General features: G+C 34.3%; 2 non-coding genes and 4 pseudogenes across 2 annotated transcripts; all 6 read right to left on the reverse strand.

Moving 5' to 3' along the window:
• Window positions 1–19,564: 19,564 nt before the first annotated feature.
• On the reverse strand, window positions 19,565–19,639 carry TRNAV-AAC. Its single transcript has one exon. It is a non-coding gene; the product is annotated as a tRNA-Val (tRNA).
• Window positions 19,640–20,469: 830 nt separating this feature from the next.
• Window positions 20,470–62,277, reverse strand: LOC120165420 (annotated as a pseudogene).
• A 2,990-nt stretch (window positions 62,278–65,267) lies between these two features.
• On the reverse strand, window positions 65,268–87,418 carry LOC120165421 (annotated as a pseudogene).
• A 9,038-nt stretch (window positions 87,419–96,456) lies between these two features.
• On the reverse strand, window positions 96,457–96,530 carry TRNAV-AAC. Its single transcript has one exon. It is a non-coding gene; the product is annotated as a tRNA-Val (tRNA).
• An 881-nt stretch (window positions 96,531–97,411) lies between these two features.
• On the reverse strand, window positions 97,412–100,454 carry LOC120165422 (annotated as a pseudogene).
• A 9,012-nt stretch (window positions 100,455–109,466) lies between these two features.
• Window positions 109,467–111,931, reverse strand: LOC120165423 (annotated as a pseudogene).
• Window positions 111,932–144,179: the final 32,248 nt, after the last annotated feature.

Consider the following 144,179-nt stretch of genomic DNA (forward strand, 5'->3'; position numbering starts at 1 on the left):
TTATGCCATTACATAGTGGAGTGTCCCTTTTATTCCATATAGTTTTATCACTAAGAAGTTCAACTTTAAGCTTTACATTTTTTTGATGTCATGGCATACAGAAAATTATTTCCTAAATATTTACTAAGCACCTTAAGTAGAGGCATCATACAATAATGTTTATAAGTTGACAAAGAATCAAGCCTAAGGTAGGTTCTATCCTTTCGACAGTTTTGTAAAATAATTTTGGCCTAGGCAATATAATTATGCCTTCATTATTGGGCATCCTTAATTTATTCCAGACAATAGACTCAACATACTCATACCATGACAACTAAAATTTTCAACTAATTATCATCAATTGCTATTAACTAAGTGTGAGACGCAAAACCTCCCCCAAACTTGGGGGATGCATTGTCCTTAATGCATGAAAAATAAAATAAACTTAATGAAACTAAATATAAATGCAAAAGGAAAAATGTGAACTTACTGTGGTGGGGCTGCTTGACTGGACACGCGTGTTCTGCGTCGCTTTGGAGGAGGGGGACTCTTGGATACTATAGCTTCCAATGAAATCAATGAGGGAAATGACTGAAAGATACGACTTGTTGTTCGCTTAATGCGATGCTTTGTGCTCGGGGCAGTTGCTGGTCCTCAGTGTGGGTAGGCTATGCAGGTGTTGCTTGAGAATGGCTTTGGTCTGGTTTGGGAACTGCTGTTCTGTGACAAATGAGGGACTGTTCAGTTGATTGCTTGGTTGCGAGATGATCAAGGACCAGAGTGAAATCACCATCGACAAAAAATTTGGGTGGGATTTCCTAGGTGTTTTCGTAGGAAGAGAAGGAAGAGCTCATGTATTCGTTTGTCTCGCTATGACCTTCTTCATGTACAAGTGAGACATGCGTCGATAGCGGTGAGACATCTGCAAGGAACTCGGGGGGAACATTTTGTGCCGAGGTATGAAATGTACTGCTGCCTGCTGTGTGTTTCAAAATTTTATTAGGAAAGGGAGGCAGTTCTTCATTGGTAATTAGCAGCAGCTCTTTGAAGAAGGCATTGAGTTTTGCATCCCTCACCTTGACATAGCCAAAGAAAGTATGCATGTGACTGTCCAGTCGCTCGATCCTCTCACGTGATCTAGCGTAGATTTGACAAAGATTGCCATTCTAGTTGTGGAAACTGATTTGGCTCCTCTCTCAAAGCCCTCGTGTGGAGCATTATCATTTAAGCTCATTAGTTCTGGCACCTTCTTTTTGGTTATTCATTCCTTTGACTTGATAAAGTCCTTGACCGGTTCCTTGGGGACTTTTTTCTGCATACACAGAGCAATAATTAGGTTAGGAAAAAGAAGGCTACCTCGGTTTCATTTTTCACAGTCATGAATTTGCTCGAAGATGATATCTCCCACATCGATCGCTCACTATAAATAATCGAGTGCAGCAACATCAATCTTCTAACCAATACGATTATGTTGTGGTACGTCGGCATCAACTTGCCCTTTAAGAAGTAATTTCACAGTTTGACAACCGGCTTAAGGGCTCAGCGATCTTCCTGCTTATGTGTTGGCGCGTTTGCTTCAAACTTAGCCCATCCGAAGCAGAGATCTTCTAGGACTCCATCGTAGGTTTATTGATCTGCCTTAGCCAAGAATTTTTTGTGTTGGTTCTCTACCTCACCAAGCTTAAAATAACGTTTGAGGGCTGATGGGGAGAACCGAATGAATTTCCCTCTCACATAGACTTTATGTTGAGATAGGTCTCTGAGATGAGCATAAAATTCATGGACCAACGCCAGCACCACTTCCTTAGGATGCCGAACAAATTTCTCCCACTTATGCTTTCGTACTACATTTATCACATCTGGACCGAATGGCTCATCATCTTCTGCTGGAAAAACGAAACATCCTCCAAATAGACTTGCCTCTTTTGGATATTTTTAATCCTTGCTTCGGCTTCAGCAGTTTGAAAATGCTTCGACTTCAGCAGTGTGGAAGAAAAAGTTAATGGAAAGGTTGAAGGAAGAGAAACTGTGGAAACGATGAGGCTAAAGGAGGGATTGTTGGGTTTTTAGGGAAGTTATAGGTGGTTTATTTGGGGTAAAACAATCAAAAGATGAGGAAAAAAGATATGTCATTAATTATCGTCAAAACTTCTTAGGTTAGGGTTTCTCTTCCTTCCAAACATGAGCTTTAACCCCATAATGCCACGAGTACCTTGTATGACACAAAGAAACAAAAATAAAATAAAACTAAATTAAATATATCGTGCATAATAAAATAACTTAATTTATTTATGTACAAAATTTAGATTTGTGTTTCTTAGGCAACCAAAATAGTTCAGGAAGGTAAAGCAAACTCTTGGGCATCGTGTGTTGTCGATGCCAGTTTATCGTTGATGACTGGTGCTCTTTTGTATTCCTTCAGTCTCTGACCATTCACCTTAAAGATGGATACATCATCTCGGTTCTTGCTTTCTATTACTCCGTTGCTATGTACTTGGTGTACGATGAACGGTCCTGACCATCTAGATTTTAACTTGCCTGGAAATAATTTGAATCGTGAATTGTAGAGCAACACTTGTTGTCTAGAATAAAATTACCTTGGAAATTTTTTTCTATCATGCCATCATTTCATTTTTTTCATTGTATAATCGAGCATTTTCACGTGAGCTCTAAACTCATCCATTTCATTCAGTTCCAGAAGTCTTATTTCTTCAGTAAACTGAGCATCCATATTCAATTTCTTGATGGACCAATATGCTTTATGTTCAAGTTCCACAGGCAAATGGCACTCCTTGTCATAGACTAATTTGAATGGGGACATTCCTAACGGTGTCTTGAATGTTGTGCGATATGGCCATAGTGCTTCATCTAGCTTGGGCGACCAGTCATTGCGATTTGGGTTAACCATTTTCTCGAGGATCTGTTTGATTTCATGGTTGGAAACTTTAGCCAGCCTATTGGTTTGGGGATGATATGCTATGGCAATTTGATGACACACTTCGTATATTTTCAGCACCTTGTCAATTAATTTGTTGTTAAAGTGTGTTCCTTTATCGATGATAATAGCTCTTGGTGTTCTAAAACGCGTAAATATATTATAGTGCAAGAATTTCAGCATTGTCTTAGAGTCATTCTTAGGTGTTGCGATGGCTTCCACCTACTTAGACACATAGTCTACTGCCAAAAGAATGTATAAGTCACCAATGGATGAGGGGAAGGGTCCTATAAAATCTATCCCCCACACATCGAAAAGTTCGACTTCCAAAATGTTTTGTCATGGCATTTCATGTCTCTTCGATATGTTCCCCATGCGTTGGCATCTATCACAAGACTTATAAAATTCGTGTGTATCTTTGAAAAAAGGTAGCCAATAGAAACTGAATTGAAGAACCTTCGCTGCTTTCCCCGTTCCACCGAAATGTCCTCCGTACGGGGATGAGTGGTAATGAAGAAGAATTTATTTGTGTTCTTCTTCTGGGACACATCTCCTGATTATTTGGTTACCATATTTCTTGAATAGGAATGGTTCATCCTAATAATAGTGTAGCACATCATGTCTGAATTTTTTTCGGCCTTGATTAGATAAATCTGGGGGCATAATACCACTAACAAGAAAGTTAACTATGTCAGTGTATCACGACATTGCCGTGACAAATAAAATTTTCTCATCAGGGAAATCTTCCTGGATGTTCTTCATGTCATGACAATTGTTTTTGTTTTCTAACCTAGATAAGTGATATGCTACTTGGTTTTCAATACCCTTTTTATCTTTTACCTCTAAATCGAACTCTTATAGTAGTAATATCCATCTGATGAGCCTATGATTTGTATATTTTTATTAATTAAATATTTAATAGCAGAGTGATCAGTATGCATAGTGACTTTAGTTCTTATTAGATATGGCCTAAACTTATCGAATGCAAATACTACTGTAAGAAGTTTTTTTTTTCAGTTGTGGTATAATTCATCTATGCATCGTTAAGGGTACGACTAGCATGGTAGATAGCATGAAAGATTTTACGTTTTCATCGTCCTAGCACTGCCCCAACTGCACAGTCACTGGCATCGCACATGAGCTTGAAAGGTACGTTCCAGTCTAGGGAACAACAATTGACGTCGAGGAAAGTTGTTTCTTAAAATATGTAAAAGCATTTAAACAATCATCATTAAACACAAATGGTTGATTTTGTTGAAGCAAAAGACACAAAGGTTTTGAGATTTGAGAGAAATCCTTTATGAATCGCCTATAAAATCCTGCATGTCAAAGGAAACTGCGTATGTCTTTTACATTGGTGGGTGACGGTAGATTCTCGATTACTTCTACCTTTTCTCTATCTACTTATACCTTTTCTCTATCTAATTCAATACCTTGACAAGAAATTTTGTGTCCCAACACAATTCCTTCGGTCACCATAAAATTGCATTTCTCCTAGTTTAGCACTAGGTTGGCTTCTTCACATCGCTTCAGTACCATATATAAGTTGTCGAGGCATCGGTTAAATTCGTCACCAGAGACGAAGAAGTCATACATAAATATTTCCATACAATATTCCACCATATTTGAAAAGATGGCCATCATAAACCTCTGTAAGGTCGTTGGAGCATTACATAGTCCAAATGACATTCTTGTAAACACATAGGTATCATACATGCATGTGAAAGTAGTATACTCTTGATCCTCTGGTGCTATGGCTATCTGCTTGTATCTAGAATAACCATCAAGGAAGTAGTAAAATGCTTTTTCTGCTAACCTATCAAGTATTTGATCAATGAAAGGGAGGGGAAAATGATATTTCTTTGTTACTTTATTTAGCTTTCTGTAGTCCATACATATTCTCCAGCCTGTGATTGTTCTCGTAGTTAAAAGCTTATCATTTTCATTCTTGATCACGGCCAGACTGCCCTTCTTTGGAACACACTGTACCGAACTGACCCATGAGCTATCAGATATTGGATAAATTACTCCCACATCCAGTCATTTTATAATTTCCTTCATTACTACTTTCTTTATGATCAGGTTAAGTCTTCTTTTTGGTTCCACAGAATTGTTATGACTATCTTCTATGTTGATCTTGTGCATGCATATGGTAGGGCTAATTCCCTTTAAATCTGCCATGGTCCACCTAAGAGCTTTTTTGTGTAGTGACAAAACATTTAACAAACTGTTATCTTTTTTCGAGGTTAGACTAGCATAAATTATTACCAGTAAAGTCTCATTACTACCTAAATAAGCATATTTCAAATGCGATGGCAAAGTTTTAAGTTCCAATATGGGTGCATATTGTAATGATGATTTTGGGGGACTAAATTCATTATAATCTAATGGTTCAAATTTCATACCTTCTCTGGCATGAAGGAAACTAGATTGTTCCTTTAATTTACCTTCATCATCTGCTTTGGTTTTATCTTCAGGGAATCCGTCAATGGCTTTATTCAAAAGATTGTTGTTGAGGCTCAATTTATCAAAATCCTCTTCTAAATTTTTTCGCATAGGCCAAAATTTTTATGTTCATGCGTCAGAAAAATCAAGTCTTAGCACAAAGTGTCGTATTTATTGATATGTAAAAATTCGTCTTGGCCAAGATTTTCTGCTCCCTCTTCCTCCATGACTTCCATGTCTCTAATGCATTGGTATTCCTCTAAATCATCAACATATTTCATAGACTTGAAGACATTGATTGCGACGCTTTGATCTCCTATACGCATCGTGAATTCTCCCTTCTCACAATCTATTAAGATTCGTCCAGTGGATAAAAAGGGTCGCCCAAGAATGATGGGTGCATTTTTATTGGCCTCATAGTATAATATGAGGAAGTCAAATGGAAACACAAATTTATCCACTTTTACAATGACGTCTTCAATTTTGCCCTTGGGACAAACATAAGACATGTCAGCTAACTGTAAAATAATTATGGTTGGGTTACACATTTCTATTTTTAAAAATATGGACTTAGGCATCAAATTTACGCTTGACCCTAGGTTAGTAAGAGCTCGTCCTACAAAGTTGTCACCAATCGAACATGGTATCACAAAACTGCCAGGATCTTTTTGCTTTGTTGGGAGTTTGCTTACTGTAGAGTAGAATTCTTTTTCCGTGGCAAAATTTTCTATCTTCATCTTTTTGTGACAATGTCTTTTAGGAATTTAGCATAGAAAGACATCTGTGCAATGGCTTCAAGTAGAGGCACATTGATATGTAACTGACCCAGAACATCAACAAATTTCTTGAACTATATTTCATCATTGTGTTTCTTCAATCATTGAGGAAAGGGTGGTGGAGGTCTGACTTCATCTACTATAGGTGGTGAGGAGACTTTTGCCTTGGCAGAAAATTTCCCACTATCTTCTTGATGAACTTTTGGACCTTCATCCTTTTCCTTTTCTTCAGGAAATCCCTCTAGTTCAATAATTTTAGCTTGATCCACAGGTTGTGTAATGCCTTGGCTAGAATTTTTAGGTTGTTTCCCCCTAAACTTGTCATTCTGATTAATCTGGGTACCACTCCTCAGTGTAAGTACAATGCACTGCTCCTTTTCATGATATTTAATGACCTCAGTATCACTCGGGAGACTTCCTTGAGGACGAGAATGTAATGCCATGGTGATTTGACCCACTTGGTTTTCCAATGCTCTCAATGATGAACTATGGCTTTGCAAAAGAGCTGCTTGGCTTTGTAACAAATTACCTTGGTTTTTAATTGTTGCTGAGTGTTCATGCATCAAAGTATTTGTTAAAGCCATGAAATCTTTTGTCCATGCCATAAAATCCTACAGTGAAACTTTCAAGGAGTTAGAATTAGAGTTTGTATTAGAGGAAGAAGTTATACCTTTAGTATGTTATCAGGGCATCTACTGATGTTGATGCTGAAAATTTTGATGTTCCGAATTATTCTGTTGTGGCCTATTATAATTTCATGTCTGATTGTTGTTGTTGGTCCCTTGACCACCCCATGGAAAATTTGGATGTTGTCACCATCTAGGATTGTATGTATTCAAGTAGGGGTTGTCATTTCTTCGGTTGTAGTTGTCCACAAAATTGATGGACTCCTGGTTTTCTGGACATTCACTCTTATGGTGGTTGCCACAACAGAAAATGCATGCAACACTAGTTGTCTTAACTTCTCTCACCTCATTAGGATGCTGCAAATTTTTTAACATATTAGTTATGGAAGAAAGTTGAGCAGAAACTGAATCCTTATCCTCAATTTCATAGGCTCCAGATACTTTTCTACCGGTCCCCAACATTGTAGTTGGGAATTGATAATCATTATTTTCTATCCTTATCCTCGGGTGATTTATCAAGCAACATGCCATTCGCTGAGGCATCCAACTTCATTCGAGTAGGTTCGTTGACTCCATTATATAACATCACGACTTGAGTCTAGTCATAAAATTTATGGTTTACACATTTGTGAAGCATACTTTTGTATATGTCCCAACATTCGTACATGGATTCATCATCGCCTTGGCGAAAAATTGCAATGTCATTTCGTAGCTGTGTATTCATATTGAGTGGATTGTATCGAAGTAAGAAGATTTTACATAGATCCGCCCAAGACTCCATTGAGCCTGAATGAACTCCACTGAGCCCAGTTCTCGCTCGGTCGCGTAAGGAATAAGGGAAAAGTTTAAGCTTCAACACATCTTCATGCACTCCTTGTTTCCTGAATGAATTGCATACTTCAAGAAAGGATCGGAAATGTTTTCAAGCATCCTCATTAGGCGAGCCACCAAATTGACCGATAGAGTTTAGCATGTTAAACATCACCAGTTTAAGTTCAAAATGGGTTGCTTGTATTTCAGGTGCCACGATGCCTAGATTGAGATCATCAAGAATTAGATTCAAGTGGTCTTGTATTACTTATGGTCTTGCAACTTCTATAGGAAAATTATTTAATGTTACGTCAGGATCTTCTTGATCTCCCATATTGTTGTTACCTTGAAACTATAGTTGGTTCATATACTCTCTGGCTCGTTGATTACGTCACCTTTGTCTGAACGACTGTTCAATTTCAAGGTCAAATGGTTCTAATGGTTTACCAATAGATCTTAGGGTCATGCAACGATGAAAACCTTCAAAGAAAAAAAAGAAATTAAACAAGTTAAGCTAACTAATTAGAATGTGACAAGAAATTCTCAAAAATTTGTTATGGCAAAAATTCTCAAAAATGTCGTCAGTTGCCAATCCCCGGCAATGGTGCCAAAAAATTGATCACTTGTAAATGTATATGCTAAGGAAAGCAAATATGTGCAAGTATACACAATCAAATCAAGTAATAAAGGGTAAGTGAGTTATCGTCTCCTCAGGGATTGGTAGGACTTTTGATGTTTCACCACAACTAGAACTAGGTGTCACGAGCTAGTTCCTGAACTCTTGTCAAGATAGAAAACAATTAGTAATATATTATACTAAAAGAAGCAAGAAAATATTAAGAAGTATGGTTGTATAAAAGTTTGGTCAAGTCAAGGCAAAGTAAATATGCAAAACTAACAAATTAAAATAAACTAGGCAAAGACAAGCGTTGATTCAAATATATTCAAAACAACCTCACATATTCATACTTTTCACAGAGCACTCAGGTTAGTCATTTTCTATGAAAAAGAATTATTCTAAGTCAAGAAGGATTTGTTATGATCTACTTAGGCTGCCCGACAGGATTACCGAGTATTCTTAGACGATTGTTATGACAATACTACTCAACGTTAACTACAACCCTTGGTTTGTGAGACTGTTGTTGTAGCAAAACCCCTCAGCATGAACTATAATCGTTGTCTATCCTACTCAAGCGTCTATCCCTTTTAGTCGATTGAAACTCTCTCCTTATCTCTAAAGTAGGCAGGTTAGAACATCACCATCCCGGATCCATTTCATTGTTCACGTAGATCTGTCTTAATTCTCTCGAATATAAGAATCAGTTTCTAGACAAACGACTATCTCTCAAAGCTCTTAAAATGTCCATACGTGTTTTACCTAAACCCCATGCAATGTCTCGAAAGCTTTTACAGTGTCAAGGCAAAATATTAAAACAATGAACAAAACAGACATAAGCAAAATCATAGTGCGTCATTCATAAAACATAAAATAATTTTCTATGTAAAACAAAAACTAAAACCAGGTAAAGCAGTTCATGGTGTTTCCAAAAAGTTATCCAAAGGTATCATCGTTTAATACAACACCAAAGAAAAGTAAAGAAATTAAGAACAGAGGAAGAACGACTCCCAAATATCGTGACATCTCTGACCAGCACAGCTCCTGCCCTGAAGGCCAGCCTCTCTCGATGCCTGACCGCTGCTCTGCTATAGCCTGGCTATGGAGGACACCAAGGACGGTCGGGTTGGAGAACGGTGGAAGGTAAAGCACTCTAGCTGCTTACTCTACGCCTCAGGTAAGTTTTATTCTCTCTTTATTGCCTCCTTTTTTTAGCGGTTGTGACTAGATATTTATTGAGGGAATTTTCCTAGGGTTTCGCATAATTAAATATTCCCTAAATATCCATTTTAACTTGTCCAATCTATAAATGGAAAGGCGGCTGGATATTGTCAAAATCTTAGGGCTTGCTTGCACGTGAGGTTAGTCGTACAGCTGGCAGGAGATATAAGCAATTCGTCAAATTTGCTTCAGACTTGCAAGATAAATCTTGCCTTGGCAAGACACATATGCTCCTCACTGTCTTTGTCTTCTGTGTTCCACTGGCCCTTACGAAATATATTGTCACGACTAAAATGTTCCTCCTAAGTTAATTGCTGCACACAAACAATCCACACAAGCCCTTTCTCTTCAGCTGCATCAATCAAACCAAATAAATCTTGCATAGGCAAAACTTATCCACCACATGCAATTATAACCTAAATGCCACTAATATGCTATGTCCACATTGTTTATACGAGCAATAACTTAAGTAAAAAGACTAAAAAATGAGTCTTTTTATTTAGTTATCAGTAGCAGAATAAATTGTGCATTATTTGAGAAGTGCACCTGGACTTGAAATTCTATGAGAATCATGATCATACTACATAAAATATGATCTCACGATTCAAATAATGCAATATATTAGTTTATAATAAGACCTTTATACTTGTATATACACCCATAATGTTGATGAATAAAAATATGAGAAAGCATTCTATTTCAAAATTCCACAAGTTCGAATGAAATGCTTGTTTATTCCATATACTAGATGGGGTGTTAATGTTTACAACATTACATGTGGTGCCACAGCAAAGGCTTCGGTCATCTATATGCTCGACATCCAACCCTATAAAGCATGATCCCAAGGAAACATCTTCATTTGTATGCACATGCCTGGAAATTTATCATATATTAAGAAAGAAGAATAATAAACATGAATAAATCTTGCAGCTAAAAGGAAACATCCAATTTCTACCAATTAAATCCTGGAAACATGCAGTCATATAAAGAGAGAATCAGTTACATCTCATAATAGTCATCATCACAATATGCATGATTTCAAGTGTAAAATACACATCGGCTGTTACACGAGAATGACAAATATTTTAAGAGTAACATGTTTAATATTCACTGGTCTGAAAGACTGTTTTTCTTGAAATGCAAAACCATGTCTTTAACTATATTTACATGCACATCACCATCAACTTTGACATAGAAATAGGCATCCCACAAACGAGCAGCAGTGGCAAAGTATGTTTTTGTGTTGGCTGATAATTCGAGGTAACCCTCAACATGCTCCTGCTCCAAAAAATTTCTTCGAGCTTCTTTCGTTCTTCGCCTGGTTTTCATGAAGGTGGAGGAATGGCAACAATTCATCTCGGGAAGTTAGTTTAGAAGCAAATTAAATAATTTTTTCTATTTTTAAGAATGAATTTTAAATTTTAAATTTTAAATTTACATATAATTATTTAGGAATAAATATAAGAATTGTAATCAACTCAAAAGTGTCTTAAATTTAACTTATATAATTAACAATAATCTTCGATACACGGTTGAATTCAATGTTTATAGAATAAAAATATATGAATATGATATACATAAAGAAATTACTAAAATATATTTTTAAATAAGACAGAATAGAAGTACAAAGCTCTCCTTAAAATCATAATCTTTAAACATGTCCTAGTAACTTGTTTTATAGGTTATATAGCTAAATAACAAATCTTGTTTCAACGATGTCATTCTAGTATTGTGGTGATTATTACTGCCTGTCCTGTGGGTGACCTAGGTTCTATTCTCGGCAACTGTGTATGATTTTGATTTAAAAACAATTGAAGTAAAAAGGAGTCGCATGAAATCGAACCGGAGACCTTTAGCATGCTAGATTGACATGATAACCAACTACACCACGAAACCTGACGGTCGCATGGTTCCATACGTTCTATAAATTCGTTTACAAGTGTAGAAATACCACAATTCAGTGATACGCTTAGTTATAATTACATAATTTTTTGGTTGAGCTTTTTATTGGGCTTGTAAAAGATATTCATTGTTGATGAGGTGAGTGGAGAAAATGAACATATGTTTTGATTTGAAAAATAGATGACAGTAAAAATAATGATTAGCTTACAATAGCATTTTTACTAGTAAATGATTCTCAAGATCTAAGCCCCAATAGTATGTCTACGAGTAATGCTGGTTTGGAGTCGCTGAGTTCACTAGTAAATATTGGTTCTGAATTGCATTCAAAGTAATTGTGATTGAATTTTAGACTAAGAATTTGGTATAAAAGGAATGGAACAAAAATCCATATATGAGTTCTCAAGGGTCAGCTGAAACTGTTTGCGAGACATTTACTCATCCCGGATAGCGTATGATTATATTTGAAGAGATAACTAATCTAGATGTCAATGGAACCTAATTTTTAGTTACGTTACATGTTAATAAACGAGCTATTGGATATAAATGGGTGTTCATAGTCAAATTTAATCCTAATGGCTCTACTGCTCAATTAAGAGCTAGACTTATTGCTAAGTGATACGTCTAAACTTACAGAGTGTGTTATTATGATACTTTCTCGTTGTTAAACTTTCTTCTGTCAAATTGTCTGTCAAATTATTTATCTCCCTTATAGTAAACTTTTTTTTTATGAAAATCTTCAGGAGAAGATGTACATGGAGCAACCATCTAGTTTTCTTGTGCAATAGGAGTGTCGTTTTAAAAAAACCCTATATGGCTTGTGTTAGGATTGGTGAAACTCAATTTGATCAACCGAAAAGGTGCCAAAAGGGGTTGAATTGGCCTTATGAAAATTTTGGGTATGGAGTAAAAAGATATAGACAATTTGCACAAGGATTTATAGTGGCTCGACTTCTAAACCAAGTCTACATCCACTACCTTAGCTCCACACTAAGGATTTTCTAACAAATTAACTAATTTGTTCTTTATTTTTCTAGGCTCAAGAGTGACCTTTACAAAACCCTTAGTTTTTCAATGGCTAAGCTATAACCACTCCCCTTTTACAAAAGTCAAAAGATGTAAATAAGAAAACCTCACAAAGGCAGGTGTTTACAAGAATTAAGCTCACAAGAAAAACTATTGAAAGATTTGCAATAAGCTCAAACACATGTGTAGAAGAGAAAAGGGAAAATAAAGAGTGAAAGAGCTTTTCTCTTGATAGCAATTGATTGGATTGGTGTTGTAACCTCCTTCAAGTGTCATCAACTTGTTTTTGTATGTTTGAATGAGTTTGTGGTTGTTTATAGCCGTCGGTGGTGTTTTGGAGCCGTTGGGGATGAATTTTCTACAAAAGTAAAGCTTCTGAGAACAGGGAGTATCAGTACTCCTGTAATGAGTATCGATACTACCTTTGTAATATTTAAATAAACTAGTCGTTAAAGATTGTTGGGCTCGACCAATATCGATACTAGGGTTCATGGTATCGATACCACTGTGTAAAATAGTATAGGTACCCCTTGAGTATCGGTACCAATTTTGCATTATGGAATTTGAACAATTTGGAAAACAACTGGTAGTATCGATACTACCAAGAGAGTATTGATGCTTCTCTTACCTTTGGTATCGGTACCACGTGAACAATATCGATATTGTTCATGTAGCGTTAATATTGTAAGAAGAGTATCGGTACTACGTACCCATAAAACTGTTTTGTGTTCAAATTCTAGTTTAATGGGCTTTGAATGATTTTTGAAAAACTTTTAACAAATCCAATCAAGTCCAAAAACATTTTACCTTAACTTTTTATATCAAAATATTATAAAACATGGTTCAATATCTTTAAACATAGTCATTGAGCTTTGTGTGAGAAGTTTAGCCAAGATGTTGAAAACTTAGGGATGCAAGGGAGTAAGTTAGATTATTCGGTGTTCAATAAAAATGCTAATGAAGACATTATTTTATTAGTTGTATATGTGAATGATATTGTAATCATTGATAGCGACTAGTGAAATTTTATCTCTTATATTTATTTCAATACTCAGTTTTATACCAAAGACTTTGGAATGTTAAATGTAACACCCCTAACCCATACCCGACCCGAATACGAATCCGAGGTGTCACATTGACTCTTCAAAAACATTGATTCATAACAATTAAAGAAAAATTTAACTTTTAGTCATATTAACAATGTGAAACTCTTTAATTTAAAATAAAATAAAATATAAAACTCACATTAATACTTAATAAAAGTCCTTAAAAATTTACAAAAATACAAAAGGAGGATTTTACAAAATAGATCAGAACATTTCAAATTAAACGTATAATACATGCCAACAGTTTACAAATTTACAGGAAACCTACATTCAACTTGTCTTGATCTGATCTTCAAAGGACTACGCTATCCTCAACAAACTTCAACCTTCCGATTTCTTCAAACCTACGCGTGAGAAAATCACACGCTAAGTCGATGACTTAGTGAGGCAATTACGAGAGAAAACTAAACTTTGCAAACGAAATCTTTATTTATTTGATAAAAGCATTTCTTAAAGAATTGCTAATTTGATTTCCATAACCATAAAGTATACTTTTATAAGTTATAAATTTTATCCAACATTGTTTCAAATGCCCAACGTATACTACTAAGAACTCTAGGTATTTGAGTACATTGAGGTTGTGCACTAATCCTATCACCACATCTCGTATAATTTGCACTGAAGTGCAACATAATTGTCCCGAAAGGACCACATAGGTTTGCACCGAAGTGCCACATAATTATCCTGAAGGACCACATAAAACCCTCGACTCTTGGCATGCCAACTATACCTCTAATCCTCATACATATACCTTGGGCTTTTAACCATATAATTATTTGTCATTCATTATTCGAAGCATCTCTTATTCACATAGGCACTTTCACATTGAGTGTTTTTGGATACACATGTTCACATGTCACATTTTCATAATCATATACCCATAATCATCAACATAGCTTACATAATATAAATTGAATAAAACATTGTAAAAATATAACATAAAAGAAATTGAAAAGTTTTCGATCAAAAACACTGAGGTTGGCTTATCGCAAGTCTTCCTCAATTTTAATGCAAAACCAAGAAGTTGCACTCACCTTTGCCTCACTAAAGTCCTAAACAAAGTCCTTAACACATTTGATCGATAATCTATAATGTCAAAGTGTTCGAAATTTGACTTTGATCAACGTCTACACAAGAACAATCGAATATAAATATCGTAATTCAAATCGCTTATAACCAATTATAATAACTTAAGCTAAAAGAAACACTTAATTTATCATTTCATGCTCACTAGTATCGGTACTTCCACTACAATATCGATACTTCCCTTCTATGATATCGATACCCCCCTTCGGTACCGATACCATTTTGGCATTCTGAAATTTTAACTTGAAAATGGTATCGATACCTTACTCTTGGTATCGATACTCCCCTTTCAGTATTGGTACATTCTTCAATAAGTACCGATATTGATCCTCGAATTCCAATTGGTTTAACCTTGAAGTATCGGTACTGTTCTTCCAGTACCGATACCCTTGCCAGGAATTTATCATTTCCACTTCAAAAATTAACCAAAACTTACCTAAATGTTCTACTTTTATCCCCCTTTAGGCTTTTAAACTAAACTTCATACATTACAACTAAATTTTCTCCATTCATTACTCCTAAACATACAAATTCTCACTGGAACACTTAGATTCCAAAATCATACTATAATTTCAAACATGTTTTTACTCATTTCTAATCCTCACAACTCTTTAGTTAGATCATTGACAAGTCAAATATCTCAATAAACTCCAAAAACTACACCATATCAACAATTCATTTCAAAACCCATTTTACAAATTCATTTCTAATTCACTCCTCTCGTTGTTTTAATCCTTTACAAGCTTTCCTTATGCTTATATAACACCCAAGCTTTTCACACCAACCCAAAAACTTAAATAACCAACAAAATTACAGAAACTTTCCTTTGCAATGGAGCTCACGGTACAAGGAAGAAGATAAGAAATGATCCAGAATTTTCTCCCCTTTAACCACGTACTTATCCTTTAAGAAAGAAGATAAAATATCCTTTAATGCGAAAATACCATAATGCCCTTGCTACTAATCCAAATTTAATATCAAATCCTACACAAAATTTCCACAATAAATCCTTGAACTTTTCAAGTTATTCTAATTAAATCACTATGTTTTGATTTCTTACACTTTGATCACTGAACCGCTGATTGGGGTGTTACATTAAAGTATTTCATAGGAGTTGTATATATACTCGATTTTATATCGGACACTAAATCATGTAGTACTCCAATGGTTCCTAATATTATAGTACTAAATCAACCAAATAAGATGAATTATCAACAAAAGACTTATTGAAAAGTTGAATTATCTTATTGTGACACATCCTAATATTGTTTTCTGATAAGCATGATGAGTCAATATAAGTCATCACCAATTTTTATCATTGAAATATAGCAGAAAAAATTGTGTATTATTTGAGAAGTGCTCCTTGTAACAACCCGGAAAAATTTAGAATAATATTAAATTGAAATTAGAGGTTAATTGTGAAAATTGGTAAATTATGAGGACTAAATTGAAAGTTTTGAAAATTTGAAGTCCATTTTAGAAGTTGAAGAAAATTCAATGACCAAGCCCTGAGTTATACCTTTGAGTGTCGGCATGTTTTTCTTTTAAAGGAAATGAATTGGTTTCTGCGTGAAAACACAGAAAACCAATTCAGAAATTCCCTTTCCCCTACACCAGTTTCCAACCTCGATTCTGACGCCGTCCGAATTCCGATCGTCGTTTTGAAACCACCATTGTGTTCATCATCGAGCGAGGAACAAACACTTCAAATTAATTGAAGCGAAACGCTGCCAAACGTCAGGAATTTCCAATCAAAGTCTCGACGTTTTATTTAGCTCGATCGCCGGGAAAATCTCAAATTCATCGCTGATCGTTGCTCCGTTTACTACACCTCCTGCACCATCGTGTTCCTTGTGCCGTTTCGAGTCCGCCGGTGTCAACCTTGGTCTCCGTCGACGGCGGCGCATGAGGAGGTGGAGCAGTCAAAGTTTCGGCCAATTTAAAATTGAGCTCTTCGCCGTTCAAAAATTGGAACCGATCGTTATAAGTATCTCGAAATCGCTCAAAATAATTTGTAGAAATTTTTCCGTGATTTTTCCGTTGACTGTTGACCGTTGACCGTTGACTGTTGACTTTCTTTGACCAGAACATTAAATGGCTTTGACCGACCCTTAAACGACCGTAAATATTTTCCGAGTATACCTATTCTGATAGTTTTCGACGTCCCGAATCTATTTCCGAAGTCTGTTTCACCAAATTCGAACCCGAAGGCCTTCAAATCGATGGTCAAAGTGGTTGACTTTGACTTTGACCAAGAATTTAAATTTTCGAAAAGACATAGTTTATGTTTTTCGACGTCCTGATTCCGATTCCGCAATACGTTTGGCCAAATTCAAACCCGAAATCCTCTAAATTGATAATCAAACCCTGAAAATGCTTATATACTTAAGAATTTAGCTTGAACAATTAAGTAAGATTTGGGGCTGATAAATTATTATTGTTTGAAGGTACAAGAGACTCTCTGGATCGTTCAACAGCTCGACCCATCTCTTCTAGATCAATTAAACCACGTGTGCCAGTATTCACCCGTAAAACCCGTAAATTTTATGATTTTAGAGATTTATTTATGTTACCCATAAGTAATATAGTGTTATTATAAAATAGGTTCGAAAACTGTAGCAGAGCGTGGTGAAACCAGCAATCAGTAGATCTACTATTTGAACCTATTATCGAGGTGTGTTCCCTAATTATTACTGAACTATTTTATTGGTTTTAATATGAGGTACACTGAGTTCTTTGGTTACTGTTTTATTGATGCACCAATTTAATGTGATGATTTATGGAATTTGTGTCACGGTGCAATTGAACTTTTGGATTGAATTACAATAGTATAGCTCTGATCAAGCTAATAAACAGAATGGGCCTAATGTGACTCTTGGGGCCCCAAGATACATTAGGTTGGCTTCCCTTGTTGTGTGCTTAGGGTAGCTATATGGACTTGGACTTACAGCTTAAGGATACAAGCTCTAAAGCTTATCCTTAGGTTGGCTTTCTTTTTGCTGTGTGCTTAGAGTAAGCTATATGGAAAATAGTTTTGGAAATTACTGATGGTGTACAAGAAAAGAGTTTAAACTATGATTTTCAAAAGTTAAACTCTTTTATGAATTTATGAGATTTACTGGACTATGATTTGTTTAATGTACCTATTGTGATTTTAAGGTAATATTGGGACACACTGAGCCTAGCTCACCTTTCGAAAATGTTTTTCCCCCTTTCAGATACTGTTGGTTAGATACATCGGTTCGAGCACTTGGAGGATCAACATATATCTTGAAGTATATCTGATTGTAATATTTTATCTTGCTAGTTGACTTTATTTTGGTGACATGGACCTTATTTTAAAGTATCGTATTTTAGGATGATGACACTTTTGCTATTACTGTTCGGTTTATTGTGATTTTGATTTTGAAGACCTATTTTAAATTAATTTATTACTTATTGGTATTATATTTACAAGTTGGGTTTTGATGGTATAATTTATTTCATGACATTTATAATGTGATTTTACATTGATTGAATAACAGTTTCAGAAAATGTCTTTAAGAATCATAATGTGATCCACTAGACTTAGTCGAAACGCATAGGCCGGGTCTAGGGGGTTACACTCCTGGACATGAAATTCCATAACAATCATGATCATACTACATAAAATTCTATGACAATCATGATCATATTAGGATAAAATATTTTTCAGATTCGAATTAGATAGAATGTAAGAAAGATAGGAGATCTAGTTTAAGATATTGTGTTTGTTTGAGGAAACTTGATTTCATGGAAGAGTAAGAAACAAAATATGATCTCACGATTTAGTTAATGCAGTATATTAGTTTATTATAATACCTTTATACTTGTATATACACCCATAATGTTGACGAATAAAAATATGAAAAAGGATTCTATTTCAAAATTCTACAAGTTCGAATGAAATGCTTGTTTATTCCATATACTAAATGGGGTATTAATGTTTACAACATTACATGTGGTTCCACAGCAAAGGCTTCGGTCATCTATATGCTCGACATCCAACCCTATAAAGCATGATCCCAAGGAAACATCTTCATTGGCATGCACATGCCTGAAAATTTATCATATATTAAGAAAGAAGAATAATAAACATGAATAAATCTTGTTGCTAAAAGGAAACATCCAATTTTTATCAATTAAATCCTGGAAACATGCAGTCATATAAAGAGAGAATCAGTTACATCTCATAATAGTCATCATCACAATATGCATGATTTCAAGTGTAAAATACACATCGACTGTTACACGAGAATGACAAATATTTTATGAGTAACAGGTTTAACATTCACTTATCTGAAGGATTGTTTTTCTTGAAATGCAAAACCATGTCTTAACCTATATTTACATGCACCTCATCATCAACTTTGACATAGAAATCGGCATCCCACAAAGTAGCAGCAGTGGCAAAGTATGTTTTTGTCTTGGATGATAATTCGAGGTAACCCTCAACATGCTCCTGCTCCAAAAACTTCTTCAAGCTTCTTTCGTTCTTCGCCTGGCTTTCATGAAGGTGGAGGAATGGTAACAATTCATCTCGGAATATTAGTTTAGAAACAAATTAAATATTTTTTTTTATTTTTAAGAATAAATTTTAAATTTACATATAATTATTTAGGAATAAATATAAGAATTGTAATCAACTCAAAAGTGCCTTAAATTTAACTTCTATAATTAACAATAATTTTCAATACACGATTGAATTCAATGTTTATAGAATAAAAATACATGAATATGATATAAATAAACAAATTACTAAAATATATTTTTAAATGTGAAAGAATAGAAGTACAATGCTCTCCTTGAAATCATAATCATTAAAACATGTCCTAGTAACTTGTTTTATAGGTTATATAGCTAAATAACAAATCTTGTTTCAACAACGTCGTTGTAGTATAGTGGTGAGTTTTCTCACCTGTAACGCGGGTGACCTGAGTGCGATCCCCGCAACGTCTTAGTATTTTAATTTGTCTCCTATTCTATCGATGTAAACAATGCTAAAAACAACTGAAGAATGCTGGCGTCGCCCGGACTTCGAACCGGAGACCTTCAGTGTGTTAGACTGACGTGATAACCAACTACACCATGACACCTGATGGTCGCATGGTTCCATTACATTTTATAATTTCGTTTACAAGTGTAGAAACACCACAATTCAGTGATACGCTTAGTTATAATTACATAATTTTTTGGTTGAGCTTTTTATTGGACTTGTAAAAGATATTCATTGTTGATGAGGTGAGTGGAGAAAATGAACTTAAGTTTGGATTTGAAAAATAGATGACAGTACAAATAATGATTAGCTTACAATAGCATTTTTACTAGTAAATGATTCTCAAGATCTAAGCCCCAATAGTATGTCTACGGAGTAATGCTGGTTTAGAATGCGATGTCGCTGAGTTCACTGGTAAATATTGGTTCTGAAATGCATTCAAAGTAAGTGTGGTTGAATTTTAGACTAAGAATTTGGTATAAAAGGAATGGAACAAAAATCCATATATGAGTTCTCAAGGGTCAGCTGAAACAATTCAAATGGGTTCTGTCTTTCATAACTTTCAGCAACAGAGGTCTGTTGAGGTCAATGCTCGAACAGTTCTTCAGTATCTAATGATTTAGATGCTAAGCATGAAGGATGCATGGATCCATGCCATGCATCTCATGAACATGTAACTTCTCTTGTCAAGGGTTGCATCTCACAAAAAAAGAGAGGTTCTCATTCTCATGAAGGATTGCATGGATCCTTTCATTGGTCATAAGGATATTACGGAACACAAATTCTAGCTGTTTCTGATAGACTTTGAGTGGCATAAAATTTCCTTGCAAACTAATCCTCTGATATTCCATTTTAAATTCCTCAAACAGATTCACACAAACATAGACATATTTCTCTCAACCATTGATAAAAGTACAAATATCAGGCAAATGCCTCAGTTCTCACCAGGCAGATAAGAGGGCGTTCCACCCTCGATTTGGTTCTTTCTTCTGTTGAAGATACCGCTGATATTAGGTAAAAGGACCTTTTTTTAGACAGAAGGCCTCTCTTTATCCAACTTCTGTACATGAATGATTTTCTCTGGTGGGTTCACATCTTGAATTCTGTAATGCCGTGGGGATGATTCGGTCTGCATGTGTGTTTCTGCTAGAATCCGGGATGCAGCTTCAGCTGCTTTCTTCTGTTCCCTTTCGCGCCACCTTCGGAGCTTTCCTTCCACTGCTTTCTTCGCTGCTTCAGCCATCTCTGCGCTCTTAAAAGCACCTGCAGTTGCAACCTACATATCTTCAATCTCTTTTTTGAGTCGCCTCTAACCTCTTGAGGGCCTCCTTTTCACTAGCCTTTACGGCTTCCACCTGAACCAGGGCAGCTGCCACTTTCATTTCAGTTGTCGTGGCATTAGTGTTGATGGAATGTCCTAGGAAGTGATGACATATGCTAGTTAGTCATTAAGCAAGACCACATGTATTGACACGTGGTCACCAATAATCGTATGTTGGGTATGTTTGTAAGGTTTATAAGCGCTTGACACGTAAGCACAAGTGGCGTACTTTTACCATTTTTCTTTTAACTTGCAAATAAAATGGTAAAAACTAAAAATTAAACATATAAACGAACACTAAACAAACACTAAACTAACAAGCATCTTAATTGTCAAATAAATAAAGATTTTTTCTCAACTAAATAAGTTAAGAATGTAGTATAGAGAAGAAAGGGTCGATCCACATGGACTTAGAAATTTTCAATGTTTATTGTTGAATAATCGGGTAAAGAAAACAGAAAGAACACAATAATTTTAACGAGGTTCAGCAATGTGCTTACGTCCTCGGTGCCTTAGGCGGCGCTATTTTTTCATTCAATATCTCATAGGTTTAGGTTACATCTCCTTTTATAATAAATAAATTATGGTACATATTTACAAAAATAACCCTGTACCATATAGTGGGGTTGCGCCCCCGCACCCCCAACCCACATAATTGTAACCCCCACTACGATACTTTCTTTGTAACTTTACTGGTATATTTATGAGCCATACCTAACAAATCTCTATCTTGGCGAATATTCTGCCCCTTAGGAAACATTCAATGTGGGTTGGGTTACCTTACTTCTTTAATAACTCAAAACATTCAACAAGTCCAAAGAAATGCATGAACTTGTCTGTCGTAACTAGCTTGGTGAACATATCAGCGGCATTCTCATCAGTATGTACCTTCTGAAACAAAATCTCTTCAGATGCAACTAACTCTCTGATCTTGTGAAACCTTACATCAATATGGTTAGTTCTAGCACGATATACCTGATTCTTAGTCAAGTGAATAATACTTTGATTGTCACAAAGCAACTGAACTCCACCTTGCTGAACACCCAACTCCTTCACTAAACCAGTAAGCCATAAAGCTTCTTTTGCAACTTCAGCCGCTGCCATATATTCAACTTCAGTTGTAGATAATGCCACAATAGATTGAATAGTAGACTTTCAACAAATAGGCCCTCCACCAAGAGTAAAGACATACCCTGTCACAGATCTTCAATTATCCAAGTCACCTGCATAGTCTGAATCCACATATCCTACAACCAAAGGATTATCCCGCTGACTACCAAAAACAATTCCTTGTCCTACAGTACCCTTTAAGTGCCTAAAGATCCACTTGACTGCTTTCCAATGTTGCTTACTAGGTTTAGACATGTACTTACAAACTTGACTAACAATACGAGCTAAATCAGGACGAATACATATCATTGCATACATCAAGTAACCAACATTATTAGAATACGAAACCTTTGCCATATCTTTAGCTTCCTTATCTGTTTTAGGGCATTGTTATGATGAAAGCTTAAAGTGATTCGCCAATGGAGTGCTCATTGGTTTTGCGCTACTCATCGCAAACCTTTCTAGCATTTTCTCAACATAACTCCATTGAGATAGCCATAATTTCGTTGAGTCTCTGTCCCTACAAATTTCCATTCCAAGAATTTTCTTTGCATCACCTAAATCTTTCAAATCAAATTCCTAGCTCAATAAAGTTTTCAAACTGATAACGTCATCCATGTTCTTCACAGCAATTAACATATCATCAACATACAGTAATAGAAAAATAAAAAAACCATCATCAAGGCTCTTAACATAGACACAACAATCATACTCACAATGCTTTTGGCCAATCTTGATCATATAGGAGTCAAACCGTTTGTACCATTGTCTCGGAGACTGTTTTAACCCGTACAAAGATTTCTTCAATCTGCAAACTAAATGCTCGTTTCCAGGTTGAGTGAAATCTTCAGGCTGCTACGTATAGATCTACTCCTCTAAATCACCATGCAAAAAAGTAGTTTTAACATCCATTTGCTCTAAATGCAAATCCCAACTAGCCACCAATGCAATTACTACTCGGATTGAAATGTGTCTGACCACAGGAGAAAAAATTTCATCATAATCAACTCCTTTCTGCTGTGAAAAACCCTTTGCTACCAAACGAGCCTTGAACTTCTCCCCCTCTTTTTCTGTTACTGTTGGTTTCTTCTCAAACACCCATTTGCAACCAATAGGCTTCTTACCCTCAAGAAGGCTCCCATGTGCGATTGTGATTCAAAGACTCCATCTCCTCAACCATGGCAGCCATCCACTTGTCATTTCTCTGACTAGTAACAGGATCATGAAAAGTAACCGGATCATAACTGCTAATAGTAAGTGTAAAAGAGACCAAGTCTTCAAAACCCACCCTGTCTCTGGCAACACTATAATCATACAAATCAACCGTAGCGGAACCACCAGAAGTCGGTTGAGAAGTTTCTATTTTCTCAACTGGAAAATACTAGAAATCCACCATTGTCGTGTCTTTATTCTGCTGTAACATGGACTGTTCATAAAAAACAACATCTATACTAATCACAATTTTCTTCCTAACTAGATCCCAGAACTTGAATCCGTTGACACCTTTCTTGTAACCTAGAAAAATACACTATTTCGATTTTGCATCAAGTTTGGATCTCTCATCAGCAGGTACATGCACATAAGAAGGACAACCAAAAATCCGTAAGTGATCAAAAATAAAATCATGACTAGTCCATACCTCTTCTGCAATTTTCCCAACCAATGATGCCCTTGTCGATATATTGATAAGATAACACGCCATGTTAACGACCTGTTCATCCGTTCCGTAACACCATTCTGTTGCGGTGTCTTGCGCACTGTAAAATGCCTCTTAATCCCATGCTCCTTACAGAAGTTTAGAAACTATGAATCTGTGTACTCCGTACCATTGTCAGACCACAAATACTTGAGTTTTCATCCTATTTGGTTTTCTAACTCAGCTTTCCACAGCTTGAACTTCTCAAAAACGTCAGACTTCTATTTTAAAAAATACACCCAAACTTTCTGTGAAAAATCGTCAATAAAAGTAACATAATACCTAGATCCACCCAAAGACGATGTCGTGGAAGGCCCCCATACATCATAATGCACATAATCAATAATCTCTTCAGTTGTGTGCTTCCCAGTCTTGAAATGAACTTTAGTCTGTTTAGCAAGAACACAATACTTACAAAAATTGAGCTTACAACTTTTAACACCATGCAACATATTTCTTTTATGTAATTCAGCCATACCACGTTCACTAAGATGAGCAAGACGCATATGCCACAGTTTGGTAGTATCCTCACATGACTCAACAAAATGAACTTCATCTACAGCGGTACTCCATAACAATCTATAAATATTTCTTGCATTCATATTTCCTTTTATCACAGTCAAAGCTCCTTTAACAATCCGAATGGTTTCCCTATCCTCATCAGTCTTAGGGATAAAATCATTCTTGTGAAAAGTGCCCAAAGAAATCAAATTCTTCTTCAAATACGGGATATGTGGAACACCACACAACGTCCGAACATAACTATCATACATCTTAATTCTGACATCACCAATACCAACAATATTGCAACATCGATCATCACCCAAATAGACAGAACCAGAATTAACAGACATGTATGTCGAAAACTATTCCTTATTTGGCGTGATGCGATAAGAACATCCAGAATCAAGAATCTAGGTATCAATCAGTTGATTCGTTGAAATAGAGAGCATATCACCCTCACTACAATCAGAATTATCATCATTGACCACATTCACAGACTTGGATGAGTCATCACAGTTCTTATCAGTTTGTTTTTTCAACTTTGGATAGTTTCACTTTATATGTCACACCTCCTTGCACTTGTAACAGTGAATTATCTTCTTATCCCTAGATTTGGATATGAAATTCCGCTTCCCAGACCTTGCTTTCTCTGGCTTCCATCTACGGTCTCGATTACCCTTGACATATAAATTATCAGCTTGAGAGCTTTCCCCTGCATTCTGCTTCCGCTGGTTGTGAGCCAACAAGGCTGCAGTTATCTCCTCAACTTTGATAGTCCCTTTCCCATATGTAAGAGTAGTCACTATGTGTTCGTAAGAGAGAGCAACGAACACAACATAATCATCGCTCTGTCTTCATCCTCAATTTTCACATCAAGTCGAGCCAAATCAGAAACGATTTGATTGAAGACATTCACGTGTTGCGCCAAATCATGATCATCCTGCATCTTCAGCCTATATAGCCGCTGCTTTAGATATAATTTAGTCGTTAAGGATTTGGACATAAACTGACTTTCCAACTTCTTCCAAATTTTATCTGGAGACGACAGATGCATGACGTGATACATGACCTCGTCCGCCAAACATAATCATATGGTTCCTGCCGCTCGCTGCTGTAATTCTTCCCAATCTTCCTCCTCCATCGACGCTGGCTTTGTAGGTCGCAAAGCCTTCAGGATCCCTTTCTGCGCCAAAAAATCCGTCACCCTTGTTTGCCATAATCCGAAGTTACCCTGACCATCAAATTTCACAACTTTGAATTTGGCTCCTGACATCTGATACCAATTGTTGAATAATCGGGTAAAAAAACCAGAAAGAACACAAGAATTTTACCAAGGTTCAGTAATGTGCTTACGTCCTCGGTGCCTTAGGCAATGCTAGTTTTTCATTCAATATCTCATAGGTTTAGGTTACATCTCCTTTTATAATAAATAAACACTCGTACATATTTATAAAAATAACCTTGTACCATACCGCAGGGGCATACCACCAAACCACATAATCGTAATCCCCACTATGAGACTTTATTTGTAACTTTACCAGTATATTTATGAGCCATACCTAACAGTTATACACCTGAAGATAACATCAATCATTAGTGAAACAAGCACAAACTCATATTTAAGCAACACTAACAATTGTACCCCAAGGTTAAAAGCTTTTATCAAATCATTTCATCAACTCAAATCAATTTTTCATGCATAACAAGATCAACTCTAGCTTGTAAACAAGGGATTATGACAAAACTAACAAGTCAACCAAGGAAAACAACAATCATAAACATCGAAATATTCCATTCAACCAACATGAATAAACAAGGTGAATTTCTCACTCTACCCTCTCTCACTTAAAGCGTATTGTCCCAATACGAAATAAACAAAGAACAAAGTGAAAGAAAGTAAAATATTCCCAATGTCTAATGTGATGAGACACGAATAAACTTCATGGCCATATCTTTGAGCTCGATCAAATTATCTGGTGTAACTAAAAATTCAAAGAAAAATAAATAGTAAAATAAAAAAAATTGAAGGAAAAATAATGAAAATGGGTTGCCTCCCATTGGAGCGCTTTTGTTTAACATCGTTAGCTCGACGACCTGGTTCAAACTACATGTTCTTTGAGAGATACTTTCTCCACGTTATTGTCTAATTGATAATTTCCTTACGAGAAATTTTACGATCATAGATTTTTTTTTCATTTTATCATTGTAGATTATGATATTCTCATAAGCTTTTCTTCGGATCTTTTTCAGCTTTGAAAGCTTGTCTCAAATAATAATCGGTGAAGCATCTTCTTTACCCAAAAACGTGTTCCTCAAATGTTTTGGTAGTAGTTTTATCTCCAAATTTGGTTCATACAAAATGGAATGTAAAATTTTAGATTTAGATTTAGATGGAGTTAGGCGCAAGTTAGAATAAATGGAAAAAAATATCTTTAACTCCCCGATTTCTTTTTCATAATTCTCTAACTCCCTACACAAATCATTGGATAAGTTTGTTTCAACAAAATCATTTACCAAAGGCTCAATAACATCAAAGAAATTAATACTTGCAACATTATCTAAATATTTCATCGTCTTGTAAATGTCAAATTTAACAACCTCACTATCAAATTTCATATTAAAAATTCCACTCCTGAAGTCAATTTTGGTATGTGCAGTTCTCAGGAATGGGCAGTCAAGAAGGATTTTAGAGGAAGTGTTGGTTCAGATATTAGCCATGTCGATGACATAAAAACCAATTGGAAAAATTAATTCATTTACCTTAACCAATACATTCTCAATGAGGTCTTTAAGATAATGAAGGATCGATTAGCAAGCTGAATCATTACTCTAGTTTCCTTCAAAGGCTCAACAGAAAATGAGTTATAAACAGGAATAAACATAATATTTATAGAAACACTCAAATCACACATAGATCATTTAATTCCTACCTTATCGATTTTACAAAGAATAACAAACATATCCTTTAGCTTAGGTGGAAGCCTACATTGAAAAATAGCTGGTACGTTTCACCTAAATTCATCTTTTCAATGACGGTAAGTCTTTTCTTGGTTAAGCAAAGATTTGTCATGAATCTGGCATATCTTACCACTTTTCAGATTATCTCAAGAAGATGTATGTTTATCCCCATTTTCTGAAAGTATCAAGAATCTCTTTTTCCTTAGCTTGTTTGTCGCATTTAACTAACCTTGAAGGAAAGAGAGGTGGGATATCATAGAGAGGTGGGATGGCATAGAAGAGGTTGACGATACATCTTTCTTTTTTCTTTGTGATCTTACGTCAACCTCTTCTTTTTCTTTATGGGATCTTGATTCTTCTTCTTTTTCTTTCTCCCCTACGTCAACTTCTTTCTTCTAGGAACCTTCGACAACATCTTTTTTTTCTTAAGATCTTGCGACATCATCTTTAGGGATTGGTGAAATAACAGTGCCACTTATAAGGGTGATGACACTAATGTTTTCTCGTGGATTTCCCTCGATTTGATATGGTAGCCTTCCTTGCAATTCCATTCATCCCACGACTTGTGCTAGCTGGCTCATTTGCTTGTCGAACTTTTGAAAATGTGCCTCAGTCTTTTGTTGAAACTTCTACTAGGATAACTCCAAAAGTTTGACGATGGAATCTAATTAAAAGAAAGGCTAATTGTCAATCCTAGTTTGTATAAAATAAAGAAAGATACTTGAAGGTATGAAGCGCTTTTCAAGTCTCAAGAAACAGATTGAGTTGTTGCTCAGCTTTTGGCTAATAGGAAAATTAGCTAAGCATGATAGAAATCATATTTAGCATTATGAAAAGAAAATAAATAAATGAAAAAAGTAGAACTTTAATAAATAACCAAGGAAATATAAATTCAAATTTTAGTTCAAAGGTTGAACCTAATGGGTATTTATAGCCCGAAAGTTCTAAGTAAAAAAATGACTATTTCCTAATCAAATTAAAAATCCTACCAAGAGTTCTAACAAAATAATTAATTCCTAAATAAAATAATAATTAAATTAAATCCTAAATCTAAAACGTTTATCACAAAAGATCAAAATAAATATTTAAATCTTTTACTTCTAGTTAAATTATGCTTCATCTTATGGATAACCTTATGCCAAGTAAATTCTAATTAAATATTCAAGATAATTATGCTCATCTTCTATAACTCACTAGACCATCGAAATCTATTAGTTTTTGAGCTAATTAATCCAATGAAGCTCCTATCCAAAATAAACTCAAAAGGAAACAAATTAGTAATATCCAAATGACAAATGATGAGTAAATAATAGTAAAACTATGCAATATTTAACACTGATCATAAACAAATACTAAACGAACGTTGACCATGTTCGTGAACGCTAAATGAACACATTCGCAAACATTAAATGAACATGTTCATGAACAATAAATAAAATAAGACGAACACCATCAAAAATAAATAAACGAACATGAACACAATATTAAAAATCTAAAAGAACACAAACCAAACTTGAACACCTTCAAAAATAAATATACGAACACAAACATAACATTATTCGTTCAAGCTCGGTTCATTTACACACCTACTCTCACCCCTAAAGAATTATTTTTATTTGCAAAATTCTTACATCTATTTTTACATATTCACATTCATAAATCATACATTTCTCCAAAAGTAAAAAAAAAAGCTCTCTTATATATGTTTTTTACTTTGCTTCATCCGGAGTTCGGAGGAAACATACATCGCTATAAAGTTGCATTCCACAGAGCATTCTTGCCTTCTCCACACCATCAGAGAATGTCTCTCATCCTCTCCATCGACTTACAAATCCTGCTGTAGGTACAGTTGAATGAAGCAACGCAAATGTTGCCTGCTTGACCCTCCCACTCGCAATATGAACCAAATATTCTCATCGTCAATCTTTAGTTTCGGAACTCGGTTTTACAACATATATCTCGTATAACATATGGTATTGTATTCTATACTTCTCGCTACACTTTTCGAATACAGAATGATAGTCGTGCACAATTGACATACAGCCCCGGAGGAAGGCCGGGGATGTTGCCAAATAATTGATATCTTGTCCATGCCAGAGTGTTTTACCTTTTTTATTCTTTTATACACAACAATAGGAAAGAACTAGATTAAGCTTGATGTCATGACTTAAAGCATATGACTAGCAAGAACCACATTAGTGATAACGAGTACCATAATAATATGATTCAAGCAAGAACAGATGATTAAGTTCTGTTTCAGATTTGTAGCTAAATATTATGATTAATACATATCATAGCTAACGAGTAATCATGTATTGACGAACCGATATCTTTTTCATCAAATCCAACTATCATAGATGATCTTAATCTCTTTATTGCCTTTAAAAAGGTAAATATACTTGTACATGTCCCGTTTATTATGTTGTTTCCTAGAAATGTTTATTTTTTTCGTCTTTTGTTTTCCTTTCATCCCTAAATAAATTTTTTACCTTAAAACTATTTGCGAAACATTAACTCATCCCGGATAGCGTATGATTATACTTGAAGAGGTAACTAATCTAGATGTCAATGGAACCTAGTTTTTGGTTACATTACATGTTGATAAATGAGGTATTGGATATAAATGGGTGTTCATAGTCAAATTTAATCCTAATGGCTCTACTGCTCAATTGAAAGCTAGACTTATTGCTATGTGATATGTCTAAACTTACAGAGTGTGTTATTATGATACTTTCTCATTGTTAAACTTTCTTCTATCAAATTATTTATCTCCCTTACAGTAAACTTTTTTATGAAAATCTTCAGGAGAAGATGTACATGGAGCAACCATCTAGTTTTCTTATGAAATAGGAGTGTCGTTTTAAAAAAAACCCTATATGGCTTGTGTTAGGATTGGTGAAACTCAATTGATCAACCAAAAATGTGCCAAAAGGGGTTGAATTGGCCTTTTGAAAATTTTGGCTATGGAGTAAAAAGAGATAGACAATTTGCACAAGGATTTATAGTGGCTCGACTTCTAAACCAAGTTTACATCCACTACCTTAGCTCCACACTAAGGATTTTCTAACAAATTAACTAATTTGTTCTTTCTTTTTCTAGGCTCAAGAGTAACCTTTGCAAAACCCTTAGTTTTTCAATGGCTAAACTATAACCACTCCCCTTTTACAAAAGTTAAAAGATGTAAACAAGAAAAACTCACAAAGGTAGGTGTTTACAAGAATTAAGCTCACAAGGAAAAACTATTGAAAGATTTGCAATAAGCTCAAACACATACGTACAAGAGAAAAGGGAAAATAAAGAGTGAAAGAGCTTTTCTCTTTATCTCAATTGCTTGGATTGGTTTTGTAACCTTATTCAAGTGTCCTCAACTGGTAAGTACTCAAATGGTTCTTAATATTGTAGTACTAAATCATCCAAAGAAGATGAATTATCAAAAAAAGACTTATTGAAAAGTTGAATTATATTATTATGACACATCCTAATATTTTTTATCTGATAAGTATGATGAGTCAATATACGTCAGTACCAACTTTTATCATTGAAATATAGCAGAACAAATTGTGTATTGTTTGAGAAGTACTCCTGGTCATTAAATTCCTTGACAATCATGATCATACTACATAAATTTCTAGGACAATCATGATCATACTAGGATAAAATATTTTTCTGATTCGAATTAGATAGAATGTAAGAAAGTGTTAAGAATAAAGAAGTAGTTAGGAATTAGTTAGAGTTTGTTAGATAGTTGTATTGTGGTTAGTTTTACTGTAAAGCTATATAAGTGATGTAAGTGGAGTAAATTAATAATATAGAGGCATTTCAGTAATTTTACTGTTTTAACATCGTATCAACCAAAATCTCGATCCATTTCTCGTTCCAGGGTGTTTCACTTTTGTTTTGGGTCTCTCTGGTATTTTCTTTTTTCCTCTAAGTCTCTTTCCTCCTTTCTTGATTCACGATGCCTCCTGCTGAGGAAATGCTTGGTTTCACTCATCCTCTATACCTGCATCCCTCTGATATGCCGGGGTTACTGCTTGTTTCTCAGCCATTAGTTGGATTGGCTAACTACAGTGTGTGGAGTCGATCGATGAAAATCGCTCTGCTTGCAAAGAACAAACTAGGGTTTGTTGATGGATCCTGTCAGCGAAGTACGTACGACGGCGATTTGCAATTACAATGGGATCGGTGCAACGCTGTTGTTCTGTCATGGATTCTCAATGTAGTCAGCAAGGATTTGTCTGCTGGACTTGTCTTCTCTTCCAGCGCTGCTTTAGTTTGGAAGGATTTACAAGAGCGATTTGACAAAATCGATGGATCGCGCATTTATTTTTTACACTGTGAGATTGTCATGCTTAGCCAGGGGGATTCCACGATTTCTGAATTTTTCACTCGTCTCAAAATGCTATGGGATATGAGTATTAATCCCTAATTTCGTTCACTGCTTGTGAGTGTGAAGTATCTCAGCAGAATATGAGGCACTTGGTTCAGCAGGAATTATTTCAGTTTTTGATGGGCTTGAATGATTCCTACTCAGCGGTTCGGAGTCAAATCCTACTTATGCAACCTTTGCCAATGGTTAATCAAGCATATTCCATGTTACTTAAAGAAGAGTCGCAGCGTTCCCACCTTTCTACAGTTGTTGTGCCAGACTCGATGGCTCTGTTTTCTAATTCGGGTAATTCTTCAAACTGCAGGCGTTTTACTGGCATGTGTGACTATTGCAATATCAAGGGGCATAAGATGGATCAGTGCTACAGGCTGATCAGATTTCCTCCAAATTATAAGTTTCAAAAGAAGAAAGTGATATCCAATGATTCTATTAATTCCAATATATCGTCTGTGTCTGCAACTCTTCAAGTTTCTGTTCCTTCTGCTCTGGTTTTTACTCAAGAGCAGTATAACCAAATTTTGCAGCTGCTGAAGAAGCCACCTTCTGCTGAGTCAGCTGTCAACCTTGTAGGTATCTTAGCTTATGATTCATCATTTACTAATAATACACTTCAATGGATTATTGACACAGGGGCTACAGACCACATTTTATCCGCTTTTAAGAGCTTGGATTGTCCTGTGTTGTGTGCTTCTCCTACACGATTAATTCACCTCCCTGATGGTAAAACAGTTCCTGTAACTCACCTTTGCTCTTACTTTCTTACCCCTGACTGTAAATTGAAGAATGTCCTGTTTGTTCCTCAATTTCATCACAATTTACTATCTGTTTCTAAGCTAACCCGTGACCTTAATTGCTTTCTCACCTTTTATCCTGACTTTTTCCTTATTCAGGACCTCTCCACTGGAAAGATGAAGGGGATTGGTAGGCAGTCTAAAGGATTGTATTTCTTTGAATCATCCTGCTCTGAGTCTGGTTTGTTTGTTCCTGCTTTATCCAATGTAATACGTTCAATTAATAGTGGCTCTTGTATGTATTCTGTTAGTTTAGCAACTTGTCTTTGGCATGCTAGGCTAGGACATGCTGCTTTTTCAAAAATGAATAAATTGGAATTTCTGAGTACTGTTAAGCTTCAGGAAAAGTGTGTATTTGTTGCAAATGGGTTTTTAAAGTTAAACTTAAAGCCTCTAGTGAAGTTGAGAGATATAAGTCTAGATTGGTTGCTAAGGGCTATAATCAGATAGAAGGTGTTGATTTTGTGGATACTTTTTCTCATGTTGCCAAGATTACTACAATTCGTTTTGTTCTTGCTCTTGCTGTCATCTTTGATTGGCCTCTGTGGCAGATAGATGTTCACAATGCTTTCTTGCAAGGTGATCTACTTGAGGAAGTTTACATGGAGTTGCCTCCAGGATTTTGTAGTCAGGGGAGAATGTTGTGTGCAGACTACAAAAGTCTCTCTATGGTTTGAAGCAAGCCTTGAGACAATGGAATGCTAAGCTCACAGAAGCTCTCATCTAAGCAGGATATGATCAAAGTAGACATGATTATTCTATGTTTACTAGAAGACAAGGGGATCATATTGTAGTACTTCTAGTTTATGTTGATGATCTGCTAATTACAGGGAATAATGCTAAGATAATTTCAGAATTAAAAGAGGTACTACATAAGAACTTCAGAATGAAAGATTTGGGTGAACTGAAATTTTTTCTTGGTTTGGAAGTTCTAAGAACAAAAGAAGGGATTTTGTTAAATCAGAGGAAGTATGCTCTTGAGCTTATTCAAGATACAGGAATAGGGGGTGCAAAACCTGCTGCAACGCCCTTGGAGCAAAACACCAAGCTTACTACAATGGAGTATGACCATTCTCTGCAGCAAGATAATAAAGGTGAAGATTGTTTAGCTGACAGAGCAGAATTTCAGAGATTGATTGGTAGACTGCTTTACTTAACACATACAAGGCCTGGTATAGTTTTTTCAGTTCAACATCTTAGTCAGTTTATGCATGAACCGAAGAAAGAACACATGGAAGCAGCCCTTAGAGTAGTGAGGTACGTTAAAAATAATCCTGGGTTGGGAGTTATCTTGAGAGCTTCGAGCAATTGTCAGCTTGTGGCTAGCTGTGATTCGGATTGGGCAACATGTCCAATGACAAGGAAATCTGTAACTGGTTTATGTGTAAAACTAGGGGATTCACTAATTTCATGGAAATCAAAAAAGTAAAGTACCATAGCAAGATCTTCAGCAGAAGCCGAATACAGGAGCATGGCAATGACTACGTCAGAACTGGTTTGGTTGCAAGGGTTGTTAAAGGAGCTTGGAATCAATAACAATCAACCTGCAAAGATCTTTAGTGATAGCAAAGCTGCTTTACAAATTGCAGCAAATCCTGTGTTTCATGAGAGAACAAAGCATATCGAGATCGACTATCATTTCATAAGAGAAAAAATCCAGCAGGGTTTGATTCAAACAGCGTTTGTACCAACTGCAGAACAACAAGCAGATATCTTTACAAAGGCTCTTGGTCTTACACAACATAGATATCTCTTATCCAAGTTGGGAGTTAAGGATATGTTTCACTTCCCAACTTGAGGGGGAGTGTTAAGAATAAAGAAGCAGTTAGGAATTAGTTAGAGTTTGTTAGACAGTTGTATTGTTGTTAGTTTTACTGTAAAGCTATATAAGTGATGTAAGTGGAGTAAATTAATAATATAGAGGCATTTTAGTAATTTTACTGTTTTAACAGAAAGATAGATGATCTAGTTTAAGATATTGTGTTTGTTGGAGGAAACTTGATTTCATGGAAGAGTAAGAAACAAAATATGATCTCACGATTCAGTTAATGCAGTATATTAGTTTATTATAAGACCTTTATACTTGTATATACACCCATAATGTTGATGAATAAAAATATGAGACAGCATTATATTTCAAAATTCTACAAGTTCGAATGAAATGCTTGTTTATTCCATATACTAGATGGGGAGTTAATGTTTACAAAATTACATGTGGTGCCACAGCAAAGTCTTCGGTCATCTATATGCTCGACATCCAACCCTATAAAGCATGATCCCAAGGAAACATCCAATTTTTATCAAATCCTGGAAACATGCAGTCATATAAAGAGAGAATCAGTTACATCTCATAATAGTCATCATCACAATATGCATGATTTCAAGTGTAAAATACACATCGACTGTTACACGAGAATGACAAATATTTTAAGAGTATCAGGTTTAACATTCACTTGTCTGAAGGATTATTTTTCTTCAAATGCAAAATCATGTCTTTACCTATATTTACATGCACCTCATCATCAACTTTGACATAGAAATCGGCATCCCACAAAGTAGCAGCAGTGGCAAAGTATGTTTTTGTCTTGGATGATAATTCGAGGTAACCCTCAACATGCTCCTGCTCCAAAAACTTCTTCGAGCTTCTTTCGTTCTTCGCCTGGTTTTCATGAAGGTGGAAGAATGGTAACAATTCATCCCGGAATATTAGTTTAGAAACAAATTAATTTTTTTTCTATTTTTAATAATGAATTTTAAATTTACATATAATTATTTAGGAATAAATATAAGAATTGTAATCAACTCAAAACTGTCTTAAATTTAACTTCTATAATTAACAATAATTTTCAATACACGATTGAATTCAATGTTTATAGAATAAAAATATATGAGCATGATATAAATAAACAAATTACTAAAATATATTTTTAAATAAGAAAGAAAAGAAGTACAAAGCTCTCCTTGAAATCATAATCATTAAAACATGTCCTAGTAACTTGTTTTATAGGTTATATAGCTAAATAACAAATATTCTTTCAATGACGTTTTATAGTGGTGAGTATTCCCGCTAGTCAAACGGGTGACCTGGGTTCGATCCCCAGCAAAAGTGTAATATTTTTTTTCTCCTTTTCTATAGATGTAAACAATGCTAAAAACAATTTAAGAAAACTGGCGTCACCCGGACTCGAACCGGAGACCTTCAATATGTTAGACTGACGTGATATAATTTCGTTTGCAAGTGTAGAAATATCGCAATTCAGTGATACGCCTAGTTATTATTACATAATTTTTTGGTTTATCATGATTCTATTACGTTTTATAATTTCGTTTACAAGTGTAGAAATACCGTAATTCAGTGATACGCTTAGTTATAATTACATAATTTTTTGGTTGAGCTTTTTATTGGAGTTGTAAAAGATATTCATTGTTGATGAGGTGGGTGGAGAAAATGACAAGTTTGGATTTGAAAAATAGATGACAGTACAAATAATGATTAGCTTACAATAGCATTTTTACCAGTAAATGATTCTCAAGATCTAAGCCCCAATAGTAGGTCTACGGAGTAATGCTGGTTTAGAATGCGATATCGCTGAGTTCACTGGTAAATATTGGTTCTGAAATGCATTCAAAGTAATTGTGGTTGAATTTTAGAATTTGGTATAAAAGGAACGGAACAAAAATCCATATATGAGTTCTCAAGGGTCGGCTGAAACAATTAAAACGGGTTCAGTCTTTCATAACTTTCAGCAACAGAGGTCTGTTGAGGTCAATGCTCGCACAGTTCTTCAGTATCTAATGATTTAGATGCTAAGCATGAAGGATGCATGGATCCATGTAACTCCCTCAGACAGATGCGGTAGCCCGATCCGATCTAGAGCGTCACATTAGGGCCACTGGAGCGACCCACTGTAAAAATAGCGGAAAATTTAAAACTTTTCTTAAAACATGTAAAATCAAAAAAAGATTTATTATTGTTCAGAAATTAAACAGATTTTTCAAACTCGGATATAAAATAAAATACAATCTACATGCCCCCTAATCACATGTACCATACTCTGCAAGCAACGCCGGAAGAACTCTCTTATTGATGTTGATAGCTGTACTAGTACAATTCTTTTAACCTGCAATGGTGAGTAATAGAGTGAGCTTCGAAAAGCTCAGTAATACAGAACTACCAGATGATGCTGCAAGACATGTCGATAAATGGAAAGCCATATCATTTCTTATTTAATCAAATTTATACCGATTTTCGGATTAATCTGGAGTTCCACTGGTAATTCAACGAATAGAAGACATGAACATCTCTGTTCATAGGAAGCATTCATAATATCACATTTTTAGGAGATCAAATAGGATGTCTAGTGTGTTCCATCAGTACGATCAAATCATAATAGGTACACTAATCAAATGATAGTTCAGTAAATCCCATAAACCATACTGTAGTAGAGCTTTTTAAACTCGTATTTTAAAACCATCGTATAAAGAGTTAACCTAAGGGAACATCTTAGGGCCTGAGAGCCTACCCAAGAAAGTTTGGGGCCATGAGGCCTACCTAAGAATACATCTTAGGGCCGCAGGGCCTACCCGAGAATGATCTCAGGGCCGCAGAGCCTACCTAAAATTCACATTAGGTCCATAAAAATATTCCAGTTGGTTCAGAGCTGTACTTTACAAATCTGTATCTACAAGATACAATTTATACATTGATAGAATTCCATAAGCCATCACTAATAAGTTGGTGCATCCATAAAACAGTAACCATAAATTTCAGTGTACCTCATGTTAAAACAATTTATTAAAATATAAGAAACACACTATAGAAATCCAATATTTATCAGAGGCAATTTGTAGTCATCAATATGGATAACAGAAAACTTATGCAATTTGATCAGATTCCAGGAACGAGGTCCTATTGAAGAGAATTAGTTACTAATCGATCTAATCAGACATTTAAGGTTGATACTTTAGAATCCCACTATGTTTTCATGTGCATCCTATTGAAAACATTTTGATGTTTCGATATAACAAACTAAGTATAAATGAATTTTAAGATTTTACAAAAGATTTTTATAAGTATATTCGATTCAATTAATCGAATGTCAAATTATTACTCCAAGTCTTTCAAGATCAATTTTAAACCTTACTAAATGTGTAAAATTATGTTTTATACTTAATATATTTTTGAAACAATTTTCACAAAGTATTTTGAACCAAAATCAAGCCTAAAATCAATTGTTCAAAGTGATGCACCGAAGCACCAATCCATACATCGATGCACCATGGAATAAATTGAACATCGAATGCATTTTATGCATCGATGAACATACCATGCATCGATGCACATACCATGCATCGATGCACACATGATTTTATAAAAACATCGAATGCATTTGATGCATCGATGCACAAGCCATGCATCGATGCACTCTGGCTATTTTGAAACATCGAATGCATTTCATGCATCGGTGCACTCTTAGTGCACGGATGCACCAAGGGTTCAACGGTCAAAATATTTGAATTTTACACTTGATGCACCGATGCACCATGGGTATGCATCGATGCACAGATGCTCCCAACTGATTTTATTAGTTGTTTTCACACTTAAACGACTATATTGACTCCACTAACCATCCCCAACGTTCAAAATCATTTGAAGGAGTATTTAAACAAGTTCTGAAGCCATTGATAAACAACAATCAAGAAGAAATCATATAGAAACAAGAGAGAAAGCATCAAACATCAAGTTTGTGCAATTCAAGCCAAATTTCCTTAAAATATTCATTTTGCTTTCAAGAACACAATTTGTGCTCATTTGTAATTATCTTTGAGTGTTCTTATCTTATTCTAGAATTGTACAAACATATTGCCTCCTTGTAAGTTTGCAAATTTGTGTATTTCTCTTTGAAAAAGTGTGTGCTCAAGAATTGGGGTATAATTCTTGAGGGAGTTGTAAGGTTACTCTTTGTCCTAAAAAAAGAAAAAATTAGTGAATTTGTTGGAAAATCATTAGTGTGGATAGCTAAGGTTGTGGACATAGACTTTGGTTGAGAAAGTTGAACCACTCTAAATCGATGTGCAATTACATTCAATTTTCTGCAAAAGCTTCCACCAACCTTTCAATTGCCAATTCACCCCCCTCTTGGCTGATTCCATCGATTAATTAACTCAACAATCGGTATCAGAGCCTCAATTATTTGAAGGTTTAATCACCTCTTGAGTCGATTCGGGAAGAATTACATCGATTATCAAGTCATCAATGGCCTCTACTTCAAATATTGACTCCGGTCCCGATTCGATGCCCGTCAACAAGCCTTCTTTCTTCAGTGGAGCTAACTATGCCTATTGGAAGAATAGAATGATGTATTTCATTCAAGCAAGTGACATAGGAGCATGGAATGTTGTAGAAGACGGATATATCAAGCCTCTCACTCGTCCAAGATTGTGGAGTGAAGGAGAGACAAGAATGTTCCAGCTCAACTCCAAAACCATCCATATCATATTTTGTGCTCTTGGACCAGATGAATATGGAAGAGTTTCATCTTGTACAACTGCCAAAGAAATATGGGATAAACTACAAGTCACTCATGAAGGCATTGACGAGGTAAAAGAATCTAAAATTAGTCTTCTAACACATAGCTATGAAAATTTCAGGATGAAACCAAATAAAGATATCAAAGCTATGACGGATAGATTCTTGACGAGACACCAAAGGAGAAGGAGAAGGAGAAGGAGAAAAACATTAGGGTTGCTCTCAAATCCACAAAAGATGAGAGTGATTCAAATAAAGATGACGATGACGAGGAAATGACATTGTTTTCCAAACGGTTAAAAAAAATGATGAGACCTTACCGAGGAAGAAATTCAAACGAAATGAAGGCCTCAAAAATGAACCAAAAGATAAGGACCCTATCATTTTCTATGAATGCAAAAAGTCGGGGCATGTCAAATATGTTTGCCCATAATTGAAGAGAAAGGGTCAATCAAAGAATAAGCGCAAGGCTCATGTGGCTACATGGAGCAATGAAGAAGGTTCCGATGAAGAGGAACAAGAAGTAGAAAACTTGAGCTTGATGGCATTCGGGGAAGACTCTAAGGTAACCTCTAACTCATTTGAATTAGATGATTTATCTTATGATGAGTTATTAGAGGAATATAATGGGTTGGCTTCAGATTATGAGAAATTGTTTTTAAAATATAAAAATGATGTTTCAAAATTGAAAAATGAAAATAAGCTCATATCAAAGACCAACAATGATTTTGAAAGTAAAATTAGTGATTTGTAAATCAAACTAGATCTGCTAGATTTTAATCGTGCCCTAAGGAATCACATTTACTAGCTGTTAAGAGAATCTTTAGATACCTTAAGGACACTCCTAGATTAGGACTTTGGTATCCTAGAGACTCTAGCTTTAGCTTGCATGCCTTTTCTGATGCGAATTATGGAGGATGAAAATTATATAGGAAAAGCACCTCCGGTACTTGCCAATTCCTTGGAAATATGATGATTTCTTGGTTTTCAAAGAAACAAAATTGTGTTGCATTATCTACCACTGAAGCAGAATACATTTCAGCTGGTAATTGTTGTGCACAAGTTTTATGAATAAAACAACAACTTTTTTATTATGGAATTGAAGTAGGTACTATTCCTATCAAGTGTGACAATACTAGTGCTATTTGTCTCACTAAAAATCCCATCCAACACTCTAGAACTAAGCACATTGAAATTAGACATCACTTCATTAGAGACCATGTCGTTAAGGAAGATGTAGTTCTAGAATTTGTTGGTACTTTTCACCAATTAGCAGATATCTTTACAAAACATTTAGACAAAGAAAGATTTTTGACACTTAGGAGAGAATTAGGTTTAACTAACCTATCTTCACTTAGTGTTTAAAATAATTTTAGCAATTTTAAGAATAAATGAAAAATGCTTAAAATAGTAATTTTTTATTGCATTCATTGCTATTAGTTAAGGGGAGTTTATGTTCTTTGGTGAAAATTAATTTTATGTTTAAATGTAGTTTAAGGATTAATTAATTGATTGAACATGATTAATTTTCAATATATGAGTTGCCAATACCACTAGAGCTAATTAATTTAGCATTCTGAGTGTTTTAAAATGGATTTTTGACATTTTTGTGCTTCATGCATCGATACACTTAACAGTGCATCAATACATCCCTTTGAATGTGCATCGATACACCATGAAGATGCACCGATGCACACTGCCATGCATCTATGCATCCTTTAGGTTTTGGGTTTAAAAGGCTTATTTTCTCATTTGTTTCAAAGCCTAAAACTGCACCCTCATCAGCCGCACGCCTCGTTCACTCTCTAAATTCTCCTCTTACTCCAAAATCATCGTTTTTAATCAGAATTCATCCTTATTTCATCTCAAAGTCCTGCTTTTATCATCAAATCGTGCAAAACAACATCACAATCCTCTCAAATCCGAAATTTTCAAGGTAATGTTTCAAAAACTTCTATTATATTGATTTTTGATCTTAAGACTAGTTTTAATTAGTTCTAGGATGAACATTATATCGAGCATTGATTATTTGATGATTACAAACTAGATTTTACAACTAATTTCATCAAAAACTCACAATTTTTCAAAGAATTTTTGAATTTTCGAAATAAAAATATCGAAAATCTAAATTTAATTTTTAAATTTGATGTTTTTGATTTAATTACGTTGTTTTCAAGAAAAAAATATACATATTATAATTCTAAAACACTTTTTTATAAATAGTTTTTCAAAACTATGTCCGTTAGGATTCGGTTTAGAGAACCTTGAATTATTGCGGGCACAATTAAGTTTTGGGATTGATTATTTTGCATACATGTATTTTTAAATTGCAGGTTATATTCCTTATTCCAATTCCTAAACCATGTCTAACCCTAATTGACCTAGGACTTCTTCGAGTCATTTAAACTGACCCTTTAACCTCGTTCTTCCTCCACCTAATAGACTTATAGGATCCTGTTTTAATATGCATGAACATCGTAGAGACGAATTATACCATAAGTATATAAATTCCTTCCAATCTTATAGAATCCGGGAAGAGCGTATTCCTTGTCTTCAAGCCATGATTGATATTGACTTCGAATACCTTCCGATTCTAAAAACATGGAAGTTTGATAAAATGTTTCATCTAAAACCTATCATCTATCATCAGTTAGTCCGTATTTTCAACTCTACTGCAGTGTGTATTCAAAACCAGACTCAGTGTGGAACAATAGCAATCAGATCCTACCTTTTAGGACAATATATTAATATTGACCCCGAGACTATAGCTTTCCATTTTGGGTTAGATGACGATGGTATTTATAATGAGAATGAAACTGTGGATTATCCCTATGTTTCAAACGCTAGTGTTAGTACTCTACGATCTCATCACGATCGCTTTCTTCATTTGATGATCTCTTGGTGGTTTAGACCATCCAGAGGTAGGTACTCCACTCTTCGTATGAGGGATTTATGGTGGATGCACTGTCTCAAGAATAAAAACAAAATAAATCTGCCCCACATTATTTTTAGTCAACTAGTGGATATCATAAACATTGTTCCTTCATGACATGTCGAAACATTAGTTTATGGATGTCTTCTAGTAACCTTTTTATCAAACCTAGTCTAAATGTCTCTCTTGACAATCCCATTCCTCTCCAAAACCAAATCAATCTCACCTCATTAAAGAAAACTGACTGGAAACAAGACGAGGAAACCGGTCTTTGGGTCTTTCGACTGGTAAGCAAACTTCGGGAGCAAGTTCTTCACGAGCTGCTCCTAGCTCCTCTCGTGCTCCTCCTCCTCCTCTGGCTCCGGTTGCTGACGTTGATCTCGAAATTCAATAGCTTATACAAGATATCGATAATCACGTACCAGATTATGAGCCTACACCAGAACCAGCTCCACAAGAGAATCAAGTGCCTCCATATTTTCGTTTGTTTTTTGAGACATTTGATTTATGGTTTGCTTCCATCGAATCCCATTTGACTGCTAACAATGAAGCAGTGCATCATCGCTTGGACGCATTGGAAGCTCAACAAATGGAGTTTCAACGGTAGATGCTTGCACGTATAGATGCTCTCTCTCTTGAGATGCAAGAACGATTTCCTCCTCCTCGAGATCATCCGATGGAGTATATATATCCTTGTTATGCTCTCTTGATTTTAAAACTTGGATTGATTTTGATGTTTCTGGAGTGCTTGTATTGGTTTGTTAAATGTTTGAATTTATTAGGAGTTGGATGATTGAATGTTTGAACTTATTTTGTATATATTTGGTTTGGTTTGAATTTTGAGCTTGAAGTTTATTAATTTTTGCATCATATACATATTAGTTACATTATGACCAATTATGCCATTTCACATTTGATTGTGAATATTGATTATGAAACTAATGACTAATCTCTCTTTTGATTGTGATCTTAGCAGCTTAATCTTTAAATTAATCATTTGGCTAAGTTTTTAAAAAACTTGTTTAAATATGTTTTAGAGTCTTTTTGATTTAACAAAAAGGGGGAGAAATGTTAAATGTTATAGGGAGAAGTGTTAAAGTTAGGGGGAGTAATTTCAAACTTGATTTTCCAAATTTATTGTCAAAGAAAATCTTAAAGTTACTAAAATGTTTTGTTATATCAAAAAGGGGGAGATTATTGAAAACATTTTGATGTTTCGATAAAACAAACTAAGTATAAATGAATTTTAAGATTTTACAAAAGATATTTATAAGTATATTCAATTAAATTAATCGAATGTCAAATTATTACTCCAATTCTTTCAAGATCAATTTCAAACCTTACTAAATGTGTAAAATTATGTTTTATACTTAATATATTTTTGAAACAATTTTCACAAAGTATTTTGAACCAAAATCAAGACTAAAATAAATTGTTCAAAGTGATGCACCGATGCACCAATCCATGCATCGATGCACCATGGAATAAATTGAACATCGAATGCATTTTATGCATCGAATACATTTTATGCATCGATGAAATACCATGGATCGATCAACTCAGGATTTTATGAAATCATCGAATGCATTTGATGCATCGATGCACAAGCCATGCATCGATGCACTCTGGCTATTTTGAAACATCGAATGCATTTCATGCATCGATGCACTCTTAGTGCACCGATGCACTCTTAGTGCACCGATGCATTAAGGGTTCAACGGTCAAAATATTTGAATTTTACACTTGATGCACCGATGCACCATGGGTATGCATCGATGCACAGACGCTCCCAACAGATTTTATTAATTGTTTTCATACTTAAACGATTATATTGACTCCACAAACCATCCCCAACGTTCAGAATCATTTGAAGGAGTATTTAAACAAATTCTGAAGCCATTGATCAACAACAATCAAGAAGAAATCATAGAGAAACAAGAGAGAAAGCATCAAACATCAAGTTTGTGCAATTCAAGCCAAATTTCCTTTCAATATTCATTTTACTTTCAAGAACACAATTTGTGCTCATTTGTATTTATCTTCGAGTGTTCTTATCTTATTCTAGAATTGTGCAAACATATTGCCTTATGAGGTTTTCCTTGTATGTTTGCAAATTTGTGTATTTCTCTTTGAAAAAGTGTGTGCTCAAGAATTGGGGTATAATTCTTGAGGGAGTTGTAAGGTTACTCTTTGTCCTCAAAAGAAATAACAAATTAGTGAATTTGTTAGAAAATCCTTAGTGTGGATAGATAAGATAGTGGACGTAGACTTTGGTTGAGAAAGTTGAACCTCTCTAAATCGTTGTGCAATTACTTTCAATTTTCTGCAAAAGCTTCTACCAACTTTTTAATTGCCAACTCACCCCCCTCTTGGCCAATTTCGTCGATCGATTAACTCAACAATTTGTATCAAAGCCTCATTCATTTGAAGGTTTAATTGCCTCTTGATTCGATTCGGGAAGAGTTACATCGATTATTAAGTCATCAATGGCCTCTACTTCAAATGTTGACTCCGGTCTCGATTTGATACCCGTGAACAAGCCTCCTTTCTTCAATGAAGCTAATTATGCCTATTGGAAGAATAGAATGATGTATTTCATTTAACCAAGTGACATGGGAGCATGGAATGTTGTAGAAGACGGATATATCAAGCCTCCCACTCATCCAAGATTGTGGAGTGAAGGAGAGATAAGAATGTTCCAGCTCAACTCCAAAGCCATCCATATCATATTTTGTGCTCTTGGACCAGATGAATATGGAAGAGTTTCATCTTGTACAACCGCCAAAGAAATATGGGATAAACTACAAGTCACTCATGAAAGCACCGACGAGGTAAAATAATCTAAAATTAGTCTTCTAACACATAGCTATGAAAATTTCAGGATGAAACCAAATGAAGATATCAAAACTATGACGGATAGATTCTCAACGATCATCAATGGTCTCAAATCATATGGAGAGATCATTCCAAACGAAAAGCTTGTGAGAAAGTTAGTTTACTCACTTCCAAAATCGTGGCAATCCAAAAAGACGACAATCATCGAGGCTAAGAACCTAAAGTCCTTAACTCTTAAAGAGCTAATCAGTTACCTCCTCACTCATGAAATGATGCTTGAAGATGAGGTGGACCTCGATAAGATTGACGATACACCAAAGGAGAAGGAGAAGAATAAAAACATTAGAGTTGCTCTCAAATCCATAAAAGATGAGAGTGGTTCAGATGACGATGACGAGGAAATGGTATTGTTTGCCAAACGGTTCAGAAAAATGATGAGACCTTACCAAGGAAGAAATTCAAACGAAATAAAGGCCTAAAAAATGAACCAAAAGATAAGGACCCTATCATTTGCTATGAATGCAAAAAGTCAGGGCATGTCAAATATGATTACCCATAATTGAAGAGAAAGGGTCAATAAAAGAATAAGCACAAGCCTCATGTGGCTACATGGAGCAATGAAGAAGGTTTCAATGAAGAGGAACAAGAAGTAGAAAACTTGTACTTGATGGCTTTCGAGGAAGATTCTAAGGTAACCTTTAACTCATTTGAATTAGATGATTTATCTTATGATGAGTTATTAGAGGAATATAATGGGTTAGTTTCAGATTATGAGAAATTGTTTTTAAAATATAAAAATGATGTTTCAAAATTGAAAAATGAAAATAAGCTCATATCCAAGACCAACAATGATTTTGAAAGTAAAATTATTGATTTGTAAATCAAACTAGAAGAGTTTGAAAAATAAATTTAGATTTGCAATATTTAGTTTCAAAGGTCATTGATGATCATCAAACGAAAATTGATGATCTTAAAACTTCTTTTGATAAAGTTGGAACAAAACGTTTTGAAAAAGGGGAAAATTCAAAAACCAACTTTGTTAGAAAAAGTTTTAAAAACTACAATCATAGAGGTCCCCGAAGAACCTCTAATGAAAAAATATTTAGAAGTATATGGGTTCCTAAAGGACTCATTACTACTAGAGATAAGGATATCCTACATAAATGGATACCTAAGGGGATTAGGATTTTAGAAACTAATGAATATGGACCCAAAATAATTTGGGTACCAAAAATAAAAAATCAATCTATGTTTGTAGGAAAATGAACATTGCTACAAGGCATGGGAAGAAAATTCAAACTCAGGGTACCATGATAGTGGATGCTCAAGACACATGACCGGAGACAAAAGCTGGTTCATAGAGCTCAACTCAAAAAATGGAGGAGAAGTGACTTTTGGTGATGATTCAAAAGGTCACATTGAAGGTATAGGTACTATAGGTAATACCTCTTCCATACAAATTAAGAATGTTTTATATGTGAATCGATTAAAGCATAATCTATTGAGTATTAGTCAATTGTGTGATAAGGGATTTAATGTCATGTTTGATATTAATGGTTGTAAAGTCATTGACATTGCATCTAATCGGATTATGCTTGTTGGTCATAGAATAGGAAACATATACATGGTGCATTTAGACTCTATTGATATGACTAATTTATGCCTAGTTGCTAAGGATGAGCATGATAGTTGGTTATGGCATAGGAGACTAGGACATGCTAGTATGAGTGTTTTGCAACGGCTAATTCAAGGAGATTTAGTTCGAGGGTTGCCTAAACTAAAATTTGATAATGATAAAATATGTGATGTTTGTGCTAAAGGAAAACAAAAGCGACTTTCTTTTAAATCCATTAATGATGTATCAACTAGTAGAGTATTACAATTGATTCATATAGATCTTTTTGGACCAACTAGAACTACTAGCTTGGGTGAAAAATAATATGCATTTATCTTGGTAGATGAATATTCTAGATATACTTGGGTTCTATTTTTAAGTAATAAAGATTAAGCATTAGAACATTTCATCACATTTTCAAAAATAATCCAAAATGAAAAAGGTTACTCTATAACTGGTGTCAGGAGTGATCATTGCACTGAATTTGAAAATCTTGGATTTACTGAGTTTTGTAAATCTAATGGCATTATTTCATGCTAAAAGTGATGAAGGAATTTTTTTGGGTTATTCCTTAAATTCTAAAGCTTATCAAGTATTTAATAAAAGAACTTTAGTTGTAGAAGAGTCTATACATGTTGTTTTCGATGATAATCCCCTTCCGAGGAAGGATTCTTGTGTGAATGATGATGTAGGCATTATAAATATAAATGACGTTGGACATGACGTTGGAGAACCATCATCAAAGGAAGAAACAAAAGATGAGGAAACTCAAGATCTTCTCGAGAATCCAACCATTGAAGAAAGGGAAGTATCTTACCCAAGGGAATACAACTAAGTAAAGGATGGTGAGATTATAGGTGATCCATCCAAAGGGGTAACAACTCGATCTTCTCTTAGAAATATTTGTAATTATGTTGCATTTATCTCATGCATAGAGCCTAAGAATATTAAAGAAGCATTAAATGATGAACATTGAATTATGGCTATGCAAGAAGAGTTAAATCAATTTGAGAGAAGTAAAGTATGGACATTAGTTGAAAGGCCTAGTAATAAATCTACTGTAGGTACTAGATGGGTATTTAGGAATAAGCTTGATGAAAGTGGTAATATAGTGAGAAACAAGGCTAGACTTTTTGCTCAAGGGTATACTCAAGAAGAGGGCATAGACTATGATGAAACATACGCTCCCGTAGCTAGAATGGAAGCAATTAGAATGTTATTAGCATTTGCATGTTTTCATGAATTTAAATTATATCAAATGGATGTTAAAAGTGCTTTTTTTAAATGGGTTTATAAAAGAAGAAGTGTATGTGGAACAACCTCCTCGTTTTGAAGATTTAAAATTTCCAAATCATGTTCTTAAATTGACAAAAGCACTTTATGGTTTAAAACAAGCCCTTAGAGCTTGGTATGAAAGATTGTCAAATTTTTTAATTGAAAAAGGTTTTTCCAAAGGGAAGGTTGACACTACATTATTTTTAAAGCATAAAGGTAAATATTTATTAGTAGTTCAAATTTATGTTGATGGAATAATATTTGGTTCTACTAATGATGTTCTTTGCTAAGAATTTTCTAAGCTAATGCAAAGTGAATTCGAGATGAGCATGCTGGGGGAGCTCTCATTTTTCTTGGGACTCCATATCAAGCAAAGAAATGATGACATCTTCATCAATCAAGCTAAGTACGTCAAAGATATGCTCAAGAAGTTTGGACTGGAAAATGGGAAACCTCATGACACTCCAATGAGCTCATCAACAAAGCTTGACATAGGTGAAGGAGGTAAATGTATGGATGTTAAATTATATAGGTCAATGAGTGGCTCTTTGCTTTATCTAACTGCAAGTAGATCGGACATTATGTTTAGTGTTTGCTTATATGCTAGATTTTAATCATGCCCTAAGGAATCACATTTACTAGTTGTTAAGAGAATCTTTAGATACCTTAAGGACACTCCTAGATTAGGACTTTGGTATCCTAGAGACTCTAGCTTTAGCTTGCATGCCTTTTCTGATGCGAATTATGGAGGATGAAAATTATATAGGAAAAGCACCTCCGGTACTTGCCAATTCCTTGGAAATATGCTAATTTCTTGGTTTTCAAAGAAACGAAATTGTGTTGCATTATCTACCACTGAAGCAGAATACATTTTAGTTGGTAGTTGTTGTGCACAAGTTTTATGGATGAAACAACAACTTTTTGATTATGGAATTGAAGTAGGTATTATTCCTATCAAGTGTGACAATACTAGTGCTATTTGTCTCACTAAAAATCTAATCCAACACTCTAGAACTAAGCACATTGAAATTAGACATCACTTCATTAGATACCATGTCGCTAAGGAAGATGTAGTTCTAGAATTTGTTGGTACTTTGCACCAATTAGAAAATATCTTTACAGAACCTTTAGACAAAGAAAGATTTTGGACACTTAGGAGAGAATTAGGTTTAACTGATCTATCTTCACTTAGTGTTTAAAATAATTTTAGCACTTTTAAGAAAAAATGAAAAATGCTTATAATAGTAATTTTTATTGCATTCATTGCTATTAGTTAGGGGGAGTTTATGTTCTTTGGTGAAAATTAATTTTATGTTCAAATTTAGTTTAAGGATTAATTGATTGATTGAACATGATTAATTTTCAATATATGAGTTGCCAATACCACTAGAACAATAGAAGTAATTAATTTAGCATTCTGAGTGTTTTAAAAAAGATTTTTGACATTTTTGTGCTTCATGCATCGATACAGTAAACAGTGCATCTATGTATCCCTTTGAATGTGCATCGATACACCATGAAGATGCAAGCCTTGAATGTGTATCGATGCACATTGTCATGCATCGATGCATCCGTCGGGTTTTGGGTTTAAAAGGCTTATTTTCTCATTTGTTTCAACCCTAAAACTACACCCTTATCAGCCACACGCCTCTTTCACTCTCTAAATTCTCTTCTTACTCCAAAATCATCGTTTTTAATCGGAATTCATCCTCATTTCATCTCAAAGTCCTGCTTTTATCATCAAATCGTGCAAAACAACATCACAATCCTCTCAAATCTGAAAATATCAAGGTAATATTTCAAAAACTTCTATTATATTGATTTTTGATCTTAGGACTAGTTTTAATTAGTTTTAGGATGAACATTATATCGGGCATTGATTATTTGATGATTACAAACTAGATTTTACAACTAATTTCATCAAAAACTCACAAATTTTCAAAGAATTTTTTAATTTTTGAAATAAAAAAAATAAAAAATCTAAATTTAATTTTTAAATTGACGTTTTTCATTTAATTACATTGTTTTCAAGAAAAAACTATACATATTATAATTCTAAAACATTGTTTTCTAAATAGTTTTTCAAAACTATGCCCATTAGGATTCGATTTAGATAACCTTGAATTATTATAGGCTCAATTGAGTTTTGGGATTGATTATTTTGCATACATGTGTTTTTAAATTGCAGGTTATATTCCTTATTCTGATTCCTAAACCATGTCTAACCCTATACATGCTAGGACTTCTTCGAGTCGTTCAAACCGACCTCTTAACCTCGTTCTTCCTCCACCTAATAGCCTTACAGGATCCTGTTTTAATATGCCTGAACATCGTAGAGACGAATTGTACCATAAGTATATAAATTTCTTCCAATCTTATAGAATCCGGGAAGAGCGTATTCCTTCTCTTCAAGCCATGATTGATATTGACTTCGAATACCTTCCGATTCTAAAAACATGGAAGTTTGATAAAATGTTTCATCTCAAACCTATAGTCTATCATCAGTTAGTCCGCATTTTCTACTCTAATGCGGTGTGTATTCAAAACCAAACTCAGTGTAGAACTATAGCAATCAGAACCTACATTTTAATACAATATATTAATATTGACCCCGAGGCTATAGCTTTCCATTTTTGGTCAGATAACGATGGTATTTATAATGAGAATGAAACTATGGATTATCCCTATGTTCCAAATACTAGTGTTAGTACTCTACGATCTCATCACGATCATTTTCTTCATTTGATGATCTCTTGGTGGTTTAGACAATCCGGAGGTAGGTACTCCACTCTTCGTATGAGGGATTTATGGTGGATGCACTGTCTCAAGAATAAAAACAAAATAAATTTGCCCCACATTATTTTTACTCATCTAGTGGATATCATAAACATTGTTCCTTCAAAACATGTCGAAACATTAGTTTATGGATGTCTTCTTAGTAACCTTTTTATCAAACTCGGTCTAAACGTCTCTCTTGACAATCCCATTCCTATCCAAAACCAAATCAATCTCACCTCACTAAAGAAAGCTGACTGGAAACAAGACGAGGAAACCGGTCTTTGGGTCTTTCGAACTGGTAAGCAAACTTCGGAAGCGAGTTCTTCACGAGCTGCTCCTATCTCCTCTTGTGCTCCTCCACCTCCTCCAGCTCCGGCTGCTGACGATGATCCCGAACTTCAACAGCTTATGCAAGATATCGACGATCACGTACCAGATTATGAGCCTACACCGAAACCAACTCCACAAGAGGATCAAGTGCCTCCATATTTTCGTTCGTTTTTGGAGACATTTCATTTACGGTTTGCTTCCATCGAATCCCATTTGACTGCTAACAATGAAGTCGTGCATCATCGTTTGGACGCATTGGAAGCTCAACAAATGGAGTTTCAACGGAAGATGCTTGCACGTATAGATGATCACTCTCTTGAGATGCAAGCACGATTTCCTCCTCCTCCCGATCCTCTGATGGAGTATATCTATCCTTGTTATGCTTTCTTGATTTTAATTGGATTGATTTTGATGTTTCTGGAGTGTTTGTTTTGGTTTGTTAAATGTTTGAATTTGCTAGGAGTTAGATGATTGAATGTTTGAACTTATTTTATATATATTTGGTTTGGTTTGAATTTTGAGCTTAAAGTTTATTAATTTCTGCATCATATACATATTAGTTACATTATGACCAATTATGTCATTTCACATTTGATTATGAATATTGATTATGAAACTAATGGCTAATCTCTCTTTTGATTGTGATCTTAGCAGCTTAATCTTTAAATTAATCATTTGGCTAAGTTTTTCAAAAACTTGTTTAAAAATGTTTTAGAGACTTTTTGATTTAACAAAAAGGGTGAGAAATGTTACATGTTATAGGGAAAAGTGTTAAAGTAAGGGGAGTAATTTCAAACTTGATTTTCAAAATTTATTTTCAAAGAAAATCTTAAAATTACTAAAATGTTTTTTTTTATATCAAAAAGGGGGAGATTGTTGAAAACATTTTGATGTTTCGATATAACAAACTAAGTATAAATGAATTTTAAGATTTTACAAAAGATATTTATAAGTATATTCGATTCAATTAATCGAATGTCAAATTATTACTCCAAGTCTTTCAAGATCAATTTCAAACCTTACTAAATGTGTAAAATTGTGTTTTATACTTAATATATTTTTGAAACAATTTTCACAAAGTATTTTGAACCAAAATCAAGCCTAAAATCAATTGTTCAAAGTGATGCACCGATGCATCAATCCATGCATCGATGCACCATGGAATAAATTAAACATCGAATGCATATTATGCATCGATGCACTCAGGATTTTATGAAAACATCAAATGCATTTGATGCATCAATGCACAAGCCATACATCGATGAACTCTGGCTATTTTGAAACATCGAATGCATTTCATGCATCGATACACTCTTAGTGCACCGATGCACCAAGGGTTCAACGGTCAAAATATTTGAATTTTACACTTGATGCACCGATACACCATGGGTATGCATCGATGCATGGATGATCCCAACTGATTTTATTAATTGTTTTCACACTTAAACGGCTATATTGACTCCACTAACCATCCCCAACATTAAGAATCATTTGAAGGAGTTTTTAAACAAGTTCTGAAGCCATTGATCAACAACAATCAAGAAGAAATCATAGAGAAACAAGAGAGAAAGCATCAAACATCAAGTTTGTGCAATTCAAGCCAAATTTCCTTTCAATATTCATTTTGCTTTCAAGAACACAATTTGTGCTCATTTGTAATTATCTTTGAGTGTTCTTATCTTGTTCTAGAATTGTGCAAACATATTCCCTTGTGAGGTTTTCCTTGTAAGTTTGCAAATTTGTGTATTTCTCTTTGGAAAAGAGTGTGCTCAAGAATTGAGGTATAATTCTTGAGGGAGTTGTAAAGTTACTATTTGTCCTCAAAAGAAAGAACAAATTAGTGAATTTTTTGGAAACTCCTTAGTGTGGATAGCTAAGGTAGTGGACGTAGACTTTGGTTCAGAAAGTCGAACCACTCTAAATTGTTGTGCAATTACTTTCAATTTTCTCCAAAAGCTTCCGCCAACTTTTTAATTGTCAATTCACCCCTCTCTTGGCCGATTTCGTCGATCGATTAACACAAAACATCCGGAATAACCGGAGTGATTTGAGTCGAAAAAGAAGAAACAAATATTCAGGGAAATTACCATCTATGACAAACGATCGGATTATCGAACAACTTGAGCTGAGCAACTCTCAGAACTGATGTCTGTCGACTGGTCAATTCATTTCCCTTTCTGGTATTCACTCTATAATACCAACAATTCTTGACCATAAATCGTCTTCAGAATTATTATTGAATAATTCTTAAGGAGACAAACAAATATTTCAATGGTCTTTACTTCATTACCATGTTTCAACTATATTTGACCATACTGACGTACTTGATTCATGGTTCATGACCCATAAGGACAACTCATCGAGTAAATTTAACAGTGTTTCCAGATTCATCCAAATCACTTATTTAATCCTCATCCATTGAGGTTACTTCGTTCATTTAGCAATCATGTACATCCCGGTTACTTCAGAGTTTTTTGGAGTAATACAGACATTTCTAAATTTCATACACATATTGTACCTTTTTTTAGTTCAATTTACTCAATCTGATGTTCGTGGTTGATTTTGTCTCATGAATATCCACTTCTTAGTACCGAATGCGCTGTAGAGTTGAGTTGAGCTGAGCTAAGCACTTATAGAATTATCATTTATCCAAACTTGAGAATACAAAAATGTATTCAAGTGACTTCTATGTCGTTCAGTTACTGATATAACATTAGCATTGGTTGCTCGGCTTAATATGTGATCCATAACTTTTAAGAGCAGTAACATATCCATATTTATTTGGATTCCTTAATTAATCCAAGACATTTACTTAATCTAGACCATAAGGGCATTTTGGTCATTTTGGTGCTCAATGTTTTTTCATTCATTTTAAAGCTTGAGGATGTCCATTCATTCCTGGGCTTGGTGATATTCTTGAGTCATTTTTATTCCAGGGGTATTTTGGTCATTTTATAGATTCAGTGTATTTCAATCATTTCTTTCCGTCCGATTTTATTATTAAATTCAATCTTATCATTTATTTCAGTCCATTCGAACAATTCTAACAAAAGAACACCCCCGATAAATTGTTCTTCAGGTATTAACTCATAACTCGGATATTTTTGGGTCAAGTGCCTTATCAGATTTTACAAACGGAATATCATGAATTTTTCTGTACCAAGACAGGATCTTAACAATTAAATTCATAGTTTATCGAGTTAAGTACAAATCCTCAAAGTACTTTCTCATTCCGGGTCAACTCGGACTACTTTTACCTTTCAATGGCATTTTCATAATTTCTTAACCAAATAGTTTCAGTATTAACTCTTTACGAAAATAACTATAATTTAGAGATCCTATGGTTAATTTCTTTTCAGAACATTCTCCAATCTTGAAATGATTCCTTAACAGACTTCTAGTATCGTGTATAAACCCTCTTGGGGTTTAAAATCGGTAATCCAAATTTTCCAATTAAAACTAACATTTCTTATGCACATCTGTAGTTTTATCAGACCAATAAGTCTTTTCAGAGTTATCAATCAACTTTCAAAGACAATTCTTGTCATTTTTTCAACATAAGGGTATTCTCATAATTTTACCCTAATAGAGTATTCTCATAATTTCTCATCCAAGTACCTTTGATTAAATAAATTATAATTTACATATCCATGGTTGATTCTTTTATCACTTAATTCTAGAACTTGTAATTTAATTCCAACTGTCCTCCAATTCTTATAATAGTCATCTGAGCCATATTCACTTACCTACTTTCTACCGCATTCATATCGAGTGTAGAACTTCATTAATTACACATATGAGACCAAACATTTCCATTCATGCATTTACCAATACTAACATGTTCTATAAAACATAAAGAGGTAGTCATGTATTACCTCGATTTCTATGCCATACTGATCAACCATAAAAATTTCATTCGAACGCCCTCGATATTTAATTTAACTTTCAATAATTCCTCAAATACAAAACAATAAACATTTCATAAAAAACGGGGCTTAATTCTAAAAAATGGATCGAATCGGGTGATTAATTAGTGAAAACCAACTTATCGGGTTCGAATTTGGCTAAACAGACCACAAAAACAATTTTAGGATGTTGAAAAACATTTGAATAGGTATACCGGGTCAACATCAAAGGTCGTTCAACGTCCGGTCAACGACGGTCAAAGTTCTGGTCAACAATGGTCAACGCAGGTCAATGGTCAACAGTCGACCGTTTTACATAAATATCACCCTAACAGAAATTAATTATAAAATTATCCACCTTCTACAAATATTTACAAAACTAACACCCGAATTTTACATAAATATCACCCTAATAGAAATTAATTACAAAATTAACACCCCCTATGTGCAGTGGCGGTGCGTGTGATGCGTGAAAAGTGATACGTTGTCGGAAAATTCCCAAAAAAATTCCTAAAAATTATTTTAAGCCATTTTCAGACACTTACCAAGCTCAATTTATAATTTTGAACGGCGGAGAGCATGATTCTGAAACATCGAAAACTTTGAGTTTCTCACCCCTCCACACATTGGCGACGACGGAGAAACGAAGGACACTGGTGGACTCAAAATGCTGCAAGGAACACGATGGTGTGGGAGGTGTCGAAAACGGATGGCCGGATCATCGTGAATCGACGAAAAACCAACTAAAATTGAGTTAAAACCGATGATACTTCTGATTGAAATTAACGACGAACGGAGACGATTCACAATGAGATGTTTGAGGGGTTTTGTTCATCGATCGACAACGAACACGATGGTGGTTTCGATTTGTCGATCGGAGGTCGGACGATGATTAGATCAGAGTTGAAAAGAGGGTTAATGGGGGAAGGGAAATGGGAAAACATTTTGGAAATTGATCGGGGAAGAGGTTTATATTTCATCCCATAAAAAATGGGTAAACCATGAGTTTAGTCATTGAACTTCCTACACTTCTTAAAACGGTCTGCCAACTTTGAAATTTTACAATTTAATCTACCATTTCTTTCAAAATACCAATTAAATCCAATACTTTATAATTTCTAAAATTTAGCCCCTAAATTGGGGTGTTACAATTCTCCCCTCCTGAAAAGAAATTCGTCCTCGAAATTTATTTATGTCACATAATTGCATAAATAAAACTTCCATCAATTCTTGAATATCTTCAAGTAGCTTTTACAAAAATGCGAGTTCTTTACTAATCCTTAACCAACTGAGCATACATTCTTATCAGAACTTTTACTCATTTCAATAAAAGAATCCGAACAAAAATTTCCTTGAAGAATCAATTCATTCTTGGTCATTAAAATAGGCTCATAGAGAAGTAGCATATCCCAATTTCATTTCCGGAGTCGAGTCGGAATTTCTCAGATGAATAACTCTCACATGGCTCGTGAGGTACTTTACAGCTTTTAGCCATATGTTAATAGTATTCTTTTTTATACAAGTATAGCCTTAACGAATAGAAACTTCGGTTTACTCGTTACATATAGGGACTCAGCCATGAAGTTCTGGCTCAGAGAAGTACGATTGTAGTCTAGGGGCATATACTGATAAGACATCTTTTGAAATTTTACCGGCCAATCTATCTTGAAAAATTTGACTCAACAATAGCTCCGATACCACTAAATGTAACCCCCTCAGACCGATGCGGTAGCCCGATCCGATCTGAAGTGTCATATTAGGGCCACCGGAGTGACCCACTGTAAAAATAGCAGAAAATTTAAAAATTTTCTTAAAACATGTAAAATCAAAAAATGATTTATTATTGTTCAGCAATTAAACAGATTTTTCAAACTCAGATATAAAACAAAATACAATCTACTTGCCCCCTAATCACATGCACCATACTCTGCAAGCAACGCCGGAAGAACTCCCTTACTGATGTTGATAGTTGTACTTGTACAATTCTTTTAACCTGCAATGGTGAGTAATAGAGTGAGCTTTGAAAAGCTCATTAATACAGAACTACCAGATGTTGATACAAGACATACCGATAAATGGAAAGCCATATCATTTCTTATTTAATCAAATATATATCGATTTTCGGATTAATCTGGAGTTCCACTAGTAATTAAACGAATATAAGCCATGAATATCTCTGTTCGTAAGAAGCATTCATAATATCACATTTTCAGGAGATAGAATAGGATGTCTAGTGTGTTCCATCAGTACGATAAAATCATAATAGGTACACTAATCAAATGATAGTTCAGTAAATCCCATAAGCCATACTGTAGTGGAGCTTTTTAAACTCGTATTTTAAAACCATCGTATAAAGAGTTAACCTAAGGGAACATCTTAGGGCCTGAGAGCCTACCCAAGAAAGTTCGAGGCCACGGGGCCTACCTAAGAACACATCTTAAAGCCACAGGGCCTACCCGAGAATGATCTCAGGGCCGCAGAGCCTACCTAAGAGTCACATTAGGTCCATAAAAATATTCCAGCTTGATCAGAGTTGTACTTTACAAATTTGTATCTCCAAGATACAATTTATACATTGATAGAATTCCATAAGCCATCACCAATAAGTTGGTTCATCCATAAAATAGTAACCATAAATTTTAGTGTACCTCATGTTAAAACAATAAAATAGTTTATTAAAATATAAAGAACACACTAGAGAAATCCCAATATTTATCAGAGACATTTTGTAGTCATCAGTATGGATAACAGAAAACTTATGCAATTTGATCAGATTCCAGGAACGAGGTCCTATTGAAGAGAATCGGTTACTAATCGATCTAATCAGACATTTAAGGTTGATACTTTAGAATCCCACTATGTTTTCATGTGCATCCAGAATAACCGGAGTGATTTGAGTCGAAAAAGAAGAAACAAATATTCAGGGCAATTACCATCCTTGACAATCGATCTGATTATCGAACAACTTGAGCTGAACAACTCTTAGAACTGATGTCTGTCGACTGGTCAATTCATTTCCCTTTCTGGTATTCACTCTATAATACCAATAATTCTTGACCATAAGTCATCTTCAGAATTATTATCGAATAAGTCTTAAGGAGACAAACAAATATTTCAATGGTCTTTACTCCATTACCACGTTTCAACTATATCTGACCATACTGGCGTACTTGATTCATGGTTCATGACCCATAAGGACAACTCATCACGTAAATTCAACAGTGTTTCCAAATTCATCCAAATTACTTATTTAAACCTCAGCCATTGAGGTTACTTAGTTCATTTAGCAATCATGTCTATCCCAGTTACTTTAGAGTTTTTCGGAGTAATACAGACGTTTCTAAATTTCAGATACATATTGTAATTTCTTTCAGTTTAATTTACTCAATCTGATATTCGTGGTTGATTTTGTCTCATGAATATCCACTTCTTAGTACCGAAAGCACTGTAGAGTTGAGATGAGCTAAGCACTTACACAATTATCATCGATCCAAACTTGAGAAGACGAACACGCATTCAAGTGACTTCTATGTCGTTCAGTTACTGATATAACACTAGCATTGGTTGCTCGGCTTAATATGTGATCCATAACTTTTAAGAACAGTAACATATCCATATTTATTTAGATTCCTTAATTAATCCAAGACATTTACTTAATCTAGACCATAAGGGCATTTTGGTTATTTTGTTACTCAATATTTTTCCATTCATTTCAAAGCTTGAGGATGTCCATTCATTCCTGGGCTTGGTGATATTCTTGAGTCATTTTTATTCCTGGGGTATTTTGGTTATTTTATATATTCAGTGTATTTCAATTATTTCCTTCCGTCCAATTTTACTATTAAATTCAATCTTGTCATTTATTTCATTCCTTTTGAATAATTCTTACAAAAGAACACCCCCGATAAATTGTTCTTCAGGTATTTACTCGTAACACGAATATTTTCGGATCAAATGCCTTCTCAGATTTTACAAACGGAATATCATGAATTTTTCTATACCAAGATAGGATCTTAACAATTAAATCTGTAATTTATCGAGTTAAGTATAAATCCTCAAAGTACTTTCTCATTCCGGGTCAACTCGGACTATTTTTAACTTTCAATGACATTTTCATAATTTCTTAACCAAATAGTTTCGGTATTAACTCTTTACGAAAATAACTATAATTTAGAGATCATATGGTTAATTTCTTTTCAGAACATTCTCCAATCTTGAAATGATTCCTTAACAGACTTCTAGTATCGTGCATAAACCCTCTTGGGGTTACAAACCGATTATCCAAATTTTCCAATTAAAACTAACATTTCTTATGCACATCTGTAGTTTTATCAGACCAATAAGTCTTTTCAGAGTTATCAATCAACTTCCAAGGACAATTCTTATCATTTTTTCAACATAAGGGTATTTTCGTAATTTTAACCTACCAGAGTATTCTCATAATTTCCCATCCAAGTACCTTTGATGAAATAAATTATAATTTACATATATATGGTTGATTCTTTTGTCACTTAATTCCAGAACTTGTAATTTAATTCCAATTGTCCTCCAATTCTTATAATAGTCATCTGAGCCATATTCAGTTACTTACTTTCTACCGCATTCGTATAGAGTGTAGACCTTCATTAATTACACATATGAGACCAAACATTTCCATTCATGCATTTACCAATACCAACATGTTCTATAAAGTAAAAAGAGGTAGTAATGTATTACCTCGATTTTTATGCCATACTGATCGACCATAAACATTCCATTCGAATGCCCTCGATCTTTAATTTAACTCTCAATAATTCTTCAAATACATAACAATAAACATTTCATAAAAAAAATGGGGCTTAATTCCGAAAAACGGATCGAATCGGGTGATTAATTAGTGAAAACCAACTTATCGGGTTTGAATTTGGCAAAACAGATTCAGGACGTCGAATAACATCAGAATAGGTATACCCGATCAAAGTCAAAGGCCGTTCAATGCCTGGTCAACGACGGTCAAAGTTTTGGTCAACGCCGGTCAACGCAAATCAACGGTCAACAGTCGACCGTTTTATATAAATATCACCCTAACAGAAATTAATTACAAAATTAGCCACCTTCTACAAATATTTACAAAACTAACACCCGAATTTTACACAAATATCACCGTAACAGAAACTAATTACAAAATTAACACCCCTAATGCACAGTGGCAGCGCATAAACAGTGATACGCTGTCGGAAAATTCTCGGAAAAAATCCTAAAAATTATTTTAAGGCATTTTGAGACACTTACCAAGCTTGGTTTACAATTTTGAACGGTGGAGAGCTCGATTCTGAAACATCGAAAACTTTGACTTTCTCACCCCTCCATACGTCGGCGACAACGGAGAAACGGAGGACACTAGTGGACTCGGAATGATGCAAGGAAAATGATGGTGCGGGAGGTGTCGAAAACGGATGGTTGGATCGTCGCGAATCGACAAAAAACGAACTGAAATTGAGTGAAAACCGATGATACTTTCGATTGAAATTAACGACGACCGGCGCTGATTCACAACGAAAGGTTTGAGGGGTTTTGTTCATTGGTCGATAACGAACACGATGGTGGTTTCGATTTGCCGATCGAAGGTCGGACGATGAGTAGATCGGAGTTGAAATGAGGGTTAACGGGGGAAGGGAAATGGGAAAATATTCTGGAAATTGATCAGGGAAGGGGTTTATAATTCATCCGATAAAAAAATAGGTAAACCATGAGTTTAGTCACTGAACTTCCTGCACTTCTTAAAACGGTCTGGCAACTTTGAAATTTTACAATTTAATCCACCGTTTCTTTCAAAATACCAATTAAATCCAATACTTTATAATTTCTAAAATTTAGCCCCTAAATTGGGGTGTTACAATTCATGCCATACATCTCAGGAACATGTAACTTCTCTTGTCAAGGGTTGCATCTCACAAGAAAAGATAGGTTCTCATCCTCATGAAGGATTGCATAGATCCTTTCATTGGTCATAAGGATATTTTGGAACACGGATTCTAGTTGTTTCTGATAGTCTATGAGTGGCATAAAATTTCCTTGCAAACTAATCCTCAGATATTCCACTTTAAATTCCTCAAACAGATTCACACAAACATAGACATATTTCTCTCAACCATTGATAAAAGTACAAAGATCTGGCAAATGCCTCAGTTCTCACCAGGCAGATAAGAGGGTGTTCCACCCTCGATTTGGTTCTTTCTTCGGTTGAAGATACCACTGATATTAGGTAAAAGGACCTTTTTTGAGACAGAAGGCCTCTCTTTATCCAACTTTTGTACATGAATGATTTTCTCTGGTGGGTTCACATCTTGAATTCTGTAATGCCGTAGGGATGATTAGGTCGGCATGTGTGTTTCTGATAGAATCCGGGATGCAGCTTCAGCTGCTTTCTTCTGTTCCCTTATATGCCACCTTCGGAGCTTTCCTTCCACTACTCTCTTTGCTGCTTCAGCCATCTCTGCACTCTCAAAGCACCTGTAGTTGCAACCTACATATCTTCAATCTCTTTTTGAGTCGACTCTAACCTCTTGAGGGCCACCTTTTCACTAGCCTTTAAGGCTTCCACCTGAACCATGGCAGCTGCCACTTTCATTTCAGCTAAATTATTACACTCTTCAACTTAATTTATGGCTCAAAGGCTCGAATTCTTCCCTGAAGATTGTGATATTGGCTCCAGATTCAGAGGTCGAGTAACGTGCAGCGGTTGCTCTCTCGGAAAGCATCTTTATCTGATCAAGTGCTCTTATCTCAGCTTCTTTCGCATCTTTAACTTCTTCAAGAACAGCTCTCAGTTGCTTACCAACTTCCTTGAATGCCATTTTTTCTGCTTCAGCTTCCGACTTTAACTTCTCGGCTTCCTTTTTCATACATTCTGCTTCTTGCCGTGCATTTTTCGTTTCCACCATTATTTATTGGAGGGTTGAAATCATTTTTTCACATGAACCTCTTGTTTTGGATTCCTCTACAAGGAAAGCTTCAAGCTCGGATTTATTTTTTTGTAGGTGAACATGTAGTTCTCAGCAATGGACTCCGCTTCTATTTCCTTCTCCTGCAGTTCCGAATGTTCTTTCTTCACACTCTATCTCCAACTTGAGAGACTCCAGCATATGTCTAAATGAGTTTTCTTCTTCAACAACTTTTTACAGTGATTCTTTAGCTCTATCTAGCTCCAAGGTAACGGTTCGCACAGAGTCCAAATCAAAAGCCTTTGCATTCTCCATTTGCTTCTACAAAGTCCCAATCTGATTAACTATTTTTGAAAGTTGTGCTTCAAGATTTCGTGTAAGCTCCGGGTCAAATTGACTCTTTAAAGCTAATAACTTCTTAGTCGACTCTTCAATGGTAGCTTTTTACAACTGACTCTGCCTTATCTTTTCAGCAAAAATTTAGCTTGTTCTTACTGTGCTTCAAGAGATGCAAGCTTCACTTGTCCAATCAATCCCTGTAATGATGAAATTTTCTTTGAAAGCTCTCCAACCTTCTCAATGTCAACCTTAGCCGAATCTTTAGCTTCTTCCATTTGGTTGAAGGCCATAATTTTCACTTATAAGGATACACTGCAGTCCTGACGAAGCTTCCTCAATTCTTGTTTCACAGCATCGAGTTCGCCAATCTGCTTTGACTTATGTTTTGTTGCCTAGCAGTTTCCAAGTCCTGGCTCCGAACACCATCAGGTCCCGGGAGAATATCAGATTTACTTCTTCAATATGCTTTGACTTATGTTTTTGCAGCTTCTGTGGCCTGGATTGCATAATCATATGATTCGTGAACAGTTCTGAATTTGACTGTATGGTTGATTTTTGTTAAATATAATAATTTGAAAAAATTAATGGTAATTAAAAAATGCAAAACATATATTTATTATTTTCCATGGCTTAAGCATACCGTATATCATCATGGCATAAATGAATTTACTTGACATTCTATGCTATCTACATTGACCCAACTAAGTCAGTCTTTTAACAACCGTCGACGACAACGAATAATGCGATGATAGATCGCAATGAGTAGTGATCAAAATCTGAGTTGGTTTTTATATGACTTAAAAGTTAATAGAAAAAGCCAAGTCAACACATGGAGAGATAAAAGATTGACTAAAACAAAATAAGAGTAATTTATAAATTTAGTGATTAAATTAAAAAATTAAAACTATAGAGCGCAAACTTTCCCCGAACCATTTATATACATTCTTTCCAGACATAATTAATCCACCAATAATTTACTTAACCTATCAAACCCACATTCTTACTCATACACTATGCAATTTCCTTTACTCAAACTCAACTTTCCAGCTTCCTTTGTCTTGTAAGCTAATCACCGATGTACACATTCTTAAACTCTTCCAAAATAATGTTCACATTACATGATCCATTTTAAATACTTTTTCTTTTTCAATTTACATCATTTCTAACAGAACTCTTAATCCATTCCCCCACTTTCATATCTTAACTTCATATCTATCTTTAACTCCTTATTTACTTTTCCAATACCAGACTCTACTACTTAAGTGAGTCTGACTTTCATCAAATTTAATCTTTCAACATGGAATACAACTGATTCAAACCGAGTCTATAGTTCAAAAATCCTAATCTATGTCTCTCTTCGATAGTACTAAATTTATGAAATACTAATTCTCTTAATCCTTCTGAGCTTTCTTAAAAAATTTAGCACAACTTTTCCATAAACCACTTGCGTACATCCTTTTCCTTTAGATTAACTTAACAACTATTTACTCAACTTATCAAATTGTACTCTTATGCATACACATTACATTTCCCTATTTCAAACTCAAAAGCTTTGGCTTTATATATCTTATACACTTGTCACCGATTCACTTATTCTTGAACTCTTCTACAATTCTCACTACATCATTTGATCTTTTTAACGTTCTTATGGTGACACTTGTTCACCATATTCTATCTTATCCACGTAATAACAAAACTACTCCTGTTGAGTTAATCGATCGACGGAATCGGCCAAGAGGGGGATGAATTGGCAATTAAAATTTTTGGTGGAAGCTTTTGCAGAAAATTGAAAAGATTTGCATAGTGATTTAGAGTGGTTCGACTTTCTCAACCAAAGTCTACGTCTACTACCTTAGCTATCCACACTAAGGATTTTCCACAAATTCACTAATTTGTCTTTCTTTTAAGGACAGAGTAACCTTACAAACCCTCAAGAATTATACCCTAAATTCTTAAGAAAACTCTCTCCCAAAGAGAACATACAAATTTGCAAACTTACAAGAAAATCCTCACAAGGTAGATTGTTTGCACAATTCTAGAACAAAGAAAAGAACACTCAAGAATGAATACAATTGAGTACAAAAGTGTTCTTGAAAGCAAAATGAATATTGAATGAAAAATAGGCTTGAAATGCTCAAATTTGAAGTTTGATGCTTTCTCTTTGATTCTCTCTTGATTCTAGTTGCTTGATGTTTCTTGTTAATGATCAATGGCTTCTAAACTTGTTTAAATACTCCTTGAATTAATTTTGAATATTGGTGATAATTAGTGAAGTCAACAGAGCCGTTATTTTGTGAAAACAATTAATTTTCTGGGTGGGAGCGTCTCATGCATCGATGCATGACCATTATGCATCTGTGCATCAGTGTAAAATTTTAAATATTTTGACCGTTGGACTCCTAGTGCATCGGTGCACTAAGAGTGCATCGATGCATGAAGTGCATTCGATGTTTGAAAAATAGCCTGGTGCATCGATGCTTGGCTTGGGCATCGATGCATCAAATGTATTCGATGTTTTAATTAAATCAGAGTGCATCGATGCATGAAGAGTGCATCGGTGCATGAAATGCATTCGATGTTTCAATTTATTCATTGATGCATCGATGCATGGTATTTGATGCATCGGTGCATGCTTTTGAAAAATTGATTTAAGGCTTGATTTTGGTTTAAAATACTTTGTGAAAATTGTTTCAAAAATAGTTTAAGTACAAATCACAATTTTACACATTTAGTAAGGATTAAAATTGATCTTCAAAGACTTGGATTAATAATTTGATATTCGATTGAATCGAATATAAATTGTAAAATCATTTGTAAAATCTTAAATTTAATTTGTTATATCGAAATATCAAAAATGTTTTCAACAATGTCCCCCTTTTTGATATAACAAAACATTTGGAAAATTTTAAGATTTAGAAAATTAATTTTGAAATCAACTTTTGAATTTGAAAAATTACTCCCCCTTACTATGACACACATCTTCTCCCCCTTTTTGTTAAATCAAAAAGACCCTATAAAACATTTTAAACAAGAATGTTTGAGAAACTTAAGCCTATTGATTTATTAATTATTAGCTGCTAAGATCACAATCAAAAGAGAGATTAGCCATTAGTTTCATAAATCAATTTTCATATAACATGCAATGGATAATTGGTCATATATGTCTAATGATGCAAAAAAATAAGAAAATTTAACCAAACCAAATATATATATATGAAGTTCAAGCATTCATAAAATAAGTCCAAACATCCGTCAACCAACAAAGTTAAAGTATCCAAAAACAAACAAACCAGAAATATCAAAATCAATCCAAGTGTTAAAATCAAGAAAGCATGACAAGAAATACAAATCTACTCCATCGGAGGATCGGGAGAAGGAGGATAATGAGCTCGAACTTCAAGAGTTAGAGCATCCATATGATCACGCATCTCCCTCTGAAACTCAGTAATCTGAGACTCCATGGAAGCAAATTGTAGATCAAACGCCTCTAAAAATGATCAGAAATAAGGTGGTCTTTGATCTTCTTGCCGAGCAGGTTCCAGTGCATTAGTTGGATCGTCAATATCTTGAAATATCCCTTGAAGCTCGGGATCGACATCCACAGCCAGAGGAGGAGGAAGAGCACGAGAAGAACTAGCTCCTGGAGTTTGTTTATTTGGTCAGAAGACCCAAAAACCGATGCGTTCATCTTGAACCCAATCCGCTTTCTTTAAAGAAGTGAGATTGATTTGATTTTGGAGAGGGATGGGAGTGTCGATAGAAACGTCTAGACCAAATTTGATAAACATGTTACTAAGTAGACATCCGTAGGCTAATGTTTCAACATGTTTAGAAGGGACAATGTTTACGATGTCTACTAGTTGGCTAAAAATGACCTGTGGAAGATTTATTTTGATTTTATTTTTAATACAATACATCCACCATAAATCCCTAGCACATAGAGTGGAGTACCTACCAGCAGAAGGATGAAACCACCAAGAAATAATGAAATGAAGGAAACGGTTGTGATGGGTTCGAAGGGTACTGACACTAGCATTAGGGGTATAAGGGTAAGCCACAGATTCTTTTTTGTCAAACACACCATCATCATCTAACCCAAAATGAGAAGCAATAATTGCAGAATCAACAACAATGTATTGACCTAGAAGATAGGATCTAATTTCGATGGTTCCACATTGGGTTTGATTTTGAATACAGACCGCATTAGAATAGAAAATGCGGACTAATTGGTGGAGGACGATAGGTTGAAGCGAAAATAGTTTATCAAACTTCCATTGTTTAAGAATTGGGAGGTATTCAAAGTCAATTTTGTTCATGGCTTGAAGCGAGGGAATAAGTTCTTCCCGAATTCTATAGGATTGGAATGACTCAATGTATCTATTGTAAAGGTCGTTTCTACGACGCTCTGGCATATTGAAATAAGAACTCAATAGGCCACTAGAAGTTTGAGGAACGGGATTAGGAGGTAGAGGAACGGAAGGACGATGTGAACGACCAGAGGAAGTCCTAGGACGTTTAGGATTAGACATGGTAAAGGAGTCGGAATAAGAAATATAACCTGCAAATTGAAAACACATGTATGTACAATAATCAATCCCAAAACTCAATTGACTCCTCAATAATTCAAGGTTCTCTAAACCGAATCCTAATGGGCAAGGTTTTGAAAAAACTATTTGAAAATAATGTTTATAAGATGTATAGTTTTCATGAAGACAACATAATTAAATCAAAAACACCAAAATTAATTTCAGAATTTCAATTTTTTTTTATATTTCGAAAAAAAATCTTGAAAATTTGTGAGTTTTTGATGAAATTAGTTGTAAAATCGAGTTTCTAATCATCAAAAAATCAATGCCCGATATAATGTTCATCCTCGAACTAATCAAAACTAGTTCTAAAATCAAAAATCAATAAAGTAGAGGTTTTTGAAATATTACCTTGAAAATTTCGGATTGAGAGGGATGAAGAGATGTTTTGCACAATTTGATGATAAAAGCAGGTTTGGGAGATGAAAAACTTGAAGAATCTGATGAAAAATTGTTGATTTTGAGCAAGAATGGAGTTTTTAGAGATAGAGGGACGAATGGTTGTGGGAGTGTTTAAAGGGTTTTGAGAAAAAATAAAGAGAATCAGGGTTTTTAACCAAAAACCCGACGGATGCATCGATGCATGGTCTTGTGCATCGATGCACATTCAAGGAATGCATCGGTGCATCATGCGGATGCATCGATGCACATACAAAGGGATGCATCGATGCATTGTTAAGTGCATCGGTGCATTAAGCACAAAAATATCAAAAATCCGTTTTAAACACTTAAAATGCTAAATTATTTGGCTCAAGTGGTATTGGCAACTCATATATCAAAAATTAATTATGTTCAATCAATCAAATTAATCTTTAAACTTTATTTGAACATAATTTTAATTTTTACTAAGACTTATAAACTCCCCCTAACTAATAGCAAGAATGCAATCAAAGATTATTATTATAAGCATTTTTCAATATTTATTAAAAGTGCTAAAATTATTTTAAACACTAAGTGAAGATAGGTCAGTTAAACCTAATTCTCTCCTAAGTGTCCAAAATCTTTCCTTATCTAAGGGTTTTGTAAAAATATCCGCTAATTGGTGCAAAGTATCAAAAAATTCTAGAGCTACATTTTCCTTAGCGACATGGTCTCTAATGAAGTGATGTCTAATTTCAATATGTTTAGTTCTAGAGTGTTGGATGGGATTTTTAGTGAGACAAATAGCACTAGTATTGTCACACTTGATAGGAATAGTACTTACTTCAATTCCATAATCTAAAAGTTGTTGTTTCATCCATAAAACTTGTGCACAACAACTACCGGCTGAAATGTATTCTTCTTTAGTGGTAGATAATGCAACACAATTTTGTTTCTTTGAAAACCAAGAAATCAGCATATTTCCAAGGAATTGGCAAGTACTGGAGGTGCTTTTCCTATCTAATTTGCATCCTCCATAATCCGCATCTGAGAAGGCATGCAAGCTAAAGCTAAAGTCTCTAGGATACCAAAGTCCTATACTAGGAGTGTCCTTAAGGTATCTAAAGATCCTCTTAACAGCTAGTAAATGTGATTCTTTAGGACATGATTGAAACCTAGCACACAAGCAAACACTAAACAAAATATCTGGTCTACTTGCGGTTAGATAAAGCAATGAACCAATCATGGATCTATATAATTTAGCATCCACACATTTACCTCCTTCATCCAAGTCAAGCTTTGTAGAAGAACTCATTGGAGTGGCATAGGGTTTCCCATTTTCCAATCCAAATTTCTTGAGCATATCCTTGACGTACTTAGCTTGATTGATGAAGATGACATCTTTTCTTTGCTTGATTTGGGGTCCCAAGAAATATGAGAGCTCCCCCATCATGCTCATCTCGAACTCACTTTGCATTAGCTTAGAAAATTCTTGGCAAAGAACATCATTAGTAGAACCAAATATTATATCATCAATATAAATTTGAACTACTAATAAATCTTTACCTTTTCTCTTTAAAAACAATGTAGTTTCAACCTTTCCTTTTGAAAAACCTTTTTCAATTAAAAAATTTGACAATCTTTCATATCAAGCTCTAGGAGCTTGTTTTAAATCATAAAGAGCTTTTGTCAATTTTAAAACATGATCCGGAAAATTTGAATCTTCAAAACCTGGAGGTTGTTCCACATACACTTCTTCTTTTATAAAACCATTTAAAAATGCACTTTTAACATCCATTTGATATAATTTAAATTCATTAAAACATGCAAATGCTAATAACATTATAATTGCTTCCATCCTAGCTACGGGAGCGTATGTTTCATCATAGTCTATGCCTTCTTCTTGAGTATAGCCTTGAGCAACAAGTCTAGCCTTGTTCCTCACTATATTACCACTTTCATCAAGCTTATTTCTAAATACCCATCTAGTACCTACAGTAGTTTTATTACTAGGCCTTTCAACTAATGTCCATACTTTACTTCTCTCAAATTGATTTAATTCTTCTTGCATAGCCATAATCCAATGTTCATCTTTTAATGCTTCTTTGATGTTCTTAGGCTCTATGCATGAAATAAATGCAACATAATTACAAATATTTCTAAGAGAAGATTGAGTAGTTACCCCTTTAGATGGATCACCTATAATTTCACCATCCTTGACATAGTTGTACTCTCTTGGATAAGATACTTCCCTTTCTTTAATGGTTGGATTCTCGAGGGGATCATGAGTTTCCTCATCCTTTGTATCTTCTTTTGATGATGATTCTCCAACGTCATGTCTAACGTCATTTGTATTTATGATGCCTACATCATCATTAACACAAGAATCCTTTCTCGGAAGGAAATTATCATTGAAAACAACATGTATAGACTCTTCTACAACTAAAGTTCTTTTATTAAATACACGATAAGCTTTAAAATTTAAGGAATAACCCAGAAAAATTCCTTCATCACTTTTAACATCAAATTTGCCAAGGTTTTCTTTACCGTTGTTTAAAACAAAACATTTACATCCAAAAGGATGAAAATAACTAATGTTAGGCTTTTTATTTTTAAAAATTTCATATGGAGTTTTCTTTAAAATTGGCCTAATCATTACTCGATTTACAACATAACAAGCGGTATTTGTGGCTTCCGCCCAAAAATATTTTGGCAAATTATTTTCACAAAGCACGGTTCTAGCCATTTCTTCTAAAGTTCGATTTTTCCTCTCAACAACTCCATTTTGTTGAGGGGTTCTAGGTGCTGAAAAATTATGGCTAATACCATTAGAATTACAAAATTCAATAAATCCAAAATTTTCAAATTCAGTTCCATGATCACTTCTAACAGTAGTGATAGAGTAACCTTTTTCGTTTTGGATAATTTTTGAAAATGTGATGAAATGTTCTAATGCTTCATCTTTTGTACTTAAGAATAGAACCCAAGTATATCTAGAATAGGCATCTACCAAGACAAATGCATATTGTTTTCCACCCAGACTAGTAGTTCTAGTTGGCCCAAAAAGATCTAAATGGATCAATTGTAAAACTCTACTAGTTGATACATCATTAATGGATTTAAAAGAAACTCGCTTTTTTTTTCCTTTAGCACAAGCATCACAGATTTTATCATTATCAAATTTAAGCTTAGGCAACCCTCTTACTAGGTCTCCTTGAATTAACCATTGCAAAACACTTATACTAGCATGTCCTAGTCTCCTATGCCATAACCAACTATCATGCTCATCCTTAGCAACTAGGCATAAATTAGTCATATCAAAAGAATCTAAATACACCATGTATATGTTTCCTATTCTATGACCAAGCATAATCCGATTAGATGCAAAGTCAACGACTTTACAACCATTAATTTCAAATAAGACATTGAATCCTTTATCGCATAATTGACTAATACTCAATAGATTATGCTTTAATCCATTCACATATAAAACATTTTTAATTTGTATAGAAGAGGTATTACCTATTGTACCAATACCTTCAATGTGACCTTTTGAATTGTCTCTAAAAGTCACTTCTCCTCCATTTTTTGCGTTAAGCTCAATGAACCGGCTTTTGTCTCCGGTCATGTGTCTTGAGCATCCACTATCAAGGTACCATGAATTTGAATTTGTTTCCTGTTCCTTGTAGCAATGCTCCTTTCCCTACAAACATAGATTAATTTTTGATTTTTGGTACCCAAATTCTTTTGGGTCCATATTCATTAGTTTCCAAAATCCTAGTCCCCTTAGGTATCCATTTGTGTAGGATATCTTTATCTTTAGTAGTAATGAGTTCTTTAGGAACCCACATACTTCTAACGATTTTTCCATTAGAGGTTCTTTGGGGACCTCTATGATTGTAGTTTCTAAAACTTTTTCTAACAAAGTTGGATTTTGAATTTCCACCTTTTTCAAAATGTTTTGTTCCAACTTTATCAAAAGAAGTTTTAAGATCATCAATTTTCTTTTCATGATCATCATTGATCTTTGAAAGTAAATTTTACAAATCTAAATTTTTCATTTCAAACTCTTCTAGTTTGATTTGCAAATCTTTGATTTTACTTTCAAGATCGTTGTTGGTTTTGGATATGAGTTTGTTTTCATTTTTCAATTTTGAAACATCATTTTTATATTTTAAAAATAATTTCTCATAATCCAAAGCCAACCCATTATATTCCTCTAATAACTCATCATAGAATAAATCATCAAAATCGGATGAGTTAGAGGTTACCTTAGAATCTTCCCCGAATGCCATCAAGCACAAGTTAGCTACTTCTTGTTCCTCTTCATCGGAACTTTCTTCATCGCTCCATGTAGCCACATGAGCCTTGTGCTTATTCTTTGATTGACCCTTTTTTCTTCAAATGTGGGCAATCATATTTGACATGCCCTGACTTTTTGTATTCATAGCAAATGATTGGGTCCTTCTCTTTCGATTCATTTTTGAGGCCTTCATTTCGTTTGAATTTTCTTCCTCGATAAGGTCTCATCATTTTTCTGAACCGTTTGGTAAACAATGCCATCTCCTCATCATCGTCATTGTCATCCGAATCACTCTCATCTTTTGTGGATTTGAGAGCAACTCCAATGTTTTTCTTCTTCTCATTCTCCTTTGGCATCTCTTCAATCTTGTCGAGGTCCACCTCATCTTCGAGCATCATTTCATGAGTGAGGAGTGACCCAATTAGCTCTTCAAGAGTTAAGGACGTTAAGTCTTTAGACTCGATGATTGCCGTCTTCTTTGATTGCCACGATTTTGGGAGGGAGTAGACTAACTTCCTCACAAGCTTTTCATTTGAAATGATCTCTCCATATGATTTGAGACCATTGACAATCGTTGAAAATCTATCCGTCATAGCTTTGATATCTTCATTTGGTTTCATCCTGAAATTTTCATAGCTATGCGTTAGAATACTAATTTTAGATTTCTTTACCTCATCGGTACCTTCATGAGTGACTTAAAGTTTGTCCCATATTTCTTTGGCGGTTGTACACAATGAAATACTTTCGTATTCATCTGGTCCAAGAGCACAAAAACTGATATGGATGGCTTTGGAGTTGAGCTGGAACATTATTGTCTCTCCTTTACTCCACAACCTTGGATGAGTGAGAGGTTTGATGTATCCTTCTTCTACGGCATTCCATGCTCCCATGTCACTTGCTTGAATAAAGTACATCATCCTATTCTTCCAATAGGCATAGTTATCTCCATTGAATAAAGGAGGCTTGTTGACGGGCATCGAATCGAGATCGGAGTTAAAATTTGAAGCGGAGGCCATTGATGACTTGATAATCGATGTAACTCTTCCCGAATTGACTCAAGAGGCGATTAAACCTTCAAATGAGTGAGACTCTGATACCAATTGTTGAGTTAATCGATCGACGGAATCGGCCAAGAGGGGGGTGAATTGGCAATTAAAAATTTTGGTGGAAGCTTTTGTAGAAAATTGAAAAGATTTGCACAGTGATTTAGAGTGGTTCGACATTCTCAACTAAAGTCTACGTCGACTACCTTAGCTATCCACACTAAGGATTTTCCACAAATTCACTAATTTGTCTTTATTTTGAGGAAAAAGAGTAACCTTACAAACCCTCATGAATTATACCCCAAATTCTTGAGAAAACTCTCTCCCAAAGAGAACAATACAAATTTGCAAACTTACAAGGAAATCCTCACAAGGTAGATTGTTTGCACAATTCTAGAACAAAGAAAAGAACACTCAAGAATGAATACAATTGAGTACAAAAGTGTTCTTGAAAGCAAAATGAATATTGAATGAAAAATAGGCTTGAAATGCTCAAATTTGAAGTTTGATGCTTTCTCTTTGATTCTCTCTTGATTCTAGTTGCTTGATGTTTCTTGTTATTGATCAATGGCTTCTAAACTTGTTTAAATACTCCTTGAATCAATTCTGAACGTTGGTGATAATTAGTGAAGTCAATAGAGCCGTTATTGTGTGAAAACAATTAATTTTCTAGGTGGGAGCGTCTCATGCATCGATGCATGACCATTATGCATCTGTGCATCAGTGTAAAATTTCAAATATTTTGACTGTTGGACTCCTAGTGCATCGGTGCACTAAGAGTGCATCGATGCATGAAGTGCATTCGATGTTTGAAAAATAGCCTGGTGCATCGATGCATGGCTTGTGCATCAAATGCATTCGATGTTTTAATTAAATCAGAGTGCATCAATGCATGAAGAGTGCATCGGTGCATGAAATGCATTCGATGTTTCAATTTATTCATTGATGCATCGATGCATGGTATTTGATGCATCGGTGCATGCTTTTGAAAAATTGATTTAAGGCTTGATTTTTGGTTCAAAATACTTTGTGAAAATTGTTTCAAAAATAGTTTAAGTACAAATCACAATTTTACACATTTAGTAAGGATTAAAATTGATCTTCAAAGACTTGGAGTAATAATTTGATATTCGATTGAATCGAATATAAATTGTAAAATCATTTGTAAAATCTTAAATTTAATTTGTTATATCGAAATATCAAAAATGTTTTCAACAACTCCATATCATTTTTTCAATTCAAAACAGTAGATACCCTCTAACGGTATTCTCACACGATTTCAACTTTCTGAAATCCACCTTTGATCTTACGAGGCACTTCCTAAGGTGTCAACTTGTCATCCTGCCTGGCCAGGGTAGGTGAATTACTACCACCATCAGGTTTATCACCTCTAGATTCACTTTGACCATTCTCATAACTATCTTATACTAATATTATTCTATTAGCAAGACAGCATACTCCTTACACTATCATATCAGAATTTCTTACTACTATGTTGGCATGTACACTTTTTAAGACACTATGGACTCTGGTTTATGTCGAGAATCAACTAAACCATAGCTATGATACCATTAAATGTAACACCCCAAACCCGTACCTGACCCGGATCCGAGTCTGAGGTGTCACATTGACTTTTCAAAACTTTTTATTTTTATTTTTTTCAAAATAATGATATTTCTAACTTTTATTAAATTAAAATGCATAAGTTATACAATTTAAATCAAGGAGTTTACAAAACTTATCAGAGTGAATACAATTCCAATCTTTTAACTACATACCAACTAGATTTTATATAACAATATACATATTATTCATTTATCTTCTGATATGATCTTCGGTAAGGAGAAACTGACATGTCTTGCTCCTCATAGCTTCTCTACTTGCTTTCCAGAACCTACGTGTGAAACATTCACACGCTAAGTCTATGACTTAGTGATGCATATAAAACTTATAAGATAACCATGACTTCTAACATTGAATGCATTTTTTCTACTATCATATTAAGCAACCTCATATACATTTCCACATAATGAACATATACATACATACAAATCATCATATCATACATATATTTGTATACTTTTCATGTCCATATAATCATGTACATTTACCCCACTCAGTTTATATCATATTTTTCCTATTATCATTTAAATCCATTCTTTTATAAAATTCTTAATCATATAATTTATATCCCAATTTACATAATTTATCTCTTATTTCCATGTGCTCTTATTTATCCTATAACCCATAAATTCTTGTTATATGTTCTATTAGTTCATTTCTCATCTAATTTGTCACATAAACACATATATTTTATTCACTTTCATAATTTAATTCCTATGATATTTTCATATGACTTCCTTTCCTAGATCCTTGTACTATATTTTTTATCAACTAAGAATTTAACAGGTTTTAAATCATAATTTAATTGATACATATAACCCTTCCTATACAAATTATCTCATATATTCTTATTATTATTCCTATACATGTTTCCTATTTGATATACTATTTATTTTATCTCTATTCTAATATAATTTTCATTATACGATTTCACTCCCAAAGTATATTCTCGTAGTATAATCATAATTATTCTATTCATATAATCTTATAGTTCACCATTTCCTTACATATACCTATACTCATAAAGTTCACAACATTTTTCATGTAATTACTTGTAACATATCATATAAGTTCATTTTATTCTCTTATATTAAAATATATCACACAAACATATTTCCACATAGATAATATAACATATGAAACACGTGCAACCAACATACTCATATTCAATTGCTCAATCAAATATAACAATCATATCAAGTTTACTTATTTATATATTTATTAGCCCATGTACACATGTGAGAACTATAGATATGGGAGTACGTTGAGGTTGTGCACTATGCTGTCACCACAGCTCGTATAAGTCCCACTGAGTGTCATGTGAAATTTGTCCCGAAGTACCTATGTATGTCCCGAATGACCTCTGTATGTCCCAAAGGACCTATGAACCCTCGACTCTTGGCATGCCAACTATACCTCTATCTCTAATTACACATAACATGGGCATTACTTTTATACTTATCAAAACTTCCCATATTCATGTATACATAGCACTTATTCATATAAGCTCACTGACATTTTTCATATAATCATATAGTTCATACCTCATAAAGTTCATAACCTTTATCATGTAATCACTTATACAGTATCACATACCTTACACTTGGTTATTTTATGTTCACATATATCATATAATTTCTTTAACTCGTAGCTTAGATCACATATTCATATCATTCCTTACGTCCTTATCATATAACTTATTTCATATTCTCATTTAATCATATAGATCATTCATATTAGTTTACATGGCTTATCACACTACATGTTTCACATAAACCATGTAATACATACATTAGTGTGTGTGTGTGTATATATATATATCACATATACTCATATCAAACACATGCATATAATCATGAATTCATGCATTCTAATATAGGAAATAGACTTGTTGCAAGTCTTATTTCCATTAAACATCATAAACTAACTTGTAAGCACTCACCTTGCTCACTAGTCAATACCAAATCCTTATCTCTTCTTGATGGAAATTAATTAACACCTTGTTTGGACATTACTCTCGATTGATATTTACATAATCACACGTATAATATACATATCAGCATTCCACTTGGCATACTCTAATCTTTCATTTCTTAACCTAAAAGAAAGGCTAATTTCATTTCTTGTTTAACGTAGGTATCGATACACTCTATAGGGTATCGGTACATTCCTTAACTGGTGTATTGATACACTCCCTAGGTATCGATACCCAAATTACATGCGAAATTTTTCGTTTCAATGGGGTATCGATACACTTCTGAAGGTATCGGTACCCTTTGAATTTCTTCCTAAATTTTACTCTTGAGGTAACGGTACCTGTTGAATGGGTACTGATACACCCTTGCCTAGAAATCAATTTTAAACATGAACATTCATTCTTTTCAACTTTAACACTTCATGTTCTATCCCCTTTCATATATTAAAATCAAATCCAATTACTTAAGCCCATTTGTACTCATTTATCACGTCTTTAATCTCAAAATCCTATCCTCTTCATGGAATTCAATAATCATACTAAATTTCCAACATGTTCTAATTCCAATTCTAACATTTTATATCTCTTAATTCAACCATTGACAAGTTAAATTTAGTTTCAAATTCCACTTATCAACTCTATTCCAAGTTTCCATTCAAAAATTCTTATTCTTTAATCTCTCCTAACTCCTTCATCATATGATTTTAAAACAACCTAAGCTTTTCTTAAGCTTATGTATCACCCATGGATCATAACCCAACTAAAAAATCAACAAATAATCAATTTAAAATCAAACTTACCTTGTTGCTAGACCCAACGGGAGGAAGAAAGAAGAATGAAGAAAGATTCTAGATACTTCCCCCTTCTCACGTGTATATCTCTTATAAAATGGAATAAAATATATTTTAAACTAAAATTACCATAATGTCCTTCACTCTTTCCATAATTATAATTTAATCCAATAATAATATGTTCATACTTAAGTCCCTAAACTTTTAACTTATTTCAAAATTGAGCTCAAAGTTTCTAAAATTTATATTTTAGTCACTAGCTATGATTTTAGGATGTTACAAGTCTCCCCTCATTTTAAGCAAATTCGACCTCGAATTTTCATTAAACACATTGATAAGAACATAGCTTCTAATGTTCTAATATTGCATCATTTACTTAATCTTTCCTTCCTTTAATTCTTCAACTACCTTTTTCCTTTATACATCCATCTACTGTCACTTATCATATACACAGTAACCAGTAACCTCAATCCATTTCTGTCTTTTCTCTCCTTAAATTCTGCATTTTCCTTTGAGCTTTCTAAATCCATATAATGCCACTCATCACGTAGATAGTAACATCTATTTTCATCACTCAACATCATAAATCCACCTTTAATTACCTTATAACAATAACCAAACTTTTATTCCATCATCATTTGACCAAGAACACAACTTTAAATCTTATTCAAATGTGATTAAACATATACTTTACGGAATCAAACAAACTTTTCACAGCACCTTGCACATTTTTCTTACTTCTATATCGAACTTATCATCTACACTTCCATATAACCTTTATCATATATGATCCTTTAAACTCAATCATTTTCATTTCTTTATCTATTCTTAACTCCTTTATTACCTAACATTTCCATACTCAGAATACACCACCATATCCAAATCCGCTTCATACTTGGTTAACTTACACTGACATCATCTTCTAATTCTTTAACTCTAATATACTTACCATCACATAATTTAGTTAGCCAGCACCAGTACTTCTAATCTAGAGCATAAACTTTCCTCGACACATTTATATACATTCTTTCCAATCAGAATTAATCCACCAATAATTTACTTAACCTATCAAACCCACATTCTTACTCAGACACTATACAATTTCCTTTACTCGAACTCAACTTTCCAACTTCCTTTGTCTTGTAAGCTAATCACCGATGTACACATTCTTAAACTCTTCCTAAATAATATTCACATTACTTGATCCATTTTAAATAGTTTTTTTTCAATTTACATCATTTCTAACAGAACTCTTAATTCATTCCCCCACTTTCATATCTTAACTTCATATCTATCTTTAACTCCTTATTTACTTTTCCAATACCAGACTCTACTACTTAAGTGAGTCTGACTTTCATCAAATTTAATCTTTCAATATGGAATACAACTGATTCAAACCGAGTCTGTAATTGAAAATTCCTAATCTTTGTCTCTCTTCGTTAGTACTAATTTTATGAAATACTAATTCTCTTAATCCTTCTGAGTTCTCTCTAAAAATTTAGCACAACTCTTCCACAAACCACTTGCGTACATCATTTTCCTTTAAATTAACTTAACAACTATTTACTCAACTTATCAAACTGTACTCTTATTCATATACATTACAATTCTCCTGTTTCAAACTCTTAAGCTCTGGCTTTATATATCTTATACACTTGTTACTGATTCACTTATCCTTGAACTCTTCTACAATTCTCACTACATCGTTTGATCTTTTTAACGTTCTTATGGTGACACTTGTTCACCATATTCTATCTTATCCACACAATAACAAAACTACTCCATATCACTTTCCCAATTTAAAATAGTAGAAATCCTCTAACGTATTCTAACACGATTTCAACTTTCTGAAATTCACCTTTGATCTTACGAGGCACTTCCTGAGGTGTCAGCTTGTCATCCTGCCTGGCCATGGCAGGTGAATTACTACCACCATCAGGTTTATCACCTCTAGATTCACTTTGACCATTCTCATAACTATCTTATACTAATCTTATTCTATTAGCAAGACAGCATACTCCTTACACTATCATATCAGAATTTCTTACTATTTTGTTGACATGTACACTTTTTAAGACACCATGGACTCTAGTTTATGTTGAGAATCGACTAAACTATAGCTATGATACCATTAAATGTAACACCCCCAACCCGTACCCTACCCAGATCCGAGTCTGAGGTGTCACATTGACTTTTCAAAATATTTTTTTATTATTTTTTTCAAAAGAATGATATTTCTAACTTTTATTAAATCAAAATGCATAAGTTATACAATTTAAATCAAGGAGTTTACAAAACTTATTAGAGCGAATACAATTTCAAACTTTTAACTACATGCCAACTAGATTCTATATAACAAATTATATATTATTCATTTATCTTCTGATCTAATCTTCTGTAAGGAGAAACTGACCTGTCTTACTCCTCATAGCTTCTCTTCTTGCTTTCCGGAACCTACGTGTGAAACATTCACACGCTAAGTCTATGACTTAGTGAGGCATATAAAACTTATAAGATAACCATGGCTTCTAACATTGAATGCATATTTTCTACTATCATATTAAGTAACCTCATATACATTTCCACATAATGAACCTATACATACATACAAATCATCATATCATACATCTATTTGTATACTTTTTCATGTCCATATAATCCTGTATATTTACCCCACTCAGTTTATATCACATTTTTTCTATTATCATTTAAATCATTTCTTTTATAAAATTATTAATCATATAATTTCTATCCCAATTTACATAATTTATCTCTTATTTCCATGTGCTCTTATTTTTCCTATAACCCATAAATTCTTGTTATATGTTCTATTAGTTCATTTCTCATCTAATTTGTCACATAAACACATATATTTTATTCACTTTCATAATTTAATTCCTATGATATTTTCATATGACTTTCTTTCCTAGATCCTTGTACTATATTTCATATCAACTAAGAATTTAACAGGTTTTAAATCATAATTTAATTGAAACATATAGCCCTTTCTATACAAATTATCTCATATATTCTTATTATTATTCCTATACATGTTTCCTATTTGATATACTATTTATTTTATCTATATTCTAATATAATTCCATTATACGATTTCACTCCCAAAGTATATTCTCGTAGTATAATCATAATTATTCTATTCATATAATCCTATAGTTCACAATTTCCTTACATATATCTATACTCATGAAGTTCACAACATTTTTCATGTAATTACTTGTAACATATCATATAAGTTCATTTTATTCTCTTATATTCAAATATATCACACAAACATATTTTCGCATAGATAATATAACATATGAAACACATGCAACCAACATACTCATATTCAAGTGCTCAATTAAATATAACAATCATATCAAGTTTACTTATTTATATCTTTATTAACCCATGTACACATGTAAGAACTATAGATATTCGAGTACGTTGAGGTTGTGCACTATGTTGTCACCACAGCTCCTATAAGTCGCACTGAGTGGCATGTGAAATTTGTCCCGAATGACCTTTAAGATAAATTTGTCACCACACTTGTATATTTTCAATGAGGCCTTTAAGATAAATGACGGTTTAGCAAGATGAATCATTACTCTAGTTTCCTTCAAAGGCTCAACAGAAAATGAGTTATAAACAGGAATAGACAAAACATTTATAGAAGCACTCAAATCACACATAGCTCGTTCAATTCCTACCTTATCGATTTTAAAAAGAATAAAAAATATACCTTGATCCTTTAGCTTTGGTGGAAATCTACGTTGAAAAACAACTGGTACATTTTTACCTAAATTCACCTTTTCAATGTCGGTAAGTCTCTTCTTGGTTGTGCAAAGATCTGTCAAGAATCTGGCATATCTTGACATTTTTCAGATTATCTCAAGAAGATGTATGTTTATTCCCATTTTCCGAAAAATATCAAGAATCTCTTTTTCCTTAGCTTGTTTGTCGCGTTTAACTAACCTTGAAGGAAAGAGAGGTGAGATGGCATAGAGAGGTGGGATGACATAGAAGAGGTTGGTGATAAATCTTTCTTTTTTCTTTGTGATCTTACATCAACCTCTTCTTTTTTCTTTGTGGGATCTTGATTCTTCTTCTTTTTCTTTCTCCCCTACGTCAACTTCTTTCTTCTAGGATCCTTCGACAACATCTTCTTTTTCTTAAGATCTTGCGACATCATCTTTAGGGATTGGTGAAATAACAGTGCCACTTCCAAGGGTGATGACACTAATGTTTTCTCGTGGATTTCGCTCGATTTGATATAGTAGCCTTCCTTGCGATTCCATTCATCCCACGGCTTGTGCTAGCTGGCTCATTTGCTTGTCGAGCTTTTGAAAATGTGCCTCAGTCTTTTGTTGAAACTTCTCCTAGGATAACTCCAAACGTTTGACGATAGAATCTAATTAAAAGAAAGGCTAATTGTCAATCCTAGTTTGTAGAAAATAAATAAAGATATCGGAAGGTATGAACCACTTTTCAAGTCTCACGAAACGGATTGAGTTGTTGCTCAACTTTTGGCTAATAGGAAAATTAGGTAAGCATGATAGAAATCATATTTAGCATTATGAAAAGAAAATAAATAGATGAAAAAAGTAGAACTTTAATAAATAGCCAAGGAAATATAAATTCAAATTTGAGTTCAAAGGTTGAACTTAAGGGGTATTTATAACCCGAAAGTTCTAAGTAAAAAAATGACTAATTCCTAATCAAACTAAAAATCCTACCAAGAGTTCTAACAAAATAATTAATTCCTAAATAAAATAATAATTAAATAATTAAACTAAAATCCTAAATCTAAAATGTTTATCACAAAAGATAAATAAATATTTAAATCTTTTACTTCTGGTTAAATTATGTTTCATCTTATGGATAACCTTAAGCCAAGTAAATTTCAATTAAATATTCAAGATAATTACGCTCATCTTCTATAACTCACTAGACCATCGAAATCTATTAGTTTTTGAGCTAATTAATCCAATGAAGCTCCTATCCAAAATAAACCCAAAAGGAAACAAATTAGTAATATCCAAATGACAAATGAAGAGTAAATAATAGTAACAATATGCAATATTTAACACTGATCATAAACAAATACTAAACGAACGTTGAACATGTTCGTGAATGCTAAATGAACACATTCGCAAACATTAAATGAACATGTTCATGAACAATAAATAAAATAAGATGAACACCATCAAAAATAAATAAACGAACATGAACACAATCTTAAAAATCTAAACGAACACGAACCAAACTAGAGCACCTTCAAAAATAAATAAACGAACACGAACATAACCTTATTCGTTCAAGCTCGATTTATTTACACCCCTACTCTCACCCCTAAAGAATGATTTTTATTTACAAAATTCTTACATCTATTTTTACATATTTACATTCATAAATCATACATTTCTCCAAAAGTAAAAAAAAAAAAAAAGCTCTCTTATATATGTTTTTTACTTTGCTTCATCCGGAGTTCGGAGGAAACATACATCACTATAAAGTTGCATTCCACAGAGCATTCTTGCCTTCTCCACACCATCGGAGAATGTCTCTCACCCTCTCCATCTACTTACAAATCCCGCTGTAGGTACAGTTGAATGAAGCAACGCAAATGTTGCCTGCTTGACCCTCCCACTCGCAATATGCACCAAATATTCTCATCGTCAATCTTTTGTTCCGGAACTCGGTTTTACAACATATATTCTCCTATAACATATGGTATTGTATTCTATACTTCTCGCTACACTTTTCGAATACAGAATGATAGTCGTGCACAATTGACATACAGCCCCGGAGGAAGGCCGGGGATGTTGCCAAATAATTGATATCTTGTCCATGCCAGAGTGTTTTACCTTTTTTATTCTTTTATACACAACAATAGGAAAACACTAGATTAAGCTTGATGTCATGACTTAAAGCTTATGACTAGCAAGAACCACGTTAGTGATAACGGGTACCATAATAATATGATTCAAGCAAGAACAGATGATTAAGTTTTTGTCCTTAAAACAGTTTGCGAGACATTAACTCATCCCGGATAGCGTATGATTATACTTGAAGAGATAACTAATCTAGATGTCAATGGAACCTAGTTTTTTGTTACATTACATGTTGATAAACGAGGTATTAGATCTAAATGGGTGTTCATAGTCAAATTTAATCCTAATGGCTCTACTGCTCAATTAAAAGCTAGACTTATTGCTATGTGATATGTCTAAACTTACAGAGTGTGTTATTATGATACTTTCTCATTGTTAAACTTTCTTCTGTCAAATTATTTATCTCCCTTACAGTAAATTTTTTTTATGAAAATCTTAAGGAGAAGATGTACATGGAGCAACCATCTAGTTTTCTTGTGCAATAGGATTGTCGTTTAAAAAAAACTCTATATGGCTTGTGTTAGGATTGGTGAAGCTCAATTGATCAACAAAAAATGTGTCAAAAGGGGTTGAATTGGCCTTTTGAAAATTTTGGGTATGGACTAAAAAGAGATAGAAAATTTGCACAATGATTTATAGTGACTCGACTTCAAAACCAAATCTACATCCACCACCTTAGCTCCACACTAAGGATTGTCTAACAAATTAACTAATTTGTTCTTTCTTTTTCTAGGCTCAAGAGTAACTTTGCAAAACCCTTAGTTTTTCAATGGCTAAACTAGAATCACTCCCCTTTTACAAAAGTTAAAAGATGTAAACAAGAAAAACTCACAAAGGTAGGTGTTTACATGAATTAAGCTCACAAGAAAAACTATTGAAATATTTGCAATAAGCTCAAACACATACGTACAAGAGAAAAGGGAAAATAAAGAGTGAAAGAGCTTTTCTCTTGATCTCAATTGCTTGGATTGGTGTTGTAACCTTCTTCAAGTGTCCTCAACTGATAAGTACTCAAATGGTTCCTAATATTGTAGTACTAAATCAACAAAAGAAGATGAATTATCAAAAAAAAGACTTATTGAAAAGTTGAATTATCTTATTGTGACACATCCTAATATTGTTTATCTGATAAGTATGATGAGTCAATATGTGTCAGCACCAACTTTTATCATTGAAATATAGCAGAACACATTGTGTATTATTTGAGAAGTGCTCCTGGAAATGAAATTCCATGACAATCATGATCATACTACATAAAATTCTATGACAATCATTATCATACTAGGATAAAATATTTTTCAGATTCGAATTAGATAGAATGTAACAAAGATAGATAATCTAGTTTAAGATATTGTGTTTGTTGGAGGAAACTGATTTCATGGAAGAGTAAGAAACAAAATATGATCTCACGATTCAGTTAATGCAGTATATTAGTTTATTATAAGACCTTTGTACTTGTATATACACCCATAATGTTGAATAAAAATATGAGAAAGCATTCTATTTCAAAATTCTACAAGTTCGAATGAAATGCTGGTTTATTCCATATACTAGATGGGGTGTTAATGTTTACAACATTACATGTGGTGCCACAGCAAAGGCTTCGGCCATCTATATGCTCGACATCCAACCCTATAAAGCATGATCCCAAGGAAACATCTTCATTTTCATGCACATGCCTGGAAATTTATCATATATTAAGAAAGCATAATAATAAACATGAATAAATCTTGCTGCTAAAAGGACACATCCAATTTTTATCAATTAAATCCTGGAAACATGCAGTCATATAAAGAGAGAATCAGTCACATCTCATAATCATCACAATATGCATGATTTCAAGTGTAAAATACACATCGACTGTTACACGACAATGACAAATATTTTAAGAGTAACATGTTTAACATTCACTTGTCTGAAGGATTGTTTTTCTTGAAATGCAAAATCATGTCTTTACCTATACTTACATGCACCTCATCATCAACTTTGACATAGAAATCGGCATCCCACAAAGTAGCAGCAGTGGCAAAGTATGTTTTTGTCTTGGATGATAATTCGAGGTAACCCTCAACATGCTCCTGCTCCAAAAACTTCTTCGAGCTTCTTTCGTTCTTCGCCTGGTTTTCATGAAGGTGGAGGAATGGTAACAATTCATCTCGCAATATTAGTTTAGAAACAAATTAAATATTTTTTTCTATTTTTAATAATGAATTTTAAATTTACATATAATTATTTAGGAATAAATATAAGAATTGTAATCAACTCAAAAGTGTCTTAAATTTAACTTCTATAATTAACAATAATTTTCAATACACGATTGAATTCAATGTTTATAGAATAAAAATATATGAGCATGATATAAATAAAAAAATTACTAAAATATATTTTTAAATAAGAAAGAATAGAAGTACAAAGCTCTCCTTGAAATCATAATCATTAAAACATGTCCTAGTAACTTGTTTTATAGATTAGATAGCTAAATAACAAAACTTGTTTCAACGACGTTGTTGTAGTATAGTAGTGAGTATTCCCGCCTGTCACGCGGGTGACCCGGGTTCGATCCCCGACAACGGCGTAAGATTTTAAATTTTTCTCCTTTTCTATCGATGTAAACAATGCTAAAAAGAATTGAAGAAAACTGGCGTCGCCCGGACATGAACCGGACATGGACAAATTGTTCCATTACGTATTATAATTTCTCGCTGTAGTATAGTGGTGAGTATTCCCGCCTGTCACGGTGGTGACCTGGGTTCGATCCCCGGCAACGGCGTAAGATTTTAAATTTTTCTCCTTTTCTATCTATGTAAACAATGCTAAAAAGAATTGAAGAAAACTGGCGTCGCCCGGACTTGAACCGGAGATGGACACATTGTTCCATTACGTATTATAATTTCGTTTACAAGTGTAGAAATTCATTGTTGTTGAGCTTAGTTATAATTACATTATTTTTTGGTTGAGCTTTTTATTGGACTTGTAAAAGAAATTCATTGTTGATGAGGTGGGTGGAGAAAATGAACATAAGTTTGGATTTGAAAAATAGATGACAGTACAAATAATGATGAGCTTACAATAGCATTTTTACTAGTAAATGATTCTCAAGATCTATGCCCCAATAGTATGTCTACGGAGTAATGCTGGTTTAGAATGCGATGTGGCTGAGTTCACTGGTAAATATTGGTTCTGAAATGCATTCAAAGTAATTGTGGTTGAATTTTAGACTAAGAATTTGGTATAAAAGGAATGGGAAAAAAATCCATATATGAGTTCTCAAGGGTCAGCTGAAACAATTCAAATGGGTTCAGTCTTTCATAACTTTCAGCAACAGAGGTCTGTTGAGGTCAATGCTCGCACAGTTCTCCAGTATCTAATGATTTAGATGCTAAGCATGAAGGATGCATGGATCCATGCCATGCATCTCATGAACATGTAACTTCTCTTGTCAAGGGTTGCATCTCACAAGAAAAGAGAGGTTCTCATTCTCATGAAGGATTGCATGGATCCTTTCATTGGTCATAAGGATATTATGGAACACAAATTCTAGCTGTTTCTGATAGTCTATGAGTGGCATAAAATTTCCTTGCAAACTAATCCTCGGATATTCCACTTTAAATTCCTCAAACAGATTCACACAAACATAGACATATTTCTCTCAACCATTGATAAAATAAAAGTACAAAGATCTGGCAAATGCCTCAGTTCCCACCAGGCAGATAAGAGGGCGTTCCACCCTCGATTTGGTTCTTTCTTCGGTTTAAGATACCGCTGATATTAGGTAAAAGGACCTTTTTTGAGACAGAAGGCCTCTCTTTATCCAACTTCTGTACATGAATGATTTTCTCTGGTGGGTTCACATCTTGAATTCTGTAATGCCGTGGGGATGATTCGGTCGGCATGTGTGCTTCTGCTAGAATCCGGGATGCAGCTTCAGCTGCTTTCTTCTGTTACCTTTCGCGCCACCTTCGGAGCTTTCCTTCCACTGCTCTCTTCGCTGCTTCAGCCATCTCTGCGCTCTTCAAAGCACCTGCAGTTGCAACCTACATATCTTCAATCTCTTTTTGAGTCGCCTCTAACCTCTTGAGGGCCTCCTTTTCACTAGCCTTTAAGGCTTCCACCTGAACCATGGCAGCTGCCACTTTCATTTCAGCTAAATTATCAGACTCTTCAACTTAATTTATGGCTCAAAGGCTCGAATTCATCCCTAAACATTGTGATATTGGCTCCAGATTCAGAGGTCGAGTAACGTGCAGTGGTTGCTCTCTCGGAAAGCATCTTTATCTGATCAAGTGATCTTATCTCAGCTTCTTTCGCAACTTCAACTTCTTCAAGAACAGCTCTCAGTTGCTTACCAGCTTCCTCGAGTGCCATTTTTGCTGCTTCAGTTTCCGACTTTAACTTCTCGGCTTCCTTCTTCATCCCTTCTGCTGCTTGCCGTGCATTTTCCGTTTCCACCATTAGCTGTTGGAGGAATGAAATCATTTTTTCACAGGAACCTCTTGTTTTGGATTCCTCTACAAGGAAAGCTTCAAGCTCGGATTTACTTTTTTGTAGCTGAACATGCAGATTCTCAGAAATGGACTCCGCTTCTCTTTCCTTCTCCTGCAGTTCCGAATGCTCTTTCTTCACACTCTCTATCTCCAACTTGAGAGACTCCAGCATACTTCTCAACGAGTTTTCTTCTTCAACAACTTATTGCAGTGATTCTTTAGCTCCATCTAGCTCCAAGGTAACGGTTCGTACGGAGTCCAAATCAGAAGCCTTTGCATTCTCTATTTGCTTCTGCAAAGTCCCAATCTGATTAACTGGTTCCGAAAGTTGTGCTTCAAGATTTCGTGTAAGCTCCGGGTCAAATTAATTCTTTAAAGCAAATAACTTCTTAGTCGACTCTTCAATGGTAGCTTTATACAATTGACTCTGCCTTTTCTTTTCAGCAAAAAGTTTAGCTTGTTCTTGCTGTGCTTCAAGAGATGCAAGCTTCACTTGTCCAATCGATCCCTGTAATGATGAAATTTGCTTCGAAAGCTCTCCAACCTTCTCAGTGTTAACCTTAGCCGAATCTTTAGCTTCTTCCGTTTGGTTGAATGTAACACCCCAATTTTGGGGCAAAATTTTAGAATGATAAAGTATTGGATTTAATTGGTATTTTGGGTAGAAAATTAAGGATTAAATTGTAAAATCGCAAAGTCAGAATACTCTTTTATAAGGTGCATAAAATTCAGTGGCTAAACTATTAGTTTACCCATTTTTATTTTTGAGAGAATTATAAGTTCTCTCCCCCGTTAGTTTCCAGAGTATTTTTCCAGTTTTCCTCCTCCGTTAACCCTTCTTCCCACTCCGATCTATTCACCGTTTGACCTCCGTTCGACGAACCGAAATTACCATCGTGTTCGTTATTGACCGAAGAATAAAACCCCTCAAACCTTTCGTCGTGAATCGTCATCATTCGTCGTTAATTTCAGTCGGAAGTATTATCGGTTTTAACTTAATTTCGTTGGTTTTCCGTCGATTCACGTCTATCCGGCCATCCGTTTTCGACACCTCCCACACCATCGTGTTTATTGCATCATTTCGAGTCCACCGGTGATCTCCGTGTCTCCGTCGTCGCCAGCGCGTGGAGGTCATTCCGACTAGTAAATGTGATTCCTTAGGGCATGATTGAAATCTAACACATAAGCAAACACTAAACATAATATTCGGTCTATTTGCAGTTAGATAGAGCAAAGAGCCAATCATTGACCTATACAATTTAACAACAACACATTTACCTCCTTCATCTTTGTCAAGCTTTATAGAAGAGCTCATTGGAGTAGCATGAGGTTTCCCATTTTCCAATCCAAACTTCTTGAGCATATCCATGATGTATTTTGCTTGATTGATGAATATGCCATCTTTTCATTGCTTGATTTGGACTCCCAAGAAAAATGAGAGCTCCCCCATCATGCTCATCTCGAATTCACTTTGCATTAGCTTAGAAAATTCTTGGCAAAGAGCATCATTAGTAGAACCAAATATTATATCATCAACATAAATTTGAACTACTAATGAATCTTTACCTTTATGCTTTAAAAACAATGTAGTGTCAACCTTCCCTTTTGAAAAATCTATTTCAATTAAAAAGTTTGACAATCTTTCATACCAAGCTCTAGGAGCTTGTTTTAAACCATAAAGTGCTTTTTTCAATTTAAAAACATAATCTGGAAATTTTGAACCTTCAAAACCTGGAGGTTGTTCCACATACACTTCTTCTTTTATAAAACCATTTAAAATGCACTTTTAACATCCATTTGATATAATTTAAATTTATTAAAACATGCAAATGCTAATAACATTCTAATTGCTTCTATCCTAGCTACGGGAGCATATGTTTCATCATAGTCTATGCCTTTTTTCTTGAGTATACCCTTGAGCAACAAGTCTAGCCTTGTTTCTCACTATATTACCACTTTCATCAAGCTTATTCCTAAATACCCATCTAGTACCTACAGTAGATTTATTCCTAGGCCTTTCAACTAATGTCCATACTCTACTTCTCTCAAATTGATTTAACTCTTATTGCATAGCCATAATCCAATGTTCATCATTTAATGCTTCTTTAATATTCTTAGGCTCTATGCATGAAATAAACGCAACATAATTACATATATTTCTAAGAGAAGATCGAGTTGTTACCCCTTTGGATGGATCACCTATTATTTCACCATCCTTAACATAGTTGTATTCCCTTGGGTAAGAAACTTCCCTTTCTTCAATGGTTGGATTCTCGAGAGGATCTTGAGTTTCCTTATTTTTCATTTTTTCCTTTGATGATGATTCTCCAACGTCATGTCTAACTTCTTTTGTGTTTATAATACCTACATCATCATTCACACAAGAATCCTTCCTCGAAATAAGATTATCATCGAAAACAACATGTATAGACTCTTCTACAACTAAAGTTCTTTTATTAAATACTCGATAAGCTTTAGAATTTAAGGAATAACCCAGAAAAATTCCTTCATCACTTTTAGCATCAAATTTTCCAAGATTTTCTTTACCGTTGTTTAAAACAAAACATTTACATCCGAAAAGATGAAAATAGCTTATGTTAGGATTTTTATTTTTGAAAAGTTCATATGGAGTTTTCTTCAAAATAGGCCTAATCATTACTCGATTAATAACATAACAAGCGGTATTTGTGGCTTCCACCCAAAAATATTTTGGCAAATTATTTTCATAAAGCATTGTTCTAGTCATTTATTCTAAAGTTCGATTTTTCCTTTCAACAACTCCATTTTGTTGAGGAGTTCTAGGCGCTGAAAAATTATGGCTAATATCATTAGAATTACAAAACTCGATAAATCCAAGATTTTCAAATTCAGTTCCATGATCACTCCTAACACTAGTTATGGAGCAACCTTTTTCATTTTGGATTACTTTTGAAAACATGATGAATTTTTCTAATGCTCCATCTTTAGTACTTAAGAATAGAACCCAAGTACATCTAGAATAGTCATCTACCAAGACAAATGAATATTGTTTTCCACCCAAGCTAGTGGTCCTAGATGGCCCAAAAAGATCTAAATGGATCAATTGTAAAACTCTACTAGTTGATAAATCATTAATGGATTTAAAAGAAACTCGCTTTTGTTTTCCTTTAGCACGAGCATCACAGATTTTATCATTATCAAATTTTAGTTTAGGCAACTTTCGAACTAAATCTCATTGAATTAGTCGTTGTAAAACACTCATACTAGCATGTCCTAGTCTCTTATGTCATAACCAACTATCATACTCATCCTTAGCAACTAGGCCTAAATTAGTCATATCTATAGAATCTAAATGCACCATGTATATGTTTCCTATTCTATGACCAACAAGCATAATCTGATTAGATGCAATGTCAATGACTTTACAACCATTTGTTTCAAATAAGACATTGTATCTTTTATCACAAAATTGACTAATACTCAATAGATTATGCTTTAACCCATTCACATATAAAACATTTTCAATTTGTACGGAAGAGTCGTTACCTATAGTACATATACCTTCAATGTAACTTTTTCAATTATCACCAAAAGTCACTTCTCTTCCATTTTTGTCGTTAAGCTCGATGAACCGGCTCTTGTCTCTGGTCATATATCTTGAGCATCCACTATCAAGGTACCATGAGTTTGAACTTGTTTCTATTGCCTTGTAGCAATGCTATTTTCCCTACAAACATATATTATTTTTTTATTTTTGGTACCCAATTTCTTTGGGTCCATATTCATTAGTCTCTATATATCTTAGTCTCCTTAGGTATCCATTTGTGTAGGATATCCTTATCTTTAGTAGTAATGAGTCCTTTAGGAACCCATATACTTCTAATGATTTTACCATTTGAGGTTCTTTGGGAACCTCTATGATTGTAGCTTTTAAAAAAATTTCTAACAAAGTTGATTTTTGAACTTTCTCCATTTTCAAAACGTTTTGGATCAACTTTATTAAAAGAAGCTTTAAGATCATCAATTTTATTTTGATGATCGTCATTTACTCTTGAAAGTAAGTTATTCAAATCTGTTTTTTTCTTTTCAAATTCGTCTAATTTGATTTGTAATTCTTTGATCTTACTTTCAAGATCATTGTTGGTTTTGGACATAAGATTATTTTCATTTTTCAATTTTGACATATCATTTTTGTATTTTGAAAATAAAGTCTTATAATTCGAACTCAATCCATTATAATCCTCTAATAACTCATCATAAGATAAATCATATGAATCAAATGAGTTAGAGGTTACCTAATAGTTTTACCTGATGGCCATCAAGCACAAGTTTGCAACTTCTTGTTCCTCTTCTTCAGAACCTTCTTCATCGCTCCATGTAGCCACATGAGGCTTGTGCTTATTCTTTGATTGACCCTTCTTCTTCAATTGTGGGCAATCATAATTGACATTCCCCGATTTTTTGCATTCGTAGAAAATGATCGGGTCCTTCTCTTTTGGTTCATTCTTGAAGCCTTCATTTCGTTTGATTTTTCTTCTTCGGTTGGGCCTCATCAATTTTTTGAACCATTTGGCAAATAATGCTATCTCCTCGTCATCTTCATCCGAATCACTCACATCTCTTGTGGACTTGAGAGCAACTCCCACGTTCTTCTTTTTTTACGTCTCCTTCTATGGCTCGTTAATCTTATCGAGGTCTACCTCATCTTGAAGCATCATTTCATGAGTGAGGAGTGAACCAATTAACTCTTCGAGAGTTAAAGACTTTAAGTTCTTGGCCTCGATGATTGTCGTTTTCTTTGATTGTCAAGCTTTCGGAAGAGAGTAAACTAACTTCCTCACAAGCTTCTCGTTTGGAATGATCTCTCCATATGATTTGAGACCATTGACAATAGTTGAAAATCTATCCATCATAGCTTTGATATTTTTATCCGGTTTCTTCCTGAAATTTTCTTAGCTATGAGTTAGGAGACTAATTTTATATTCTTTTACCTCGTCTGTACCTTCATGAGTGACTTGTAGTTTATCCCATATTTCCTTGGAGATTGTACAAGATGAAACTATCTCATATTCATCCGGTCCAAGAGAACAAAATATGATATGGATGGCTTTTGAATTGAGTTGGAACATTCTTATCTCTCCTTCACTCCACAATCTTAGATGAGTGGAAGGTTTGATGTATCTGTCTTCTATGACATTTCATGCTCCCATTTCACTTACTTGAATGAAGTACATCATTATATTCTTCCAATAAGCATAATTAGATCCATTGAATAAAGGAGGCTTGTTGACGGGCATTGAATCGAGAACAATGTCGAAGTTTGAAGTACCGGCCATTGATGACTTGAATATCGATGTAACTCTTCCCGAATCGACTCAAGAGGCGATTAAACCTTCAAATGAGTGAGGCTCTGATACCAATTGTTGAGTTAATCGATTGAAGGAATTGACTAAAAGGGAGTGAATTGGCAATAAAAAATTTTGGTGGAAGCTTTTGCAGAAAATTGAAAATATTTGCACAATAATTTAGAGTGGTTCGACTTTCTCAACCAAAATCTACGTCCACTACCTTAGCTATTCACACTAAGGATTTTCCAACAAATTCACTAATTTGTTCTTTCTTTTGAGGACAAAGAGTAACCTTAAAACTCCCTCAAGAATTATACCCCAAATTCTTGAGCACACTCTATCCCAAAGAGAAATACACAAATTTGTAAACTTACAAGAAAAACCTCACAAAGTAAATTGTTTGCACAATTCTAGAATAAAGAAAGAACACTCAATAATGAATACAATTGAGTACAAATGGTGTTCTTGAGAGAAAAATGAATATTGAATGAAAAATAGGCTTGAATAGCTCAAACATGATGTTTAAAGCTTTCTCTTTGATTCTCTCTCAATTGTTGTTTCTTATTATTGATTAATGACTCCTAAGCTTGTTTAAATACACCTTGGATCACTTCTGAACATTGGGGGTCATTGGTGAAGTCAATAGAGTTGTTATAATGAAATTATCAAGTAATAAAATAGTTGGGAGCGTGTGTGCATCGATGCATAGGCAAGGTGCATCGGTACACTATGTGTAAAATTCAAATATTTCGACCGTTGGAAGACTTAGTGCATCGATACACTAGGAGTGCATCGATGCATAAAATACATTCGATGTTTCAAATGAGCCTAGAGTTCATCGATGCATGGTCTATGCTTCGGTACACAAAATGCATTCGATGTTCAAAATATTCAGGAGTGCATCGATGCATGCCTTGTGCATCGGTACACAGAATGCATTCGAAATACAATTTATTCAAGGGTGCATCGGTGCATTAGATGGTGCATCGATACACTACTTTGAAAAATTAATATTTGGCTCATTTTTTGTTCGAAATACTTTGTGAAAATTGTTTTAAAAATATTTTAAGTTTAAAACAGAATTTTACACTTTAGTAAAGATTGAAATTGATCTTTGAAAGACTTGGAGTAATATTTTGATATTCGAATAATTAAATCGAATATACTTAGAAAATGATTTGTAAAATCTTTAAATTCATTTATACTTAATTTGTTATATCGAAACATCAAAATGTTTTCAACAAACATTATGAAAAGAAAAAAATAGATGAAAAAATAGAACTTTAATAAATAGCCAAGGAAATATAAATTCAAATTTGAGTTCAAAGGTTGAACCTAAGGGGTATTTATAACCCGAAAGTTCTAAGTAAAAAAATGACTAATTCCTAATCAAACTAAAAATCCTACCAAGAGTTCTAACAAAATAATTAATTCCTAAATAAAATAAAAATTAAATAATTAAACTAAAATCCTAAATCTAAAACGTTTATCACAAAAGATAAAAATAAATATTTAAATCTTTTACTTCTCGTTAAATTATGCTTCATCTTATGGATAACCTTATGTCAGGTAAATTCTAATTAAATATTCAAGATAATTATGCTTATCTTCTATAACTCACTAGTCCATCGAAATATGTTAGTTTTTGAGCTAATTAATCTAATGAAGCTCCTATCCAAATAAAACCCAAAAGGAAACAAATTAGTAATATCCAAATGACAAATGATGATTAAATAATAGTAAAAATATGTAATATTCAACACTGATCATAAACAAATACTAAACGAACATTGAACATGTCCATGCTAGAGCGTTTTACCTTTTTTATTATTTTATACACAACAATAGGAAAGCACTAGATTAAGCTTGATGTCATGACTTAAAGCATATGACTAGCAAGAACCACGTTAGTGATAACGAGTACCATAACAAGATGATTCAAGCAAGAACCGATGATTAAGTTCTGTTTCAGATTTGTAGGCTAAATATTGTGAATAATACATATCATAGTTAACGAGTAACCATGTCTTGACGAACCGATATCTTTTTCTTCAAATACAACTATCATAGATTATCTTAATCTCCTTATTGCCTTTAAAAAGGTAAATATACTTGCACCTGTCCCGTTTATTATGTTGTTTCCTCTAATTGTTTATCTTTTTCGTCTTTTGCTTTCCTTTCATCCCTAAATAAAGTTTTTGTCCTTAAAACTGATTGCGATACATTAACTCATCCCGGATAGCGTATGATTATACTTGAAGACATAACTAATCTAGATGTCAATGGAACCTAGTTTTTGGTTACATTACATGTTGATAAACGAGGTATTGGATATAAATGGGTGTTGATAGTCAAATTTAATCCTAATGGCTCTACTGCTCAATTGAGAGCTAGACTTATTGCTAAGTGATATGTCTAAACTTACAGAGTGTGTTATTATGATACTTTCTCGTTGTTAAACTTGCTTCTGTCAAATTATTTATCTCCCTTACATTAAACGTTTTTTATGAAAATCTTCAGGAGAAAATGTACATGGAGCAACCATCTAGTTTTCTTGTTAAATAGGAGTGTTGTTTTAAAAAAAAACTCTATATGACTTGTGTTAGGATTGGTGAAGCTCAATTGATCAACCAAAAATGTGCCAAAAGGGGTTGAATTGACCTTTTGAAAATTTTGGGTATGGAGTAAAAAGAGATAGATAATTTGCACAAGGATTTATAGTGGTTCGACTTCTAAACCAAGTCTACACTCACTACATTAGCTCCACGCTAAGGATTTTCTAGCAAATTAACTAATTTGTTCTTTCTTTTTATAGGAACGAGAGTAACCTTTACAAAACCCTTAGTTTTTCAATAGATAAACTAGAATCACTCCTCTTTTACAAAAGTTAAAAGATATAAACAAGAAAACCTCACAAAGGTAGGTGTTTACTAGAATTAAGCTCACAAGAAAAATTATTGAAAGATTTGCAATAAGCTCAAACACATATGTACAAGAGAAAAGGGAAAATAAAGAATGAAAGAGCTTTTCTCTTTATCTGAATTGCTTGGATTGGTGTTGTAACCTTCTTCAAGTGTCCTCAACTGGTAAGTGCTCCAATGGTTCCTAATATTGTAGTAGTAAATCAACCAAAGAAGATGAATTATCAACAAAAGACTTACTGAAAAGTTGAATTATCTTATTGTGACACATCCTAATATTGTTTATCTGATAACTATGATGAGTCAATATACGTCAGCACCAACTTTTATCATTGAAATATATCAGAACAAATTGTGTATTATTTGAGAAGTGCTCCTGGACAAGAAATTCCATGACAATCATGATCATACTACATAAAATTCTATGACAATCATGATCATACTAGGATAAAATATTTTTCAGATCCGAATTAGATAGAATGTGAGAAAGATAGGAGATCTAGTTTAAGATATTGTGTTTGTTGGAGGAAACTTGATTTCGTGGAAGAGTAAGAAACAAAATATGATCTCATGATTCAGTTAATGCAGTATATTAGTTTATTATAAGACCTTTATACTTGTATATACACCCATAATCTTGATGAATAAAAATATGAGAAAGCATTCTATTTTAAAATTCTACAAGTTCGAATGAAATGCTTGTTTATTCCGTAGACTAGATGGGGTGTTAATGTTTACAACATTACCTGTGGTGCCACTTTCGAGCTTCTTTCGGAATATTAGTTTAGAAACAAATTAAATAACATTACCTCAACATGCTCCTGCTCCAAAAACTTCTTCGAGCTTCTTTCGTTCTTCGCCTGGTTTTCATGAAGGTAGAGGAATGGTAACAATTCATCTCGGAATATTAGTTTAGAAACAAATTAAATAATTTTTTTCTATTTTTAAGAATGAATTTTAAATTTACATGTAATTATTTAGGAATAAATATAAGAATTGTATCAACTCAAAAGTGTCTTAAATTTAACTTCTATAATTAACAATAATTTTCAATACACGATTGAATTCAATGTTTATAGAAAAAAAATATATGAGCATGATATAAATAAACAAATTAGTAAAATATTTTTTAAAATAAGAAAAAATAGAAGTACAAAGCTCTCCTTGAAATCATAATTATTAAAATGTCCAAGTAACTTTTTTTATAGGTTATATAGTTAAATTACAAATCTATTTTTAACGATGTTGTTGTGGTATAGTGGTGAGTATTCCCTCCTGTCACGCGAGTAACACGGGTTCGATTCCGACAACGGCGTAATATTATAAATTTTTCTCCTTTTCAATCGATGTAAACAATGCTAAAAGTATTTGAAGAAAACAGGCGTCGCCCGGATTCGAACCGGAGACCTTCAGTGTGTTAGACTGACGTGATAACCAACTACAGCACGACACCTGATGGTCGATTGGTTCCATTGCATCTTATAATTTTGTTTATAAAAGTAGAAATACCACTATTCAGTGATACGCTTAGTTATAATTACATAATTTTTTGGTTGAGCTTTTTTACTAGTAAATGATTCTCAAGATCTATGCCCCAATAGTATGTCTACGGAGTAATGCTGGTTTAGAATGCGATGTGGCTGAGTTCACTGGTAAATATTGGTTCTGAAATGCATTCAAAGTAATTGTGGTTGAATTTTAGACTAAGAATTTGGTATAAAAGGAATGGGAAAAAAATCCATATATGAGTTCTCAAGGGTCAGCTGAAACCAGGGTTTCAAAAAACGGTCCGCGACCGCGATTTCGGCCGCGATATAGCAGTTTCGCCGCCGTCCGAATTACCTGCGATGGCCACAATAGCGTCCGCGACGACCGCAATCACGGTAAATCTGAAATAACCGATAACACGACCGCGACCACGATTTGAAACCCTGGCTGAAACAATTCAAATGGGTTCAGTCTTTCATAACTTTCAGCAGCAGAGGTCTGTTGAGGTCAATGCTCGCACAGTTCTTCAGTATCTAATGATTTAGATGCTAAGCATGAAGGATGCATGGATCCATGCCATGCATCTCATGAACATGTAACTTCTCTTGTCAAGGGTTGCATACAAGAAAAGAGAGGTTCTCATTCTCATGAAGGATTGCATGGATCCTTTCATTGGTCATAAGGATATTATGGAACACAAATTCTAGCTGTTTCTGATAGTCTATGAGTGGCATAAAATTTCCTTGCAAACTAATCCTCAGATATTCCACTTTAAATTCCTCAAACAGATTCACACAAACATAGACATATTTCTCTCAACCATTGATAAAATAAAAGTACAAAGATCTGGCAAATGCCTCAGTTCCCACCAGGCAGATAAGAGGGCGTTCCACCCTCGATTTGGTTCTTTCTTCGGTTTAAGATACCGCTGATATTAGGTAAAAGGACCTTTTTTGAGACAGAAGGCCTCTCTTTATCCAACTTCTGTACATGAATGATTTTCTCTGGTGGGTTCACATCTTGAATTCTGTAATGCCGTGGGGATGATTCGGTCGGCATGTGTGCTTCTGCTAGAATCCGGGATGCAGCTTCAGCTGCTTTCTTCTGTTACCTTTCGCGCCACCTTCGGAGCTTTCCTTCCACTGCTCTCTTCTCTGCTTCAGCCATCTCTGCGCTCTTCAAAGCACCTGCAGTTGCAACCTACATATCTTCAATCTCTTTTTGAGTCGCCTCTAACCTCTTGAGGGCCTCCTTTTCACTAGCCTTTGCGGCTTCCACCTGAACCATGGCAGCTGCCACTTTCATTTCAGCTAAATTATCTCACTCTTCAACTTTATGGCTCAAAGGCTCGAATTCTTCCCTGAAGATTGTGATATTGGCTCCAGATTCAGAGGTCGAGTAACGTGCAGCGGTTGCTCTCTCGGAAAGCATCTTTATCTGATCAAGTGCTCTTATCTCAGCTTCTTTCTCAACTTCAACTTCTTCAAGTACAGCGCTCAGTTGCTTACCAGCTTCCTCGAGTGCCATTTTTGCTGCTTCAGCTTCCGACTTTAACTTCTCGGCTTCCTTCTTCATCCCTTCTGCTTCTTGCCGTGATTTTTCCATTTCCACCATTAGCTGTTGGAGGGTTGAAATCATTTTTTCACAGGAACCTCTTGTTTTGGATTCCTCTACAAGGAAGGCTTCAAGCTCGGATTTACTTTTTTGTATCTGAACATGCAGATTCTCAGCAATGGACTCCGCTTCTCTTTCCTTCTCCTGCAGTTCCGAATGCTCTTTCTTCAAACTCTCTATCTCCAACTTGAGAGACTCCACATACTTCTCAACGAGTTTTCTTCTTCAACAACTTATTGCAGTGATTCTTTAGCTCCATCTAGCTCCAAGGTAACGGTTTGTACGGAGTCCAAATCAGAAGCCTTTGCATTCTCTATTTGCTTCTGCAAAGTCCCAATCTGATTAACTGGTTCCGAAAGTTGTGCTTCAAGATTTCGTGTAAGCTCCGGATCAAATTGATTCTTTGAAGCAAATAACTTCTTAGTCGACTCTTCAATGGTAGCTTTATACAATTGACTCTGCCTGTAATGATGAAATTTTCTTTGAAAGCTTTCCAACCTTCTCAATGTTAACCTTTGCCGAATCTTTAGCTTCTTCCGTTTGGTTGAAGGCCATAATTTTCACTTCTAAGGATGCATTGCAGTCCTGACGAAGCTTCCTCAATTCTTGTTTCACAGCATGGAGTTCGCCAATCTGCTTTGGCTTATGTTTTGTTGCCTAGCAGTTTCCAAGTCCTGGCTCCGAACACCATCAGGTCCCGGGAGAATATCAGAATTTACTTCTTCAATCTTCTTTGACTTGTGTTTCTGCAGCTTCTGTGGCCTTGATTGCAGAATCCTATGATTCGTGAACAGTTCTGAATTTGACTGTATGGTTGATTTTTGTTAAATATAATAATTTGAAAACATTAATGGTAATTAAAAAATGCAAAACATATATTTATTAATTTCCATGGCTTAAGCATACCGTATCTCATCATGACATAAATGAATTTGCTTGACATTCTATGCTATCTACATTGACCCAACTAACTCAGTCTTTTAACAACCGTCGTCCACAACGATTAATGCGATGATCGATCGCAATGAGTAGTGGTCAAAATCTGAGTTGGTTTTTATATGACTCTTAGAAAAAGCCAAGTCAGCACATGTAGAGATAAACAATTGACTAAACAAAATAAGAGTAATTTAAAATTTTAATGATTAAATTTAAAAATTAAAACTATAAAGACTAAATAGAAGTGAGAAAAATATTGAGTGATAAAAACTGTAATTTATCCAAAAACAATGATTTGGTTGCGTGTTCATTGCCATGAATGAGCAAAACGCTGCATTTTCTATATCAGAACTGTAGACACTAAATTTTTGCCCGTTTATTTTTATTATTAATTATTATTATTATAATTATTATAATTGTTATAATTATTATTATTATTATTGTTACTAAATAATTTTATTTACAAATTAGGCCATTTACAAGATCTGGAAGACCAACAGATTACCTAATATGGTCCAAACCCAAACCCAGAGCCTAATGGAAACCCTAAATTGATTAGGGTTTGTATCATCTCATCCCAGCCGCCGCTCTCCTTGCCAGCCGTTGGATCTAACTTAGATCCAACGGTCCAGATGGTCCCAGCAGAAACCCTAGGGTTATGATACCCTAGAGCCACCTGGCCGCCGTTCGTCAGTCAGCCGCTGCCACCACCTTGACATCTGCTGCCACGGCTTCAACAGAAGGCTCCAGAAGGCCCAGCCCTAGCCGCACACGTCGTCCCCAATGGTGAGTCACCATTGGAAGTTCGGTGACTCACCAAACTTTACCCTTGTGACTGGTCCGAGGCAAGACTCGGTGGTGGCTATTAAACCACCTAACCTGCAAAATGAAAAAAGGCAGAGAGCAAGAACGCCAGCAACCAGAATATGAGGGAACAACAACCAAAACCACCAAAATAAAATAGATAAAAACCTTACCGAGCCGGAGCCTCCAAATATCGTCGAAGAAACAAAATACCGAAGGTATTTTTTTAGATCTAGGCAAATAGGTGCCTTTTTAGGAGAAACTAGGGTCGGATTTGAGTATAGATCACTCGGATCTATCATTTGGGAGGTTTTTGTATTTTTCGACCATCGGAGGCGGTGGCCGACGGTGAGGATTGCGGCGGCAGACGGCTGCCAGCCGGTGACCGACTTCCCTCTGGTGAGGGAAGCTAGAGGGAAGCGAGAGAATTTTAATTCTCTCTCAGTTAGAGAGAGAAAGTGAAAGAAGAGAATGAAAAAATGGCCTTAAGGCCATGTGGTTTGGGGTTTAAATACCTCTCCCTGAATGACAGCATTTTGGGGAAGGGTCTGTGTGTAATTATTAAAGGTTAAACCTCATCTGTAGTCCCTTAATTTTGTAATTTTACATTATAGTCACTGAAATATTAAATAATTATTTATAAATTAGGTATTTAATTTTAATAAGTTATAATTTAGTCACTAATTTTAATACTTTTATTTAATTACAAGTTTTATTACTTTGTATCTTTAGTTTTAATATTACTGTTTAAATATATCTTAAATTTTATATGTTTATATATTTAATTATTATTACTATTATTATTATTATTTATTCATATAAATATATATAATAAAAATATTTATTTTCAAAACCTATTTATAAATTTAATCTTATATAAATTACTTTTAAATTATTTTAATCATGTTTTAATATTTGTTTTTCCATATTAAGAAAGGGTAGTCTTAAAGCAACTGGATGTCCATTTTTTTGATATTTTTAAATAAATAAATATCTTACTAATATAAAATATATATATTTTTAAATTATTTTTAGATAAATGTTTTTATATTTATTTATTTTTAATATTAAGAAAAGAGATGTCTTAAAGCATCTAGAAGTCATTTTCTGATATTTCTAAATAAATAAATATCTTATACATATAAATTAATAGATTTTCTTAAAATTATAAATTTGAAATAACAAGATTATAAATTAAATATATCTTTGAATTTTTAAATTTCTAATAATAAAGACAATTTATAATTAATAAAGTACCAATTTTGGGCGTTATAGGGGTGTTAATCCTTCCCTAAACGTAATCGATCACGAATCCTTTTTACTAAAATTTTTGGTTATACGCAGATCAATTTTATCTTTTAAATTATTTTTTATTCAAAACTATTTTAAAAAATTATTTTTAGGTATTTGACCTACCTAACCCAAAAAGGTCAATGACGACTACCAAAATATTTTTTAAAATTAAAATCATTTATTTTATTTTTCCCGCCAAGTAAAAAATTCGTGCCCGGACAAAAACCGGTTACAACAAGAACAATCTCCCGTCTCATATATACAAGGCATTTCTCTATTCAGTACATTGATGCAAAATCAAAGTTATACAAGAGAATGCATTCTTTGTTTAAAACAAAAAGACATTGATTTAGGCTCTTTATTGATCATCATCTTCAACCTCTTTAAAAGATAAAGGGGTCAAAAGGACTAAAAACCCTACGTGCGGAAATGGCAGCCAAAACGATGAAGTAGAACAGAACCAAGGCATGGATAATCAACGACAACTTCTCTTTTGTTGACTGGTAAGGTGGACAATAATCGTAGATGGTAGTCGGTCGGTAATCTTAGTAGTGGTTATGGGGGTTCAGATGGAGTTAATATGGTTTTGTTGATGAAGAAGATTGTACATATCCTTTACTCTCTGTTGTATGGTTATTTATAGTGCTCGGACATGTGTCGCTTAGGAGTTGTCGTGGCATGAGTGTTGATGGAATGTCCTAGGAAGTGATGACATATGCTAGTTAGTTATTAAGCAAGACCACGTGTATTGACACATGGTCACCAATAATTGTATGTTGGGTATGTTTGTAAGGATTATAAGCGCTTGGCATGTAAGCACAATTTGCGTACTTTTACCATTTTTCTTTAACTTGCAAATAAAATGGTAAAAACTAAAAATTAAACATATAAACGAACACTAAACAAACACTAAACTGACAAGCATCGTAATTGTCAAATAAATAAATATTTTTTCTCAATTAAATAAGCTAAGAATGTAGTATAGAGAAAAAATGGTTGATCCACAGGGACTTAGAAATTTTCAATGTTGGTTTGAATTGATCTTGATCTAGGAAAAATTGCAAAAGAAAAATATAGGGGGTTTAGCAAAATAAATTGAATAAATCGAAATAAATAAAAATAAGAAAAATAGATGATTAAAAATAAGAAAAATAGATGATTGGAAATAATTATGATGAGAGAGAGCCTCCAGCTTCACTTCATCTCAATTTGTTTTGATCATTGAAATAAGTTTTACTTCGGGATTATTGCCGATTACAGTCTACAAGGCCCAACCCTTGTAATTCGCTCTTCTCTCCTATGAACTAATTTCCAAAGTCAATCCTTAAAAATTAATCCTTCTTTGGATTAACAACGACTATCAATGTTAGCACCAATGCTACTTTAAATGTTGGAAAAGCTCGTGCTCAGATTATGGGGTCTTAATGAGAGTTGGACATGATCTAGATTTCCTTTAGTGGACTGCCGCTAAGTTTGTTCTTAGGAAGTTGAATTTGCTACAAGCGGACTCTTCTCCCCAATGATAAATCAAAATAGCATTCAAGCCAATATGCACTCTTTGAATTGAAAGTGTTGAGATATTTAAAGGAAAAGGCTGATAGTCAATCCTTGTTTACAGAAAATCAAGAAAGATACCTAAAGGTATGAAGTGCTTTTCAATTCTCACGAAACGGATTGAGTTGTTTCTCAACTTTTGGCTAATAGAGAAATTAGCTAAGCATGATAGAAATCATACTTAGCATTATGAAAATAAAATAAGAGATGAAAGAATAATAGAACTTTAATAAACAACCCAAGAAATATAAATTCCAATACGAGTTCAAAGGTTGAATCTAAGGAGTATTTATAACCCAAAAGTTCTAAGTAAACAAAATGACTTATTCATAATCAAACTAAAAATCCTACCAAGAGTTCTAATAAAATAACTAATTCCTAAATAAAATAATCAAACTAAATATCCTAAATCTAAAAGGTTTATTTCAGAAGATAAAAATAAATATTTAAGTCTTGTACTTCTAGTTGAATTATGCTTCATATTATGGATAACCTTATGTCAGTAAATTCCAATTAAATATTCAAAATAATTATGCTCGTCTTCTAGAAGATGCTGACTATACCATCAAAATTTGTTGGTTTTTGGGCTAATTAATCAAATGAAGCTCCTATCCAAAATAAACCCAAAAGAAAACAAATTAGTAATATTCAAAAGACAAATGAGGAGTAAATAATAGTAAAAATATGCAATATTCAACACTTATCAAATTCCCCCTCACTTATTCAATGCTTGTCCTAAAGCATACTTCAATATCTATTTCCATCACTTACCAAAGATTCACTCAAAAGTTTATATCAAATCCCAAGTTTAAGCACGAATTGAAAAAGTTAGACAAGATAATTAGACAAAAGTGACAAGATAATCCAATAAGAAACAATTAACCAAACGAATAAGGGTTATGCATAGCTTTTGCTATTTTCTTGTGAGATGAAATCGAACCAATTTTAGTTTCCTCATGAGGAGCGATTGGCAGAGTGTGAGTTTTATTTGTCTCCCCTTTTGTATCACTCACACTTTTTTTTGTATTCAAGCGCTTATTTTCCCTCTATTTTTTAAAATTCTATAATCTCGACTCGTCATCGAACCTTTAAACTGAAAACGAGATAACAACCCAATCACCTCACCTCGATTCTCCAATTTAGTCACATTCAATGATCTACCACTCAAAATCATCTCACAAAGTTATACACCTGAAGATAACATCAATCATTAGTGAAACAAGCACAAACTCATATTTAAGCAACACTAACAATTATACCACAAGGTTAAAAGCTTTTATCAAATCATTTTATCAACTCAAATCAATTCTTCATGCATAACAAGATCAACTAAGCTTGTAAACAAGGGATTATGATAAAACTAACAAGTCAACCAAGGCAAGCAACAGTCATAAACATCGAAATATCCCATTAAACCAACATGAATAAGCAAGGTGAAATTCTTACTCTACCCTCTCTCACTTAAAGCGTATGGTCCCAATACGAAATAAACAAAGCACAAAGTGAAACAAAGTAGAATAGTCCCCATGTCTAATGTGATGAGACACGAATAAACTTCATGGTCATATCTTTGAGCTCGATCAAATTATCTAGTGTAACTAAAAATTCAAAGAAAAACAAATAGTAAAATAAAAAAAATGAACGAAAAATAATAAAAATGGGTTGCCTCCCATTAGAGCGCTTTTGTTTAACGTCGTTAGCTCGACAACCTGGTTCAAACTACAAGTTATTCGAGAGATAATTTCTCCACGTTATTGTCTAACTGATAACTTCCTTACAAGAAATTTTACGATCATAGAATTTTTTTTTCATTTTATCATTGTAGATTATGACATTCTCATAAGCTTTTCTTCGGATGTTTTTCAGGTTTGAAAGCTTGTCTGAAATAATAATCGGTGAAGCATCTTCTTTATCCAAAAAAGTGTTCTTCCAATGTTTTGGTAGCAGTTTTATCTCCAAATTTGGTTCATGAAAAATGGAATGTAAAATTTTAGATTTAGATTTAGATGGAGTTAGGCGCAAGTTAGAATGAATGGAAAAAAATTTTTAACTCCCCAATTTCTTCTTCATAATTCTCTAACTCCCTACACAAATCATCGGATAAGTTAGTTTCAACAAAATCATCTACCAAAGGCTCAATATCATCAAAGAAATTAATACTTGCAACATTATCTAAATATTTCATCGTCTTGTAAATGTCGAATTTAACAACCTCACAATCAAAATTCATATTAAAATTCCACTCCTGACGTCAATTTTGGTATGTGCAGTGCTCAGGAATGGGCAGTGAGGAAGGATTTTAGAGGAAGTGTTGGTTCAGATATTTTTCATGTCGATGACATAGAAATCAATTGGAAAAATTAATTCATTTACCTTAACCAGTACGTTCTCAATGAGGCCTTTAAGATAAATGACGGATCGATTAGCAAGTTGAACTGTTACTCTAGTTTCCTTCAAAGGCTCAACAGAAAATGAGTTGTAAACAGAAATAGACATAACATTTATAGAAGCACTCAAATCACACATAGCTCGTTTAATTCGTACTTTATCGATTTTACAAAGAATAACAAACATACCTTGATCCTTTAGCTTAGGTGGAAGCTTACGTTGAAAAATAGCTGGTACGTTTTCACCTAAATTCACCTTTTCATTGCCGATAAGTCTTTTCTTGGTTGTGCAAAGATCTGTCAAGAATCTGGCATATATTGACACTTTTCAGATTATTTCAAGAAGAGGTATGTTTATCTCCATTCTCCAAAAAATATCAAGAATCTCTTTTTCCTTAGTTTGTTTGTTGCGTTTAACTAACCTTGAAGGAAAGAGAGGTGGTATGGGATAGGGAGATGGCGTAGAAGAGGTTGGCGATACATCTTTCTTTTTTCTTTGTGATCTTACGTCAACCTCTTCTTTTTCTTTGTGGGATCTTGATTCTTCTCCTTTTTGTTTCTCCCCTACGTCAACTTCTTTCTTCTGGGAACCTTCGACAACATCTTCTTTTTCTTAAGATTTGGCGACATCATCTTTAGGGATTGGTGAAATAACAATGCCACTTCTAAGGGTGATGACACTAATGTTTTCTTGTGGATTTCCCTCGATTTGAGATGGTAGCCTTCCTTGTGATTCCATTCATCCCACGACTTGTGTTAGTTGGCTCATTTGCTTGTCGAGCTCTTGAAAATTTGCCTCAGTCTTTTGTTGAAACTTCTCCTAGGATAACACCAAACTTTCAATGATGGACTCTAATTAAAAGAAAGGCTAATTGTCAATCCTTGTTTATAGAAAATAAAGAAAGATATCTGAAGGTATGAAGCGCTTTTCAAGTCTCACGAAAAGGTTTGTTTTTTTTCCTCAACTTTTGGCTAATAGGAAAATTAGCTAAGCTTGATAGAAATCATATTTAGCATTATGAAAAGAAAATAAATAGATGGAAAAAAGGTAGAACTTAAATAAATAGACAATGAACTATAAATTCAAATTTGAGTTCAAAGGTTGAACCTAAGGTTATTTATAACCCGAAAGTTCTAAGTAAATAAAATGACTAATTCCTAATCAAAATAAAAATCCTACCAAGAGTTCTAACAAAATAATTAATTCCTAAATAAAATAATAATAAAATAATTAAACTAAAATCCTAAGTCTAAAACGTTTATCACAAAAGATAAAAATAAATATTTAAATATTCTACTTCTCGTTAAATTCTGCTTCATCTTATGGATAACCTTATGCCTGGTAAATTCTAATTAAATATTCAAGATAATTATGCTCATCTTCTAGAACTGACTAGACCATTGAAATCTGTTAGTTTTTGAGCTAATTAATCCAACGAAGCTCTATCCAAAATAAACCCAAAAGGAAACAAATTAGTAATATCTAAATGAAAAATGATGAGTAAATAATAGTAAAAATATACAATATTCAACACTGATCATAAACAAATACTAAACGAACGTTGAACATGTTCGTGAACACTAAATGAACACATTGACAAATATTAAATGAACATGTTCATGAACAATAAATAAAATAAGACGAACACCATCAAAAATAAATAAACAAACATGAACACAATATTAAAAATCTAAACAAACACGAACCAAACTTGAACACCATCAAAAATAAATAAACGAACACAAACATAACCTTATTTGTTCAAGCTCGGTTCATTTACACTCCTAGTCTCACCCGTAAAGAATGATTTTTATTTACAAAATTCTTACATTTATTTTTACATATTTACATTCATAAATCATACATTTCTACAAAAGCAAAAAAAAAAAGCTCTCTTATATCTGTTTTTTACTTTGCTTCCTCCGGAGTTCGGAGGAAACATACATCGCTATAAAGTTGCAATCCACAAAGCATTCTTGCCTTCTCCACACCATCGGAGAACGTCTCTCATCCTCTCCATCGACTTGTAAATCCCGCTTAGGTCCAGTTGAATGAAGCAACGCAAATGTTGCCTGCTTGACCCTCCCACGCGCAATCTGCACCAAATATTGTCATCGTCAATCTTTTGTTCCGGAACTCGGTTTTGCAATATATATTCTCCTAGAACATATGGTATTGTATTCTATACTTCTCGCTACACTTTTCGAATACAGAATGATAGTCGTGCACAATTGACATACAACCCCGGAGGAAGGTCGGGGATGTTGCCAAATAATTGATATCATGTCCATGCTAGAGTGTTTTACCTTTTTTATTCTTTTATAAACAATAATAGGAAAGGACTAGATTAAGCTTGATGTCATGACTTAAAGCATATGACTAGCAAGAACCACGTTAGTGATAACGAGTACCATAATAAGATGATTCAAGCAAGAACCGATGATTAAGTTCTGTTTTAGATTTGTAGGCTAAATATTGTGATTAATACATATCATAGTTAACGAGTAACCATGTCTTGACGAACCGATATCTTTTTCTTCAAATACAACCATCATAGATTATCTTAATCTCCTTATTGCCTTTAAAAAGGTAAATATACTTGTACCTGTCCCGTTTATTATGTTGTTTCCTAGAAATGTTTATCTTTTTCGTCTTTTGCTTTCCATTCATCCCTAAATAAAGTTTTTGTCCTTAAAACTGTTTGCGAGACATTAACTCATCCCGGATAGCGTATGATTATACTTGAAGAGATAACTAAGTGTAGAAATACCACAATTATAAATGAATTTGCTTTACATTCTATGCTATCTACATTGACCCCACTAAGTCAGTCTTTTAACATTAGTGACTGCTATATAGTTCGAGAAGCAACGAGAACATGCAAATTTAACAATTAAACAGAGATGATTACAAAGTTGAGCTATTTTCAATTCAATGACAACTTTATAGTTGGTACAGTGCATATATAACTACAAAAACATTTCACTCTAGTTTTATTCTTTCTTCTGAAACTCCACTTTGTTTGTCCATACATCACATGCATGTACATGCATAATCTAGAGAACCACGCAAAATGAGTTTTCAACAGTTGAAGGGGATTACTACCATGGAATTTGTTAATGGATGGGGTGAAGTTATCAGAGGTTTGCCATTAAAGACCCCTCCGGCCTCCAGTTTTAGACAGAACCATGTTGAAAACTCAAAACCCACCTATGATAGAGTTTGAATACCATGAATCCGATGACATCAAAAATATATCAAACACAAACAAGCTTTATCAAGAAGAAGAAATGGTCTTTAAATCCTTCCTGTTTGACTCCGATAAACTTGGACAGCTCAAGGAACAAGTCATTGAATATGGAGCTTTATCCAGATGCACCACATTCGAAGTCCTTGCAGGTTTGTCTGGAGAGCTCGATGTAAAGCATTAAACCTGGTTCCTAATTAAGCTTCTCTTTGTTGTTGATGGAAGGCAAAGATTCATCCCTCAATTACCTCAAGGGTTTGCTGGTAATGGGATTGTTTTACCATAGTCGGTCATACCGCAAACGAAGAAGAAGAAGACGTATGTTTTTTTTAACTGTCAACTCAAGTTTCCGTTAACGAGTTAACGGTCAAGGGACTAAAATCGAACGTATTGATAACATAAGAAATCAAACGCGCTTAATTTTTAAATCGGTGTTCAAAATCGGTCAGACCGAAAATAAAATGGATTATTTGTATAGTTTACTCTTTTTTTAATTTAATTCATATACTATAAATGAATGTTAAAATATGGTAAACTATTTGTATTATTATTTAATTATTATTTCTTATTTTGAGCATCAATTTTAGGATTATATCTATTAAATCACCAAACTATTTAAATATGTTAATCAAACTACTTGCCGTTAACATTTAACGAAAAAAAATAAAGTTTTAGTTAAAGAAATAATATAATTACACATTTGATCTTCATTACTTACATAATCAATCAATTTGATCATAATTTTAAGTTATTCAATAAATTTAATTCCTCAATCAGACAATGACACACTGACATGTGTCACTAATTTATATTTATATATATATATAAGCAAAATTTTCTTCCTTAAATCAAGTTTAATTACACAATTCATGATTCATGGACTTGAATGCTGAGGAATAAACACATATAAGAAATAAGTTTTTGATCCAAATATTACCGTACAACAGCTCGGGATCATGTTCATAACTAAGCCCTAAACCCCACCAATCAACCAGTTCTGTTGACTGGAAGAAATTATAAAATAAAAATTCAGGCACCCTAGCTTCACAAGGCTATAGGGGCAATGAACTACCGTTACCTGTAATGACTAACGCAAATAAATTATACTCCATCGAGATACATGAAGTCAGAAATGCAGCATTGTGCATATGCTTGTTTTATTTATGAATATGAATGGGGCTGCAATTCCTGCCCCTAGAACTACCAAGTGCCCTCCTTTGACATGATCCGGAAATTGGACAACGTGATATCTGGGAGTTCAAGGACGCCCATTTTCTTCTTCTTTATCCTCGTCACCTTCAGTGATTCCGCATCCTTTGACTGTGAACTGTTACCGAGACCAAGTTGTAGAACTGTTCAAGGAATTCAAAGGAAGAAAAGTCTCCATATCAGAAACCAACTCAGCATTTTACGAAGCTCAAGTGCTTCGTTGGCAGTTAACAAAGCTGACATGTTCGCGAAAAAAGGGAGCAGATTGAGAGGATTACCTCACAGACACCATGCAGCAACAATCTGTGGAAAGGATCTTGGATCTGTAATGCAAGGACATCTCCTTCTCCACTTTCCTTGATAAAGGTTCGTATGCAATCCTGAAAATGGAAAGAAATTTATTCCTCCTAACAGGAAGTTTCAAGCCTAAGTGAAAGACCGGAGAATATGTCAACTTGTGTTGGTCTTATGTAAAACTATATTCCACTATCGTACATTAGCTGTTTGTTTATTACAATAGCGTATGACAAAAAAATTTCAACCCGGAATCTGCTATCAAGATCTTAGTGCATATGAATTACAACTCTCATGGAACAAATCTGGAACCCGACGTGATACGAAGCACACTAATGCCACAAATCTGTTTAACCACTACTTATCTCTTTGATTATATCATACAGCTTACTGACATTAACAGGACACAGTCCTACCCCCTTGAACTTAAGAAAAGCAGACAATATAGTGAAAAACATGTAAACACAATAAAAGAGAAGGCAGACGAGAAAAAACACATAATGATAATCATCTTAGAAGAAGCAAAAGAAAAATTATGTACCTCATAGCCTGCTATAAGATCTGAAAGAAAGCTACGGCGAAGTGCTTCCCTTGTTCGACAATCAATTCTTTTCCACGCACTCAAGGAAGCTGCCTTATCAGCATCAGCATGAAATTTCTTCTTTGCAGATGAATTATTTAAAGCACCAATATATTTAGCCTAACATGGAGGAATATACAGTAATTAACTTGAGCAAGTTGCCACAGCACATGTCAGTCCAGCACAATACATTCCATGCCAACACAAGGTAAAAGCCTTCTTATTATACACTTAGCAACAGTTTTCCTATTCAGGAAAAAATGATGAATGGAAGTGAAATGACCTCTTTATCCATGTCTATATTCCTAAATTTGTCCCACTCGCCCACGTTTGTCATGCAAAATGCTGTTGGTGGCACATCATCACCAGTGAATGAATTACAAATAAATATCAGTATACTAGACTATGAATTAATGGCTAAAGAAACTAGTGTGGGAGCTGATCTTCATTTCAATCGAGATAAATCAATCAAAAGTCTAATGGGACAACAAGTGATTGAGGTCATAAGTATGCCATACAACAACAGTGTTCTCATCCCTTCACCTATTATCATGTTAAAGTCGCTGTTCTACTCATTTTATGATACTTACCGACACATTCTTAATACCTAAAGTCAAGTATTGCGTATCAATTAATATAACACCGCCTATAGCTCACACAATGAATGCAGTTACTAAAAAACGCACAAAACGAAATCAGAGATATCCAGCAGAACATGTCATTACCCCATGGTGGTGCAAATAAGCCTCGTATTTCTTTGGCATTCAAACGAGGAACAAGTTCCATCAACAAACGATCATTTAACCATCTTTGAGTTCGTCTGTTTGTAACCTGCAGCAAATAAGCAAGCATTTCAGGGAATGAATAACTTAATTAAGATGTACCAAACAAATACAGAAATGAAATCATTACCCCAAACGGAATTTATAAATAAGGTCAAAAAGGAGAAAAAAATTTATCAAATATGCTAGAAATTTGCAATGAAAAGTTAAATTAATCCAACACCTATTACAAAGTACAAATAAACGAAAGCTCAATCATTTCATCTTCTAATATTGATACTGCGAAATGGATCTTACAATCAATAAGATCAAATAGGAAATTATTCTAAAAATGGATCCATTCGCAAGCGGTAAAGAACTTTACTTTTCCAGTCAAGCTCTAGAGAAGCTCAATCTTCTTCTCAATCGAGAGCCCACGAGATTTTCCATTTTCTCCTGCCGAAAAGTTAAAACAAACATCACTTGAATTTTCCCAAAGCGGAAAGGATTGAACTTTTCTCAGAAATGATCGTATAAACAAAAAAACCGAAATCTGGGTTTTCAATTCACCACCAACACGAATATATGTCAACACTCCAAGATAGAAAAAAATTACCTTTACGAAGCTCAATCAAGGGAGATGAGAGAAGATCGGCTTCTCTTTGAAGAACCTCAGGAGTCGCCATGACTGCAATAACTTTTCTTCGATGATTAAATAGGCATGGAGATGATCAGATTTGTGATTTATGGGTGTTTTCCTGACCCTTTTCTTTTTGGAGGAAAAAATCCAATCCAAATGCGGACTTATTCTTAATGAACCCTAAGAGACCAAAACTACGTCGAATCCTAAAATCAGCTGCTTCGGCTTTGTACGAGATTGCCCGATTTGGTGTTGAAAGCTTCAGGGATTGGTTCAAAATCTGATGTATTACATTATTATTTTATTGTTAAATTTTAAAATTTATAAAATAATTATTTTATTTTGTTATAAAAGATGTATTACAAATTATGAATAGTTCTGTCGTACGAAAGTCTAATATAAAGTTAAAAAAAACTTTATCAAAAATATTATTAATTTTTTAATATTTTTAGTAAAGCGTTATCTAAAATATTATTTTTTTATCGGAAATATTAATTTTGCTACTATATTTTCGGTAGAAAAATCAGTAGAAAAAATAATATTTTAGGTAACTCTCAATATTAATATTTTCGGTAAAAAAAATAATAATTTAGGTAACGCTTTATCAAAAATATTAAAAAATCAATAACATTTCTGATAACATCTTTCCTTAACCGTGTATTAAACTGTCGTACGGAGACATCCACACAAATTACACATTAATAGTTTGTAATACTAAATTATATCCAAGCTCCAAACTCATCCGAGCTTATCCTTCCCTTGTGGAATGTTGAAGAGCTCATGAACGTTTGTAATGGAAAGAAGATTATAGATTTTAATACCAATTAAGAATTTTTTTATTTCTTTCCATATTCGATGTAATCTATTATTTATAAAATATATTAATATCATTGATTTAATTTTCTTAAATAGGAGATTGTATACATATGATCTAATTTTAATCGTTAATGTAAATTATTTAGACTATTGTATACAAAGAGGTTCAGTTATAAATAAAGGTTTTTTCATTTCATTGAACTCACAAAAAATTAAATGAAATTAATTTTTCACTCTTGAATAATAAAAGCAAATATTTGCTATATGTTTATCTTGTTTTATGTTTCCTTGGTTTCATTGATTTAATTTTTCACTCTTGAACTATTTTATTGTGATTATATATATTTTTCGTATTTAATGCATAATATTAAGTTTACCATATTAATTTTTTAGGTATATTTTATATTTCTTATTGCGTATATTTTAAATATATTACTATTTTATTGTGATTATATATATATTCATATTTAATGCGAAATATTAAGTTTACTTGATTTTTCTAATTCAAAATTATTTGATTCGAGTTATAAGTAATCTTTAACCATTAAAATTATAATACAATCTAACTTAATTATTAATTATAATTTTAGTTAATATGTAAGAAATACCTATAATGGTAGACAAGAAGGATGTATTGGTAGTTAAAGTGATTTTACTAAGAGTGAACAAAACATGATTCGACTCAAAAAATTAATTTATTTTTCTTTAATTTTGAGTTATCTGAGTTGAGTTACTCAAGTTAGAGTCAAATCAAATTTTTAGATTTAATTTCAAATTCAAGCCGAGTTTAAATTTTGAAATTTAAAAAATAAAATGAAGAACTCAAAACTAAAACGACATTGTTTGGGTCTTTAGCAAAGTCATTTAATTATTTTTTGATTTATTCTCCGATTAACTTATTTTTTCAATTCCTCGTTTGTTTTAAGTTTTTTTTATCAAATTCAAACCACATGTTACTCAACGACTATAAAATATCTGAGTAAATTGAATATCTATTTTTAAAAAATAATTTTCCTCTCTTTTCTTTAAATTTAATCTCACAACTTTATGTTTTATTCAATTTGCTTTTCTAATGTAACTCTTTGTAAATTCATTTTTCCGTCAATTCTTTCACTCTTTTATATTTCAATTAATATTTTGTTCTCAAAATTTGTTCTTGAAGAAAATAAAAGTATAAATATACTATAAAATTTTATATGATATTTGATTTATTAAATAACAATATAATTTGTACTTATACTTGTGAAAAAGAATATGAAAAATATATATGTACTTCATATATGGTTAGAGGGAGTATTTTTTTTAATAAACTATACGAATAGTCTCTTATATTTCCAGTCTAACCGATTTTGGCCATCGGTTAAAAAATTTGTTTTGATCCTTTACATTATCAATTCATTCGTTTTTAGTTTCTCAACCGTTAACTATGTTATCTCCTCCCTCGTTCTCTATCTCCCGTATTTCGCCATCCATGGCTTCACATTCGCGGCAATCACCAAGTACTCGATTCACCTCAATAACAGCCTCTTCAACTTCTAGATAATCCTTTACACATCACTAATAACAACCAATGCTTACGGGATGCTCGTGAGCGCACTCGTCCCAAGTTACATCACTGGCCACGCCGTCGTGATAGCCACCACGGTTCTCTTCTTCCTCACGTGTGGGTTCTTCCTCAAAGGGAACAAGATTTCCATTTATTGAAGGTGGCTCTACGACATCTCTGCCATCAAATACTCGTTCGAGGTCTTGCTGGTGAATGAGTTCAAATTTTAAATAAAATTTGAATGATAAAATAAGACTCATCAACTCAACTAACTCAAAATTTATTAATTCGACTAGATTAAATACTCACCTTTAATTCAGACTACTAAACATGCATCACGTCATATTATGATATTTTAAGTCGAAATTGTCTATTTGATCCTTACAAGCCCTGTAAGTTTTTTTTTTCATTTTCAGTTGTGTCTCAAGAGATTTTATCCCACATCAAACACATATAAATATACTCTTTACGGATAAATATAAATTGATCTATGTAGTAATTTAAATCGTTAAAAATAACATCAAACCTTTTATGCAGTGAAATTTATTGCATATAACAATCAAAACGAAAATTCTATGGTAATTACTCTTATTTCTTAATGACATGATTGTTGAATTTCTTAACTAAATTTTAATCCTATAATTTATACCAATGGAAGAAAAACATTAAATTGTGCCATGCTTGAGTACTTATTAGTGGAGATTTGTTAGAGGATGAAACATTGATATATAAAATTATTAAAAAAAATATGAGTAAACATCAATTTAGATATTTTAGTTTTAGTTTATTTTTATTTTGTCTTTCTTTTTCTATGATTAATTATACTTTGTTCCCTTGAATTGGTATACATGTTTGGTTTATACCATCTAAGTGTAACCCCTTAGACCCGGCCTATGCGTTACGACCAGATCTAACGGATTACGATAAAGTTTTCCAAAATATTTTTTCAATAATTTAAAACCATATTACGAATAAACATCTTTAAAAATATAGTTGATAGCATTAAAGTTCAATTCCAGTAAATTAAAGTCGTAAGGACTGAGTAAAATAAAATATTCCACAATCAGTATCGAAACAACTCTTACATCAGTAACGAAAGCAACATACGTCATAAAACAAATATTTTCAAAATATAGGCATATGTCACCCAAAATAAATGCAACTAAGAAGATAATTACATAACAACAAAATAATAATGTATGAATGTGTCGATCCTCCAAGTGCCAAGTCCGGGTCGCATATCCAAAAAAATATCTGCAAAGGAAGAGTTTGAGGGAGTGAACTTGGGAGCTCAGTGTGTTCCAACAATGCAGAAATAAAACATATGATTAAGATTTCAAAATCAATTCGTCATTAAAGTCATGAAACGTAAGTAGAGTTTCCAAAATCAATTCAGTTCGAAATTATGAAAACTTTAGTAGTGTTTTTAGCTTAAAATACAAAATCATCCTTCAACCAATCAACTTATGCAGTTCAAAAAACTGCATCCACAAGGACTTACACTAGACCCGAAGGGCATAGGTGCCAACCAAAGAGAGCACTTGGGTTCATAAGGTTTTACCCTAGACAAAGCGTAGGTGCCCACTTGAGGGGTGTGCCCTCAGGCCCATAAGAACTTATCCAATGCACATAGAAAATGAGCCACCCTAAGGGAATACCTTAGGGTCTATAATTACCACTAGGCCCATTGGGCCTAGGATCCCACCCAAGGGTCATCTTAGGTCCATAAGGAATTACCAACTGATTGGTGTTGAACAAATATAAGGAATTACCAGCTTGATCAGAACTGAACCTGAATATTTATTTACAAGTAAAAACAGTAACCAGTGGTAGAAAGAAATCAGAGTTCAGACATATTTATTTATCAGTAAAAACAGTAACCAGAGAATATGTCAAGCAAGTATGATTTAAAATACAGTAAACAAGAATCATACTTAAATCAGATAAATCATACAGTAGCCAAATCAAAGTAAACAATTCATTTCAAATCAGTGAAAATAATCATGTGCACATGGTATTTCAAACAAATATTTAAAACAGTTATATGACACACAAGGAATACACCTCACAAAATTGGTCGGATCAGGAAATCTAATGAGCAGTGGTCTCGCTACTATAAAAGGTAGTGCACAATCCTAAATTATATCAGAATAGAGTTACTACATGAGTAATATTCTAAATGGATCATTAAAAAGGTGTATCGAATCATAAGGGTAATAGCGGGCTCACGCGGATGAGCGGATCGGGAGGAACAACCTTGATTTCGAGCTTCCAATCTTTTCTCATGAATCCAGACCATTTCTATCGTGAATTCAATTCCAAATAATTTCCCTCACCATGAGAAATAACTTACTAGAATATATAATAATTTGGAGACCCAATTGATGAAATTGAAGACTGATGGAGCAAATTTAATACTTAGCTACCAAGGTTAGTGACTAAATTGATATTGTTGAAACCATTAAGTCATATTCATAACTATATGGAAACTAGAAGACAATATTGAGTTCTCACCAAACGTGGAGGACTCATGATGCGAAATTCCCCTTCTCACTTTATTAACAATTCCCAAAACCACGTACGCTATGTACCATTGCTTCATTTCCCCTTCAACCCAATATTCAAGTTTTATCTTCCACGCAACATTTAATATTTTCAACCTTTCTTTAAGCCTTCACACCGTTCTTTGTAAGTGAAACAAGAAAGCTTCGTCGGCCGACAAGTCAAACGTCGGTGACAACCACGTCAATCGTCATTCCCGTTCACTGTTCACAACCAAATTTCATCGTCCGAAGCGCCTTGTCCTCCACGTCAAAGATCTAACCTCCGATCACCCAAAAACATCACCAATTGTCATAGATCTAGAGGAAACCATTCGATTTTATCGAATCAAAACACGTCGATCTACCTTATATGATTGTCTGATGGTTCCAAAATCAAGATATGTTGTTCACCTCTACTACTCTGACCATTTCACCATATAAATTTTCCCATCGGAGTTTGGATCTTCAAAAAATGAAAGACTCATCCCGTTGGTTTTTCTATTTCTTTTCTTGATTTTATTGCTGCTTGGTTATTGTTCTTAGTTGTTTAGTTACAGGTGATGAAGTGGTGCATGAGTGGATTTCCATTGCCGATCGTTTGACATTTTTGGAGCACTATCATCGTTGTTGTTAGAGAGAAGAAGGTCGTTACCATCGCTATTGGATCGTTGGGTTCATCGTGGTTGCTGTTGGAATGATAATCCTAAGTTATTTGGGGTGATTGTTTGGATTTATCATTTTTGGTCAGGTTCCTTTATCAGTGCACTATTCTGGTGAACCAAGGGGATAGATTTATGGGTCGGTTATGTAAAATTTAATCGAATTGGGCAAAATGGATTGATTCCAGTTTCCTTTTTCATTCTTTCAAACACATTTTTAAAAACCAAACTTTTCATTGTTACACCAAATATCTCTCAAGTATGTACATATTTTGAAAAGAATAATAAAATTTACATTAGACAAAAGTTGGATTTTTCATGAGATTTCTAGAATCTCCTAAATCTATAATATCCAAATAAGGACAATTTACACCCAAAGCCCCTAAACCTTTTCAATTTTCCTAGTGAACCCAACATTTTAATTAATTGGTTACTTTAAACTTCACATTTAAACTAAGGAAAATTAAACCCTTAAGTTGGGGTGTGACAACTCTCATCCCCTTAATAGAATTTCGTCCTCAAAATTCACCAGAGTCAAACAGAAAATAGAACCTAGATATCTAATAGTTCCTTCAGAGGACAAAGGCTAGTTACTCTATTGTAAATGACAAAAAACTCACTAGATTCGGAATGAAAACGGTGATCTTGGTGCCTTAAATCGAAAATCCAAGGGTCTTAAGATATGAAACTCGAATATAGAAAGAGTTTTATAAGACGTACATGGAAAGAAACAAAAATAACAATAAATGTACCTGCACAAGTCCTTGGTTCATCTCGGTGACCAAAACGTTGAGTAGCATAGACAAAGGAAAGTTGTCTAGCCTTAGAATCAGATGGTCCTCCGCTTTGCGATCGAGCTCTAATGTCAATACTAGAATAGATCCGAAAGTCCTACCCTGACTGTAACTTATAGCGGGAGTCTGAACAGAAGCATGAGAACATGCAGGAGTCTGAACGGTGGTCCGATCGACAGAGACTGGACACGAATAATTTCAAAAAAAGTTCTCGTTAGAGCCACAATGATAACAGTAACCCATATTCTTACAACACTCCCCCGTGTCGATTTCCACAATACTCGTAACTTGGTATCGGAGTGAAACCTGAATAATTACCATGACTAACTACTGGAAGTGGTGGTGATGCATGCGTCGAACTAGTGTATCTCCTCTTATGAGTAACAGTACGAGTCGTCTTATCAGGGCGTATAGAAGGCTCAGACTGACCAGAAGGTCTCCTAGATCGCTCTCGATCCACCCTATCTCTATCAGGAGAAGAAGTCTCAACTTCTTTAGCGTCTTTCACTCTCCCAACTATAACATCAAACACCTCATCCTGGTGAGTAACCACCCAACGATGCAGCTCGTATCTGAGTCCCTGAGCAAACTTTCGGCCCTATCCCTCTCAATAGATACCAAACTAGAACCATACCTCAGCAACTTCAGAAACTCTATCTCATACTCAAAAACTATCATATCTCCCCAAACCAGGTCTTGAAACTCCTGTTGTCTCTGCGCGAGAAAACGCTCTTTCAGAAAATGACTCTTAAAATGCTTTCTGAAGAAATCTCAAATCAAGCAATCGGTCGGAACAATATTAACCATAAACTCCCACCAAATGTGAGCATTCTCGTCCAATATAAATAAGGCTCCCAAATAACGCCACTATGTGTTTAATCCTAACTGGTCTATACATCGCTCAGTATCACAAAGCCAATTCTTAGCCTTAATCAGAGCTCCACCAGTAGGGCCACCAAAGGTCCTAACTCTATTAGCAATTAGAGCCTAAGAAACAGAAACTTCGGGTGTAACGCCAGCAGCTCGAACTGCTCCCTGAATCAACTAAAGGAATTGCCTACCAAGATTTTCATCTAATACTACCCTTGCAGACTCAAACTCATAAATGATTTCTCCTCTAACCAGAGTAGTCAAACTTATAACAGGTGTAGGGGCAGATCCATCGAGGTCGCAGGGGCAGAATTATTTATCGGAGGTGGGGGATCTACCTATATCTCGTCTATGGGGTCCACAAATCTAGTCACTCAACTTCACCAACTGCCAGGTCGACGACCACGCCTATCACTCATCTTGGAAAACTTTGAGCTCACTACAGAAGGGTAAAACCTAAGATTAGATTTGGCACTTGGAGTTTCGTACACAGTTAAACTCATAAAAACTTGGTGACATGGTATTCGTGACTTATTTTGTAAAACATTTTAAAATTGTATTTTCATTTAGGACCCATAAACAGTCTGAGGTTTAAAAACCAAAAGCTCTAATACCATCTAAGTGTAACCCCCTAGACCCGGGCTATACGTTATGACCAGATCTAATGGATTACGATAAAGTTTTCCAAAACATTTTTTAATAATTTAAAACCATATTACGAATAAACGTCTTTAAAAATATAGTTGATAACATTAAAGTTCAATTCTAATAAATTAATGTTGTAAGGACTGAGTAAAATAAAATATTCCATAATCAATATCGAAGCAAGTCTAACATTAGTAACAAAAAGCAACATACGTCGTAAAACAAATATTTTTAAAATGTAGGCGCATGTCACCCATAATAAATGAAACTCGGAAGATAAGTACATTATAACAAAATAATATTGTACGAATGTGTCGATCCTCCAAGTGTCAGGTTCAGGTTGCCTATCCAAAAAAAATATCTGAAAGTGAAGAGTTTGAGGGAGTGAGCTAAGGAGCTCAGTGTGTTCCAACAGTGCAGAAATAAAACATATGATTAAGATTTCAAAATCAGTTCGTTATTAAAGTCATTAAACGTAGGTAAAGTTTCCAAAATCAGTTCAGTTCCAAATTGTGAAAATGTTAGTAGTTTTTTAGCTTAAAATACAGAATCGCCCTCTAATTGATCACTATATGCAGTTCCTTGTAACTGCATCCATAAGGACTTACTATAGAATCAAAGGGAGTAGTTGCCAACCTAAGAGAGCACATTAGGTCCATAAGGTCTTACCCTAGCTGTAACACCCCTGACCCGTACCCGACTGGGATACGAATCTGAGGTGTCACATTAACTTTTAAAATACTTTGACTCGTTTAAAATGCAATGAAAACTTTACAAGGAAAACAAAACTTTATAAAACATATCAGAGCATCTATTACTTACACATTTTCGTACATGCCAATAATCAAATCATATACTATTAGTTTACTCTGATCTGATATCCTTCAGAGCTATGTTGTCATGCCCTTGCTTACTATGTTGATGTGTCCAAACTTACGTATGAAAACAATCACACGCTAAGTCTATCACTTAGTGAGACAATACTGAGTATAATAACATAATAAAATAGTTATGTAAATGTTTATAAAAGAATCATGATTGTTAAATTGATCTATGTAGTAATTTAAATCGTTAAAAATAACATCAAACCTTTTATGCAGTGAAATTTATTGCATATAACAATCAAAACGAAAATTCTATGGTAATTACTCTTATTTCTTAATGACATGATTGTTGAATTTCTTAACTAAATTTTAATCCTATAATTTATACCAATGGAAGAAAAACATTAAATTGTGCCATGCTTGAGTACTTATTAGTGGAGATTTGTTAGAGGATGAAACATTGATATATAAAATTATTAAAAAAATATGAGTAAACATCAATTTAGATATTTTAGTTTTAGTTTATTTTTATTTTGTCTTTCTTTTCTATGATTAATTATACTTTGTTCCCTTGAATTGGTATACATGTTTGGTTTATACCATCTAAGTGTAACCCCTTAGACCCGGCCTATGCGTTACGACCAGATCTAACGGATTACGATAAAGTTTTCCAAAATATTTTTCAATAATTTAAAACCATATTACGAATAAACATCTTTAAAAATATAGTTGATAGCATTAAAGTTCAATTCCAGTAAATTAAAGTCGTAAGGACTGAGTAAAATAAAATATTCCACAATCAGTATCGAAACAACTCTTACATCAGTAACGAAAGCAACATACGTCATAAAACAAATATTTTCAAAATATAGGCATATGTCACCCAAAATAAATGCAACTAAGAAGATAATTACATAACAACAAAATAATAATGTATGAATGTGTCGATCCTCCAAGTGCCAAGTCCGGGTCGCATATCCAAAAAAATATCTGCAAAGGAAGAGTTTGAGGGAGTGAACTTGGGAGCTCAGTGTGTTCCAACAATGCAGAAATAAAACATATGATTAAGATTTCAAAATCAATTCGTCATTAAAGTCATGAAACGTAAGTAGAGTTTCCAAAATCAATTCAGTTCGAAATTATGAAAACTTTAGTAGTGTTTTTAGCTTAAAATACAAAATCATCCTTCAACCAATCAACTTATGCAGTTCAAAAAACTGCATCCACAAGGACTTACACTAGACCCGAAGGGCATAGGTGCCAACCAAAGAGAGCACTTGGGTTCATAAGGTTTTACCCTAGACAAAGCGTAGGTGCCCACTTGAGGGGTGTGCCCTCAGGCCCATAAGAACTTATCCAATGCACATAGAAAATGAGCCACCCTAAGGGAATACCTTAGGGTCTATAATTACCACTAGGCCCATTGGGCCTAGGATCCCACCCAAGGGTCATCTTAGGTCCATAAGGAATTACCAACTGATTGGTGTTGAACAAATATAAGGAATTACCAGCTTGATCAGAACTGAACCTGAATATTTATTTACAAGTAAAACAGTAACCAGTGGTAGAAAGAAATCAGAGTTCAGACATATTTATTTATCAGTAAAAACAGTAACCAGAGAATATGTGTCAAGCAAGTATGATTTAAAATACAGTAAACAAGAATCATACTTAAATCAGATAAATCATACAGTAGCCAAATCAAAGTAAACAATTCATTTCAAATCAGTGAAAATAATCATGTGCACATGGTATTTCAAACAAATATTTAAAACAGTTATATGACACACAAGGAATACACCTCACAAAATTGGTCGGATCAGGAAATCTAATGAGCAGTGGTCTCGCTACTATAAAAGGTAGTGCACAATCCTAAATTATATCAGAATAGAGTTACTACATGAGTAATATTCTAAATGGATCATTAAAAAGGTGTATCGAATCATAAGGGTAATAGCGGGCTCACGCGGATGAGCGGATCGGGAGGAACAACCTTGATTTCGAGCTTCCAATCTTTTCTCATGAATCCAGACCATTTCTATCGTGAATTCAATTCCAAATAATTTCCCTCACCATGAGAAATAACTTACTAGAATATATAATAATTTGGAGACCCAATTGATGAAATTGAAGACTGATGGAGCAAATTTAATACTTAGCTACCAAGGTTAGTGACTAAATTGATATTGTTGAAACCATTAAGTCATATTCATAACTATATGGAAACTAGAAGACAATATTGAGTTCTCACCAAACGTGGAGGACTCATGATGCGAAATTCCCCTTCTCACTTTATTAACAATTCCCAAAACCACGTACGCTATGTACCATTGCTTCATTTCCCCTTCAACCCAATATTCAAGTTTTATCTTCCACGCAACATTTAATATTTTCAACCTTTCTTTAAGCCTTCACACCGTTCTTTGTAAGTGAAACAAGAAAGCTTCGTCGGCCGACAAGTCAAACGTCGGTGACAACCACGTCAATCGTCATTCCCGTTCACTGTTCACAACCAAATTTCATCGTCCGAAGCGCCTTGTCCTCCACGTCAAAGATCTAACCTCCGATCACCCAAAAACATCACCAATTGTCATAGATCTAGAGGAAACCATTCGATTTTATCGAATCAAAACACGTCGATCTACCTTATATGATTGTCTGATGGTTCCAAAATCAAGATATGTTGTTCACCTCTACTACTCTGACCATTTCACCATATAAATTTTCCCATCGGAGTTTGGATCTTCAAAAAATGAAAGACTCATCCCGTTGGTTTTTCTATTTCTTTTCTTGATTTTATTGCTGCTTGGTTATTGTTCTTAGTTGTTTAGTTACAGGTGATGAAGTGGTGCATGAGTGGATTTCCATTGCCGATCGTTTGACATTTTTGGAGCACTATCATCGTTGTTGTTAGAGAGAAGAAGGTCGTTACCATCGCTATTGGATCGTTGGGTTCATCGTGGTTGCTGTTGGAATGATAATCCTAAGTTATTTGGGGTGATTGTTTGGATTTATCATTTTTGGTCAGGTTCCTTTATCAGTGCACTATTCTGGTGAACCAAGGGGATAGATTTATGGGTCGGTTATGTAAAATTTAATCGAATTGGGCAAAATGGATTGATTCCAGTTTCCTTTTTCATTCTTTCAAACACATTTTTAAAAACCAAACTTTTCATTGTTACACCAAAATATCTCTCAAGTATGTACATATTTTGAAAAGAATAATAAAATTTACATTAGACAAAAGTTGGATTTTTCATGAGATTTCTAGAATCTCCTAAATCTATAATATCCAAATAAGGACAAATTTACACCCAAAGCCCCTAAACCTTTTCAATTTTCCTAGTGAACCCAACATTTTAATTAATTGGTTACTTTAAACTTCACATTTAAACTAAGGAAAATTAAACCCTTAAGTTGGGGTGTGACAACTCTCATCCCCTTAATAGAATTTCGTCCTCAAAATTCACCAGAGTCAAACAGAAAATAGAACCTAGATATCTAATAGTTCCTTCAGAGGACAAAGGCTAGTTACTCTATTGTAAATGACAAAAAACTCACTAGATTCGGAATGAAAACGGTGATCTTGGTGCCTTAAATCGAAAATCCAAGGGTCTTAAGATATGAAACTCGAATATAGAAAGAGTTTTATAAGACGTACATGGAAAGAAACAAAATAACAATAAATGTACCTGCACAAGTCCTTGGTTCATCTCGGTGACCAAAACGTTGAGTAGCATAGACAAAGGAAAGTTGTCTAGCCTTAGAATCAGATGGTCCTCCGCTTTGCGATCGAGCTCTAATGTCAATACTAGAATAGATCCGAAAGTCCTACCCTGACTGTAACTTATAGCGGGAGTCTGAACAGAAGCATGAGAACATGCAGGAGTCTGAACGGTGGTCCGATCGACAGAGACTGGACACGAATAATTTCAAAAAAGTTCTCGTTAGAGCCACAATGATAACAGTAACCCATATTCTTACAACACTCCCCCGTGTCGATTTCCACAATACTCGTAACTTGGTATCGGAGTGAAACCTGAATAATTACCATGACTAACTACTGGAAGTGGTGGTGATGCATGCGTCGAACTAGTGTATCTCCTCTTATGAGTAACAGTACGAGTCGTCTTATCAGGGCGTATAGAAGGCTCAGACTGACCAGAAGGTCTCCTAGATCGCTCTCGATCCACCCTATCTCTATCAGGAGAAGAAGTCTCAACTTCTTTAGCGTCTTTCACTCTCCCAACTATAACATCAAACACCTCATCCTGGTGAGTAACCACCCAACGATGCAGCTCGTATCTGAGTCCCTGAGCAAACTTTCGGCCCTATCCCTCTCAATAGATACCAAACTAGAACCATACCTCAGCAACTTCAGAAACTCTATCTCATACTCAAAAACTATCATATCTCCCCAAACCAGGTCTTGAAACTCCTGTTGTCTCTGCGCGAGAAAACGCTCTTTCAGAAAATGACTCTTAAAATGCTTTCTGAAGAAATCTCAAATCAAGCAATCGGTCGGAACAATATTAACCATAAACTCCCACCAAATGTGAGCATTCTCGTCCAATATAAATAAGGCTCCCAAATAACGCCACTATGTGTTTAATCCTAACTGGTCTATACATCGCTCAGTATCACAAAGCCAATTCTTAGCCTTAATCAGAGCTCCACCAGTAGGGCCACCAAAGGTCCTAACTCTATTAGCAATTAGAGCCTAAGAAACAGAAACTTCGGGTGTAACGCCAGCAGCTCGAACTGCTCCCTGAATCAACTAAAGGAATTGCCTACCAAGATTTTCATCTAATACTACCCTTGCAGACTCAAACTCATAAATGATTTCTCCTCTAACCAGAGTAGTCAAACTTATAACAGGTGTAGGGGCAGATCCATCGAGGTCGCAGGGGCAGAATTATTTATCGGAGGTGGGGGATCTACCTATATCTCGTCTATGGGGTCCACAAATCTAGTCACTCAACTTCACCAACTGCCAGGTCGACGACCACGCCTATCACTCATCTTGGAAAACTTTGAGCTCACTACAGAAGGGTAAAACCTAAGATTAGATTTGGCACTTGGAGTTTCGTACACAGTTAAACTCATAAAAACTTGGTGACATGGTATTCGTGACTTATTTTGTAAAACATTTTAAAATTGTATTTTCATTTAGGACCCATAAACAGTCTGAGGTTTAAAAACCAAAAGCTCTAATACCATCTAAGTGTAACCCCCTAGACCCGGGCTATACGTTATGACCAGATCTAATGGATTACGATAAAGTTTTCCAAAACATTTTTTAATAATTTAAAACCATATTACGAATAAACGTCTTTAAAAATATAGTTGATAACATTAAAGTTCAATTCTAATAAATTAATGTTGTAAGGACTGAGTAAAATAAAATATTCCATAATCAATATCGAAGCAAGTCTAACATTAGTAACAAAAAGCAACATACGTCGTAAAACAAATTTTTTTAAAATGTAGGCGCATGTCACCCATAATAAATGAAACTCGGAAGATAAGTACATTATAACAAAATAATATTGTACGAATGTGTCGATCCTCCAAGTGTCAGGTTCAGGTTGCCTATCCAAAAAAAATATCTGAAAGTGAAGAGTTTGAGGGAGTGAGCTAAGGAGCTCAGTGTGTTCCAACAGTGCAGAAATAAAACATATGATTAAGATTTCAAAATCAGTTCGTTATTAAAGTCATTAAACGTAGGTAAAGTTTCCAAAATCAGTTCAGTTCCAAATTGTGAAAATGTTAGTAGTTTTTTAGCTTAAAATACAGAATCGCCCTCTAATTGATCACTATATGCAGTTCCTTGTAACTGCATCCATAAGGACTTACTATAGAATCAAAGGGAGTAGTTGCCAACCTAAGAGAGCACATTAGGTCCATAAGGTCTTACCCTAGCTGTAACACCCCTGACCCGTACCCGACTGGGATACGAATCTGAGGTGTCACATTAACTTTTAAAATACTTTGACTCGTTTAAAATGCAATGAAAACTTTACAAGGAAAACAAAACTTTATAAAACATATCAGAGCATCTATTACTTACACATTTTCGTACATGCCAATAATCAAATCATATACTATTAGTTTACTCTGATCTGATATCCTTCAGAGCTATGTTGTCATGCCCTTGCTTACTATGTTGATGTGTCCAAACTTACGTATGAAAACAATCACACGCTAAGTCTATCACTTAGTGAGACAATACTGAGTATAATAACATAATAAAATAGTTATGTAAATGTTTATAAAAGAATCATGATTGTTAAATTGATCTATGTAGTAATTTAAATCGTTAAAAATAACATCAAACCTTTTATGCAGTGAAATTTATTGCATATAACAATCAAAACGAAAATTCTATGGTAATTACTCTTATTTCTTAATGACATGATTGTTGAATTTCTTAACTAAATTTTAATCCTATAATTTATACCAATGGAAGAAAAACATTAAATTGTGCCATGCTTGAGTACTTATTAGTGGAGATTTGTTAGAGGATGAAACATTGATATATAAAATTATTAAAAAAATATGAGTAAACATCAATTTAGATATTTTAGTTTTAGTTTATTTTTATTTTGTCTTTCTTTTTCTATGATTAATTATACTTTGTTCCCTTGAATTGGTATACATGTTTGGTTTATACCATCTAAGTGTAACCCCTTAGACCCGGCCTATGCGTTACGACCAGATCTAACGGATTACGATAAAGTTTTCCAAAATATTTTTCAATAATTTAAAACCATATTACGAATAAACATCTTTAAAAATATAGTTGATAGCATTAAAGTTCAATTCCAGTAAATTAAAGTCGTAAGGACTGAGTAAAATAAAATATTCCACAATCAGTATCGAAACAACTCTTACATCAGTAACGAAAGCAACATACGTCATAAAACAAATATTTTCAAAATATAGGCATATGTCACCCAAAATAAATGCAACTAAGAAGATAATTACATAACAACAAAATAATAATGTATGAATGTGTCGATCCTCCAAGTGCCAAGTCCGGGTCGCATATCCAAAAAAATATCTGCAAAGGAAGAGTTTGAGGGAGTGAACTTGGGAGCTCAGTGTGTTCCAACAATGCAGAAATAAAACATATGATTAAGATTTCAAAATCAATTCGTCATTAAAGTCATGAAACGTAAGTAGAGTTTCCAAAATCAATTCAGTTCGAAATTATGAAAACTTTAGTAGTGTTTTTAGCTTAAAATACAAAATCATCCTTCAACCAATCAACTTATGCAGTTCAAAAAACTGCATCCACAAGGACTTACACTAGACCCGAAGGGCATAGGTGCCAACCAAAGAGAGCACTTGGGTTCATAAGGTTTTACCCTAGACAAAGCGTAGGTGCCCACTTGAGGGGTGTGCCCTCAGGCCCATAAGAACTTATCCAATGCACATAGAAAATGAGCCACCCTAAGGGAATACCTTAGGGTCTATAATTACCACTAGGCCCATTGGGCCTAGGATCCCACCCAAGGGTCATCTTAGGTCCATAAGGAATTACCAACTGATTGGTGTTGAACAAATATAAGGAATTACCAGCTTGATCAGAACTGAACATGAATATTTATTTACAAGTAAAAACAGTAACCAGTGGTAGAAAGAAATCAGAGTTCAGACATATTTATTTATCAGTAAAAACAGTAACCAGAGAATATGTGTCAAGCAAGTATGATTTAAAATACAGTAAACAAGAATCATACTTAAATCAGATAAATCATACAGTAGCCAAATCAAAGTAAACAATTCATTTCAAATCAGTGAAAATAATCATGTGCACATGGTATTTCAAACAAATATTTAAAACAGTTATATGACACACAAGGAATACACCTCACAAAATTGGTCGGATCAGGAAATCTAATGAGCAGTGGTCTCGCTACTATAAAAGGTAGTGCACAATCCTAAATTATATCAGAATAGAGTTACTACATGAGTAATATTCTAAATGGATCATTAAAAAGGTGTATCGAATCATAAGGGTAATAGCGGGCTCACGCGGATGAGCGGATCGGGAGGAACAACCTTGATTTCGAGCTTCCAATCTTTTCTCATGAATCCAGACCATTTCTATCGTGAATTCAATTCCAAATAATTTCCCTCACCATGAGAAATAACTTACTAGAATATATAATAATTTGGAGACCCAATTGATGAAATTGAAGACTGATGGAGCAAATTTAATACTTAGCTACCAAGGTTAGTGACTAAATTGATATTGTTGAAACCATTAAGTCATATTCATAACTATATGGAAACTAGAAGACAATATTGAGTTCTCACCAAACGTGGAGGACTCATGATGCGAAATTCCCCTTCTCACTTTATTAACAATTCCCAAAACCACGTACGCTATGTACCATTGCTTCATTTCCCCTTCAACCCAATATTCAAGTTTTATCTTCCACGCAACATTTAATATTTCAACCTTTCTTTAAGCCTTCACACCGTTCTTTGTAAGTGAAACAAGAAAGCTTCGTCGGCCGACAAGTCAAACGTCGGTGACAACCACGTCAATCGTCATTCCCGTTCACTGTTCACAACCAAATTTCATCGTCCGAAGCGCCTTGTCCTCCACGTCAAAGATCTAACCTCCGATCACCCAAAAACATCACCAATTGTCATAGATCTAGAGGAAACCATTCGATTTTATCGAATCAAAACACGTCGATCTACCTTATATGATTGTCTGATGGTTCCAAAATCAAGATATGTTGTTCACCTCTACTACTCTGACCATTTCACCATATAAATTTTCCCATCGGAGTTTGGATCTTCAAAAAATGAAAGACTCATCCCGTTGGTTTTTCTATTTCTTTTCTTGATTTTATTGCTGCTTGGTTATTGTTCTTAGTTGTTTAGTTACAGGTGATGAAGTGGTGCATGAGTGGATTTCCATTGCCGATCGTTTGACATTTTTGGAGCACTATCATCGTTGTTGTTAGAGAGAAGAAGGTCGTTACCATCGCTATTGGATCGTTGGGTTCATCGTGGTTGCTGTTGGAATGATAATCCTAAGTTATTTGGGGTGATTGTTTGGATTTATCATTTTTGGTCAGGTTCCTTTATCAGTGCACTATTCTGGTGAACCAAGGGGATAGATTTATGGGTCGGTTATGTAAAATTTAATCGAATTGGGCAAAATGGATTGATTCCAGTTTCCTTTTTCATTCTTTCAAACACATTTTTAAAAACCAAACTTTTCATTGTTACACCAAAATATCTCTCAAGTATGTACATATTTGAAAAGAATAATAAAATTTACATTAGACAAAAGTTGGATTTTTCATGAGATTTCTAGAATCTCCTAAATCTATAATATCCAAATAAGGACAAATTTACACCCAAAGCCCCTAAACCTTTTCAATTTTCCTAGTGAACCCAACATTTTAATTAATTGGTTACTTTAAACTTCACATTTAAACTAAGGAAAATTAAACCCTTAAGTTGGGGTGTGACAACTCTCATCCCCTTAATAGAATTTCGTCCTCAAAATTCACCAGAGTCAAACAGAAAATAGAACCTAGATATCTAATAGTTCCTTCAGAGGACAAAGGCTAGTTACTCTATTGTAAATGACAAAAAACTCACTAGATTCGGAATGAAAACGGTGATCTTGGTGCCTTAAATCGAAAATCCAAGGGTCTTAAGATATGAAACTCGAATATAGAAAGAGTTTTATAAGACGTACATGGAAAGAAACAAAAATAACAATAAATGTACCTGCACAAGTCCTTGGTTCATCTCGGTGACCAAAACGTTGAGTAGCATAGACAAAGGAAAGTTGTCTAGCCTTAGAATCAGATGGTCCTCCGCTTTGCGATCGAGCTCTAATGTCAATACTAGAATAGATCCGAAAGTCCTACCCTGACTGTAACTTATAGCGGGAGTCTGAACAGAAGCATGAGAACATGCAGGAGTCTGAACGGTGGTCCGATCGACAGAGACTGGACACGAATAATTTCTAAAAAAGTTGTCGTTAGAGCCACAATGATAACAGTAACCCATATTCTTACAACACTCCCCCGTGTCGATTTCCACAATACTCGTAACTTGGTATCGGAGTGAAACCTGAATAATTACCATGACTAACTACTGGAAGTGGTGGTGATGCATGCGTCGAACTAGTGTATCTCCTCTGATGAGTAACAGTACGAGTCGTCTTATCAGGGCGTATAGAAGGCTCAGACTGACCAGAAGGTCTCCTAGATCGCTCTCGATCCACCCTATCTCTATCAGGAGAAGAAGTCTCAACTTCTTTAGCGTCTTTCACTCTCCCAACTATAACATCAAACACCTCATCCTGGTGAGTAACCACCCAACGATGCAGCTCGTATCTGAGTCCCTGAGCAAACTTTCGGCCCTATCCCTCTCAATAGATACCAAACTAGAACCATACCTCAGCAACTTCAGAAACTCTATCTCATACTCAAAAACTATCATATCTCCCCAAACCAGGTCTTGAAACTCCTGTTGTCTCTGCGCGAGAAAACGCTCTTTCAGAAAATGACTCTTAAAATGCTTTCTGAAGAAATCTCAAATCAAGCAATCGGTCGGAACAATATTAACCATAAACTCCCACCAAATGTGAGCATTCTCGTCCAATATAAATAAGGCTCCCAAATAACGCCACTATGTGTTTAATCCTAACTGGTCTATACATCGCTCAGTATCACAAAGCCAATTCTTAGCCTTAATCAGAGCTCCACCAGTAGGGCCACCAAAGGTCCTAACTCTATTAGCAATTAGAGCCTAAGAAACAGAAACTTCGGGTGTAACGCCAGCAGCTCGAACTGCTCCCTGAATCAACTAAAGGAATTGCCTACCAAGATTTTCATCTAATACTACCCTTGCAGACTCAAACTCATAAATGATTTCTCCTCTAACCAGAGTAGTCAAACTTATAACAGGTGTAGGGGCAGATCCATCGAGGTCGCAGGGGCAGAATTATTTATCGGAGGTGGGGGATCTACCTATATCTCGTCTATGGGGTCCACAAATCTAGTCACTCAACTTCACCAACTGCCAGGTCGACGACCACGCCTATCACTCATCTTGGAAAACTTTGAGCTCACTACAGAAGGGTAAAACCTAAGATTAGATTTGGCACTTGGAGTTTCGTACACAGTTAAACTCATAAAAACTTGGTGACATGGTATTCGTGACTTATTTTGTAAAACATTTTAAAATTGTATTTTCATTTAGGACCCATAAACAGTCTGAGGTTTAAAAACCAAAAGCTCTAATACCATCTAAGTGTAACCCCCTAGACCCGGGCTATACGTTATGACCAGATCTAATGGATTACGATAAAGTTTTCCAAAACATTTTTTAATAATTTAAAACCATATTACGAATAAACGTCTTTAAAAATATAGTTGATAACATTAAAGTTCAATTATAATAAATTAATGTTGTAAGGACTGAGTAAAATAAAATATTCCATAATCAATATCGAAGCAAGTCTAACATTAGTAACAAAAGCAACATACGTCGTAAAACAAATATTTTTAAAATGTAGGCGCATGTCACCCATAATAAATGAAACTCGGAAGATAAGTACATTATAACAAAATAATATTGTACGAATGTGTCGATCCTCCAAGTGTCAGGTTCAGGTCGCCTATCCAAAAAAAATATCTGAAAGTGAAGAGTTTGAGGGAGTGAGCTAAGGAGCTCAGTGTGTTCCAACAGTGCAGAAATAAAACATATGATTAAGATTTCAAAATCAGTTCGTTATTAAAGTCATTAAACGTAGGTAAAGTTTCCAAAATCAGTTCAGTTCCAAATTGTGAAAATGTTAGTAGTTTTTTAGCTTAAAATACAGAATCGCCCTCTAATTGATCACTATATGCAGTTCCTTGTAACTGCATCCATAAGGACTTACTATAGAATCAAAGGGAGTAGTTGCCAACCTAAGAGAGCACATTAGGTCCATAAGGTCTTACCCTAGCTGTAACACCCTTGACCCGTACCCGACTGGGATACGAATCTGAGGTGTCACATTAACTTTTAAAATACTTTGACTCGTTTAAAATGCAATGAAAACTTTACAAGGAAAACAAAACTTTATAAAACATATCAGAGCATCTATTACTTACACATTTTCGTACATGCCAATAATCAAATCATATACTATTAGTTTACTCTGATCTGATATCCTTCAGAGCTATGTTGTCATGCCCTTGCTTACTATGTTGATGTGTCCAAACCTACGCATGAAAACAATCACACGCTAAGTCTATCACTTAGTGAGACAATACTGAGTATAATAACATAATAAAATAGTTATGTAAATGTTTATAAAAAGAATCATGATTGTTAAATTGATCTATGTAGTAATTTAAATCGTTAAAAATAACATCAAACCTTTTATGCAGTGAAATTTATCGCATATAACAATCAAAACGAAAATTCTATGGTAATTACTCTTATTTCTTAATGACATGATTGTTGAATTTCTTAACTAAATTTTAATCCTATAATTTATACCAATGGAAGAAAAACATTAAATTGTGCCATGCTTGAGTACTTATTAGTGGAGATTTGTTAGAGGATGAAACATTGATATATAAAATTATTAAAAAAATATGAGTAAACATCAATTTAGATATTTTAGTTTTAGTTTATTTTTATTTTGTCTTTCTTTTTCTATGATTAATTATACTTTGTTCCCTTGAATTGGTATACATGTTTGGTTTATACCATCTAAGTGTAACCCCTTAGACCCGGCCTATGCGTTACGACCAGATCTAACGGATTACGATAAAGTTTTCCAAAATATTTTTGAATAATTTAAAACCATATTACGAATAAACATCTTTAAAAATATAGTTGATAGCATTAAAGTTCAATTCCAATAAATTAAAGTCGTAAGGACTGAGTAAAATAAAAATTTTCCACAATCAGTATCGAAACAACTCTTACATCAGTAACGAAAGCAACATACGTCATAAAACAAATATTTTCAAAATATAGGCATATGTCACCCAAAATAAATGCAATTAAGAAGATAATTACATAACAACAAAATAATAATGTATGAATGTGTCGATCCTCCAAGTGCCAAGTCCGGGTCGCATATCCAAAAAAATATCTGCAAAGGAAGAGTTTGAGGGAGTGAACTTGGGAGCTCAGTGTGTTCCAACAATGCAGAAATAAAACATATGATTAAGATTTCAAAATCAATTCGTCATTAAAGTCATGAAACGTAAGTAGAGTTTCCAAAATCAATTCAGTTCGAAATTATGAAAACTTTAGTAGTGTTTTTAGCTTAAAATACAAAATCATCCTTCAACCAATCAACTTATGCAGTTCAAAAAACTGCATCCACAAGGACTTACACTAGACCCGAAGGGCATAGGTGCCAACCAAAGAGAGCACTTGGGTTCATAAGGTTTTACCCTAGACAAAGCGTAGGTGCCCACTTGAGGGGTGCCCTCAGGCCCATAAGAACTTATCCAATGCACATAGAAAATGAGCCACCCTAAGGGAATACCTTAGGGTCTATAATTACCACTAGGCCCATTGGGCCTAGGATCCCACCCAAGGGTCATCTTAGGTCCATAAGGAATTACCAACTGATTGGTGTTGAACAAATATAAGGAATTACCAGCTTGATCAGAACTGAACATGAATATTTATTTACAAGTAAAAACAGTAACCAGTGGTAGAAAGAAATCAGAGTTCAGACATATTATTTATCAGTAAAAACAGTAACCAGAGAATATGTGTCAAGCAAGTATGATTTAAAATACAGTAAACAAGAATCATACTTAAATCAGATAAATCATACAGTAGCCAAATCAAAGTAAACAATTCATTTCAAATCAGTGAAAATAATCATGTGCACATGGTATTTCAAACAAATATTTAAAACAGTTATATGACACACAAGGAATACACCTCACAAAATTGGTCGGATCAGGAAATCTAATGAGCAGTGGTCTCGCTACTATAAAAGGTAGTGCACAATCCTAAATTATATCAGAATAGAGTTACTACATGAGTAATATTCTAAATGGATCATTAAAAAGGTGTATCGAATCATAAGGGTAATAGCGGGCTCACGCGGATGAGCGGATCGGGAGGAACAACCTTGATTTCGAGCTTCCAATCTTTTCTCATGAATCCAGACCATTTCTATCGTGAATTCAATTCCAAATAATTTCCCTCACCATGAGAAATAACTTACTAGAATATATAATAATTTGGAGACCCAATTGATGAAATTGAAGACTGATGGAGCAAATTTAATACTTAGCTACCAAGGTTAGTGACTAAATTGATCTTGCTGAAACCATTAAGTCATATTCATAACTATATGGAAACTAGAAGACAATATTGAGTTCTCACCAAACGTGGAGGACTCATGATGCGAAATTCCCCTTCTCACTTTATTAACAATTCCCAAAACCACGTACGCTATGTACCATTGCTTCATTTCCCCTTCAACCCAATATTCAAGTTTTATCTTCCACGCAACATTTAATATTTTCAACCTTTCTTTAAGCCTTCACACCGTTCTTTGTAAGTGAAACAAGAAAGCTTCGTCGGCCGACAAGTCAAACGTCGGTGACAACCACGTCAATCGTCATTCCCGTTCACTGTTCACAACCAAATTTCATCGTCCGAAGCGCCTTGTCCTCCACGTCAAAGATCTAACCTCCGATCACCCAAAAACATCACCAATTGTCATAGATCTAGAGGAAACCATTCGATTTTATCGAATCAAAACACGTCGATCTACCTTATATGATTGTCTGATGGTTCCAAAATCAAGATATGTTGTTCACCTCTACTACTCTGACCATTTCACCATATAAATTTTCCCATCGGAGTTTGGATCTTCAAAAAATGAAAGACTCATCCCGTTGGTTTTCTATTTCTTTTCTTGATTTTATTGCTGCTTGGTTATTGTTCTTAGTTGTTTAGTTACAGGTGATGAAGTGGTGCATGAGTGGATTTCCATTGCCGATCGTTTGACATTTTTGGAGCACTATCATCGTTGTTGTTAGAGAGAAGAAGGTCGTTACCATCGCTATTGGATCGTTGGGTTCATCGTGGTTGCTGTTGGAATGATAATCCTAAGTTATTTGGGGTGATTGTTTGGATTTATCATTTTTGGTCAGGTTCCTTTATCAGTGCACTATTCTGGTGAACCAAGGGGATAGATTTATGGGTCGGTTATGTAAAATTTAATCGAATTGGGCAAAATGGATTGATTCCAGTTTCCTTTTTCATTCTTTCAAACACATTTTTAAAAACCAAACTTTTCATTGTTACACCAAAATATCTCTCAAGTATGTACATATTTTGAAAAGAATAATAAAATTTACATTAGACAAAAGTTGGATTTTTCATGAGATTTCTAGAATCTCCTAAATCTATAATATCCAAATAAGGACAAATTTACACCCAAAGCCCCTAAACCTTTTCAATTTTCCTAGTGAACCCAACATTTTAATTAATTGGTTACTTTAAACTTCACATTTAAACTAAGGAAAATTAAACCCTTAAGTTGGAGTGTGACAACTCTCATCCCCTTAATAGAATTTCGTCCTCAAAATTCATCAGAGTCAAACAGAAAATAGAACCTAGATCTCTAATAGTTCCTTCAGAGGACAAAGGCTAGTTACTCTATTGTAAATGACAAAAAACTCACTAGATTCGGAATGAAAACGGTGATCTTGGTGCCTTAAATCGAAAATCCAAGGGTCTTAAGATATGAAACTCGAATATAGAAAGAGTTTTATAAGACGTACATGGAAAGAAACAAAAATAACAATAAATGTACCTGCACAAGTCCTTGGTTCATCTCGGTGACCAAAACGTTGAGTAGCATAGACAAAGGAAAGTTGTCTAGCCTTAGAATCAGATGGTCCTCCGCTTTGCGATCGAGCTCTAATGTCAATACTAGAATAGATCCGAAAGTCCTACCCTGACTGTAACTTATAGCGGGAGTCTGAACAGAAGCATGAGAACATGCAGGAGTCTGAACGGTGGTCCGATCGACAGAGACTGGACACGAATAATTTCTAAAAAAGTTGTCGTTAGAGCCACAATGATAACAGTAACCCATATTCTTACAACACTCCCCCGTGTCGATTTCCACAATACTCGTAACTTGGTATCGGAGTGAAACCTGAATAATTACCATGACTAACTACTGGAAGTGGTGGTGATGCATGCGTCGAACTAGTGTATCTCCTCTGATGAGTAACAGTACGAGTCGTCTTATCAGGGCGTATAGAAGGCTCAGACTGACCAGAAGGTCTCCTAGATCGCTCTCGATCCACCCTATCTCTATCAGGAGAAGAAGTCTCAACTTCTTTAGCGTCTTTCACTCTCCCAACTATAACATCAAACACCTCATCCTGGTGAGTAACCACCCAACGATGCAGCTCGTATCTGAGTCCCTGAGCAAACTTTCGGCCCTATCCCTCTCAATAGATACCAAACTAGAACCATACCTCAGCAACTTCAGAAACTCTATCTCATACTCAAAAACTATCATATCTCCCCAAACCAGGTCTTGAAACTCCTGTTGTCTCTGCGCGAGAAAACGCTCTTTCAGAAAATGACTCTTAAAATGCTTTCTGAAGAAATCTCAAATCAAGCAATCGGTCGGAACAATATTAACCATAAACTCCCACCAAATGTGAGCATTCTCGTCCAATATAAATAAGGCTCCCAAATAACGCCACTATGTGTTAATCCTAACTGGTCTATACATCGCTCAGTATCACAAAGCCAATTCTTAGCCTTAATCAGAGCTCCACCAGTAGGGCCACCAAAGGTCCTAACTCTATTAGCAATTAGAGCCTAAGAAACAGAAACTTCGGGTGTAACGCCAGCAGCTCGAACTGCTCCCTGAATCAACTAAAGGAATTGCCTACCAAGATTTTCATCTAATACTACCCTTGCAGACTCAAACTCATAAATGATTTCTCCTCTAACCAGAGTAGTCAAACTTATAACAGGTGTAGGGGCAGATCCATCGAGGTCGCAGGGGCAGAATTATTTATCGGAGGTGGGGGATCTACCTATATCTCGTCTATGGGGTCCACAAATCTAGTCACTCAACTTCACCAACTGCCAGGTCGACGACCACGCCTATCACTCATCTTGGAAAACTTTGAGCTCACTACAGAAGGGTAAAACCTAAGATTAGATTTGGCACTTGGAGTTTCGTACACAGTTAAACTCATAAAAACTTGGTGACATGGTATTCGTGACTTATTTTGTAAAACATTTTAAAATTGTATTTTCATTTAGGACCCATAAACAGTCTGAGGTTTAAAAACCAAAAGCTCTAATACCATCTAAGTGTAACCCCCTAGACCCGGGCTATACGTTATGACCAGATCTAATGGATTACGATAAAGTTTTCCAAAACATTTTTTAATAATTTAAAACCATATTACGAATAAACGTCTTTAAAAATATAGTTGATAACATTAAAGTTCAATTATAATAAATTAATGTTGTAAGGACTGAGTAAAATAAATATTCCATAATCAATATCGAAGCAAGTCTAACATTAGTAACAAAAGCAACATACGTCGTAAAACAAATATTTTTAAAATGTAGGCGCATGTCACCCATAATAAATGAAACTCGGAAGATAAGTACATTATAACAAAATAATATTGTACGAATGTGTCGATCCTCCAAGTGTCAGGTTCAGGTCGCCTATCCAAAAAAAATATCTGAAAGTGAAGAGTTTGAGGGAGTGAGCTAAGGAGCTCAGTGTGTTCCAACAGTGCAGAAATAAAACATATGATTAAGATTTCAAAATCAGTTCGTTATTAAAGTCATTAAACGTAGGTAAAGTTTCCAAAATCAGTTCAGTTCCAAATTGTGAAAATGTTAGTAGTTTTTTAGCTTAAAATACAGAATCGCCCTCTAATTGATCACTATATGCAGTTCCTTGTAACTGCATCCATAAGGACTTACTATAGAATCAAAGGGAGTAGTTGCCAACCTAAGAGAGCACATTAGGTCCATAAGGTCTTACCCTAGCTGTAACACCCCTGACCCGTACCCGACTGGGATACGAATCTGAGGTGTCACATTAACTTTTAAAATACTTTGACTCGTTTAAAATGCAATGAAAACTTTACAAGGAAAACAAAACTTTATAAAATATATCAGAGCATCTATTACTTACACATTTTCGTACATGCCAATAATCAAATCATATACTATTAGTTTACTCTGATCTGATATCCTTCAGAGCTATGTTGTCATGCCCTTGCTTACTATGTTGATGTGTCCAAACCTACGTATGAAAACAATCACACGCTAAGTCTATCACTTAGTGAGACAATACTGAGTATAATAACATAATAAAATAGTTATGTAAATGTTTATAAAAGAATCATGAACTACTATAACAACATACTGTTGGGACCGTCGGTGCACCCCACGGCATAGCGGAAACAAATCTCGACGGTCTCACCAGCGATCCAAGTACGTTAAATTGAAATCGGGAGGAAGGGATGCAAATAATTATAGCAGGTTCCATGAAAAACAACATATACAACAACGAGAAATGGTGATCAAGAACTGTTCGAATTGAAAGCCTCCACGAAAACACGTCCTGGTCTCTACATTGTTCACCTGATTGAGGGAAAAGTTTTCTTTTTCCAAAAATCTATTTTGAGAAAATGGCTGAAGTGAAAAAAAAAACGGCTGCTAGACCTTGCCTCCTTTTAAATATATCAATTACCCTAACATCTTAGGGTTTTTAAAGTTATTTCAAATTAATAAATAAAATATTATTTAATTAATTCAAATTAAATATACATTAAAGACTTATAATCTAAATTACAATCTTTAATGTTTATTTAAAAACTTATTTAATTATTACGAATTATATATATAAATTAAAATAGTTCTAATCTAAATTACATTCTTTTAATGCTTACTTATTATATTCGGGATAATTAAAATCATATGTATATCAAATATATATATCTTGACTATGGATATATTTTAGTAACATACAACAAATTGTACATCTTTGCTCATTTCAATTCTAGGGTGTGACCTGTAGGTTCTTGTAACGTTATTAGTAATTATTAGAACAATTCTAATATTACATACAATGAGTGACATCTAGCAATATATCATTGTTACCTAAGTTACAAGAAATTATGATTCGACATATAATCTTCTTGATTAACTCTTTTATGTATTACATCCTTTTGTCCTTTATATCTAGAATAGGCACAAGTCTTAGAATAGTCACTTGTATAGCCCATCTTTTGTTTCTTGATATCTAGAGTAGACTATAATTAACGAATAATTTGTGATATCACATATCAACTTATTCGAGCATGGCCATGCATTTCTAGTCTCACTCAATCAAGTGGCCTGTGATATATTTCCTATTATGTAGAAATGAAAAATCATATCTTAACCATATACACCCCACTACATATATCGAGATGTATTCAATAACAGTCTTTATAGTGTAACCAGTTACGGAGCATGTTTAACTGTATCAAAACATACAACAATATATGTTGGGATGATATTGATCTCAAGTCTGAGAATCATACATATAGTCATCACCATGAGCAATGTTATGACCATTACATAATAATCCAAGACATATGCTCATGATGGGTTAATCGAATACATTGTTATCTAACAATATAATCATGTATCAATTCTGACATCTCTATGTGAATGACAACTCCTTGCCATCAATCAATAACATGTTAGTCTTAATCGTATTATTATTGTCCATGCCCATAATAATACTTGACAATGGATCTTTTAATAATGTTATTATATGGACTTTATTATCTTTCAGTTTATATTAAACACAGACATATAATTGAAAATAATATTGGCAATGCCTTTATTCAATAAAATCGGTCAATAAATGTATTATTACAATCATCATATTATTGGTCTTTGGGAATACTCTAACAATCTCCCACTAGTACTAAGACCAATCACTCACATATTTAATACCAAGTGACTCAGTGTGACGATCATGCCTCTATTGTGTAAGAGGCTTCGTCAAGGGATAACAATGTTATCATCCGTTTGTACTCTGCATATTTCCACATCTCCTTGATCTATGATCTCTCGAATGAGATGAAAGTGCTTAAGAATATGTTTGGATCGTTGATGAGATCTGGGTTCCTTTGCTTGTGCAATGGCTCCATTATTGTCACAACGGAGTTCTACAACATCTGATATACTAGGAACAACCCCTAATTCCAATATAAACTTCTTGATCCAAACAACCAATTTTGTTATTTCACTGGCTGCAATGTATTCAGCCACTGTTATAGAATCAGCTATTGTGTCTTGCTTCAAACTTTTCCATCTCGCAGCACCTCCATTAAGACAAAACACAAAACCCGATTACGATCGTGAGTCATCATTGTCAATTTGGGAGCTGGCATCAGTATAACCTTTTACACTAAGCTCTTCCTCCCCTCCATAGACAAGAAACTTATCCTTAGTTCTTCTTAAGTACTTAAGGATATTTTTAACCGCAACCCAGTGATTTTCACCAGGGTTTGCTTAATACCGACTTGTCATGCTTAAAGCATACGATACATCTGGTGAGTACATATCATGGCATACATGATAGAACCAATAGCTGAAGTATATGGAATCTTATTCATCTGTTCTCTTTCTTGTGGAGTTGAAGGACACATTTCCTTCGAAAGAGAAATGACATGTCTCATAGGCAAAAATCCTTTCTTGGATTCTTCCATATCGAACATTTTCAGCACTTTGTCTATATATGTACTTTGACTCAGATCTAGAAGTCATCTTGATCTATCTTTATAGATCTTAACTCCTAAGATATATGATGCCTCACCCAAATCTTTCATAGAAAAACAACTACCTAACCAAGTCTTAACAGACTGTAAAGTAGGTATATCATTTCCTATGACGAGTATGTCATCTACATACAAGATTAGGAAAGAAATAATGCTCAGACTAGCCTTCTTATAAACATAAGGTTCATCTTCATTTCTAATAAAACCAAACTCTTTGATTGTATAATTGAAACGAAGATTCCAGGTTCGAGAAGCTTGTTTTAGTCCATAAATAGACCTCTGTAGCTTACAAACCTTTCCAGCATTTCCTGGAATGACAAAACCTTCTGGTTGTGTCATACACACATCCTCTTCAAGTTTTCTATTAAGGAAAGTGGTTTTGACATCCATTTGCCAGATTTCATAATCATGGAATGCAGTTATTGCAAACAAGATCCTGATGGTCTTAAACATAGCTACAGGGGAGAATGTTTCGTCGTAGTCTACACCATGAACTTTTTGAAAACCTTTAGCGACTAATCGCCCCTTGTATTTTTGTACATTATCATCCATGTCGGTTTTCTTCTTGAAAACCCATTTACACACTATAGGTTTGACCCCTTTAGGTGGTTCAACCAAAGTCTACACTTGGTTTACAAACATAGAATCCATCTCAGATCTAATGGCTTCAAGCCATTTCTCATAGTATGGGCTAGAAACTTCCTCTTGATAAGCCCTAGGATCATCTTGATCCATAAGAAGAACATCTTCATATGCAATAATGAGAAATCCAAATCTCTCAGGTGCACGGCGTTCTCTTGTGGATCTGCGCAGTGGTTGTGTTTCTAAATATGTTAATTGTTCCTAAATAACTTGTGAAACATGCTCAACTTCAGGTTCATTGATCTGTTGTTCTTGATCTTCTCCAAGTTCAATATTTCTACCCTTCTCTTTCTTTGAGAGAAATTCTCTTTCGAGAAAAACTCATGTTCGAGTAACAAACACTTTGTTCTCATTAGGGTTGAAGCAATAGTACCCCTTTGTTTCTTTAGGATATCCAACAAAAATACACTTATGAGATTTATGTTCGAGCTTTGTAGACATCTAATGTTTTACATAAGCTTTACAACCCTAAATCTTCATAAAAGTCATACTATGACGCTTCCCAGTCCATATCTCGTATGGTGTCTTTTGAACCGATTTAGATGGAACATGATTTAGTGTGAAAGCGGTTGTTTCAAGTGCGTGTCCCCAAAAAGAAGTCAGAAGATCACTATGACTCATCATCGATCAAACCATGTCTAACAGTGTTCGATTCCTTCTTTCAGAAACTCCATTCCACTGTGGTGTACCAGGTGGTGTAAGTTGTGAGACAATCCCACATTCTTTCAGGAGTTCATCAAACTCTATGCTTAAGTATTCTCCACCTCGATCTGATCGAAGTGCCTTAATACTCTTGCCTAGTTGATTTTTTACTTCATTTTTAAATTCCTTAAACTTTTCAAGGGCTTCAGATTTATGACACATAAGATAAATATACCCATACCGACAATGGAAAAGATAAGTTTGATTCAAGTCATTTGTTTTTGATCTCTTAGTATTTATGTTATAAATGGTGTTTTCTTGATCCAAAATATAGAGACCATTAACCAATTGTGCCTAACCATAAAAACACTATCGAGATAAGAAGAACAACAATTATTCTTAATAATAATCTCAAAACCAATCTTGTCCAAACAAGAAATAGAAATAATGTTCTTAGTCAAACTAGGCACAAAATAACAATCCTCTAAATTTAAGTCAAGTCCATTAGGAAAAGATAAAACATATGTCCCTATAGCTAATGCAACAACTCTTGCTTCATTTCCCACTCGTAGGTCTACGTCTCCTTTAGCTAGATTCCTTCTCTTTTACAATCCTTGTACAGAGTACAAATATGATAACCACAACCGGTATCTAATACCCAAAAAGTAAATGTTGACAAATTAACATCAATAACATAAATACCTGAAACAAACGTTCCGTTTGCTTTTGCCTTATTGACCTCTTCAAGGTAAACAGGGCAGTTTCTCTTCCAGTGTTCGGTCTTATCGCAATGGAAACATTTTCCTTTATTGCTAACTCCCCCTTTGGGTTTCAATGCATTTTTCCCTTTTGGTTTGGCCTTACCATTGCCCTTAGACTTTACCACTACCTTTCTCTTTCCCTTTCCTTTGTCCTTGTGGATCATCAGAATGGGCTTAGGTCCAACCTTTTTCATGTTACTTTCTGCAGTTCGTAACATGCCAAGTAACTGTGGCAAAGTCTTGTTAATTTCATTCATGTTGAAATTAAGGACAAATTGGCTAAAGCTATATGGAAACGATTGCATGATAACATCAGTAGCCAATTCATCTTTGAGAGGAAATCCCAGCTTTTCCAACGTTTGGATGTAGCCTATCATCTTGATGACATGAGCTCCTACAGGAGTTCCCTCTACCATTTTGCATTGAAATAGAGCTTTAGAGGTCTAATATCTCTCTTGACGTGCTTGCCCTTCATATATTTCTTTGATATTTTGAATCATCTCATATACAACCATGTCCTCATGTTGCTTCTAAAGCTCAGGAGTCATGGTGGCAAGCATTAGACATCCAACATCTAACATATCATCCATATGTTTCTTGAATTTGTCTTTGTTAGCTCTTGAAGCATTAGTTGCCGGTTAATCAGGAACAAGTTCCTCAATGACATATTCCTTCCTTTCCTATTTGAGAACAA

This window comes from Hibiscus syriacus, unplaced genomic scaffold, assembly GCF_006381635.1.
Source record: "Hibiscus syriacus cultivar Baekdansim isolate YM2019G1 unplaced genomic scaffold, ASM638163v2 tig00111582_pilon, whole genome shotgun sequence".
Classification (NCBI taxonomy): Eukaryota; Viridiplantae; Streptophyta; class Magnoliopsida; order Malvales; family Malvaceae; genus Hibiscus; species Hibiscus syriacus.